Below are 121,896 nucleotides of genomic sequence, written 5' to 3'. Positions count from 1 at the left end.
AAAGTATTGGAGCTGTCAGATCTCAAGCTACCAAATGGGCAACTGTCTTTCTACTCAGTCACACCACATTGGAGAATTATCCATTGCACAGGTTTGGCCATATATTCATCCCCATCTTGGATTAAAGGATACCTTTCTTCCAAATTTCACTGGGAAAGGAACAAGAGGAACTTAAAAATAACTTCAAATGTATCAATGAAAAAAAAAACCCTCATTTTATTGACTATTATAGTATTTATAAATATTTAACATAAATGAACTAGAATGGTGACTGAAGAATTTAAATGATTAATGATATGTCCTTAACTTTTATAACTAAAGATCAACAGTTATTAAATATGATTTCACCACCTAATGAAGAATGTTTCAATTCAGAATAGCAACTTCATTAATCAATCCAGACCCTGAAAAGGAATATAAAGCACTGAGAACAAGATGATTTGAATTTATTGTGGCTTAAATTGCAAAAGAGAAAGAAAAGAGCCAACATCATCTTATTTTTGGCCACTAGTTGTTTTAAAAAAAAAATACAAAGGGAAGTGAGCTACTGAGAAAAGACAGAGCAAGGTGAAACATTACCACTCTGCCTTAAGAGTCTGGAAGGAACTTTCAGACTTTGCACTTCAATATATTTCTCTCTTCTTTTTTGAGCTATTCTCCAGGCTCAAGTTAACCCTTCTGTGCCAGCTTCTCCAGTAGCTGGTCAACAGTTCCAGCTACTTCTTCTCACCTCCCTCCCCCTTAATTGAGGTAAGAGACTTGAAAGTCCACTTGCTCTGAATAGTTCTTCTTGGGGGAGTTGTCTATCCATGAAAAGCCTTTGACTTTTTAAGAAAACCAAGACCATTACTATTTTTCACATATTATCCCTCACAGCATGAGGACTGTGCACTGAGAGCCACATTTCTAAAACACAAACACCCAGTCTTCTTTATGTATTCATGTGCAGAGTCCTTGCCATAGAGTTCTTTTATTCAAACAATCTTTCAGCTACAGAAGACACGAATGAGTAAATCTTGGAAAAGGGATAACATCTTTGATGTTGTCAACTCCTAGGATGCATTGTAAGTAGCGTTCAAATCCCATCCCAAAGCCTCCGTGTGGCACTGATCCAAACTGACGAAGGTCCAGGTACCTGTTTTAAAAAAGAGAATCACTACTTATAAACTCTGTAAGTATTTATAAACTCTTATAAACTCTGTATGAGGCCAAATATTATGATAGAAATTTTTGTATTTACAGTCATTTGTTGTTTATGTCACTGTGGTAGAGCACACCCAACTTTTCATTCCACAGAGACCATGAAAAGGGAGAAGTCAGAGAGACCCAGCTATCCAAGGATACCCAAACAAGCAGCAGTGGATTCTGTTGTGCAGTTGTGGGCTCTGATCACTTAACCTTTTTCCATTTCAAGTTATTTATGCAGCATTCATATACAGAAAACTTGTCTCATGACACTTTTTTTAATACTAGCTTTCTTTTTTCTTTTCACATCCCAACTTAATGATATGTTTTTACTATCTTATTTTATACTAGTCCCCTCCACCCCCAATTCTGAGACAGGGTTTCTCCGTGTATCCTTGGCTATCTTGGAACTTGTTCTGTAGACTGGGCTGGCCTAGAACTCACAGAGCTCTGCCTGTCTCTGCCTCCCAAGTACAGAAAACACACTTCCTATTTTTTTGTATACTAATGGAGGCATTTTCCTCCTTACTAGTCTATTTAATACACAGAGGAAAGTGAAGACTTTGTTGTTGTTGCTGTTTGTGTATCTATGTACATGTGCGTATGTGGGTATATATGGTGGCCACTTACCATGCTTGTTCTACTCCCACTTAAGACTATGACTGAAACTCTGGAACTCAGATTCCAACAAAATAGCATGGAATAAAGTTATTTTAGGAGGAAAGAGAGAGGACTGCTCTGCAAATATTCTTATTATACCATTTGACTGGGAATTTCTTTTAGCTTACATTTTTTATTGTGTGTGTGTGTGTGTGTGTGTGTGTGTGTGTGTGTGTGTGTGTGTGGCACTTGTGCAGAGGTCAGAGGACAACTTTTAAAAGTAATACCTCTCCTTCTATCATAGTGGCCTAGGGATCACACTAAAGTTGTCAGACTTGGTGGCAAGTACTTTTATCCCCTGAGACATCTCTTATTGCTCCTAACTTGAAAATTCTCAACTCATATATAAACTAAAACAAATTCATAATTCCTCAAACAGTTTGACTCTGAAGTCCCACAGCTGGAGCCATTTGGATCTTCAGGCTAGTGTTGACACACTGCCATTGTAGGGTAAAGATAATAAGAAGCAACTGGATGAGCTGCTGTATCTGAGTGAGATCAATATAATAGGGGTTTTATTAGAAAACCTTGGAGTAGTGAGAACTATAAGGAATAAATGGAGTAAACGTGTAGTTTTGAAGGCTGAATTTAGTTTACAAGGCATGGACACAAGTATACTCTGACTCATTGACAACCTGAGATGAAGGGATAGCAAACCAGTTGTTATGAATACCTGCAAGACCAAAGTTGGCTATAGAGGCTCAGTAATGGGCTTCATGCATACATATTTCTTTTGTGCATAAATGTTGTAAGCTGAATTAGCAGGATTTGGCTTATTTACTAGGTTTTGCCTGACTTAAAAAATAATTTATTTAACTTTATGTGTATTGGTGTGAAGGAATCAGATTCCCTGGAACTGGAGCTACAAACAGCTGTGAGATGCCATGTGGGTGCTGGGGATTGAACCTGGGTCCTCTTGAAAGAACAATCACTGCTCTCAACTGCTGAGCCAGCTCTCCAACCTGACTTTGTTTTGATATAGAAGACAAAAATCTACTTTTTTTTTTTTTTTTTTTTTTTTTTGGTAGCTTTGGAGCCTGTCCTGGAAGTCACTCTGTTCACTCACTCAGTGAGTTCAGGCTAGCCATGAACTCACTGAGATCTGCCTGTCTCTGTCTCACAAGTGCTGGGATTAAAGGTGAGTGCCACCACAGTCTGGCTGGAAAATCTACTTTTAACAAAAATAGAGGGTGTGTGTGTGTGTGTGTGTGTGTGTGTGTGTGTGTGTGTGACACAGGGTATCACTATGTAATCCCAGCTGGCCTGGAACTTACTCTGTAGACCAGACTGGCCTCAAACTCCTGCCTCCCAGGTTCTGGGATCACAGTTTACTATCAGGCTGTGTTTCAGATCTGTATTTTGATTCTAGCACAAGCCGGTAAAGAAAAGAGGCCAGAAAATATTTGGAGCTGGTTTTATTTGCATGTGACAGCAGAAATAGGAAGTGAATACACTCTCAGACACCTGGCTTCTCAAAGTTCAGAGGAACCTTGATAGAGATCATGGGTGTAAAACTTAAGTCTTAAGTTCTTTCTTCTTTAACATGCTATGCCTACCACATAAGAGGAAGGGGATTTAAGTCATTAATATTTATATCTAAAGATCCTACGTGTGTGAAACTTTTAGTTAGAAGAATAGTCTAGGAGCTGGAGAGATGACTTGGCTGGTATAGTAGCATGTAGATAAGCCTACTGTCCTGAGTTCTATCGTGACATCACAAGATAGAGAGAGAACTAATTCCCAAGGGCTGTCCTCTGACCTCCACATACTTGTGGTGGCATGTGAGTTCTCTTCTTCCTCCAAAAAAGCAATATTAAAAAAAGAAAAAATATAGACATGATTTAATAAATATCATACTTATTTAACCAATATATAAGGTTTGCTGTTATTTAAGCAAGTTTTAAACACTGTGAATATTAGCTGATAGAATCTGAGGGGAAAACAGCATAATTGGCCCAGCAGATTTACCTACTAAATAGCAAAACTTAGAAGAAAAGGAGAAAAAGGGTGTAGAAACTAATATTTACTGAACTGCTTCTACTCAATGTAAATACAATGTCTTTACTTTTTCATTTTATACCACAACTGTGAAACAGATATCATTTCATTTTATAATTATAAAAAACAAGAAACTAAGAGAGATCAAGATGCTTAAGGAAATTGCTGGTAACTATCAGGCAGTCAAAAGCCATTAGCTGAACTTCGAAACTCTAAAACCTATCTCCTTTGTTATCAAAAGGCAAGATTATGATTTGCCATGTCCTTCTAAGAACAACAAAAGGGTTAATGATATTGCTGATAGTATTATATTATCAAGATCCTAAAGCAGCACTATTGTAGGCATATAAATAATCTGTCTACATTTGCAAGTCCTAGACGAGTCTGCGGAAAGAAAACCAGAACAATTTTGTGAAAGTGAATGTGACTTTGGACAGGTGGTTGTTCTGAACCAGCAAAGGGCTCACAGCTCTTGGCTATCTGAGGCATCACTTATCAAAGCTCCCTATGTCAAACATAGGGGCAATGAAGTATAATGGGTTAAGAGCAAAGGCTTTTGCCTGGCCTATATAGCAAGACCTTACTTCAATAAATGAACAAAAGTACAAAGATAGATTTTGGTGTATGGAGGAGTTCTCAGCTTCATCCTAACTATGTCTTGGTTAAGTTAGTTCACATCTGGCCTCATGTTTAGAGGGGAAATAAAGCGATAACAACAATATCTGCCACTCCAAGTGTTGGGATGATTGCGGGAAATACAGATTTAAGAATGTGAACATTGTTTTCTGATATATATAAGAAGCAGTAACTAGGGGCTGGAGAGACGGCTGAGTGGTTAAGAGTACTGGCTGCTCTCCCAGTGGACCTGGGTTCAATTCCCAGCACCCACATGGCAGGTCACAACTGTCTGTAACTCCAGTCCTAGGGGATCTAACATGTTCACACCAATGCACATAAAATAAAGTAAAAAAAAAAAAAAAAAAAAAAAAAAAAAGAAGCAGTAACTAAATGGCAAACATTAGTTTTACTGTTTTCCACAGACTGAAAGGGAGTAAAGAGGTGTTAGCATCTGCTCACAGGGGCACCGGAAGAGAAACAACAGTCCTTTCCACATGATACACAGAATGCACCCAGAATAGGGGCCACTTTCTTACCATTGGTAGGCTTTCCCAAGTCCTGATCTGTAAAAAGAAAATAAGGGGAAAATAATAAGCAAAATACTTATTAATCAACCACCAAACATTTATTCTAGGTTGTTTGTGTACACAGGGACCTTTGTAAGGAAGCACACACAGAGAAGCTGGTGTCCTCCAATCATACACCATAAGCATAAGGAGGTGAAGTTTTCTATTAGAGAGCAGACTTTCTATTAATAATAAGGCAATCAATATTAACAGTAAACAATGAGGTATTATAAAATAAGAGGCATAGGCAATAATGCCATAGAATGAACACAGGACCTGAAGGGATTGGTCTGACAGGAGCTTACTATCTGTCAAAGAAAAGCAGAATCTCTGCTTAGTCAAAATGCCTGGGAACACACACACAGACAATGCACACTTGGATACAACTTTTATTTCACAGAATTTAAAATAACAGTGTAATTCTGTGGTTGCTTTCATAATATAACTGCAATTTAGTTCTTATGAGAAATGTAACATTTTAGTTACAATAACCCCAGCCCTTTAAAAGGTATTTGTAACTGTATCTGAAATGACAAGAACCATCAAAGTTCTACTTTTCCAAAGTGCAGAAAGCAGAGCTATGGCTACAGATGAATACAAGAGACAGAGGAACGCACATCTACTTCACAGGGAAAGAGAAATATGGATAGTGTCTGATATTAGGTAAGGTTTCCCAAAGGAAGCAGGGCCTGAAGGAAATGGACTGATTAATCAATCAACAGATGTGGTTTCTTGCCATGTGTGATTTTTATTGTGCTTTAAAAATCTGTAGAGAAACTTCAAATTCTTCCATCTAAAGATTCTGACTTTCATTTCAATTCGACAACTTTCCCAGGATTGTTTAACAGTGAGTGGCAGCAAGGAGGTGGCAGTCTAGTCAATAAAGGGAGTCTTCCATAGATTTTACTCCCCTTCTTTTGGAGTTTAATCTAATGGAGCAGTTAAGAAGAATGGAACTGTAACACCAGGTTACTCAGGAGATTTACAGACTGGGATCTTGGGAAAATATCGATTCTCAAGGCATGTCTCCGTCAGGAAAAGGCAGCCTTAAAAATGGTTAACAGGATGCTTTCAAAATGTTTTCTCCAAGTGTGACAAAACCCAGTACTATTGGAGAGAAGGATTAATATAGACAAGGAGAAAAAAATTAATGTTTGATACAGCAAAAATGGAAATCACAGAAAGCAAGGACTTATAACCATGGTCAGTTTAGGAAGTTTTGTAATTTTCTAGCATGTGGGAGTGACAGTTCAATTAGAAAAAGGGTCCCTTACTTTCTATCTCCAAAATATTTCTTTAAGTAACCCATGGATTCATTTTATAGATCTCAAAAGTATAGCTAAATGGGGACTCATGCATAATAGAGAATTCAAGGAAAAGGGAATCTACCTATAAATGCTAACTTAGCATTTTTCTGTCTTCTTTATAACCCAGTAAGATCATGACTTTCATAAACCACAGTACATACAAAGTACACAAGAAAGAGAAAATTGAAGGAGAAGTTTTGAAGAGCTTGGGAATTTCTCTTGCTTTTAAAAATTTTAAGACAGGGTCATAAATTTTATGTAATTGTGTCTGACCTGGAACATATTATGGAGGCCAGGTTGGCCTAGAAACTCAAGAATAATCCTTCTGCTTTTGCCCCTGAGTGCTGGCTCTCTAGGCATTTGCCAACATGGTTGCTTGTTTTGTCTTTTTTCCTCCCTCTTGCCTCGGCCTCTCCCTGAGATTATAAGCATGTACTCCTATGCCTGCCAACAGATCCAGTCTTCAAGAAAGAGATGCTTATAGATGTGAGGGAAACACTTCCCAGGATCACATGGAGTCTGAGCGCCAGGCCTGTCAGATATGAGGAGTTTTTGCTCACTGTGTTTTTGTTACTGCCTTTGAGGACCGCTCAAGTGTGTTTCTTTTAGGTCTGACCAATACCTGGCTAGTCGCTGTTCTAGGATGTGGTACCGTTCCTCTCTGAGGCTTCCTCCAAAGAGCTCCCCGACTCCAGGGACCAGAAGATCAACAGCAGCGACCTAAAGAAGGAACCAACCATGAACAGCAAGCACTATTCTGTCTTGTGACTCCAACCACATTTGGAATTTCAAGCAATTGGAACATTTTCTTGAAACAATTTTAAAATTGGCTGTTTGACTACCTATTAGAATCTTATTTTGGGGATATGTTTTAAACCAGCTAGAACGTAAGTTCTTAACCTGTATGTCGTAATCTCCACAGGGGTCATATATCATATCCTGCACATCACATATTTATATTATGACTCAGAAGCAAAATTACAGTTATAAAATAGCAACAAAATAATCTTATGATGGGGTCATTACGACATGAGGAACTGTATTAAAGGGTAGCAGCATTTAGGAAAGCTGAGAACCACTGAGCTAGAGCATATTGTCAGAAGCTACAAGTTTTGAAAATTCCCTTTGGAAAATATCTGTATCTTAATTATGTGGCTAAAAGCATATTTACTTATTCTTGTTTATAAGCTTCATTGTGACTACTCTGAACAACAAATGAATGGGACAGGAACCCTCAGTGCTTCTCTACATTAGTCCTTTTTCTTAGAAATTTATTAAATCACTGGCAAAATTCAGCCCATGACCTTGAGTTTTTGAACGTCCTCTGTATTAACAATCATTTCTACTTTAAAGGGAAAAAAGGTTCTAGAGAACAGAATACAGGACCAGAATATTCAGCGCTGTTGTAAATCTGGTGATTCCAGGGAGTAATAAGGTAACAGAAATTAGAACTAAACATCTTATTAAAGATTTGCCAGTTGCAGAGAAAAATGTCTTAAATCAAAGATGACCAAGTCTGAGCCTTTTTAGTATGAATCTCCTCTGTGCTTCTCTGCAGCCTTGACATTTGAATAGTGGAAGAGCTTCAGTTCTGCCCTTTCATGCTCCAGCTAAAGGGATACCAGAAGTCACAGCCAACACATTCTTTTACACATCTCCCTAACTCTCATAGCTTAAACAAAACCTGTTTGACTCTGTACATCTTCTAGGCCCAGAATGCTTCCTGGCCGTCTTCCTCCCCTGGGTATGTATGAGTTTTGATTCTGCTTGAGTTATACAGCTGCACCAGCAAGCTGTCTAGAAATAGTTGGTGTTGGTATTCAAGCTGAGCAAACCCTGGTTTCTATTTATGATGTTCCCTTCTGACTCTGACTCTGTGATTCCAATCAATGTAACCAAAATAAAACTCAGATTTTCAATTAAAAAAAATAGGCTAAATGGGAACAAACCTTTCTTCTGCTACCTGACCTTCTGCCCCTGGAAAGAAGGTAGAGTGAGGAAATATCCTCTGATGCCAGTCAGGGGATGCAGATGGCCAATGGATAGCAACACTGAAATTTACTTGTATTCTTATAAATACTGAGTCAATCTCATTACTTGTGTTGGCTAAACAGACAAAGTTTTATAGCTTACAAACATACTAATGGTTTCAAAGGAATGGAAGTCTCACCTTGTCTCAAAATATGTTTCCATTCCCTCAGGGTCAAGGTAATTAGTACACTTCTCTTTTCCTTAAGGAGTTCTAAATTCCAAGCTAGCCAGCAGAAATCAGCTGGGAGCCACATAAACATGCAAGTTATCTGAGTTCTTTCTTTTGGAGAAAGGAAAACATTTCTGTAAATACCACCTTTAGAATTAAAAGTCACACTTGTGGGAATCACCTGTGACTCATTCTTAGTCCTCTATCTTCCAGTTCAGTTCACAGACCACAGACCATCAATAGTTCTTTGGAACAGTGTATGTGTGTGCGTGCACGTGCGTGTATCCACGTGCATATGTGGAGATCAGAGAATAACTAGCAGGAGTTTGTTTTTCCTTTTACTCAGGCTGTCAGGCTTAGGGCAAGTACCTTTATCCATGGAGCCATCTTGGTGGTACCTCCAATATTTTTGCAGAGTTTAGTTTGCAGAGATAACTAAACAATTTTATAAATGTTAGTACCAACTTCCACAAACCATTTGCAGTGACAAAAGAACAGCATCCTTCAAGTGAGCTTATTCTTAAAATATAACATGTATAAAAGTATACAAATAGTGTATAGCTCTATTAATTTTCACAAAATGAGCACACTGTGTATCACTAAACCAGAACAAGAAAGAGAACAGGATTAACACCCCAAAAAGTCTTTCTTGTGCCCTCTTTTGGTTATCACCCCTATAAAGAATTGTTTTTCTTGACTATGGTCATAGAGGGTGAAACTGCTATTTTTGAACTCCTTATAATCAGCACCACACAGCACAGAGTTCTGGGGGTTGGCTCCTTTCACTGCTAGCTGTCTTTGTGGGACTTATCATGCTGACATTGCCTTCTTCACTGTATCTACTAGTCTGATGCTCAAGCTATCATGATGGAGTTCATCAGTCTCAGCCAAAAAAGATTCATCAACTACCTCTTGATTAATTTTATTCTCATTGTTATACCCCATTATATAATGTTCAGTAGAGCTATGAGAGTTGAGCATGACTTGTGTCTCCCAAGGGTCTGAATGAAAATCTGATCCACAGATGCTACTGTAAGGAGATGGATACCCAGTAGTGAGTCACTAGAAACATAAGGCACTTCTCTGGTGACTCCTGTGATAGTTCTGAGATTGCGGAGAGGAATGTGGAGGAACAGTAGTGGGCCAGGTCCTGAAGTTTCGAGGGAACAAGGACTCAATCAGGAACTGGGCTAGAGGGTATTTGTGCTATATTCTGGCAAAGAATATGACTACATTCTGCCCATGTCCTGTGAATCTGAGTAAAGCTGAATTTCAAAGTAACGGACTAGTTTCTTTGGTGGAAGACATTTCAAGACAGCACAGCTATCAGACTGTGGTATGACTACTGATCACTGGTCTTACTCAAATCTACAGTGAGAAAGAGCACAACAAGGAATATAAACATGAAAAATGTGAAGTTTGGAGAGGAAAGGTGAATGAGTAAGTTTAAAGGTGTGGGCAGAGGCAATAAGCCTCCAAAGCCTCTGCAACTGTTAAAGAGAAGACCCCACTAATGGGAGATGCCATTATGGATATATGTTTCTCATACTGGTTAATGAATAAAGCACTGTAGGTCAATAGGAAAGCAAGATAGGTGGGACTAGGAGACAAGGAGGATTGGTGGAAGTAGTAAGGAGAAGTCAAGATGGAGAGTCTGGAGAAAGCAGAACCTCCAGCCGCCTCTCCCTGGTAAGACCACGTGGAAATACATAGAAATGGGTTAATAACTAAGACAGAGCTAGCCGATAAGAAACTAATACCTGGCCAACAGCATTATATCTAATAGAGTCGTGGTGTGTTAATTGGGGCTGGCGCAGCGGCGGGACAAGACCAGGCTGCGGGCAGAAAAACCTAACTCCCTACACCCCACTCTGCTCCCTCCCCAGGGAAGCAACATGTCCAGCTGCCTCCCACTCTTGCTGCTACACCTTCCTCACCATGATGCAATGTGCTCTATCAAATTATAAGCCAAAATAAACCCTTTCTTCTTTAAGTTGCCTTTTGTCAAGCATTTTGTCACAGCAATGAGGAAAGTAACTAATATACCTTTTAGTCCTGCAAAATGGGTTTAGTTATTTAAATAATTTCTTTATTCTGAACTACTTCTCTTGTTTTTTTTTTTTTTTTTTGTTTGTTTTTTTGTTTTTTAGTAACAGGGCAGCTTCCTTTATGATCCTACTTCACCTCAAGTCTTAGAAGGCATCAGTATTCTCTTTTATATCTATTGCTTTAACTTAACTCATTATTTCTAAGGAAATGGAGAGAAATGGAACAGCAATAGAAATTTAGAAATCTATCACACACGTTAAAATAATCTCACTCTATATATATTCCTTGTCCCTACAATTCAAAAGACACATTTCATTATAAAGAACCTGACAGCAATCTGAGACAGGCTGCAGTGCATACTTTATTTGATACAAATTGCTAGAACAATCATTAGCCTCCACTAAATAAACTTAGCAATCACTTCACTATTTCTGCTGGTTCAAGGATCAAGTTATTTTGATATAGGCCAGTTCATTAGGCCAGGAAATTCACTAGATATCTTTTTGGTTGCCTGTCCAAGTGATTTCACAGTACATAGTTTACTGACGTTCACTGATGCTTAACTTTTTTTGATGTAAAATTTTGAGAATCCTCGTGGATTCTCAACTGCTGGGTAGTTACTTTTTCCTATCAAATTTGGAAGGTATAAATGAATATTCTCTAAGAAGCCACTCAAATAGCTGAGTATTTTCTACTTGCATTTAGGGTTTTTGATCAATAACCCAAACCCAAGAGCACATGATATTTTCCATGTTTCCTTAGATTCACTGTAACAGTCCTTCAAATGACAAAATTATGCTTTGTAAGTTATATGTTATTTTTCCATTTGCCAGTAAAGAAAAACAGGTGGCATGAAGTCAGAGACTCTTAAGAGATGCACATTGGAGGTATTCTACCCTGACTCTCTGGCCTGCAGAGCCTTGCATAAGGTCACAGAGATATGTTGTAAGAGTACTAGATTTCAAACCTACAGCTCTCAATCCAGTGTACTTTTCATTATGTCAGGCTGCATATCATCATTTTCTTGGAGTGGGTAGCAAAAAAAGAGAAAGAAAACCATTACCGTAGAAACGCTATTTTTAAATTTATTACTCTAGGCCCAAAGTTTTAAATATAGATTAAATATTTCTCTATTTTTATCTTTCACTTGCTTAGAGAAAATACCAATGAAGCACCTCTATTTTATTTTTTTTTTTGTGGGGGGTGGAGTAGGGTGGGGTGAGAATAGTGAGATAAAGTTTCATTTGTAGATTAGGATGGTTTGTAACTCACTATGTGGTCTAGGCTAACTTCCAACTCAGGGCAACCCTCCTACTACTGCCTTCCAACTGCATGAGCGGGCCACTGTGCCTGTCTTTACATTGCTTTACTTGTTAAGATTCACTGAATCTTGTTCTAGCTTGCTTTCTGTTGCTGTGATAAATACTATGATGAAAAAGAACTTGGAGAGGAAAGGGTTTATTTTATCTCATGTTTCCAGGTCATAGTACATAATTGAGGGGAAATCATGGTAAGAACTCAAGCAGGAACAATGGCAGGGACCATGAAGGAAACTGCTTACTGGCTTGCCCTCTAGCCTCTGTTCAGCTGGCTTTCTTCTTTTTCTTTTTTTCTTTTGTTTTTCCTCTTTGAGATACAGTTTCACTATGTAGCCTTGTTCAGCTTGGAATTTGCTATGTAGACCAGGCTGGCCTTGAACTCACAGAGATCTGCTTCCCTTTGCCTCCAATTTTAGCTTTCCTTTTAAATTTCTTATTTATTTTTATGTGTATGGGCATTTTGCCTGCATGTGTTTCTATGTAGTACCATGTGTGTGCCTGGTACCTGTGGAGAACAGAAAAGACCAACGGATTCCCTGGGACTGGAGTTACAGACAGTTGTGAGTTGCCATGTGGGTGCTGGGAATTGAACATGGGTCTTCTAAATGAGAAGCTAGTGCTCTTAACCACCAAGTCATCTCTCTAGCCCAGTGAGCTTTCTTAAACTGCCTAGGTTCTCTTACTTAGAGATGGTACTATACAGTGGACTGGGCTTGCCTCTATCAATTACCAGTCAAGACGTGCCCATGGACATGCCAAAAGGCCAATTTGATGGAAGCAATCCCCCGAGAAACTTACCCCAGTTAACTGTGGGCTGTCAAGTTGCAGCTAAACTCCTGCAAACCTAGCCTAAACCAGTAACTGGAGTCCCACTGAAAGAAATACAGTATTTATTCATGTAATTTATGCCCCAAGGTTTGTTCATTTACTGAAGGTTTTTTTTTTTTTTTTGAGTAGAAATAGGCACTTTTTATAGGCTTGGGGGGGGGGGAACCTAGGAACTATCTATGACTACTATAAATACCTTTCCTTTTTCCTTCCCCTGGTTTTTTGAGACAGGGTTTCGCTGTGTAGCTCTCTGGCTGTCCTGGAACTCACTATGTAGACCAGGCTGGCCGCAGACTCATAGAGATCTGCCTGCTTCTGCCTCTCAAGTACTGGGATTAAAGTTATGCACTACCACCACATGACTAATGTAAATACCTTTTATTTATTTTTTGTGAATTGGTGTTTTGCTATGGGTGTTGGGTCCCCTGGAATTGAGGTCACACACAACTATGAGCTGCCAAGTGGGTGCTAGGAATTGAACCCAGCTCCTCTGGAATAGCAGTCAATACTCTTAACCACTGAGCCATCTCTCCAGCCCCATAATGTAAATATCTTAATTACTGATGTTCAAAGAATATGGTAACAGGAAACTATATGCTATAGTACTTTAAAATATGAAAGTGCACTAAAGTTTCATTACAGAACATATATGGTCTGAAGCATCATCAAAGAGTCTGAAGGCCTCCTAAAATTTACAAAAGCAAGAAGGAAACACGAAGAACAGAACTGTCTTTTAAGGACTCAGATTACAGCATAACAACACATACACACACACACTGAACATTACAGAATCTTTTCACAATAAAGTTACCTCAAGTTAGAATGGATGAGAGGCAATGTCATATTTACTAACTTCCTACTACTCCAAAAGTGCTTCACACGCTTCATGCACTACAAATTTTTAGATCCACGGAGTGGCTCTCAGTCTCACTTAGAACCCTGTTGTGGAATATTACTTTAACTATGTAAAGGTGTGTTATATTTGTTTATGCTGCATTTGTTTAGTTATGTAAAGATGTGTTGCTAGAACACTTTGCCTGCCTACTTGATTATCAAATAAAAAGATGAACGGCCAATAGCTAGGCAGTAGAGTGATTAGCAGAGATGGCAGGCAAAGATAATAAATAGAAGGAGAGAAGAGAACAAAGGAGAAAGACAGGGAGATGTCTGGGGCCAGCCAACTAGACAGGGAGTACAACATACAGAATAAAAGAAAGGTAAAAAGCCCTGAGCAAAATGTAGGTGAAGAGAAACAGGTTAATTTAAGTTATAAGAGCTAGTGGGATAAGCATAAGCTAAGGCTGACATTCATAACTAATAAGTCTCCATGTCATGATTTGGGGGCTGGTAGTCTGAGAGAGACTGCTACAGAACCCTGACTGAAACTTTTGAAAAGACCTGAACTAGAACTGTGCTGAAGGGTCAGTTCCTAATTCCTAGGAAACAAGAGTAATCATAAACATGAATTGTTTTAATTACAACTCAAGGAGATTCAATGGCTTGCCTAAGATCACATAGTTTACTTTTCTTCCTGTGGTTTGTCTTGTTGAGACAGCATCTCACTATGTAGCTCTGACTGTTCTGGAACTCACTGTGTAGACAATGCTGAATTGAATTCATAGATACTACCTACCCATCTCCCTGGTGCTGGGATTAAAAGTATGTGCCACCACACTTGACTTGGCTCAATCAATGTATAACACACAGATCTGTAATGTGAACCCAAGAGTATATAACTCTGGGCTGTTATACTTTCCTTTATATCACTACCATCATTCAGGAAATTTATGGTAGAGGTTCTTATCCACCCCTGGCCCACTTTCCTTGACAAACCAAGTAACTATGTATTTGTGTTCACTCTGTGCCTAAAAACTTTGGTAGTTTCTCTTTATCCAATCACTTATCCCTACACAAAATAGGTATTAGATTCTTGCTATGTCCTTGGCATTAAGCTAGACACTGAGCTTGTACTGGTGTAAGAAAAAGGGGTCTGTAGGTGCTCTAGACAGTGGAAAGCCATCAATTAATTAAATAATTACTCAGGTGAGTAAGAAATTACAAGTGTGTTAAAAGTTAACATGGATTAAGAGTTAGTAGCTAGTAATGACCAGTCTGGCAACATATGCTCATTTGTAAAAACAGTGGTATGAATATTTTGGGGGTAACCAATCACCTTTTCACTGGATTTAAGGCCTGTTCCACAGGGAAGAACTCATGTCCGGATTATGAACCTGGCTACGAACCTGCAGCAGAGGAGATAGAGGAACTGCTACTACTATGTTGCTAAATGAATAAAATGAATAAAACTGTCTTCTAAATATTAAACTTTATAAGCATAGGTAAGTGCAGCATTCAGCCCTCATCAGAGAAGCCTCTTCTTGCAGTGGACAGTGGTTAATACAGGTACTCACGACTGGTCAAAGTACAGAAAACAAATATCTGTGGAATGCTCGGTCCCAAATGGAACACATAAAACATACTCAGGGACCATCACGAAGGGGAGGGGAGAAAACATGCATGAGAGGATAGGGGAGACTGCTGTGAAATGTGGTCTTCTAGGTATGATGGTCACTGAACTCATAAGCTCACTGTGCCTGTGGTTACCCGTACATGATCAAGACAGTCAGGGTTGCAATACACATGGAGGAGGGGCTCATGAGGCTCCACCAATACCTGATGCACAACTGGCAGCTGTTGGTTGTTGGGGGAAGTCAGATTTTTCCCTCTAGGGGTGTGACCTCTGGAAATATATATATATGTTGCATATATACATATGAAACTTTCAAATACTAGAAAGTTGCATTAAGGTTTAAAAAAAAAGTAACTCTAGGTCTGAAATTTAATAGCATCTAAAAGATGTCTCTGACTAATTGTATTGGGTCAACAAAGGTTCTTATGAGAAACATGTGATCTAGAGGATAAGTAAATTTTACTTAGCTGGGAGGACTGTTCAAGAATAAAGCACATGTAGGGGCCCAAGGTGGAAGGATGTCCAAACTGGCAGGAGGGCGATGGGTGTGGATGTAACAGAGAATAGGCAGAGTGCAGCATGGTCATACTTGGTCTAGTAGGAGTAACAAGAGACCACTGACTAGTTTTAAGAAAGCGCTAATGTGATCATATTTACATTTTAATTTTTTTGAGACTGGGTTTCATTTAGCCCAGGTTGGCCCCAAACTATGTAGATGAAGATGATCTTGAATTTCTGATCTTCCTAAGAGGTGGAATTACAGAATTGGGTTATGACACCCACTTCAGAGTGCCACTCTTTAAAATGAGAACAGAGACTGTGGAGGAAAGAGTAGACACAGAAAGAGCAGGTAGGAGGCCAAAGGAAAGACTCAGAAGACATCTTAATCTAAAAGGTGAATGCAGAAATGGAAATAAGGAAATAGATCTAAGATGCATTCAGCAGTGTAAAACGTCAGAATTTAATAATGGCTGTATGCCACAGTGAGAGAAAGATTTCAGAGATACTCAGTTGTGACCAGACATGGTGGCACACTCCTTTAACCCCAGCACTTTTCCACATGTGGTAAGATATCTGGTAGCAAAATTTAGGTTTTTGACCTATTTTGAGATAAACATGTCTCACAGACTTATAACTAATGATATTGCATATATAGTGAATCAGTAAGTATATAAATCAAAACTATATTCTTATATTGTAGCTCATCTTGTAAGGAGAAAGAGAATAAAGAGAAAGTAAATTAGAAGAGTAAAACCATTTGAAACAGAGTGAAAAAACATGGGAGGGTAAAAGTGGCTGAAGAGATCAGAGAACCGATCCAGGCAGAGAAGACAGATGAGGCCCGAGACAGGCAGGCAATGTGCTAAGACCTCCTCATCCCTCCACTGCCTCTCCTCACTGTTTCTAAATATAGCCCAGACAAAAGAACTCTAAGCTGACGGTTCTTCTGCCTTATCATGCCTGTGGCATCATCTGTGGTCCAGCAAGCTTTCTCTCCCAGGAGTCTTCTAATCAATACTGAATTTGAAATTGACCTGGTATTGTTATTCAGTGTTCTAGGACACTTCCTGAACTCAGTTATTCAAACAAAAGCAAAATAAACCCCACTTACATTTGGTTCTGCTGAACTAAGAACCCCCTGTGAGAAAAGTATGTTTATAGAACACAGCTCTGTGGGAAGACTGATGGACATAATTTCAGAAAATATTCTTAAAGTTAATGAAATGAAACAAGATGTGTGTGTGTTTGGGGGGGAGAGGCGAGGGGGGGGAGGGAAGGAGCAGGTTTAGATGGTGAGCCACGCTTATTTAATACTCTTCTTACTGTGTGTCGAGGAGCATCTTCATTATCCCTCATGTAGAAAGGCTTGAGTGCTAATGGGTAGTTAATGACAAAGACTGGGATGTTGCCACAGTGTTTCACCAGGTACTTCTCATGTTCAGTCTGTAGATCAACACCCCACTGTAATGAGAAACAAGAAGACAGGATAAAACACACATAAAAACAACCTGTACCAGTTTCAAGGGCTTTTCTCTCCTTGGGGCTCAATAATGATGTGTGCAGCTGTCTGCCAAAGTTACACAGCTGACTAAACTAAAGGGAAAGAGTTGCTAACAAGAATGGCCAAAGGCCTGGAAAGATGAAAGCTGAAACCAGTAGATAAACACTATTGTTTCCGTGCCCCATCTCAGAGAATAGCATTCAGCAAGTGCAGCACAGGCAGGAAAACAAAATACTTTCCAAAGGGATAAAGCAGATGCAGAATTATAGTTTTTATTAATATCACCTAGAGTTTCTCCCCTAGTCACTGTTCCTAAATCTCAGGAAATTAAATGATGGGTGATAGTACTTCTAATACTGAGCCTATCTTTAGTGAGATGAATTTCTCAGAGAATTTCTATTTTAATAAAAGAGTCAATTCATATGAGATGTTCTTTGATGAATACGTAATAATGCTACTCAGTCTATTTATTTAGTAAATACTATTGTGACTGTCAAATTCCAGGTGGCATATTAAGTGTTGGATGTGGTAGTAAAACAAAACAAAACAAAAGGATATTATTCCTGGTTTCATATATTTATGGTTGTGAGCCTAACCTTTAACGGCTGAGCTATCCTTCCAACCCTATTCCTGACTCCATAAAGCTTGGTAGAAAATATCAAAAAAGAAATTACACAAGTAATTATTATAAAGCCAACAAGTGCTGGCTGATGGTGCACACCCATAATGCCAGCATCTATAATCCCAGTAGTTGGGACAGAGGCAAGATCAGCAGTTCAAGGTCATCCTCACGACACAGGAAACTGGCTGCAAGCTAGACTGCATGAGATCCTTCCTCAAGGACTAAAACAACAACAACAAGCTACTGTTAAAATTTGTAAGCACATCTAACAACTGGGGATGGGTCTGGTGTGAAGGACTGTTGAAACACAAAGGTAGCATATCATTCTGCTTTACTATTGCCGTGTTTGGCAGTACCCTCCGGACCACAAACACTTTAAACAAGATGGTTAATTAGGAAAAACCATTTTAGATTTATTTCCTAAAGAGTAATTTCCCCTATTTAAATATAGATTGGCTTACATGTAACAGTTGTTACCAACTTGTCCTTGATTTTGTAATAAGTGAAACACATTACAATTTTCCAATCAAGGATATTTATTTGTATTATTGGGCTTTTAATATGATTTTATTCTCAGTCTTGACTTCTTAGATTTTTGTTTTGTTTTGTTTTTGTTTAGTTTTTCAAGGCAGGCTTTCTTTGTATTGCTTTGGAGCCTGTCCTGGAACTTGCTCTGTAGACCAGACTGGTCTCAAACTCACAGAGATTCACCAGCCTCTGCCTCCCAACCATTAAAGGCGTTTGCCACCACCACCTGGTGACTTCTTAGATGTTTGATTAGCCACAGAAAGCACAAGGGTCTCCTCAGCCACAGATTAACAAGAGGCACAGGTCTGCACCAAATGAGCAAATAAATGACTTAACTGGAAGATAACACTGAATGAACATATGGCTAATGGAGAAAGGAGATACAACCAGTATTTTTCCCTACCCTGTCTCCATTCATTGTCAATCAAAACATCTATTGTCAATTTAATTAAAAAAGCAACTTACATTATGTTTAATAAAAGAATATGGATGGAGAAAAAAAATCAAAGTATAAGAAAACATCACTCAGTTGGGGGTGCACACCTTTATTCCAACACTTGGGAGGCAAAGGAAGGCAAATCTTTTAAGTTCAAGGCCAGTCTAAGAGGTTAACCACACACCAGAAAACACACAGAAGAAATAATCCCAGGCCAGCAAATCAAAACAGTCTCTCTCTCTCTCTCTCTCTCTCTCTCTCTCTCTCTCTCTCTCTCTCTCCCCAAACAAACATACAAATAAATAAAACCACCCCAAACAAATAAAAACAAAACGGGAAACAACAAATACCACTCAACATAAATGGTCTCAATTTCCCAATAAAAAGACACAGATTAAGAGAATGGATGTAAAAACAGGATCCATCTTCTGCTGCATCCTAACATCAAGGATAGATATCACCTCATGGTAAAAGGATGTGAAAAGATATTCCAAGAAAATTGACCTAAAAGAGCAAACTGGTGTAACCATTTTAACATCTGACAAAATACACTTCAAACTGTAAGTAATCAGAAGAGAGAAGGAAGGACACTACAAAGTCATCAAAGGAAAAATTCACCAAGAGAACATTGCAATTCTTAACATCTATGCACCAAAGACAAGGGTACCCAAGTTTGTAAAAGAAACACGATTCCAGCTTAAAATACATATTGACCTTCACATACTGATACTGGGAAATTTCAGTACTCCACTCATGCCAAAAGACAAGTCATCTAGACAAAAACTAAACAGAGAAATGCCAGAGCCAACAGATATACAAATAGATTAAATAGATATCTATAGAACACTTCACCCAAACAGAAAAGAATATATCTTCTTTTCTGCACCTCATGGAATTTTGTTCAAAATTGACCACATACTCAAGATACAAAGCAAGTATCAACAGATCTAAGAAAATTGAAATAACACCCTGAATCTTATCTAATCACCATGGATTAAAGATGGATATCAACAACAACAGAAACAACAGAAAGCTTATAAACTCATGGAAACAGAACAAGAGAGAAATTAAAAACTTTCTAGCACTGAATGAAAATGAATACAAGAGACACAATGAAAGCTGCTCTAAGAGGCAAGTTCACAGCACTAATAGCCTACATAAAAAATTGAAGAGAGTAAAAGCACTGATCTATGAGTACAGCAGAATGTCATTAGAAGTCATTTTATTTTTTAAAGACCAGTAAGTAATATTTGGTTTTACCCTAGGTCTCTGGACTGTCTAGGCTCAGGGTTTTAGTAACTCAAGCAGTGTGGGGCATGGGTTCCATCTCATGGAGTCAAATCTCATAGTAGTAACTTAATCTCAGAGATCTCATAGTGGTAACTTATTGGCACATCTAAAAGTTCTAGAACAAAAAGAAAAATAAGACACAAAAAAATGTAGACATCAAAAAATAATCAACCAGACAGTGGCAGTGCACACCTTTAATCCCAGCACTTGGGAGGCAGAGGCAGGCAGATCTCTGAGAGTTCAAGGCCAGCTTGGTCTACAGAGTGAGTTCTAAGATGGCCATGGTTACACAGAGAAATCCTGTCTCAAAAAAAAAAAAAAAAAAAAAAAAAAAAAAAAAAAAAAGAAAGAAACAAACAAACAAATAAACCGCAGGGCTAAAAATCAATGAAATAGAAACAAATAAAAATAATAAATATAAAGAATTAATGAAATAGAGAGTTGGCTCTTTGAGAAAAATCAGTAAGACTGATATACCCTTATCCAAATTAACTAAAAGGTAGAGAGAAAATATCTAAACTAATAAAATTAGAAATGAAAAGGGGGACATAACAATAGACATAACAATTGAGAAAATTCAGAGCATCATAGGGATATACTTAAAAAAAAAAAACCTATATTTCACTAACTGGAAAATCTAAAAGAAACAGGCAATTTTCTTGATATATATCATTTACCAAAGTTAAATAAAGACCAGAAAAGCAATTTAAAAATACTTATAACCCCTAGCGAAATAGAATCAGTCATTAAAATTCTCCCAAACAAAAAAAGCCTACGGCCAGATGGTTTCAGTGTACAATCCTACCAGACTTTCAAAGAAGAGTTAATGCTAATAGTCCTCAAGTTATCCCCCCCCACAAAAAAAAAAAAAAAAAAAAAAAAAAAAAAAAAAAAAACAGAAACAGAATTTTGTGAGTTCTAGGCCAGCTTGGTCTACCAGGGCAACATAGTGAGAAATGACTCAAAATTATTTCAACCAAGTCTAACAAAAACTTAAAAAGCCTATGCATAGATCCACAAATACTTACATTACTAATAAAAGAAATAAAGTTATTTAATAAAGCTAAAGATCTCTCTCTCTCTCACACACACAAACACACACCCCACATACTACCTTGGGTGTAAAGGTGAAGTTCTGGGATGCTTGCTTTAAGATCTCAACTGCCTCTGTATAAGAAATGCTGGGAGGAAACAAAGCAAAAATGAAGAAAGGTTAATACAGTAGAACTACTGTACACCAGGCCATTTTAAACTACAAAAATAAATCCAATATAATCTGTGAGATCATAAATGAGTACTAAGTAATCAAGAATTCAGGCTGATCTAATCCTATGAAAATGTGGTCTGCACGAAGAGAAGTGGCTGTTCAACAACTCCACTCTTCCTGGGCACGCAATAGCACAAAAGTCATGCCAGAAAGCAGTTTCTCAGTATCCATGCTATGCCAACACTCTACTAATAGGTATGAAATATTGAGGCTCAAAGAACAAAAGACTTTTACACAAGTTGTCACTTACTCATTATTTATTCACTGAGCAAACATATATGTCACAGCTCCTAGTAGATAAGTACTCTTCTAGGTACTAGAGACAGTATAAAAATAAAATAAAATAAAATAAAGCCCCTGCCTTCTTGCAGCCAAGATGTGTGTGTGGGTGAGGGCACAATTAATCAAATAGTAACAGTGCCAGGTAGCCATTATGAAAAAAAAATACAATAGGGAGGTGTCTGGGGTAGTATTTTAGATAACATATTCAGGAAAGGCCCACTGAGTTGATGACGTCTGAGTATAAACCTGTATCAGAAAATGAAAAAAAATGAATCATAGAAATAACTGAGGAATATACTAGACAAAATGAATACTAAGTACAAGGCCTTCTGTGAGGAACAGTTTGTCCACTGAAGGGACAAAAAGGTCAGTGTGACTGGAGCAAACTGAACAAGGGGACAAATCCTAGGAAAGCAGTAGGAATGGCAGTAAGATCATGAGCATGCTTCAGACCTTGGCAGAAGTCTTGGTAATGTATTCTAAGCCTTCCTAGACTGTTGAGGAAAACTGCCTTTGGTTTTCTCAGTAAGGAACTCTCAGGCCTAGGAGAAAAACCACTGTGAGTGTGTACACAGCAGGAGGCTGAGATGGGAGGATTGCTGAGCTCAGGAGTTCAAGGCTAGTCTGAGCTACAAAGGGAGAGGAAGATGGTAAGAGAGGAGGAAGGGAAGGAAGGAAAGAAGGAAGAAAGGAAGAGAGGGAATGAGGGAAGGAAAAATAAAAAGCACATACATCTCCCACCTTGTTCCACAGTTACTGAGTTCCTTTCCTCTTACATTTTTAAAATTTTATTTTATGTATTACTTATGAGTATCTGTTTGTATGTATATCATTTGTGTGACTGGTACCCATTGAGGCTACAAGGTGTTGGATCCTCTGGAACTGGAGTTACAGAGGGTTGTGAGCCATCATGTGGGTGTTGAGAATTGAATGAGTCCTTTGCAAGAACAGCAACTGCTTTTAACTATTGAGAATATCTTCCCAGCACCTCCTTTCAAATATTATATTCATTGTTATCACTTTCTTGTGTACCCTTTTAGAAGATTATAAACATGTGAATATTTATAACATCTACTTTAGTAAATATCAGAGCATATATCACATACATTTTTATTTTACTTAACATTGTTTAGTTACTTAACATTATAGATCTTTGCATGGTGATGAAGAACTTGCTTCATTACTCAAGGTTTCCTGTGGCCCTGGCTAGCTTCAAATACACTATGTAGCTGAGGGTGACCCTGAATTCCTAATCTTCCTGCCTCTACTTCCTGAGCACTGGGATTATAAGCATGTGCTACCACATACAGTTGTATGTGCTGCTGAGGGCTGAACATGACAGACAATCTTCATGCAGAAGAGAGAAACTCTACTAACTGAGCTACAGCCACAGTCCAAGAACTTCACTTTTTGAATTAAAATGTAACATTCAAATTATATATGAATGTATATTTACTTTAGTTACCCTTTAATGGTTTCTAATCTTTTGCTACTGTAAGTCATGACTACACATACCTTTCTAATGCAACTGAAAATAATTCTTACACACTGATTTTGCACATAAGAAAATAGGATTATTGGATCAAAACTTGTGATTTTTTTGTGTATTCTGAAGTATACTGCCAAATTTACTGGCCTCCCTTTCAAAAGGTAATAAAAATGTACACATACCAGTAACATATGACTATACAAGTAGCATATGAACACACTAGTTACATATGAACACACCAATTTACCCAGTACAAATTCGTCCACTGCATTTTGTACCTACACTAACTAGAAAATAACTTTACAATGCAAATACAGGTAGACATGTTTTAAGTGACATTTTATTCAAACTCCTCTGTGTAATTTCTAAGGGAATAGTGGTAGGATTTGTCTGTAGGAGCACTAATTATGTGAAAGTTGAGGATTCTGCAGAAGGGAATCTGAATCAGCTCAGGGGAAACATGAGCAACTTGCCAGAGAGCTTTCCTATTATGCAAGAAGCTGATCTGCTGACCCAGCCATGCTTCCAATGGCTAAGACAATATTTAATACTTGCATTTTCAAGTATTCTATTAGAACAAAAGATAAGAGGTGCTGAGTTCTTCTGACACTACTCTTTAGTAATGCCAATTGCTCCAATTTAATGAGAACACATAGTTAATTTTTGAAATGCTATAAAAAATTAAAAAATTAAGTATTTGTATATAAAGTATTTTGTTTGAAGCTCTTTCCTTGGGTGTTCTATTGTTCTATTTCATCAATTCGAATGAGCTACCAGTTACACTGAGAAATATTAAGCAATGGTAGTTTTTATACAACTGTTATGTTACTGTTTCGTTATGAAGAAATGGTTGTAATATTTCTTCTGGGGATAACAATCTCCTCCATTCCTCCCTCCACCCCACTCCCTCTTAATTTAAAGCACTGCTTTCAAGTTCAGATTACAGTTCTGACACTGGATAACCTTAATGGGCTTTTCAAAGTCTCTCTACTAAGTATGTTTCTTGATACGCATAAAGAATATATCTTTGCCTTTCTAGAAACTGTTTCCCAAGTGCTTTGAGGGAAAAAAGGAAAGTCTTTGTAATTGACTTGAACTGCTGGGGATCTAATTATACTATTTGATATACTTACTATGGTACTGTGTATCAGATATTATAAGTACTCTATAAGGAAGGTGCTTCTGGGTTAAATGCAAATAGTTTTGGCATTTTATACAGGGCCTTAACCAAACAGATTTTAGTGTATTTGGAATTCTGGGAACCAATCTCCAGGGATACCAAGGCATTACTGTATAAGGTATAAATTTTAGTAATATAAGTCATAATTACTATACTCATTTATCTTGCTAAGAATCATTTATTACTAATGATACATAAGTTGTCAACTATGAATTAAGTATAAGAGCAATAAGAAATAATTAGAATATGAGCCTTTATTTAAATCTGGTTTGGTAAACACAGATACATAAACAAAAATTATAACTCAATATGATACAATGGTCAAGATGAGCAAAGTCCAGAAAAATTATAATTTCTACTTACATTAGGAAGTTGTTTTTTAGCATATGTTCTAGTCTGTCCTTGATAAGACAAAAGAGAACAAATTTAAATATAATTATACTCATTATTATATAATTAATACTTAAAGAGCCATGAATTTAGCCTTATCCACAAATGTATTACCTTCTGGCCAGGAGCTATGAATTTGTGACACAGTTCAACATCCTCAGGACAATTTGAGAGAACCATTTCAGTGGTAGCCTTGAAGAGTTCCTCCATAACCTAAGAGAAATAAGACATAATTGCCTGAGCAGCAGATTTACACAAAAGCCTTTGGGGCTTGAAAGACCATTCTCTAGCTTCCAGCAACTAAAAATCCATTAAGCTTGTTAATTCCTGAATGTACTATAGCAATTCAGATCAATACTGGTATTGAAATGAGTTGTCAAATGAACAGCTATAATTGACTGAAATCTCTTTACTCATTAATGAACTCACTTGTAGAATTCAGACAATCATAGCACCTCATTCACTGGATTGTTGTAAGAATTATATGAAATAATCTTGTTTATTAGCGTAGTTCCTACTTCAGAGACATATATATGTTTTTTTGACTTTGTAAGAGAGAACTCCCCCTCTTTTTAGACCCCTTTTTAGATTTAAATTAGAAACAAGCTTGTTTTACATGTCAATCCCAGTTTCCTTTCCAGCCCCTCCTCCCCTGTACTCCACCAACCCATACCCTTTTTGCTCTCCAGGGAGGGTGAGACCTTCCATGGGGGATTTTAAAGTCTGTCATACCATTTGGAGTAGGGCCTAGGCCCTCCCTCTGTGTGTCTAGGCTGAGAGTATCCCTTTATATGGAATGAGCTCCCAAAGACCATTCTTGCAATAGGGATAAATACTGATCCAATCAGAGGCCCCATAGACTGCCCAGTCCTCCTAACTGACACCCACATTCAGAGGGTCTGAGTTAGTCCTATGCTCGTTTCCCAGCTATCAGTCTGGGGTCCATGAGCTCCCCCTTGTTCTGGTCAGCTGTTTCTGTGGGTTTCTCCAGCCTGGTCTTGACCCTTTTGCTCATCACTCTTCTCAAGAGAGAACTTTCTGCATCATTGGGTCAATCAATAGTAAATGAAAGGAAACTTGAAAATTTGAGAAGCAACGACATGAATCTAAATGATAATAGTATGTACTTTTGTATGTTAAAATATAAAAATATAAATTAGTATGTAAGAATTAATTCTACCACGAATATCCCTGGAAGACTAATGGGAGACATGTTTTCCTTAGGAGGAAGAAGTTACTAGGATGAAAAATATTTCTGAAATTATTTTTTGTTTATTTACTAAATTTATTTCTTTTGATACTAGATCTCACTGTGTAGCCCTGGCTAGTCTGGAACTCACTATGTAGATCAGGTTGGCTTCAAACTCACAGAAAGTGCTGGGATTATTAGTATACCACCACATACAGGTAAGAGTTTGAGTTTCTAAGTCACCAATAGTGTAAACAGCAATGATGACTAATTTGGGGGGTAGAAAAGCAAGTCAGAATCCAAAAATGAAATAAGTGTAAAGAAAAAGTTGGAGGGACTAGATAAAACCAAGCCAAAACTTTGAGGGCTTTGCATTCTAAGGAGAGGAGAGAGAGAGATATTTAACTATTGTAAAGATGTACACTATAAATATAAATAGCTCTGGGTATAGGACTTAGTGTGTGTGGGGTGCTGCCAAGTTCCCAGCACTGCATCAACTAGGAGGTGTGGCAGTATGGTAGCAGCATACCTATAACCCTAGCATTTGGGAGGTGGAGACAGGATAAAGAGTTCAAAATCACTCTAGGATATATGAGATCCTGTTTCAAAAGCACCCAAAGTACCATATAAAGGATATTTAAATTCTAAAAGGAAAAGGTCAGAACCAATCTAATGGAGAGGTGAGTAAAGTTAGGGGCCTTGAAAAAGGAGGAACAATTAGTGGGTAAATGTCCTTCGCTTCAGCTGCTGTGTCCTTGCAACACAGCAGTGAGATAAAGACATAGCCAAGTAACAGAATGATTTACAAGGGCCAAAGCCCACACATAGCAGGAGGGCAAAGAGCAGCTGGACTGGGTGGTCCTTCTGCATTGTGAAGGAACACAAGACTGACCACCTGGGTTGTTCAATTGCTGTCTTTCGAGCAGTAAATTTAATTTGAAGATGGAAACCTCTGCTTCCTTCCTAAAGTCTGACTTTCAGACTAAGTTCTATAAATACATTGGATAAAAACAGAAACTGTGGTGAAGGGTGAGTATAAGATGTTTTAAAAATTTACTAAAGTAGTCTTTAGGAATTAGTTACTTATTAACTCATGAAGGAAAAATTCTTTTTTCTAACCTTCCAAGTTAAAACTTAAATGTACTGAATAGAACAGAAGAAATGGTGTATGCCACCATATCATGTGAACCATGGACACACACACACACACACATATATATATGTATATATGAATATGTATATGTATGTATATATATTGAGATTTTATTATTATAGTAATTCTTGTTTTGTCTTTTTGAAGAAGCCTCACTTTGCAGCTCAGGCTAGATATCTTACAGACATCTTTTCCTCTAAAGGAAGAAAATGAGGAGGAGGAGATTACTTTTTCTGTCTCAAGGAAAAGGATTTGTAGTCTAATTGGCTAAGTCATTCAACAATATATGTTGAATACCACTGTTAGAGTAACTCAAGTAGCAAATCTGTCACCAAAACCTTAATATTCTCTTTTAATATTTGAGCAGCCTCCTCCTCCTCCTCGTCCTCCTCCTCTTCTTCTTCTTAACTGTGTGGGTGTCAGTAGGTGTGCACTACAGCATAAGTACAGCTCAGGGGACATCTTCCAGAAATTGGTTCTCTCTTTCCATCATGGGTTCCCAGGACTGCACTCAGGTCATTAGGATTACATGGCCAAGTGCTTGTAACCACTCCAGGCCATCTTACTGGTTTTTAAACTTCATTCTCATCCAGTTTGTGTTCAGTTGTTGCTAGCTTCATGAGTCGGCACTGAGATTCACAATTAGTCAGAGGTCTTCTTGTGCAATTATGTAGCAAACTGCCCAACCCAGCTGTTCCTTCTTTTTAGAGATAGGATCTTTCTATGTAAGCCTGGCTGTCCCAGATCTTAGGATAACCTTGAACTCACCAAGCTCTTCTTGCCTCTGCCTCCCAAAAGCTGGGATTAAAGGTGCACACCACCATATCTCGTGAACCATGGATCCTTTTTTTTTTTTTTTTTTTTTTTTTTTTGAAATTTTTATGGTAATTCTTGTTTTGTCTTTCTGAACCTCACTTTGTAGTTCAGGCTAGCTTGGATCTTAAAATCTTCCTGCCTCTGCCTTCTAAGTCAAGGATTGGAGATGTGTGCCAGTTCTAAACTGGCAAATTAATGATCACCAAAGATAAAACCTTTTTCTCTGTGTATAAGAGAGAGAGAAAAGATAAGCCACCAAAATGGGAGAAATGTTTGCAAATTACGTATTTGAAAAGGAATTTACATTGAAAATGAAGAAATTTCAAAGCTCAACAACAAAGGGCCAGTGTGGTGGTGTATACTTTCCAGTACTCACCAGGTAGAAAGGGGCAGAGCTCCGAGCTCAAGGCCAATCAGGGCTACATAGTGATGCCCTGTCTCAAAAACAAAACAAAACAAAAAACAAAAAACCCAAATAATCAAACTCAACAACAAGAAAACAAACAACTTGACCAAAGACTAGAAATGGATGGCTAATAGGCAGATAAAATGATGCTTAACATAGAGAGCCTCAAGAGATATCAGGGAAATACAAAATAAAACTGTAAGATGCTGATGCATAGCTAAGAGATTCACACATTCATCCATTCTCTGTGTGAACACATGTACATTTATGTGTGTAGGTCTGTCTGACTGTCTGTCTCTTTCATAGGTGTATTCAAACACACCCCAGACTAAGGACTGGTGGTGAGCAGACAAACTGGCCTTTGCATATTCCTTGTAGGAATGCAAAACAGTCACTTTTAAACCAGACAGGTTCTTGGAAAAAAAGACTCTCTCCTAGAACCTCACCCAAGAGAGATGACAACTATGTTCACACAGAACCTGCACATGAGAGTTTATAGCAAGTTTTTTTCATTGCTTTCAAAGACTGAACTATATCAAATGTTCCCCAATGTGAATGGTAAACAAGTGAGGTACATCAGCCTCAGGGCACTACACAGAAAACAGGAGAATTTGAGACATACATAGTACATGAAGTGGCAGTAGACAGAGTCAGGAATATGCATACTTTGCTGAAGTTCACATGACATTCTGCAAAGGGCAAATTACTTAAGATAGGGCAGACTGGCAGTTGACAGTGGGAGGGGTTAGAATGGAAGGCAGCAGCAAGCTGGAGTCATTTTGTAATACCAAAATTGTTATGTATTTTGACTGTAGTCATAGTAACAGAGGTGAACACTTGCCTTAGAACTTAAATTTTAAATGAATGTGATGCTAATAAATCCAACTGTCATTGAAGTCACTTCGTGCTTCTCAGTGTAAGCAGGGTTGCCTCTGCTCCCAGACCCATTTTATCCAAAGCCATTGAACACATATCTGCTCACCTCTCTGATGTCATCTGACCTTCTTTATTGCTCTCAGACTTATTTTGAAATATATATGAAAAACATTACTACATTTTGTATTTTAGATGTATGGGTGTTTTGTTTATATGTATGACTATAGACCACATGCATGCCTGATGCTTATGGGCATCATATCCCTTGGAACTGGAGTTAAAGATGGTGTGAGCTGACATGTGGACACTAGGAATAAAACCCAGGTTCTTTGGAGGAGTAGTCATTGTTCTTAACCATAGAACAATCTCCAGCCCCATTATTACATTTTTCATTGATTTTGTGATGCTGTGGTACTTGAGTGAAAGTCAGTGGGAATCAGTTCTTGCCTTTCACCATGTGGGTCCCAGGGATCAAACAAGTTACTAGGCTTGGCAGCAAGTACCTTTATCTAATGTATGAAAATCTGGAACCCAATTCTGTTTACATTTCCTAAAGTGGTATTTAAATGTCCATTTCTCAATTTTCTTATGAAAAAATTTGAGGAAATAAAGGCATTTTGAAATCCAGTCATGTGTAAAGCACATTATCTTCATAACCTTTCCCTTTGGTATGTATGCTGAGGCAGTATAAATGTGGTGGAAACAGATATGGGGTGGGTCTGAGAATAGTTCCTTTCCTTACAATGCTTTCAGATCTAATGGAAGAAAAAACAATGGGTGGTGAGCTCAAATAAAGCTGCTTAAGGAACGCATACTATCTTTTAAGGCTCAGCCCTTAGCTCCGTACAATCAGCATCAGGGTTATTCCACAGGCACTATTAACATTTGAACTAGGTAATTCTTCTGGGGAAGAGAATTAATTCTATGAGTAATAGGATGTTGAAGAGCATCTTGGTCTTTAGCCATTACATACCAGCAGTAATTACTCTACCCATCATCACTTGTAGGAATAAGCAGAAATGTCCCATGGGTGGTACTGATCTAAAAAAGTCAGGGGAAGCCATTACAATGTATGGCCGAATATGCTACCCAGCAATGTTAATTGCTGATGGACTCTTCGGAACTGTCAGCCTAAAGACACTGTCTGACTCAAGGTTATGTTTCTTTGAGGCTAGCTAACCATGTCAAATAACTGGTTGATTGGAGAAAGCACAAAAGCCCATCCCCCTGTTCTCCTAAGGGAAAGTATTTCTAGCTCCTAACTTCCTCACAGAAAAGGTAAAGGTCTCTCTAAATGCAGCATAGATCAACTTTCCCCTCTACTCAACGCTTCTCCAATCCTTTCCTTACAGATATTGTTCCCAAAAGCTTCCCTTAAAACCTCTAACAGCAAGCAGGGCCTAGAGAGACATCAGTTGAGAGCATCTGCCATTCTTACCTGGGTTTGGTTCTTGGTATCCACATGGTAGGAGGCTCACAACTGTTTGCAACTCTAGGTTCAGGAGCTCTGATACCCTATTCTGGCTTCTGCAAGGCACCAGGCACATGTGTGGTGCATTCACATACATAGAGGTAAAACATTCATACATAGAAAATAAAACGAATCTTAAAAACAAAACAAAACCAGGGGTAGAGAAATGGCTCAGCTGTGATTAACTGAAGACCCAAGTTCAGTTTCAAGCACCCATATAGATAGTGTACAACTGCCTGTAACTTGAGCTCTGAGAATCCAACACAACTGACCTGTTTGAGTATTCATACTCATTCTCATCCTCTCTCTCTCTCTCTCTTTCTCTGTCTGTCTGTCTGTCTCTCTCAATCTCTCTCTCACACACACACATACCCCGCCCACCATCTGCATAATTCTCAACTATTCTGTGAAGTAGGAATTACGGTAAATTAATTAAACATCACTCTTTTCCCCACCCCATGAATCTCTATAATGCACTGTAATGTCAGAGATCCCTGAAAATGGCAACTATATACCTACCTGCATGAGATCCTGAAGGCTTTCCATAAAAGAAATCTCTGCTTCAACCATATAAAATTCTGCCAGGTGTCTCCGGCTCTGAGAATTCTCAGCTCGGAATGTTGGACCAAAGGTAAATACTTGGGTAAAAGCTCTGCAATTCAAGATTAAGAACATAAAAATAGAATACACATAATTAATTTTAAGTATTTAAAGTACCCTTAGCTCTTAAGAAAATATGTTTTGCATCTATGCTGTGCCCACAAACCCACATATATTAGCTGCTCTATTTCTCTAATGGAGGATAATAATAGTTTCATTAAAAATGTTACATTTATAGAAACCATTTTATCCCAAAGGAATCTGCAACTGCTTTATAAACTCTATGGTTTTCTAAATATAGAAATATAACCACTTCTGGGTACACTCTACTGCAGCTGCCTTAAACAGCAGGCAACTACATTTCACAGCAATCAAGAACAAAGTAAAGGAAAAATATCACAGCCCAATAAACAGAATTGTGTTAGTAACAATGAAAACTAGAATTTCATGTGGATAAGGTGTGCTCAACTTAATTTTTAAATACACAAAGGAAGGATGTTATAAACACGTTAACATCCTCTGGCAGACATAGGTTATTAAATGAAAATCTCAGTACCAGGCATGGAGTGCCTCTCTTTGAGATAGATGGTGATCTAGGAGGCCCCAGAGGCTCCCAAAACAACACAGGCTATTGCCTCTGCTCTTGGCTGTCCACCAAAATTAGTCTATAAGACCCTATTGTCAAAGACACAGAACACTTTAGTTGCAAGGACACAGAGAAATCAAGCTGGAACTGACTTGAAAACTTCCTCCTTGCTAACTAGTTTTCATTGTGCTAGATGGAGATATGCAAGCCACTGAGGGGAAGGACATCAATGGTCTTACCCAATACTGGACCCTGAATGTTACAATACTGATCTGCTAGGCAAGATCTGACCCACCACTGGTACAACAGTTGTATGAAGGTTATGGTGGTAACCAACTGCTTTCTGACTAGATCTCGGGCCTGCTCCACAGGATTGAATTTATGCCAAAAGTCCATGCTTTGGAAGGTCATTGGCCTAAAGGGGAACCAACTATTGTTTTGCTAAATGGACATGATGTTAAATTATCATAAGTATTTATGTTTATGCCCATTGATTAGTGTGCTATTTTCAACCTTTTCTGGAGAAGCCTTTTTCTGCTGTGGGCCGTAATACAGGTACCCATAACTAGTAAAAGTGTTCAGAATAAGTAATTGTTGAGTGCTCATTCCTAAATGGGACATCTTTATCAACCCCCTGCCACAAGGCTCAGGGAACATCAAAGAAAATGTGGCAGGAAGAATGTAAGAGCCAGGCGACAGAAAAGTGTGCTGTGAGATATTTTCTGGATATGATGTGATTACTACACTCATGAATTCGCTGGACTCACTGGGTTACAGACAGAAAGACAAGACACACAGACACATGAACACACACACACACACACACACACACACACACACTCACACACACACACACAGGGTGGGGGCAGAGACAGGAGAGAGATATGTTGGGAGGTGTTCCTCAGAAGGATGAGGCGAGAACTGGAGGTGGGTATAATCAAGATATACTGTATACACATATGAAAATGTAAGAGAATAAATAATCTAAAAATAATAACAATTCACCTATTTAGAGCCCGCTTAAATCCTTTACAACCACTTGTATCTTTTAATTGGCTTTTGAAGAACTTTTTACCCTCTCAATTTAAAAAAGAAACACAACTCAATTATTTAAATGGGGGCGTGCCCTGGTTTTTAAATTCCTCCTAGAGTAGATACTGTAGCTTCATTCTTTAATATGTATATATTCCCTCATATTCAACAAGACAACGATTGATACCCAATAAGTATATAAATTAAGACTATTTCTTAAGGATTTAATTTTAAATTTTGTTTTTTTAAGGATCCAGAACTTACTTTATTTGTCATGGTCAGTATACACACTATAGAAAATATATGAATTAAAAAAATATATGCCAGCTGGGCATTGGTGTTACATGACTTTAATCTCAGCACCCGGGAGGCAGAGGCAGGCCGATCTCTGTGAGTTTGAGGCCAGCCTGGTCTACAGAGCTACTTCTAGGACAGGCTCCAAAGCTACAGAGAAACCCTGTCTTGAAAAACCAAGAAAAAAACAATCTTCAATGACTGTCACCAAAAGAATAAAACTCAAACTTCTCTCTTCAGGCAGCTTTTATCAGATCTCTGAAGACATTTCCCTTACATCTCTGCATAGAATATCCTTTATTCCACCCTTGTTCTTCTCTCTCTAAACACAAATTCCCACCCAACCTTCAAAATATGTCATCTTTAAAATTTTATCACCCCTCCTCCAACTTATTATCCCTCCTGTATATTACTATAACATTTTATCCATATATGATTATGTAAAGTGGCTCATTTTGATATGTAATTAGGTTTTTAAATATCGCCCTCTCCCACAGAAAACTCAAAATTTCCAGAACAGGGATCATGTTTTATTCATGTTTGCATCTCTAGTGCCTAGTTAAAACAGGTGTTCACACTGAATGAGTGCTAATGATGATGACAGGCTTCCTCAGCATCAACTGGGAAGGCACAGCAACCTCATACAGCAACATGATAAAAAGCAAAACACTCAGATACTTTTTGTGGCTGCTACTTAGTACTTAAAATGGATGCTGAAATAGGTATTAAAATGGGTCAAAGATTCTGATCTACTCCAAGCATAAATCCAAATGGTACAAGCTGAGTTTCCAGTTTAGGGCTATATTCTTCAAGATGTGCTGCCAATAGTATCTACTTTGTAAAAATGGTAATTCTGGCCTATCTCACAAGGATACACTGTATAAACACAAATGTTTACATTCAAGTGCATCTTATTGCAATTTTCCAATAAACATGCAGGCAGCACAGCTAAAATTTACTTTAGAATTTCTGATATATAAAAAAGGTTTGTTACTCAAAAGATACATGCTATCTGTATTAGAGAATTAGGTACAAATAAGACTGGTTTTAACCAGAACTCCAAATTCAAATCACCAGGGCAACTGCCTCTTCCATGGCAAGTCCATATAAGGTGCAATGGGATAAATTGAGACAAGGACCTAATATATCCTAGGTTGGCCTCCAATTTCTTTTTTTCTTCCCTTTTATATTTAATTCCTTTTCATTTTACATACTAACCCCAGTTACCCTTCCTCCCTTTTTCCCTCCCCACATCTCACTCCATCCATTCCCCAGAGGGGATAGGGCCTCCCTTGGGGAGTCAACAAAGTTTGGTATACCGTACGTAGGGCCTCAAATTTCTTATGTAGTTGAAGATAATTTTTAATTTCTGATTTTCCTGCCTCTACCCTCTCTCTCAGTGCTGGAATAACAGTAACAGACATGCACCAGGTCCAGTTTATGCAGTGGTAATGAATCAAACTCAGAGTTTTGTGCAAGGTAGACACATTCTACCAACTGAACTGCATACCTGGCCTCAGAATTTTTAATTATACTAAAATTCATACTCTAACCGAGATGGTCAAGATTTTAAGTAACACCCTAAGCCAGAAATGGTGACAATAGTGCTTACTCTGGATTAATAGAAAGATAAAATAAGCTAGAAGGTATATGAAAACAACAACAACAAAAACTCCTAATCCAGCATCCAACTTTTAAGTAGTTTGAGCTAAGAAATAAAGGTCACCCTACATGGACACCCAGTGTTCTCCTATGAAATAGTGACATTAACAGCAGTAATGGTAGAGACCATCATTAGAGAGTGATCTTTGTGGGTTAGGAATTAAAAGTAAAGAACCTTATAGTTACCTCTTTGGAGTTGACTTACATGTATATGCACATATATATCTACATCTATATCTATATATATGCATTACTGCTTGTTTATATGTATATATGTACACGTATTACTGCTTCTTTTCCAGAACAAAGAACTTAAGTTCACAGAGGTTAAGAAGCTTTCCCATAAGTCTCAGAGTCATAATCGGATGAGTGGTGGAGACTAGACTCAAGTCCAGATACACTGTTATACCACCTTGACAATGATACCAGTACAGCCGTGCTACTAAATAAACATTTACAAGCTCAGAAATTTAGAAAGAAAAATTCATAGTACTTTCTCCCTTGTCAAAGATAACAAGGTTAAGTAGAGGTTGTACTGCCATTATGGATAGCTTGTATGTTAGAACCAGTTTGTTAACTGTTGTAAGTGATTCAGCCTTTCTGGTCTTCAAACTCTTATAGGCAGAGAGACTCGGTATGGATCTGTAGTGTACTTTGCAATAATTTTGTTTTCAGATCTACATGTAAGCATTAATTTTAATTTATTCCATCCCCCCCCTTTTTTTTTCTGCCTTCCACAATTGTGAAGCCTTTTGCAGCAAAGCTTGAAAACTTTTAGGTCTTTTGGTTAGATCGAGTGTAGCAAGGCTTAAACCAAGCAACATTTAAAATAAAACCAGAGAACAAGGCTATTTCTAAAATAAGACACAAAACCAGGTGAAAGGTCGGTACTGCTTCAAGAAGAGATCAGCAGAAAACACTTGGCCCTAAAAACCATTTTTGTGTCAAATTATGGAGGGATGAGAGCTATATAAGGAAAGTCATGAGTTTAGAGTAGATGTTTAAGATAACAAAAGTACATTCAATACACATCAATCAAGATAGCACAAAAATGGCTTTGGGAAAATAAGTGAAATTACAGAGACGGCTCTACAGAGGCCACTCTCTCTCATGAAGTTTTCTGAAGCCCTCAAGTTGCTAAGTAGATTAACACAGAATGTTCACTGAATGTGTGACTGAAGCTTATTCTTAAGCTTCACAGTTAAAGACTACAGATTTTCTGATCTTTAGCTGGAGAATTTAATCAGCATGACATCAGTCAGCATTCCTGCTAATCCCCCAGCCTCCACATCACCATCTACTGTACAGGCATTGCTAAGTGTTTCCTCTACCACTCAGACAGCACCTGTTCTCAGCCTGTCTGGTTAGTAGTTGGATGGGAGAAAGTGACTGTCAGCTTGCCTGTAAACCCCAACAACTATGAAGTTAAAGCAAGAAGAAAGTACAAAATCAAGGCCTGACTGAGCTACAGAGCAAGTTTAAGGGAGGCCAGGACAGCTTACTGAAACTAAAATAAAAAGTTAAAAAAAAAAAATACACGAGGACCTAAGTTCAATTTTCAGAAATGCAAAAAGATAGTCTATTTTACTATCTTGTGTACAATGCATTATTAATACCATAATATATTTGGCATTCATTACTGACCAAGAGTAGATTCCAGACACTTCTTTTTCAGCTTTCTCCCATTATTTTATTTAGTACTTGTGGAAGGTATAAAATGTGACCTCATCATTTCAATATGCTTGTTGCTTTAGGAAAAGGCTGCTTTCTGGAATCCAAAGTTCTTCTGTACACAACATCACTGTCACATTTTCAAAGTTTTACAGATAAGTGAGATGGTTTTGTGGGTGAAGGAACAAGCCTGAGTTTAATCCCCAGGACCCACATGGCAGAAGACAACCAACACTCGTAACCTGTTCTCTGACCTCCACATGTGCACGAGTGTTCGTGTGTATGTTCATGCACACACACGTGAACACATACAGACACAAGCACAATAAATAAATCTCATAAAAAGATTGATTTTCCTTAACTAGGCTTCAATATTTTACTCGGAACTGAATTTGAGACCCAAGCAAAATTTAATTTTAGTCATACAACAAACTGGCAACAACAGTTACAAGGGTTTCAGTGCTAGCTACTCTCTGACATGGGTTAAAAAGGCTACAGCAAGAGCCTGACATGCACTGAAAGCAAGAGCAGACCAGTGCAGGGTGTCTGGTAAGGGGTGAGGTCAAGGAGGTGGCAAGGAGCTAGAACATGAACAGCCTTCCCCGTACTTCATGATGAGGGATACATGGTCTTCATTTGTTATTCCAAACATCCCATTTGTTTGAAATACCAAACACTGTATTCAGGTTTTCCTCCTACATATCTGGCCTCTACCTTTTCTTTTACATGCTTATTTTGCCTGTTTATTACATACTAACATTCATGGTTATGCAGTCACTCATAAGTTGATATTAGCTGTAAAATAAAGGATAACCACACTATAATCCACAGATCCAAAGAGACTAGGTAACAAGGTTCACGGGTAGAAGAGTCTCCCTGAGAAGGGGAAATAGATGATGTTTTGAGTGAACTGAGGGTGGATGGGGATGGGAGCATGATTCATCAGGTTGAAGGGGGGTGGTGAAAGGGGAGAGTACTAAAAACTCAAAGAGACTAATGAAGTAGGGGCACATTTTGGGGTCAGACAAAAACTGGCAGAAGGGAATCTCCCAAAAACCTACAAGGAAGATTCCAGCTAAGACTCTCTGCAATAGCGGATACATACCCTGAACTATATTCATCTCCTGTGACCACACTGGTGCCTAGCCCAATTATTATCAGAGAGGCTTCATCCATCAACTGACGGATGCAGAGGCGGATATCCACAGCTAAACGTTAGGCAGAGTTCAGGGAATCCTGCAGAAGAGTGGGAGGAAGGATTGTAGGAGCCAGAGGGGTCAAGGACACCACAAGAAAACCCCACAGAATCAACTAACCTGGGATCACAGGGGCTCACAGAGACTGAACCATGAACCAGGAAGCCTGCATGAGACTGTCCTAGGTTGCATATATGTGACAGTTATGTAGCTTGGTCCTCTTGTGGGACTCCTAATAGTGGGTACAGGGCCTGTCTTTGACTCTTTTACTGGCTTTTGGGAACCTATTCCTTATATTGGGTCACCTTGCCCAGCCTTAATACATAGAAAAGTACTTATTGAAACTTAATATGCCATGTTTTGTTGATATCTGGTTCTTTCCTAAACAGAAGTGGATTGAGGAGTGGGAACAGAGGAGTTGGGAGGGACTGGGAGAAGAGGGGGGGGGGAAACTGTGGCCAGGATTAAAATAAATGAATAGAAAAAATTAAATATTAACATTCACCAACGCTTGTCCCTGAACCTTCTCCTTTGCCGTATTGACATTCAAACTTAGGGCTCCAGGCATGTTAGACTTACCTGCTGAGCTTTATATCCAGCACTAGACATTCCTCTTTTCTCACCCTGTCCCTATATGGTCTTCCTCAGTCAACAATTCCAATTAACTATCTACAATTTACAATCCTACATTCTCTGTCTGGGTTTTTTCTCTAAGGTCCAGATGCAGATATCCATCATTTAACCAACTGTTTCCTTGTCACAACTTGAACTCATTCTTCTCCTGAGTTTGTAGTTTGTCTTCAGTGTTCTTCAAACAACCCAGGTCAATCCTAATATGAGCTTTAATAACAACATGAACTGCTGCTCACAGTGGCCTTTTAAAATATAATTTTTATATACAGTACAGTGGCCACTTGATACTCATTTTGTAATGAGTTTTCAAATTTTGTGACAAGATTCTACGTTATTTTAATTTTAAAAAATGTTATCTTATGTGTATGGGTGTTTGGCCTGCAAGTATATGTCTGTGTGCCATGGATATGCCCCTGGTACTGAGGAAGTCAGAATAGGGCACTGGATTCCCTGAGACTGCCACTGTGTAGGTGCAGGTGCTGGGAATTAAATGTGGGTCCTCTGGAAGACCAGCAAATGTTCTTAACTGCTAAGCTATCTTTCCAGCCACCCCTCCCAATCTTTTGTTTTGTTTTCATACTTAATAGATTTTACTCTTAATTGTTCATTATGGTATTCCTCAGTCTGTGGTTATTTGTCAAATGAACAAGATAACTTTCTATGAAATATGCTAATCTCTCCCAAGAGAATTTTGAAACAGTATTGAAATGGGATGATGGCAGGAGAGTAAGCTAATTGCTCAAACCTATTCCTTTCTGAAATAGTTGTTCTCAGAAGCATTACAGGATAACAGTTAATGTTAAGTCACCATCCACAGCTGTTTTCCCACTAGCACTTACCTGTCATCTCCAGGACTGCCATTCCCTGATCCGCATATTTGCTCTTTTTCTTTACCCCAAATCCTTTCTTGTGGTCCTGACAGTTAATCAGGACATCTTTGCCTTCTATTTCAGGACACAAGATAATGTAAGATAAGGCTGGGGAGAAGGCTTAAAGTTGTGCAAGCATGAGGACCTGAGTTCTGATCTCCAGCACTCATATAAAAGCTGGGTTAATCTCTGTGAGTTCAAGGATAGCCTGGTCTACAGAGTGAGTTTGAGGATAGCCAGGACTATACAGAGAAACCCTGTCTCTGATGGGAGATGTCATTCTATAAATATGTTTCTCTTATGGGTTAATGAATAAAGCACTGATGGCAAATAGGAAGGCAATATAGGCGGGACTAGAAGACAAGGAGGATTCTGGGAGATATAGTAGAGGATAGTCAAGATTTAGGGACTTCAGAGAAGTCCGGGCCCTCTCTACGTGGAAACACTTAGATTAATAGAAATGGGTTAATAGTTGAGACAGAGCTAGCCAATAAAAAACGCTAGTAACAGGCCAACAGCTTTATATCTAATATAGCATCTCTGTCTCTGCATGTAATTTTGGAGCCTACGAGGCTGTGGGACCAGGCTGGTGGGAAAACTGCTTGTAACAAAATGGCGCCTGCAATGTGGGTACTAAGAACTTTCACTTAAAACTTAACAAAAGCTTAAGAAAGGATTTTAAAAGCAAAAACAAATAAACACAAACAAACAAAAAACAGAGATAAACAAGTCTTCTTGGTAGCAGCATTTTTCTCGGTTGGGCTCTGTTTTGCTAGAGACAAGCAGAGATTTGTGTGGCTCCTTTAAGGGAAATTTCCTGACTTGGCATAAGCAAAAAAAACCTCACAGTTTTTAAGAAGTCCTGCTAACAATTGAATGGTGTGTAGGACAGCTGGCAGTGGCAGTGACCACATCTCCAAGCTGGCAGGCAGCATGCTGCTTGATGGCAGCATAGACCAAGGCAGTGAGCACAGCTTTCAGTGCTGGTTGTAAACATACTCCAGCCATCTTGGATGGCGGCTAATACAGCTGTGGCTTTCATTTTAGCAATGTTGTTTAGTAGATAAAAGAGGGAGATAAAGATTTACAGTAAAGACAGATTCAGATAAAGAAAAACCTCTAAAGGTTTACAGTGTGTTTAAAAATATACATAGGCTTGGGAGAGAAAAAGAAACAGGATAAAGTGTTTAAAAAAAATAGAAAGAGAGTAGCTAGGTATGGTGGCACACACCTTTAATTCTAGCACTTAGGAGGCAGAGGCAAGCAGATCTCTGTAATTTCAAAGAGAACCTTGTGAACAGAATAAATTCCAGGGCAGCCAAAGTTACACAGAGAAACCCTGTCTCAATAAATGAAAATAATAGGAGTAAAAGAAATAAAGTAATAAAAAAGCCACATAAAACTGGAAAATATGCAGAGTCTGGATACTGTATGCTATTTTGTTGTCTTTGAATTGCTCAATTGCTAAGGAAGGAACAACAATACACTTGATTATCAATGCTACTGAATTAATCCAATTTATATATTTTAAAAATGCTTTGACTTCAAAATTTAAGTCTAAGAAGAGGTTACTGGGGGAAAGAATTTCTATTTTTATTTTCACAGAAAATGAAAAACTGTGGATTCCTTCCAGACTAACATGGTTTGATCAAGCAAGACCCCCTGAAGCAGTATCCCAGGTGATCCATCATTCAAAACAGCTGGAACAAGGCATCCTTGCAGACCACTACAGCCAGGATTTCTGCTTCTTAGGATCCCCAAGACAGTACCTCCTACCAGCAGGAAGCAGTTTGGAAAGAACAACACCCAAATTCCCAAATATTGTTTATAAATGTTTGTTTTCATTTAAATGGTGTTGGTTATAAATGGTTAATGATCATAACCAATCTATTTTTAAAGGTAAAAATGGGATTATGGTAAAGAAATGAATACTTTGTTTTGGAATGGATTTTCATTTATTGATACAACTTAAGGTCAAATTTGTGATATGTATATTTCTCTTCTTGTTTAGGTATTGTGTTTATATAGCTTATTTAAAAATGTAATGGTAATTTAGTACAGATTATAGATAGTTACCTATAATGGTCAAAACTTACAGTTAGGTGAGTTAGGTTTTCTAGATATACAGAGATGTATTTGAGATAGATAGGCATTTTTCAAACCTTTCAAAGACATACAGAATATGGCATTTAAAATGGTTTAGGGTTTTTCTTGACAGTGAGGCACAACTGGTCCTAGAAACACAAACTACATCAGAAAGGAAGATGGACATCAAAGAAACTTGTTATGGAGTTTACTTCCAGTATGGCAAGACTAGCCATTTGGGCAGGAAACTGCTCTTGTCTGGACTATTTGACTTTATGCTGTATAAACTGGACATGCAGGACCCACAGGAAAGTGACTGGTAATATAAGATAGACATTGCTACAGAGTTCCTGCTTCATGAGCCCACCAGACATTCTGCAGGACACAGAGAAAAATGAATGACAAACTGCCAATACAGGTGGACAGTTTAAAGTTTTCTGCTTTGCTGAGAAGTCTGCCAGACACACTATGGCCTACAGGCTGAAGATAGAATTTTACAGAAGAACTTCTGGTGACTGACCAGGCAGTGAGTTGTCTCTGTTATTTCTAGACTTTATATATTATCCTTCTGTGGTCTTTGAGGGAGTTGAAGACAAATAGTTATGGTTATAGTTTTCCTTAGTTAGGATTAAAGATAAGTTACTTATAAGACTTTAGAATCACAAAGAAAGGATAGATGATAGAGTATTTTCTTTAATTCTTGATAATGTTAATGGACTATTGTTAACTATAGTTCTTGCTTAATAACTGTTTTTGTTAATGTAATTTTACTATGTTAAAGTTAAAACCCTTTTTATTTTAGAGAGAAAAGAGGGGATGATGGGAGATGCCATTCTGTAAATATGTTTCTCTTATTGGTTAATGAATAAAGCACTGTTGGCAAATAGGAAAGAAAGATAGGCGGGACTAGGAGACAAGGAGGATTCTGGGAGACGAGGAGAGTCAAGATGTAGGGACTTGAGAGAAGAAGTCTGGACCCTCTCTCTAGTAAGATAAGACAAATGGAAACACTTAGATTAATAGAGATGGGTCAATATTTAAGACAGAGCTAGCCAATAAGAAATGCTATTAACAGGCCAACAGCTTTATATCTAATACAGAGTTTCTGTGTGTTATTTGGGGGCTGAAGAGGCAGTGGGATCAGGCTGATTGGAAAACTGCTTGAAACATGTCTCAAAATCAAACAATACAAAACAAACAAACAAACACCTGACCAAACAAATAACAAACAAAAACAAGCAGACAAACAAAATGTTCCAGAAGTAAAAACTAGTCTCAATAAAGGAATTCTCAAAAACAACAAAAGCATTTCTATCATAACTCATGTGCTAAACCTGCCATATAAATGTGAAATAAGGTTTGCTGGGGTTTTGCATATACTCCAAATTATAGACATTTATATAACTCCACATCTGCTTATCTACTCTATTCACCTGTTTCAAAAGGCAAAATTTGTGTTTTCTTTCTTTCTTTTGTTTTTTTCAGGATACAATCTATCATGGGAGATATAGTAGGTGGCAATGTCAAGAGAAATGAAAATAAAACTAACCAATATCTGTGCAATCTTATTTGTTATTAGCTTTTATTCATGAGATAGAAAGAAATAAAAAACAAGTTTTTTTCACTATCATTTTTTTTTTTTTTAAAGGAGCAAAGATCAAGCCCCTCACAAAGATTTCTTATATTTGTATGTATGTGTACCACACTGAGTTTGGTGCTCAGAGGTCAGACGGCATTGGGATCCTCTGGAACTGGGACTGGGAACTCTATTCTGTTGTAAAAACAACTTGAAAATTATCTGTCAGCTGTTTCTTCCTGGCCACACTACTTTCACTAGTTCTTTGTGTCACCCAGTCCTCCAGAGAGGTCCCAACTGCCAATATTGCCATCAGCAGAGCACCTAACAAGTCAGTGCCCACACTGTGATAAGTGCTTGGCTTTGTATGTTATCGAACTACATTTCACAACAGCTCTAAAAGGTAGTTGTTACACTTTGTTTTTATAGTGACCAAGTGGAGGCCAGATATTAGGCTTATGACATAAGTATGTAAAGATGACGGAATTCCAGTTTAACTCTCTCTGACTGCATTTACTTCAGCTAATAGGAGCATTTATTTGATTGAGAGGACCGGATAACATTATCGTAGGATGTCCTCTCCATATCCTCCTTCATGTCCATCAGTTACCTACAATTTAGGTGAATATAAAATCACTGTTGAATAAATGGATTTATTTTCAGAGAAAAACTAGTGAGGATAAAAATTTCCAAAAGGCAAAAATTCTGTTCATCAAACACACAACACACACAGATTTTCATTCTCTTAAAAAAAAAAAAAAAGTAATTAAAGGTACCTGAGCACTTTAAACAAGATTGAAAGAAGTAACAATATTTGCTTTCCTTTTTTTATAGATCTAATCACTGTCCAATACTGGCCTAATTACTAAGGATTAATTTGATATCTCCCTAGTTAACTGATCAGTAGCTGCTTCTTGACAGCACCAATGGGCATTGCATTTCACAAACAGTAACTTTTGTCTACTGTCCCTCAAAGGATGGACTTGAGGTAGGTAGGTAGGGGTGTGTGTGTGTGTGTGTGTGTGTGTGTGTGTGTGTGTAAATACAGAGGCCAGAAATCAACCACAGGTGTCATTCCTTCCTTAAGTGTTAACCATCCTGTTTTCTTGAGATGATCTCTCCCTAACCCGAGGAGGTAGCTAATGCGCCCCAAGGATCTACTTGTCTTTGCCAGGCTAGTGCTAGAACTGCAATCATGCACCACTACACACACACACACACACACACACACACACACACACACACACACACAGAGAGAGAGAGAGAGAGAGAGAGAGAGAGAGAGAGAGAGAGAGAGAGAGAATTGAACTCGTGACTTTATGCTTGCATGGCAAATACTTTCAGTGTTTTTTTTTTTTTTTTCTTTTGAGACAGGGTTTCTCTGTAGCTTTGGAGACTGTCCAGGAACCCACTCAGTAGACCAGACTGGCCTTGAATTCACAGAGATCCACCTGTCTCTGCCTCCTGAGTGCTGGGACTAAAGGCGTGCATCACCACTACCAGGCACAAATACTTTATTGACTGTGCCATTCCCCTAGCATAAAGGGATGAATTTTATATGTTGAATTATGACAATAAAGAATATATATATATATATATATATTTATCTGAACACAGTGCTCTTTTAGAAGTCCATGAAGGGGATTTTTAACACCTATAAAATCACCTTTCCTATCTTCCCTATGTTAAATATATTCAGAATCTTCAACTACTTGTTTAGCCTACCCTAGCCTTCATTATCCTGGCAATTCTCCTAGAAACGGACAGGACACAAAGTCATAAAAACTTTATATGTGTAGCAAAAATAATAAAACCCAGCGACAGATATTGGGGTTCAAGCTGAAGATCAGAGAAGCAAAAGAGACCAAAGAGCTCTTACCTCTACCAGGGCTGGAGCAATCCTGATCTCAATGTGGCTGGAGACTAACTGCCCAAGACTGAATACTGAATGCTCTGCTCCTATCTTTTTTTTTTTTTTTTTTAAACACAATTCTTTATTGATTTTTTGGGAATTTCATATCATGTACACCCAATCCCACTCACCTCTCAGTCCCTCTATATCCACCCCTCATCCCTGTAGCATGTCCCCCAAGAGAACTGCCTCCAAAAAATTAATTCAAAACAAACAAACAAACAAACCAGGAAGGCTGAGAGAAGCCAGCATAATAGAAACAAGGTACCATATAAAGCCATGAAAGTCTTAAATACAGAATATACATATCCTGATGTCTTGCTCCTATCTTACATACATCTCTAGTGCTGAGATTAAAGGTGTGAGCTCTGTTTCTCTTTTTAGACTAATTCACTCTCATGTAGCCCTGGGTGAATCTCAAAGAGATTCAATCTGCCCCTGTCTCCATAGTCCTGGGATTAAAGGTGGGTGCCACCACAGCCCAGCTTCTATGGCTATGGGTAGCTTTGCATTCTGATCTTCAGTGGCTTTATTAGATCCCAAACAATATATCACCACACATATGAAGTTTAATAATACATTCAAAGTATCTGGAAGTTGATAAAGGAATAGAACAGAGAAACTATACAGTTTTCTAGCTTTCAATGATTTAGCCAAACATAATTCATTCAATAACACATTCATCACAACAATAGAGCCAAATGGATAAAACATGTACAGCAACCTAAATATTATATACTATAAATGTTCTATAATAATGGGGAGAAAACTAATTGGACTTCTATAGTTTTAAAAATACAAAAGCAAAGCATTATATCAAATATAAAAGTCATAACCATTAAATATGGATGCCATTTTAAGGTATATTTTTATGAAAACACTGAGATAACATTACTTCAAAATTAAATTCAACCCAGGCAAGGTGAACCCACAACAAGTTAGGTGGAGAGAAATGACTGCACAGAGTGGGACTCTGACCTTTACTCCTCTATCATGCACACACACATGCAATAATAAAAATGTAAAAACTAACGCTCAAAACATGCATTTTAAGGACGTGAGTGAGGGAAGTAAGCCTGGGAAAAGTGCCAAGTCCTGGAAACAATAAAAAGATGTCCTTCAGTGGGTGAACAGATAAACTATTACATATGAACAAGAGAATATGGTTCAACATTAAAAAGTAGTGAGATATCAAGTAGTGAAAAGACACAGAGGAACTCAATGCATATTATTAAGTAAAAGAAGCCACTCTGAAAAGGCTCCATATTTTATGACTCCAAGTACATGCATTATAGAAAACGGAAAACTATGGAGACACAAAGCAGACTAATAGCAGAAATTTCACAGCAGGGCAGCTATTCTGTACATTATAATGGTGCAAAAGGCACAAAATGTACAATACTAAGAATGAACTCTCTTGTGAACAATGGACTTCAGGTGATAATGACATGTCAGTGTAGGTTTATCAAAGGGAAGGGTAATAGTAAAAATGATAAACCTAAAAACAAAAGGAAAAAAATCTGACACATCCTGTAGTATCAGATGATATGAAAGTACTTACAGGACAGGAGAAACGTAAAAGGCACAGAACACTCAATCTGTACTGAGTTTTCCAAAATTAAAGTAGTTTAAGTAATTAAATAGATAAAACAATATGGAGTAACTGTAAGATGTACCAGAGTCCATTCTGATATAAATGACAGACTAAATGAAAGTGAACAAACCTTCCATACAGAAGAATTTCAGATATCCTCTCCACAAAGGAGCTTTGGTTAATTCCATTTCCTACAACCCAAGTCCCCATCCAAGTGAGGGACCTTAGTGATTCCCTTATAAAGAACAGAGCAGAGCAAAGGGGATGCAGCCCATCTTCAGTGGGGAGATCTGACAACCACTACTCTATCTAACAGTGCAGTCAACACCACCACACAGACATGTACGCCTTAGGATGATGTAATGATAAGGAGAATAGCACTTTGCCTCTGTGCTAGTCTTTCCAAAAACAAACAAACAAACAAACAAACAAACAAACAAAAAACCCCTGTAAGAATCAGGTCTAATCTGGAGAAAAACACTGGACAACTGAGATTAGTTTATATTCTACAGGTCACATGAACAAAGACTGGGAAACAGCTGAGAAGAGACTTGGGAACAAGACAACTACATTTCAGATATCTTGAACTGAATCATGGAAAAAGAAGATATTAATAGAGAAACTAGTAAAATCCAAATAAAGACTGGACTCTGCTTGACAGTTATTCAAAAACACTGTGTTTTTCATTTTGACAAATGTATGATAGGAAGATTTGGGGGAATGGCAAAGGGGTAGGTGGAAATGGTAGCACATTTGTAACTTGTCTATACCTCCAGAAAATAAAATGAAAAACCTTGAAAACAGAGTTGTAAACCCATTAGACTCACAGGGGTTCTTTGGAAAAAACTAGCCTTCTAAATTTAACTAATTTATGCCTTTTATAGTCAGCCTTTTAAATAAAATTAAGCAAAATACAAAGCTAAGAGGAAGAATACTAAAAATGTCTTATTAGAGTAAATCACGAAACATGATGTACTATGTATTAATAGTTCAAGAACTATGCATATTTAACTAGGAACATTTGCATGACATTATTAGGCACACATAAATTTAAGACCTAATATTCCTTCATCAAGTTTCATCGTACACTGTATTTTATGGATCACTGTTCTGAGGCATGTTTATTACATTAGTAGTCTTATAATACAGAAACAAATGTTTGGTAAACACATCCCATACATGATTCTTGAGGAGGAGATAGTTTGTCTCTACCAGTACAGGTTAAAGAAATTAGTGTTGCTTGATTTGTTTTGGGGCCTCAAACTTGCTCTTGTCCTTTCTCCACATTCTAAATAGTGGGGTTACAGGCATGTGCCTAGCCTGGAAGGTTATTTATAATGCTTATCTATACCTTGGATATAGGGCAAAGGTGTAAACACCTTTTAAAAATTAATGTCTTTTCAATACAATATGGGAATAAAGGCCAGTGCAAAGATTATCACTGAAGAGACTGCCATTGTTCTATTATTTCTTTGTTGGGAAAGAAGTACCCTACATTATGTGGAGTTACACACCAATTTGTACATTTTGTTCTCTACAGTAGCAAATAGCTTCTTTCGGTTCTAAGAAATAATACCAGAAGTTAGGGTTTATTGGTCTGTAGGAAATCAAGCAGTTTATAATTAATATAGAATTCTTAACTGGCCAATTGTTAAAATTATCTGTGGCTGTGTGGTGGTGGTGCATGCCTTTAATACCAGTACTTGGGAGGCATTGGCAGGTGGCTCTCTAAATTCAAGGCCAGACTGATCTACACAGTCAGTTCCAGGACCCTCACAGATAAAAAAGAAATTCAATTTTGAAAAACCAAAGAAATTAGTTGTAGAATCATAAAACAGGAGACAAAGGAAGAACTCTAAGGAGTCTGTTGTCTGATCTTTTCTTTAATAAAAGGAAGTAGGAAGTTGGGTCCATAGGAATACACAGACTTTCCAAAGGTCTGACAGTAGTAGAAAAATACTCAATTTAACTTAGTGCCATGTGTTAATTTTCTTTTCTTTTTTTTCTTGCTTTTTTAATTTAAATTTGAAATTCATGTCAATCCCAGTTTCCTCACCCTCCTATCCTCTCCTATCACCCCCACTAATCCCCAGCCCATCTCCTTTCTGCTCCCCAGGGAGGATGAGGTCTTCCTAGGGGAGTCTTCAAAGTCTATCATATCATTTGGGACAGGATCTAGGCCATCCTCCCATGAGTCTAGGCTGAGAAAATATCCTCTATGTGAAATGGGCTCCCACAGTCCATTTGTATTCTAGGGATAAATACTGATCCATTGCTAGAGGCCCCATAGACTGCCCAGTCCTCCTAACTAACACCCACATTCAGGGGGTCTGGGTGGGTCCTATGCTGGTTTCCCAGCTATCAGACTGGGGCACATGAGCTCCCCCTTGTTCAGGTCAGCTGATTCAACTGCTGGTGGTTTGGAGGGCTTGCTGCTCTTACAGAGCACCTAAGTTCACTTCCTAGCTGGCAGCTCACAAGTGCCTACAACTCCAGTTCTATGGGATTCAATGTCCTCTTCTGGACACAGACACACAGGATTGCATGCACACACGCACACATGCACAGACTAATTACTGAGCAAAAATGTTTCCTAAATTTTTGTTTTGATTTTTGAGAAAGGGTTCCTCTATGTAGCTTTGGAACCTGTCCTGGAACTTGCTCTGTAGACCAGGCTGGCCTCAAACTCATGGAGATCCTGAGTGCTAGGACTAAAGGTGTGTGCCACCACTGCCCCACCTACTTTTTTTTCCCCAAGTGAAATGAGCTATTATGTGGCTTAGGTATAAAGTGTGAGCAGCCGGTACTTCCATGCATATGGTCAATTTGGAATTTTGATTACATGGTTAGGATTTAAACAAGAATAATTAGGAATAAAAAAAATTACAACTTCACTTTTTACTGTTACACTTTTTTACTAAAAAAAAAGTCTAGATGCATGTGGTTTACTTGGAAAACATTTGGACATTTCTTTTTTCTTTTCTTCTTAAATTATTTTATGAGTGTTTTGCCTGTATGTGTGAATATGTACTATGTGCATGCTTGGTACCATGAGGTTACAAGAGGATGCTGATCCCTCTAGAACTTGACTTACACATAGTTGTGAGCCACCATGTGGGTGCTGAAAACCAAACCCAGGTCCTCATCAAGAGTAACAAATACTCTTAACCACTGAGCCATCTCTCTAGCCTCTCACTTGGTCATTTTTCCAATTGTCCATTAAATCTACTTTTGGTACACTAAAGATAGAGTAACTTCAGCTTTTAAGTTTGAGCACACTGTTTCCCTTGGTCCCAAATCACAGTCATCATAAACAAGAAAAAAATAAAATCTGTACCCTGACATTACTTCTAGGTGAAGTTGTCCTGAGACAGTTAAGAAAGCAGGAACATTGAAGAAATTCTCCTCGGGTAACTTTATTTTGCTTGAAGGCTGTAAATAAACACAAACCATGAAAAGATATTATGCATTTTGCTTGTTTTTTACAACTACACATAATCCGTAGCTAAAAACAATATTGCAGTTGAGCATATGTAAGGACCATTCCTTCTCACTAAAATAAAAGGACTGCATATACCTAAAACAGAACATACCTCTGTAGGCATTCTAACAGCAAAGGAACATACCATGTAATCTCAAAACACAGTAACCACAGAACATAGCATTTTCTTTCTTTTGTTATTTTTCAAGACAAAAATCTGTGTAATAGTTCTAGTTGTCCTGGAACTCACTCTGTAGACCAGGCTGGCCTCGAACTCACAGAGATCTGCCTGCCTCCTGAGTGCTGGGATTAAAGGCATGTGCCAACATTGCCTGGCAGGACAGCACTTTTTCATGAATTTTTCCCCTAAAAATTAATTCTGATTAAGGGTAAACAAAGGCAAGAGATGGTTTATGAGTTAAAACATTAAATAATGCAATTTACATGACCTCTTTCACTTTGACCTACAATTAAGACCTCATTTTCTCCTGGGAGTAGCCTATAGAACAGTGTTTCTCAACCTGTGGGTTGTGGCCCCGTAGAGGGGTTGTTGGGTGACCCTTTCACAGGGGTTGCCTAAACCATATGAAAACACAGAACAGATATTTATGTTATGATTCATAACAATGGTGAAATTATAGTTATGAAGTAGCAACAAAAATAATTTTGTGGTTGAGGGTTACCACAACATAGGAACTGTATTTTTTTTGGGTCAATTACATTAGCATATATGGAAAATGAACTCATGTAATTATTTACAGGGTGAAGTAGCACACATCTGTTTTCAGATACCCAAGGCTGTGACAATATATTATTTATGATTTATTAAAAGCTTGCCTGAGGATTCAGAAAGCAAAGCCAGTCATAGCTATAGAAGTTATACAGTGATGATACATACCTTTAATCCCAGTAACCATACTAGTTAGCCAGGCAGTGGTGGTGGTACACACCTGTAATCCCAGGACTCAGGATTAAGAGGTGGATGGATCTGTTAGTTCAAGGCCACACTGATGACACAAAAATTGATCCAGTCTTAAAAGAAACAGCTCACACAAAGGTGATCTCAGCACTTGGGATCACATGCCTTTAATCCCATCACTAGGTGTAAGGATTCAGGCATTATGCTTGCCTGTTCCTGTCACCTGGCAGAATGCACTCAGGCAATAAATACCAGGAAGGTACAGACAGGAGTTATATGGCTGGGAGGCAGGAGGAGACAGGAACTGACACCTTTTTGCCTCTGAGGATTTGTGGAGACAGAACTGCCATTTTAGCTTGGTAGAGGTAAGATCCACGGGCTTGGCTGCTTTGCTTATTTGACCCTCAGCTTAAAGCCCAATATCTATCTCTGGGTTTTTTATTTTTCGTGTTACATAAGGCTGAGGCAAGAGGGTGGCTTGTACCCATGAGTTTATGAGACCTAGCTAATAAAGCAAAGCCTGGGGAAAAAAAAGTAATTCTGAACCTCACAAGTTCAAAAACCACTGCTCCAGGGTTATGAATTTACAACTCTAATACTATTAACTGACATGATAGATGAATCTGAGAACATAAAAGTTAGGGAATTTTATTCAATAAAGCAAAGACAGACAAATCTAACAGGAATGTTGGATTAAGAACAAAAATATTTGCAGCACATAAAATCAGTAAGTGGAGAAATGGCTTAGAGTGGTTAAGACAGAAAGGGCCTGCATTTGGCTCCCAGAACTGACATCAGACAGCTCAAAACCATCTGTAACTTCAGCTTCCAGAGACCCATTGCCCTCTTCTGGCCTCTGTGGGCACCAGGGACACACATGACATATCTACAGATCTACACACATACACATTAGTGAAAAATAAAAACAAATCTTTAAAATTAGCAAGTGATTAATGGGCAGAATATATAAAGTATCTCCTGCCTAGAAAACAAGAAAGAAAATAATCTCCCTAACAGGAAAGTAAATTTACAGAAAAGTATGATTAAATGGTTAAGATATAATATGAAGAAGTTCTCAAACTGATCAAGAAATCTAAAAAATCAAATACAAGAAGGCATGGTAAGAACACTTGACAAATGCCAGATTGCTAAAAATAAGAAAGTTGTATTTTAAAAAAAGTTAATATTGCCAGGCAGGGTGGCATACACCTTTAATCCCAGCACTCAGAAGGCAGGGCAGGTGGATCTCTGGGAGTTCAAGGCCAGTCTGGTCTACCGAGAGTTTTAGGACAGGCTCCAAAGCTATAGAGAAACCCTGTCACCCTGTCTTGAAAAACCAAAAGTTGTATCACGTACAGGTGAAAATACAGACTAAGAAGTCCCCATGACTCCCAGATCCTGGCTATTTTTAAATACCTATCCAGTTACTAATGTACATTGATTTTATAAATTCAATTGAAGTTCTGTATCAGGCAGCTTAAAGATCCAGAGTTTATCTGGGTATATCAAACCTAGTCACATGAGCACTTTAAAAAGCCTGATGAAGCTTTTTCCCTGCTGGCTTCAGGGGTCAGATTTGTAAGACAAGAATGTGACATGCTGCTGCTGCTTGAAGACAGAGACACAGGAAAAGGCCTCAGATCAGTCTTTAGAAACTTAGGGCATCCTGGGCAAGCATTGCAAGGAAACAGAGGCTGGGCATTACAAATGCAAGGAACTGATTCTATGTGCAAAAGGAGCATCCACAAGACAGGGTCCAGATGAAAGCCAGTCTGCTGAGACCTTGATTTCAGTCTTGTCACATTCCAGCCATGCCATTTGGGACTTCTGACCTATAGAACTTTAAGATAAATACTATAGGTTGTTTTAAGCCACTAATCTTATAATTTCTTATAAAGCACCAGAAACCTATTTCATGAGAAACAGAAAACAAAGCTGGGCATTGGTGGCGCACACCTTTAAACCCAGCACTCGGGAGGCAGATGCAGGTGGATCTCTCTGAGTTTGAGGCCAGCCTGGTCTACAGAGGGAGTTCCAGGACAGCCAAGGCTATACAGAGAAAAGCCTGTCTTGCAAAACCAAAAAATAAAGGAGGCACAGTATAAACAGTTACTGCTAATTCTATAGGAGGTGCAAAAATTAAGAATGTACATAGGACCAGGCAGATGGCTTGCTGGGTAAATGTGCTTGCCATCAAGCCTGATGAGCTGAATTCTATCCTTGGGATGCTTGTAGTGAAAGGAAAGCATGAACTCATGCAAGTTATCTGATGACCTCCACACATACAACATGACACACACTCCCTTGCCCATACCCATGTTAAAAAAAGACTTACATACATATATACATACATATTCAAAGTCCAAAGAGCTGGGTTTGATCATTAGCACTTAAACAAACAAACAAACAAACAAAAAACAAATACAAACGACAAACCTTAGAATATGCATTGTGGGGAAATTTTCACACAGATCCATTTGGGGCTATGTATATGTATCCTCACCACACCCCCAGATATGTTAGAACTGGAAACAATCTAATACTTTCTGATTGGATGACTGTTCCAAAGGGGGAATTAATGCCTTGTATTGTAAACCTAGTCAAAGCCCATGGCTGCAGAGGTCACTGACCCAAGCAAGGAACCCAGTCCTGTTGTTTTACTAAATGCACATATTATCAAACTACCTTCTAAATATTTATTTTTCCCTTTTATTAAAACTAGATTTTTTTTCTCATGTGATATATTCTGATTCCAGTTTCCCTGCCCTCTAATCTTCCCAGTTCCTCCTCACCTCCTCACCCACCTGGATCCATTCCCTTTCTGTCTCTCATTAGGAAATAGATTTCTAAGGAATAATAGTAATACAAAATAGAACGAGAGAAAACAAAAACTAACACATCAGAATTGGACAAAACAAATAAACAGAAGGAAAAGAGCCCAAGAGAAAGTAAAAGAAACAGAGACTCACTCATTTGCAAACTCAGGAATCCCATAAAAAGACTAAATTAGAAGTCATAATATAGTGGTTCTCGACCTCCAACCTCCCTAGTGCTGTGACCTTTTAATATTGATCCTCATATTGTGGTGACCCCACAACCATAAAATTATTTTTCATTGCTACTGCATAACTGTAATTTTGCTACCTTTAGGGGCTGTAATGTAAATATATGATATATAACTGCTGTGAGAAAGCCATTTGACACCAATAGGGGTTGAGAACCAAGGCAATAATATGATGCAGAAACTTGTGCAGACCTATGGAGGTCTAATGCATGCTACCTCAGTCTCTTTGAGTTCCTATGAGCTTTGGTCCTTGTTTTCTTGGTGTCCTCCATCCCCTCTGGCTATTACATAGTTTTTCCGCCTCTTCTTCAGGGCTCCCTGAGCTGAGGAGAGGAATTTGATGAAGAGAACCCATTTAGGGCTGATTGATCCAAGGTCACACACTCTCTGTGTGTACTTTCTGGCTGAGGGTCTCTGTATTTGTTCCCATAGGAGGAACCTTCTCTCATACTGATGGCTGAACAAAAAGCACTGACTGATCTATGAGTATAGCAAAATGTCATCAGGAGTCATTTTATTGCTACCTTGCTTTTTTTTTTTAAAGACCAGTAGTTTTTGGTTTTACCCTAGGTCTATCTAGTTTGCCTGCATATATATGTGTGTGTACTGTATGTGTTCCTGATGCCCCTAGAGGCCAGATCAGAGACTGAGCTTCCTGGAACTGGAGTTAAGGATGATGGCAAGCTGTTATATAGTGCTGGGAACTGCATCTGGGTCCTCTTCAGGAGCTTAAAGTGCTCTCAATGCCTGAGTTATCTCCTAACCCCCTTGATACTATTTTTATTTAGGAATTTTATACTTTGTTAAGCATCTTTAATCACTGTATTCCTCGGGAAGATTTTCTTTCATGTTCTTCCCATTGAAAACCAAACTTGTGTATCTGCTCAATTATAGGTACTTAGGCTTAGTATCAGGTCCCACTTCAATTCATGTTTTTACTAAACTAACATTAATTTCACAGTGTGCTAGGTACTAGGGTAAATGCTGGATACAGTGGTGAAAGAGAGACAAGGTCCCCGAAGAACCCAATTTTTAAAAATTTTATGGGTTAACTCAACCAAGCAAAATGTACTTAATACAAAAAGTGGGTGGGGTGTAGTGAGATGGCCCAGTATGTAAAACCACTTGCTGCCAAGTGTGATAAGCTCAATACCTGGAATCCACATGGTGAAAGGAGAGGACTAACTCCTACAAGCACACACACACACACACACACACACACACACACACACACACACACACACACACACAAATAAATGAATGTTAAAACAAGAACCTTAGGTAGAACTTTTAGGAAGTGAGCATGTCTAGATATTAGTGAATACTTTAATGAGTCACCCCATGGTATGTTATCTCAAAGGAACTTAAACCTCTCCCCAGGCTCTTGCTTCTTTAGGTATACTAAGGAATTCTAGACCACAGTCTGATGAAAATACCAGCTACTGTTCATTTTAATAGCCCAGGGTGGGAGTAGATGAGCCATGTGATCCATAGATAATGACTCTGAGGATGCTGGTCAAGCACCCTGAAAAGCCCATCAAGATCATCACATACCTAGTACAACGGTCAAAATCCAGAACACTGACAACACAGAATGTTGGAGAAGATGGGAAACAGCAGGCTCTCATTCACTAATGGGAAGGCAAAATGGCACAGCCACTTTATAACACATTCAGCTTCTTACAAAACAAATACATTCTCACCACGAATCAGTGATTGTGTCCCTTTGTATTTATCCAAAAGAGCTGAAAACTTCCATCCATATTAAAAGGAAAATTGTATAGGGATGTTTACAGAAGCATTATGCATAGTTGCCAAAACTGAGAAGCAACTATGACATCTCCCAGAAGATGAATAAACTGCAGTACACTCAGAGGATAGAATACTACTTAGTACTCAAAAGAGATGAACTATCAACCTAGGCCAGATTGAGACAAACTTCAACCCACCTCTACAAGTAAAAGATGAAATCTGAAAAGGTTTCATATTAGCTGTTTCAACTAAGCCAGGTACCTCACAATTATGTTTTAGTTAACAAAGGACTTTGAATACAATGGTAGTCCCCCAAGACTGTAACAGGCTGGGCATGGTAGTTCATATCTACACTGCTAGCTAAGGAAGCTAAGAAATAAGAGTGCAAGGCCAATCTTGGCTACAGAGTGAGTGTTACCATAGCCAGAACTACAAGAGACTTGTCGTATTGCTGGGTTAAGTTATCATGATCAAGGTAACTTACAAAGGAAGGCATTTAACTTGGGGCTCACTGTTTCAGTGGGTTAGAGCCCATGATCATCATGTAGGGGTGCATGGCAGAAGGAATAGATAGCACTGGAACAGTAGCTGAGCACTTACATCTGATCCACAGCAAGTGGGGGAGAGGAGATACATGCAAACATGTCAATGAACAAGCTACTTAGGAATACTCAAAGCCCATCCCCAGTCACTCACTCTCTCTCTCTCTCTCTCTCTCTCTCTCTCTCTCTCTCTCTCTCTCTCTCTCTCTCTCACACACACCTGAAAACATGGATCCTAACAATGAAAAAACTTCATTAGGGGAGGAATATTCATGATACATTTCCTTATATGGAAGTCTCTGATAAAAACAAAAGCCTGAAGAACAAGAAACCAAAAATACCAGGTAAGCTACAGTGTATTTCAGGAAAGACCAGCTCAGAAGAGCCTCAGGCAGGTCTTTCAGGAGGGATCTAGAAGTGGGCACTGTCATAGGAAATGCCTCAAGACCTTCCTACTGGACTATAATAACATTTCCAAAAAAATATACACACATACATACATATATCAATCTGTTAGATAGAGGAACAGTTATTCCTCTATCAAGTTCAAAGTATTTTATAAGGGAGACTTTCTCCACAATTTTCCAGGTTCCTAATGTTATCTACTTATATGAATGATTAACCATGTGATCCAGACATAAGTCACTTAATTAATACCAACTACTTTTTAATCTAGTTTATAGATTCAGTCTTTGTGTAAGATTTTATTTGGACAAGACCTCTGGGCAAAAATACACGAAACTAACACAACAAATGATTTTTTAAGAAGTCCTTCCCATGCTACTCAGTGACTCAACCGACCTATCCTGGTCATATAAAAGTTATTAGATCAATACTGTTTAACTTAGCCTTTATCACATACAACAGGAAAAAAAAAACTTTTTAAGGTTATTCTGCCACTAGAAGCTAAAAAATAGTGTACACAGAGATAGGAAACCAAGAATCACCAAACATTTAAAAATGCGTAGAACCAGTATATGGTTTTGGTTTTTGTTTGTTTGTTTGTTTGTTTGTTACACCTTAAAGCAGAGGGTGTAAACCCTTCTGCTTTAAGGATTTCCAAGAAAATATTAAACAAATATTTTGAATTGCCTGCCAGTTCTCTGTTCTCACAGCATGAGAGAAAAACCCACACGAGTAAGCTGTCTCCATGTAAACTGCAGCAAGGAGCGTGCAAGCATCGGTGAGCTAGCACTGGGAAGGAGAGTTTACTTAACCTCCACAGCCACCAGAGTACTCACAGGCCATTCCACTTCCTTTGCTCTCTTCCCGTCCTCTAATTTGTTGCCTCACCTCACTTCTGTTTACTTGTAATCCCAGAGTGGAAAAGTTGAGAATAAAATGGGTAAATCAGAAACCTGAATGGCCTAAAGTCACAACTGCATCCCCTTGTCATGCCTATTCCAATCTGTAATTTCAGGATGATGAAGGAAATGGAAAAATACTACCCATCTGTATGCTGCACATCTGTGTGTGTGTGTGTGTGTGTGTGTGTGTGTGTGTGTGTGTGTGTGTGTTTTAATTACAACTGAGGGCTTCCGAAGTGGCTAAATTTTCATGATACAGATAAAATAAGGAATCAAAAGACCTGAGCTAGATATGACTTAGCCACCAATGCTTAAAAATGGGAACAATAAGTGTTCAGGCCAAATGCCTGCCACACACATCAAGTTTTGGGTAAGATCAGTACTAGAATCCAGGTTCTCAGGCTCCAGGACAATTATTAGCCCTGATTTTCCAGATCATTCCTATATGGTTTGTTTTTCTGCAGAGCTGAGATGAAGGTTTGATATGGTATTAAAAAGCATTCCAAAGTATAGGGTTCTCCCCCACCTCCACTGTGTAGTGTATTTATGGGTCTGTGTGTGCATGTGTCTATGCATGCGTCTTCCTCAGTCACTTGAGTCAGGGTGTCTCACCTTTCCAGAACTCACTGTCTGGCTAGCTGGATGTCCAGGAGGCCCTCAGGATCTTCCCCCCTCCAGTACCTCTAACATGTAGGTTATAGGTAGGTACATTGGCACACTCAGTTCTTTACTCTGGTGCTGAGGATCTGAACTCAGGCTCTTAGGCTTGTGCAGCAGGCCATCTCTGCAGCTATAGAATTCTGATTACATAAAACAAAAGGACAAACTTTGCTATATAGTCTCCAAGGATTTGCAGTTTGGTAATGGAGAACAGAAAAGTTTCTTATCAGGCTTTGTCTCAAATAGGCTGCTAGAATTGCTAAAGAAGATGTTCTGATAAGTCCTTAGAGTACTCTGTAGAAATAAAAATGAAACCCAAGGGAAGCAGGAGCAGCAATAAACTGCATTTCACTTTGTTAGGCATGTCAGACCTTTTACTACCTAACCATTCCCAGGATGTCCAGTTTTTTTTCCCATGTTTTTCAATTGCTACAAATGAGTATCTTGGTACACGCTGAACATCTAAAGTAAAAATAATTTTCCTTAAAACGAGGGTTTATTTACATTATAGAACACCCATGCTCAGCCCTGAGAAAGGTTTCCTCCTGGAAACTCTCTGTTGTATAGGAAAGGGTGTTGTGAATTCCCACTGTTTGTAAACTGTCTGCTTTCCTGCTGAGCATCTGAGAAAGAACAAGAAAAATAAAACGAAGGGCCTGTTACCCTGAAGATCAGATGCTGAGGTTGGGGGGAAAAAAGCAAATTAAGACAGAAGGGTTGTCCACCCCCCCTTTTTTTTTTTAAAAGGGGGAAACAATGTGAATGAAAAAAAATACAATAAAAGGCAAGGACCTAACTGCTCCTAGGTATGGTGGAGGAGAAGTTTATTACATTGCAGACATGTGAGAGTGCATAGGTGGAGTCAGGGACATTTGGGAGAGTACAGAGTGGATGTGACCCTGAGCCCTGTGGGGGTGGGGGAGCCAGAGGCAGGAGTGCCAGACCAACAGGCAACAAGGATAAAGGGTCAGTGAAAAACACCAGGCAAGCAAGACGGTTGGATTACATAGGGAAGGGCAGCCCAGCCGAAGGCTGGAGAACAAAACTAAAGGGCTGAATGCTAAAGCAAGCCAAAACAATTGAACACGTGTGAGTCAGGGAAGGGAAATCTAATGTTAGGTTTTTCTTTCAGAAGACGGCTAAGCTGGGTTAGCTCACTTGCCATCTGTAAATTTAAAAGAAAATAGGTAAGAGTAATTAAAAAGTAAGAACATCAAACAGGGGTAGAGAGATGGCTCGGAGGCCACAGGTTCTATTCTCAGAACCTACATGGAACCTTACAACCATCTGTAACTCTATTTCAGATAAGATGTCCTCTTCTGACCTCCTTGGGCACTAGGCATGAAAGTGCTGCATAGACATACATACAGGCAAAATATCCATATGTATAAATTAAAAATCAAGCAGAACCCAAATGAAATGGAGTATAAAAATGTAATCATGACATTTTATAACCACCAAAATTCCCAATGAGTAATACGTCTTTTTATTCTAGAAAGCTCAGCAGTTGGGGAAGAAGAAAGCTGCTGTCATCCTGCTTTTTCCTGTGTGCCATTCAGTTAGTTCTTAGCCTCTAAGTATGACATTATTCACATTCTATAATCAAGAGAACCGAGGATCAATGTGTGTGGGGGTAACTTTTTCTCTCCCTTACTTTTTGATTGACTGTGGGAAGCTCCTTTAACCCATTCATCAGTGGAACTAGTAAAAATTATTTTTTTAAAAGGGAAGAAAACAACCATTAAGGTGACTCTAGAAACAGTTCCAAGAATGTATAGCAAACAAAGAGAGACCTATTTAAAACAATCTACCCAAAATTAATATGAATGGAGGAGCCTGTAGTGTTTGCATTAGAGATCACTCCTGTTCACCCCTTCTCACAGCTTAGAATGGCAGAAATTCTACCTAGATCAGAGGCTCTCAACCTCCCTAATGCTGAGACCCTTTAATACAGTTCATGTTGTGGTGACTCCCAACCATATAATTCTTTTATTGCTACTATATAATTGTACTTTTGCTACTATTATAAATCATAATGTAAATATCTGATATGCGACCCCGCAATCCACAGGTTGAGAACCACTGACCTAGACTGACACAGCCAAAACCACATGCCTGTTTGCCCTGTAGGTCCCACCTGGGTGGAATGTAGACTCCAGGCCAGGTGAAGCAAATCCAGGACACCTGGAGCTGCTGTTCCCTCAGTACTCAGTGTCTAAATGAGGAAGTTATTCGGTCATCTTTTTCTCTGCCTCTAGCACCCCGGCTCCAAGATCTTGTCTCTGTAGAGAAGCAGGCCATAACCCACCAGTCCAGATCTGTCCCCAAAGGCAGTGATGTGCAATAGAGTATGGGAAAGTTCAGGCAGAAGAGTGCTCTCCAGAAGGGTAGTGATTGCAGTGATAGGGAACAGGAGACCGGCAGATTCACTGAGGATAAGGCTAGACTGCAGATCTGTTAGTGTGCTGGAAAGACACAGGGGGAGCTGTTTGGAACTGTCCTACTGAGGTTAGAAAAAACTTACATGCTGACTGTGAGCATGATCCCCTTATAGGAGCCTGAATTTGGTTGAATTATTTTGTGATGCAATTTATGGCCCATGACTTGGTTGAAAATCATAAAGCAATGAGCCTGTGGTCAGGGGAAAAGGCAACGGAAGAAAACCCTGCCCGAGTTAGTAAGTGGCAAGTCTGTAATGTGGGCATATTCAAGGCTGTGCCCCTGAAACAGCACATGTAGGTAAGGATGCAGCGAAGCTGGAGCCCCCTTAACAGTGCTGGTGGCAATATAACTAACTGTACAGCCACCTTGGAAAATACTGTGACAGGGTTTGAAATGTTGAACAGAAAGTTACCAAATCTGAAAGATACGAAATGTTCATCCACATAGAAAATTTGCACTAATCTTCTCTTTAGTATTACTCATACTACCCACAAAGTAGAAAATAACAGAGATGTTCATCAAATGATAGACGGATAAACACACCCACACACGAGAACATGTACTGGGAGTAAAAACAGAAGTACTGATACATGCTATAACATGGATGAACTTCAAATACTACATTTTATGAGTCCATGGGTATGAAATATTATGGGAGAAGCAAATCCATACAAAGTAGATTGGTGGGAGACACAAAAAGGAATTGGCAAAGGCTGTTAATGAGTTCTGGGTTTGTTCTTGAGGTGATAAAAATGCCCTCATACTAAAACACGGTAATTGACTGGAAAACTCGGCAAAGACACTAAAAACAAGGAAACTATTTTTAAGTGAGTAAACTTAGTGGTATGTGAAAGTGCTCTTTCTCTGTTTTTGAGACCCTGTCTCATGTACCTCAGTCTGTCCTCAAACATGCTATATAGTGGGAATGACTTTAAACTCTGACCCTTCTGCCTCCATCCAGACTGAGGCCAGAACTTTTTGTTTGCGGAATAAGAATTCTCCAACTGAGTGACCTTGCAGCCACAATAAAACATTTTTAAAACACGTGTGTGCGTGTGTGTTCGCGTACACACACATACACGCACACACACCAGCTCTTTCTCGTCATTCCTAAAGCTACCCATCCTTACCCTCTGTAATTCATCAACCTGCACCTTCTCACATGTTCACATGGAGTCTAGTAAAAGCCCCCGCTCAATTCAATCTCTAAGTCGTCTCCCATTGTTCGTCCTGAGGCACAGTCAAGTCATACTAATTTAAGAACTACCTTTAAGATTTAGTTTTCATTATGTTTGTGTGAAGTGTATGTATAGCTCCTGAATGCAAAAAACCATGAAGGCCAGAAAAGGGAGCTATGAGCTACCATGTCAGTACTGGAACTGAACCTGGGTCTTCTGCAAGATGACTAAGAACTCTTTTAACTACTGGGCCATCTCTTGGATCCTGAAGCTTTTTCTATCTTCTCAATCATTAATGGCCTAATTTTGCCAGAGATTCCCTATCACCTCTAATCAGTGACCTCAACTGTATATATGAAACTGTGTTACCTCATTCTCTGGTCAACTTTGAGTATGCCACAGCCTCTAATTCATGACTTGATCTCTTTCATCTGTTCAGGGACAAATCACAGACACTTCTGGACTTACAGCAGGATTGCATCCTGAGAAGTCCCTCATCAACTGAAAATAGTGATTATTGAAAAATATATTTAATATATATGTAACCCATTGAACATTGGCTTAGCAACATGCCACACTGAAGTGTTGGTATACCAAGGAGTATGGGGCTAACTGGTAGTTGTGGGTTGTTTGCTACTGCCCAGCAGCATGAGAAAATATTCCTACCACATATTATTAGCTCAGAGAAAGATTTACTTTCAGAATATGGTTTCTGGGTTGAGGGTTCAGTGGTAGAGTACTTCCATTTGGCATGTTCAGGGCTTTAGGTTTAATTCCTAGTAAGGCAAAATCCAAGTTATGTTTCTGTTGAATGCTTATCACTTTTGGCAGCTGAAAATAATCCCAAATTGATCCATCCTAAACTGGGGACCACAGAACTATGAAGGTCAAACATAATTTTGAATTCAGCTGGGACACTGTGACCAAACAGGAAAAAGATACAAACGAATAGTGTAAAATAAATATCAAGGATGAATAAAAAGCATGTTCCTTCCTTCATCACTTCCTGCCAACTATCAGTTTATAGGTTTATAGGCTAGAACCTCAACTACATCATCACATCCTTTGCAAATGTGTGCTGAATCACAAATGAATGCCTTGAATACAACTTATTACATATATATGTAATAATCCCTAAATCTTAACAAATATCCAAAGTCTTAAAATTTTCATATAGAAAAATAGAGATGACAGAAAGAAAACTAAACTAAACTATACTCTATACTTCTTACTCTTGAATTTTTTACAAGGTGATGCAATGCTTCCCTCATACATAATACATAATACTATGTATTATAATCTTTGAATGCTTAGAGATATTTCAATACCATCAAGGGTGGTGGGGAGGGGCTCATTAAAGAAAAAGCAGGAAGTTAAACACCAAAGTCCATGCCCTTTTAAAAGAAGATGCCAACACTTCCACCATAAACTTGAACAAGCAGCTAGGAGATTAATAATGAATCCTGGAAGGACAGGGTGATGAAATGTGAGTCTGGGGAGTTCTTCCACACAATAGAGGGTTTGCAGGTCATGTCTTAGTAGCTGAACTTCTACAAGTAATGGAGACAGCAAGCCATACATAGCATATGCACTACAGAGTGCTGGCCTAGTGGACTGTGGGTATATAAAGTCGGTGAACTGGAGAGCATGTCTTTAGGGTACTCTATAGTCAAATCTAATTCTGTTATGTTCCTGTGTCTGGTCCTGAAATAATATACATGAGCACAAAACACTTCCCAGTGTATTTAGCTTCAGAAATATATTTTCCTCTTCTTAGTGATACTCATCTGGTAACTTGCCTTCTGGAGTTATTTACAGGTCAGAAGACACATGACGTAATCTACCAGATCTGCTCAAGAGATTTCCCTGGTAGCAAGTCAGTTATCTCCAAATATATGACTAAAGTTCACAAAAGGCAGTTTTTAACTTGTCTGAATTCCTTTAAAAATTCCCTTTTTAACTTGACCCCAACTGGATGGCATTCCCCTACATATGGAATTGGGGTGGGGGGATGGGAGGGGAGGGTGTTTAGAGTGCATGTGAGAGGGCAGAGAGGGTAAAAGGGAGGGAAGGAGGGAGGGAGGGATAGGGGGAGGGAGAGGGAACTGGGATCGACATGTAAAATAATAAATTAAATTTAAAAAAAATGCTTTGACTCCAAAATTTAAGTTGAAGGACAAGTTACTGGGGAAAAGGATTTCTATTTTTGTTTCCACAGAAAATGAAAAGATGTGGATTCCTTCCAGACTAATGTGGTTTGATCACGCCAGACCGCCTGAAACAGAGTACAAGGTGATCCTACATTCAAAACAGCTGGACAAAACAGCCCTTCAGACTACAGCCAGGATATCTGAATCTTCTTCGAATCCCCTATGACAGCGCCCCTTACCAGCAGGAAGTAGTTTGGAAAGAATGACGCCCAAATTCCCAAATATTGTGTATAAATGTTTGTTTTCATTTAATTGGACTTTGTTATATAAAATTAAATAAAATAATAATAAAAAAATTCCCTTTTTATTTGTATCAATTCTTTTAATCTTCACCCTTTTAAACTATTACGTGGTTTAGATTAAGGGATTATGATGCATATTTACAGTGGATAATTTTTATTCAGTTCACATTCAGAATACTAAGAAGAAAAGGAAAAGAACAACTAGAAGACTACTTTTAGGATTTTTTTTTTTAATTTGCTGCTGTCTTTGAATTCACACATTTAGATGCTAACACTTCCACTTCAAATATTCAACAAGTCATTTTTTTTTTAAAGCATTGGCATTACAGTAATGCTATACCTCTCTTGGCTCTCAAGTCTTTTTTATTTTGCTTTTTCTAAAAAGCAAATTACAGTCAGGTGTTGGTGGCACATGCCTTTAATCCCAACACTTGGGAGGCAGAGCAGGTGGTGAATTCGATGCCAGCCTGGTCTACAGAGGGAGTTCCAGGACAGCCAGAGCCACAAAGAGAAACTCTGTCTTGAAAAACAAACAACAACAAAAGACAAAAACAAAAGGCCAATTATCATCAACATTTCTTCAACTTTTGTATGAAGGACACATTTAATTCCTATTCTCAATAACGACTTCAATAGGTCAAGATAACTTCTTACAGTGACTTTTTTTTTTTTTTTTGCTAGTATTAAGAGAAAGCTAGCAGGAGTCAGGATGTAGGGAAAGTAAATCTTGTCAGTTGATAGATTCAAGCAAATGTGTAAAACAGCATCTTTTAGGAGTAAAAAAGTCAGTAAGTAAACAAGAGAGACACAAATATATGATTAAAAAACATAGTTCTCTGTGTCCATTAATCTACTACTAAAAAAATGTTTTGGAACAGCTAAGTTGGTAAATGAATGGCTTTCAACTGCCTGAAAGTAAGAAAAGTTGGTTGAGTACTTTTTCATTTTTCTTTGTGACAGGGTCTTGCCATGCCCTGAAATGCACAATGTTCCTGCTTAGTCATCCGAGTTCTAGAATTACATGAATTAATTACAAGCATGGCCTGTTCTAATAATGTATTATTATTTTTACCTGCAATATGGGTAGGCTTACAGTGTCTGGCACATACAAGGACTCAGAAGATAACTGCTAAGGAGATAATTAAACTTGGGGCTGGAGAGAAAGCTCAGTGGTTAAGGGTGCTCACTGCGCTTGCAGAGAAGGCAAGTTTAGTTAACAGCACCTACATAAAAGCTCACTTGGATCTGTAAGTCTAGTTCTGGTATCTGGAGCTCTTGTTTGGCTTCCACGGGTATCAGGCATGCACACAACACTCATACACACAAGATAAAAATAAACTCATACACATAAGAAAAGAATAAATTCAAAAACAAATAAACTAAAGGTCTTCACATCTTAAATAGAACAATAAGAGAGAAAAAGCAAAAGTGAATATAAATAACAAGAGCTCAAAGTATCCTTGTTTGCAGATGATAAATTCTATACCTCAGAACTGTATTAGTAACTTTCTGGGTTATTGTGATAAAACACTGTGACACACATTCCAAAAAAAAATTAAGGGGAAAAGAGTTTATTTTGGCTTATGATTCCAGAGGGCTGAGAGTCCATTATGACAGCACACAGCAGGAGCAGGAAGGTGAGAGATTACATCTTTTACCACAAGCACAGAGAAACAGCTAGTCAAAGCCTGCCCCCAGTGACACTCTTCCTCCAGCCAAGGCTACACCTCCCATACTTCTCCAGATAGTGCCACCAACTAGGGAACAAGTGTTCAAATGCCTGAGCTTATTATGGGGAACATTCTCATTTTAATCACCACAAAGATCCTAATGACTAAGAAGACTTTTAGATACAATAAACACTTTCAGCAGAGTGGCAGGCTACAAAACTAACATACAAAAATCAGAAGCCTTCCTATATGTCAATGACAAATACTGAAAACTAAATCAGGGAAACAATCCTATTCACAACTGCCTTAAAAACTAAAAACAAAGACCCTTGGAATAAACCTAAGGGAACAAAAGACTACACTGAAAACTAACACACTGAAGAAAAAAAAATTAGAGGCACCAGAAGGTAGAAAGACTTCCCACAGTCACTGATTGGAAGAAGTACTACTGTGAAAATGGCTATTCTACCTAAACCAACTTACAGATTCAATGAAATGCTCATAAAAATCCCAATGCCATTCCTACTGAAACAGATAAAACACCCTTGAGATTCACATGGAAGCACAAAAGATGCCAGACAGCCAAGCATCCCTAAAGATGCTCAGTTACTAATGTGTCTGATGTGCAACTTTGAGGACCTGACTTTGGATATCTAGAACTGACATAAAAGTTAGAGACAGTGTACATATCCGTAATCTCAGCTCTGGATGACAGGTAGATTCCTGGAACTCACTGGCCAGCCGGAATCCTAGTCAAATTGATGAGCTCCTGGCTTATTCTGAAAAATTAGATGGAAAAGATGGAGGAAGACAACACTGACCTCTGGCCTCCACATGTGTAAACACGAACCTGAACACTCATGTGAATACATCCACACAAGTATGTACACACAATATTCCTGTACACACACATGAATGGTATTAAACACATAACTCACTTGATTTCAAATTATACTTTAAAGTTATATAATATTAACTAATAAAATCAGCATAAAACTGGCAAAAAAAACCCCACCCCAGATATACAGATCAATGGAATAAAATAGAGTATCAGATATAAACCTGTACAACTACCACCATTTGCTTTTTAACATAAATGGCAAGCAAAATGCAGCCTCTTTAACTTATGGTACTAGGAACACTGGATATCCACATACAGAAGAATGAACCTAAATCCCCATCAAACACCCTGTATAAAAATCTACTCCAAATGGGAGACCTTAATGTAAGACTGAAAGTCTAGAACTATTAAGAGAACAAAGTAGGGAAAACTTCAAGATACAGGCATAGGTAAGGACTTTTTAGTAGCTCAGGAAATAATGCCAAAAACTGACAAGTGAGAGCTTATGAAATGTGAAAACTTCTGTATGGCAAAAGAAACAATTGTGTGAAGATACTGCCTTGGAATGGGAAAAAGACCTTGTTATCTATGCATCCAACAGATGATTAACACCTAGAACACACAAAGAAAACAAAAAGTAAAAAGAAAAAAAAAGTAACAAGAATCAACCTCATTGTCTTAGTGTTTCATTGCTGTGAAGAGACACTATGACCATGGCAACTCTTATAAAAGAAAGCATTTGAGGGGCATCTAGGTTGCTTCCAGGTTCTGGCTATTAAAAATAATGCTGCTATGGACATAGTTGAACAGATGTACTTGTTGTATGAATGTGTGTCTTTTGGATATAGGCCCAAGAGTGGAATTGCTGGATTTTGAGCCATACTGATTTCCAAAGTGGCTGTATGAGTTTGCACTCCTGCCAGTAATGGAGGAGTGTGCCCCTTTCTCCACATCCTCTGCAGCATAAACTGTCTTTGATGTTTTTGATCTTGTGTTAGTTGGGAGGACTGGGCAGTCTATGGGGCCTCTAAGTAATGGATCACTATTTATCCTTAGTATATAAATGGACATTGGGAGCCCATTCCACATAGAGGGTTACTTTCTCAGCCTAGACACATGGGGGAGGATCTAGGCCCTGACAGACTTTGAAGACTCCCCTGGGAAGGCCTCACCCTCCCTGGGGAGCAGAAAGGGGATGTGCTGGGGTTAGGTGGGGGGGTGATAAGGAGGATGGGAGAGTGAGGGAACTAGGATTGACACGTGAAACAACCTTGTTTCAAACTTAAATAAAAAAGGAAAAAACAAAAAAGAAAACATTTAATTGGGGTTTGCTTATGTTTTCAGAGGTTTAGTCCATTATCTTCATGGTGGTGAGCATGGTGGCATGCAGGCAGACATGGTGTTGGAGAAGTAACTGAGAGTCTGCGGTAGCAGATGGGAGAGACGTTGGGTCTGGCTTGGATCCTAGAAACCTCAAAGGCTACCCCCAGTGACATACACTTCTTCTAACAAGGTCATACCTCCTAACCCTTCAAAAATAGTGCCATTCCCTCTTAACCAGTATTCAAATCCATGAGCCTTGTGTGGGGACCATTCTCATTTGAACCACTACACCAACAGATGAGTCATCTAATGAGATGAACAGACACTTCTGAAAAGGTGAAGCAAAAATGACCAATAAGCATATGAAAAAAAAAAAAAAAGTTCATGCTCAGTAGCCTAGGAATACCAATTAAAACTACACTGAGATTCTATCTCCCCCTAGTCAGAATGGCAGTCACTAAGAAAAGGAGCAACCACAAATGCTGTCAAGAAAGAGAACCTTCACACACTGCTGTTGACAATGTGAACTAGTCTGGCCACGATGGAAATCCCTACAAGGGTTCCTCAAAAACACTAAAACCCAATCTACCACATGACCTAAATACATCTTTCCTAAGTTACCTGAAAGACTGACTTCAAGTCAACATCAGAGAACTATCTACACACAGTGTTTATTGTAACTAGTTATTGTAACTAGTTATGTGATAATACCACCTAAGTGTTCATCATCACACATACAGTATATATGCACAATGGAAGGATTTTTTTTTTCAGACAAATTTTAAGTAACCCAGGCTAGTTTTAAATTTGCTACATAGCTGAAGATCACCTAGAACTTCTAATCTTACTACTTTCATCTCCTGAGTGCTGGAATTTCGAACTTTCACCACCACACCCTGTTTATGAGATGATGGGAACTGAACCTAAGGCTTTGGCAAACATTCTACCAAATGAGCTAATTTCCCAGCCTACACAATGGAATTTTTTTTAAGCCATAAAGAATAAAGATGCCATTTACTGGAAAATGGATGCAAAGAGAGCTATTATGTCATATCTACCTTAAAAAGACAAATATCACATTTTCTCTCATTATAGGCTTCTAGATTTTATTCAAATGCATACAATCATGTATGTCTATATGACATGAAAGCAGAAGCAAAACTGTGTAGGGGAACAAAGGGGACAATTCAGGGAGCAGAGAAAGGAAAGGATAGGGGAATATGTTGGGGAAATGCACTCAAAACTAAAATAAAGATCAATAGAGACAAAAAAGCATTTCAGGAAGTATATCATTTCTTATGAAAAAATAATCTACTCTTTTACAAATTTGGAAATTTTGTTTTTTATATGCATACTTTCCTATTTTGTTTAACTCTTTGTTTTTTTTTATTAGCACACAACAAAATGAATGGATTTGACTGTGACATTCTATAAATATATATTATTATACTTTGTTCTTATTTACAACCCTTCTCTTCACTCCCCAAGCCCTGCTGGTCCCCTCCCTGGCTCCAAATATTCTTCCTTCTGATTTCATTGACATATATACTCCACAAAAAGCAAATAGAATGCTAAATTAAAAATTCATTCCTTCTAGTTATAGTAGAATAATATAGTGGGGGCTGGAAATGTAAGAGATCAGAGCAATGTGAATGTTTTTCAAGGATTACTACTGACAACTTCAGGTGCTAGCCATGGTCTTCAGTCCACAAAACCATTATTACAGTTAAAGTAAATCCTTAAAGAAAAATATCAAGCAGCAGTAGTAGGGGGAATACAGCTTACCTCCACTTGGAAAAGCTCTCCAGCCCCCTCACAGTCATTGGATGTGATTACTGGGGTATGAATGTGCACAAAGCCATTGTCCTAGAAGAAAAAGGAAAACTCTTAACTACATTTGTATGTGAAGCAATTCCAAGATATGCTATGTTTCACTATTTAAATGACATCAAAATAATGTCATTATGTGTCTCTTGACTACTCTCCAAATATAAGACTGTTCAAAGATCAGTTAAGTGGCTTTTTGTTTGTGGATATTTGGGAGGGGTTTGCTGTGTACTATAGGCTGGCTCTGAATTCTTTATCCTCTTGTGTCAGCCTCTTGAGCTGAAATTACAGGCATATATTATTACCTCTGGTCAGCTGAATGTTTTTATTATGCATAGAAGTATACAAAAATGTTAAATATGGAACAGACTCAGATATATCTTGTCTAACTACTTCATTTCAAAAATAAGCAAATCCTATCCCAGAGAGATTTCACTAGTGTCCAAGTTAGACAACTGGTCGGTAGCTAAGCCAGGGATGGAACACAAGTCCCTCCTCTATCTCTCTTATGCTATTTCTTCTGCCCACATTCCTAATATGCTGATGATGGTCTAAGGAACACACAGTAACACACTTTCATGATGTAGCCCACGCTGCTAATGGAATGCAAAGTGAACAATAGGAAGTTCAGTTATCTTGAAATGAAACCTCAGCATTAACGAACCATCAAAAACTAGAGAATAATGGCTAATAAATAGGGACTACAGAAGTAACTAGGATGAGGGAAAAGTCTCTGTCATTCAATCGACCGCATGATGCACTGCACATGACACAGGCAGTGAGTGTACTCCCTTTGCCGGACGAACACTCTGAGCAGCAGCAAGCCCATCCATCACTGAGGCATCCAACTGCACTCCTTCCGATCAAGAGTCTGAGACTGTTTCCATTAGTGAACCACAAAAGCTGTTGCTAGCAGGATTGAAATAACCCATCAACTTCAAGGTTATGCTGCTTTCATTCTGACTATACATGTAGGCAAAGGTTACATTCAGAATACATGTGGCAGGATGGGAGCGCAGGTAGTGAAAAGTGAATTTACAGCACACAGCCAGAATGCTATACACTTAATGCAGAATTTCAGCCTTGAAATCAATACAATAAATTCATACATTTGCATCCCTGCCAGGTCTGCCTACCACGAGTAGCATATAAAAACATCTTCAGGCATAATCAGAGGGAGACCTTCCAAGTATGACCCTCTCTGAATTAAAGAGTTCTGACCACAAAAGAAATTATTTAATCAACAACCTTCCTAGGTACAGACTGGTTAAACATTCAAGCTGTAAATTAAGACTCCCAGAAATTATTCAAATATTCACTTAACCTGAAAGCAGCGTGCTTAGAGGTGCTGCACACAGCACATTATAAAGAGCCAATGAAATTCAATCAGTAAGATTACTGCATAAAACTTTTATTTCTTATGAGCCAAGAATTATGGGCATGAATCATTTATTCCACGTGAATGTAGGCAACTAAGCCTGAGCACAGTAAACAAAGAAAGGAAGTGAAAAAATCCAAAGGAAATGAGGGTGGAGAGAAGAAATGTAACGGCTAACTATCATTGCCAACATTAGAGCAGTTGACATGCCGTGTGAAACAGTGCTGCAGATGTGAGGTAAATAACAGGAGACTTAACAAACAAAATCAAATGAAACATAGGGATTATCTTTAATGACTAATATGCAACTCTTCCAAGACACCATCAGCTTCTTAAGTTTTAACGATGCTAGCAGAGCTTCTCAAAGCCTGCATTACCAAAAGCCATAAAGGAGAACACTCAAAGGAGAACGAATGGTAAAGGCAGCATAGAAAAATCTGGAAAAAAAACATGATGGGAGAAGACGATGAAGATCAGTTGGAGAGTGAAAGCCAAGGAGAGGTGGGTTACGCCAGTGTCTGCCTCACAGAGCTACGGCTGAAGCTAACCCATGACAAAAGGAACCCTAATAAGAGACGTGACAACCAGAGATGGGCCTGAAACAGAAGCAAACATTCCACTCATTTTAAAACTCTTACCTACCACCTGCAAATATTGACACACATTTCACAACTAGGTATTTTACAAGGTTCTTAGTATCCAAAACTTAACATTCACATGCTAAGCCCTGGGTTAGAAGACTAACAGGACTATACTCTTATCATACAAAGATAAAGCAGTTATCATTATTTAATCATTATCAACCAAGACAGAAATGAGAGAGGAATTCTAATCACCAACACAGCACTGGCAACTAAACAGTGACCTGAAGAGGAAACAAGAAAGCCTGTAACACTGCATTTTACATGGCTAAAATGCTGCAGACAGGGGCCAAAGATCACCATGCTCCAAGGCAGGCTTCGGAGGCACCATCAGCAGAGGATACCCCTGAGATTCACAGGAAGAACCTTCATTCACAAGGACAGCCTTTTCTACTGCCATACTCAAGGAAGACAAGGAAACACACATTCCATTTTAGATAAACCCAGAGAAAAATACTCAGTTATGTGAGGAACTTCGCTCTTTTAGAAGATTTATCCTTTAGGATTCTAGTAGCCGAGTTTTAGAATACAGCAAGAGTAATTAATCTATGAGTCAATCAAGTTACAAGTTTATGCGACTATGTGTTTTTAATTTTCATTTTTAGAGTCTCATACAGCTCAGGCTTGTCTCAAACTTACCAGTGTAGTCAAAGATGACTTGAACTCTTGATTTTCCTGCCTCTAGCTCATGAGTGCTGGGATTACAGGCGTACAGCCCACCACACCCTGTGTTATGTGGCACTGGGAACCAAGGCCAGATCTTTGTGAAAACTAGGTGAGTCCTCTACCAATAGAACTATAGCTCCATCTCCTACATAAGATAATTTCTGATACTCAACTCCCAAAATAGCTCTGTACTGTTATAATATGCCATCTTAAAATACTGCTCAAATCCCCAGTCTTTACTACATTAATAAATGTTTGTTTGATAGGTCTGGAATTTATGAAAAATTTAACATCTTTTAAGGAACCAAAGAAACAATGTCAAATGCTAGGTAATACATAATCATTATTTATAAGTACAACAATAGACTTTTTGTTGATTCTTGAAATACAGTCTTACTATGTAGCCCTGACTGAGGTAGTGATTACTGACTATATCTCTGGCAGTCCTCTTGCCTCTGTATCCTGAGTACTAGATATATAGCTACGAACCACCACACTCATGTTCTAGTAACTTCTTGAAAAATACATTCCTAATTGTCATGTACCAGACACCACAGAATAAAACACCAGCATTATATTTTAAAAATATGATTAAAAATTTACAAGTGGGGGGTGCAGAGATGGCCTAGAGTAAAGAGCACATTTGCTCTTTCAGAGGACCCAGGTTCAAGTCATAGCATTCCCATGGTGGCTCACAATCATCTATTAACTCTAGTTCCCAGGGACCTGGAGCTCTCTCTTGCATAACACAGGCCCCAGAATGCATGTGTGGCACAGACATACCTCCATGAAAAACACCCATACACACAAAACATTTTTTTCTAAACCACTAAAAAGTAGTTTACACTAAAAAGTGTCTTGACTTTACAACCACTATATTAACACTAAAATTATTTAACTACATAAATGTTTATACTTTTTATTTCATTTTAATTATCTTCTTATTTCAGATTTTATACTTTGCTCTGTATTTTAAATTGTTTTCATATTTGTAAAAGCTCTCAATAAAAAAATATATAAAAGGAGGAAAAATTTACTTGTCAATGGATTGCCAATACCACCATCTAGTGGCCAAAAAAAAATGTATAAAATGTATAAAACTGCATCAGAAGTAAAGCAGGTCCACTTTCTCAGTTGTTGAGTCATGAGGAGAATAAAGCAAAGCAAAGCAACTCAAAACAAAACAAAATCCTTTATTTTTAGCCCCAAAGAGATTCTGTTATTTGTGTGGGTCAAGCACTACTAAAAATTCATATGGAAGGTATATAAAAAAATTGTGAGATCATGTATAAATAGACCCTTTCAAACTACAATGGGATACAATTGGATACTATAATTTATTTTCTTTAGTTTAATCAAAACTATGTACCTTAAAGCTATGATTATCATTGTTAATCTTTCAGAAATGGCCTCTAGAAGATAAAGCTCTCCAAAAAGCAAAGTCTCCTGGTGAAGAACAGACTGAACCTGCATGCATTCAGATGCCCCCCAGGGAAAGATGACAGTGTCGCACTGCCTCTGTAAACTAGCAGAGTCTGAAGAAGTGACAGGAAAGTAGCATGGGCTTTATCTGCCAGATCACCATTGACCTTTGGTGACCTCCCACTGATATGACCAAAATAAGGAACAGAGATTGGATTTACCTTCTTATCTGAACAAGCACAAAACAAACACGTTAAAAACAGGAAGCAAACGACATGAAGCAATGATTTTCAAGATACTAGACATCAAACAACAAAGGTATTGAGTGATCTGTGGGTTACGAGAAACACACATGGTGACCAGTAAAGGCTCCCCTCTTACTACAGTGAGATCCTTCTGGACACAGCACAGGAAGGAGGAGGTAGAGTTGAGGAGAAACTGTCAAAGTCTGAAGAAACCAAAGTGGCTACAGTCATAGGCTAGAATCAGACAAGTGAAAACAGGTGGCTAGGGTGTAATAGGTCAGGAACTGATAAGTACATGAATGGAAGAAACTATCCAGGGTTGAGAAAAGAATAACCCAAATAGCTGAGAAAGGGTCTGGTATTTGCATGTTGGCTGGATGTCCCACAGACAGACTGAGAAATCTTATAATTCACAAGGCACTAAGAATATTCAAGAAGGCTTTGCTTAGACCATTAGGAAAAACCAGTACTATACTGAGAACTGTTCTAGACATTATATACAAAAACTGTTTTGGAATAATCTTTGTGTATGATGTGAAGATTTGTCAGTCTGGTTGGTTTAATAAAAAGCTGGTTGGCCAATAAATAGCTAGGCAGGATTTTCAGGGCAGAGAGAATGCTGGGAAGGAGGTAGAGTCACCAGCCAGGTGCAGAGGAAGCAAGAGACTCAGGATGAGAGGTAAAAGCATGGGCTATGTGGCACCACAAAGATGAATAGAAATGGGTCAATTTACATTATAAGAGCTAGTTAGAAACAAAGCCTAAGCTATCAGCCACGCTTTCATAATTAAAAATAAGTCTTTGTGTTGTGATTTGGGAGCTGGCTGGAGGGAAAGGCAAAGTAGGAGACCACAAGTACCGAACAGTTTTCAAGTAACTTAATGGTATACCAGAACAGAGCTTGAGAATCTTTAGAAATACACTGCACTTACAAGGTAAAATTCACATCTAGCATGATCTGAAAATCGGGAGGTATACAAAGAGGCAGGGAAACATAACCTAAAACATAACAAATTAACTAAAACTAACCCATTAAGTGACACACATAGTAGGCATTAGACATACATAAAGTACATAGTTTTAAAACGAGGCCTGTATTCCATATTTGAAAAGTAGACACAAAAGACAAAAAGAAAAACAAACAAATACGTCCCAAGGGGGTGAAGTGGTACAAGCCTGTAATTTCAGCTATTTAGGAGGCTGAGAGAGGAGTATCACAAGTTCAAGGCCAACCTGGGTAACTTAGTGAGACTCTGTTTCAAAACAAACAAGGGTTAAAAATGGATCTTTTGACTATGAGTGCACTTTCCAAGCATACTCGTGACTCTGGGTTCAATGAGATATGTGTTATCTAACATGGTCATAATCTGAGAGACAACAAAAAAAAATATTTAAGAAACAGTGGCTAAAAAAAACCTTCAAGAAAAAAAAAAAAAACCTTCAGGAGCTCGGTAAAGTGACACATGACTATTTAGTAAGGCAACTAAAATCAGGAAGGTCTCAGCAGCACAGCAAACAAAATCAAAAAGGCCCAAGTTGATAAAAATGTCAAACTCATGTATCTAAGAAACTTAACCAACCCTAAAAGAGAAATGAAGAGAACTAAGCCAAAACACATCAGAACTGAACTTATAAAAACCAGAGATAAAGAGAAGCCAAAGGAAAAATGATATTACTCAGAGGAACCAAGAAAAAGACATCAGTTCTCACTGGAAACAATGAGAAGACATGGTGGCAACTTTAAAGAATCTGGACTCACATCTATAACCCATGTACTTGGGAAGCTGGGGCAAGAAGAGCTTGAGTTTGAGGCTATCTGGGCTACATGTGACTTCAAAGAAGCCTTGCCTATTTAACAAGACCTCTCAGCTCGGTGGTCAAGAGCACTGCCTGCCTTTCCAGAGGACTAGGGTTAGATTCCCAGCACCCACATGTGGCTGATAGCTGTCTGTAACTCCAGTTCCAGGGTAACCTGACACCTTCTTCTGGCTTTCACAGATACCAAGCATGCAATAGTACACTTACATACATGCATGCAAAACACCCACACACAAAGAAAAATAAAAGTCTATCAACTTGTAATTCTATATCCATAGAAAGTATCTTCAACAACGAAGGTGAAATACGAGCTATTACAGACATACAAACCTTCAGGATCACAGATGCATTTACCACCTTCGTTATGGTGATGCCTTCAGGGGTACAGTCATGTCAGAACTCATCAGACCATACACTTTCAATATGCACAGTAGTTTATGCAAGCTACTCCTCAATGCTATTAAGACATATACAAGAAAAAGAGAAAAGGGAGAAAAGACAGATATGTGTGCCTGTGACATCTAATTTTTTATAAAATAAAGGGTGTTCAGAACAAATAAAAGCTTTTGGGAAAATGTTCCAGGCTCACAATGATTCAAACTCTGCATTAAAAGGAGCACATGGAAGCAGAGCATCTTACCTTAAAGTAGGAATGAATAGCAGCCGTGGCTTCACTGCGAACCCGCAATATTGAACCCAGAGTATTTGTCCTACACCTCAGGTGAGGGTACTGTCTCAGGTACTCCAGAGGATGCCTCTCCTTATATTTTATAGGGAATGCCTGCCAAAAATATGGGAAAATTTATTAGAAAAACAAAATGAGCTACCAAACAAACAAAAAAACATTTTACAACTGGTTTTCAGAGTATTTCTTAAAACAGTAGTGCTTTGGGACAAAATTAAGATGCCTTCTTTATTATTTTTTAAAAAAATTAATGACATATATTTTTGTGTGCATGCATGTACACATTAGCACACACAGGTTCACAGATCAGAGAACAACTTGGAGTTGGTTCTCTCATTCCACCATGCAGGTCCCAAGAATCAAACTTCAGGTAGTCAAGCTTGGAGATTAGCACCTTTATCCACTAAGGCATCTCCCCAGCTCTTCTTTATTTCTTAGTAGACTGGATTGTAACTCAATTACTTCTACCCAGTACAGAGAATGGTTAGGAGTTAGGAAAATACTTGGTTAAAGCCAGCTTCACTACTTCGTAGCTGACTTGATATCACTGAGGCTCATCTGTTATTTACCAAGTTTCTATCCATTAGCAGTCAGTTTCTTACAACAAGAAGCCAAATACCTAGAAGGTAAACTTCAGATGTGACAGGTACCACAGAGATGCACAGACTAATTAATTCTTGGCTCTCAGAAGATGAAGCAGTCTTTATAATGCTACATCACACCAGGCTCAGTGGTCTGTTTCAGTGATCAGGTAAGTCATAAATGAAACTGCTCTAAGTGCCATTCTCTCAACAGACTTAAATAGACCACTAATGTTTTAGATTGACCTTAAAATTATCAGTAAACATACCTTGGCGTCACAGTTTCCAATAACCTCAATTTTTTCTGCCTTCAGTTCCACATTTTGCCTTTTGGACAGACTTTTGACCAGCTGCCCTTGAACTTGCACAGAGCTCCCAAAAGCCAGTTCGCTATAGTAACAAAAGACCAGGATCAGAAAGATACTATATATATAGCCTTCATTTCAATTAATGTCTTGCTGAAGTATAAAATGTCAAAAGTATTCATCCTTATATAAGTTAAATAATCTGCAGATGCTCTTTTGTACCAGGACTCTAAAAGTAAATTCTGTGAGTGTTAAAATGGGAACAAGGGGAGTTAACAATTTGCTCAAGTATTTAGAACTAAGAAATTATATAACTATTACCACTGTTTATATCTTCTTCTTTTCTTTTGTTTTTGTTTGTTTGTTTGTTCATTTGTTTTTGTTGTTGTTGTTTTTGTTTTTCAAGACAGGGTTTCTTGGAACCTATCCAGGAACCTGCTCTGTAGCTCAGGCTGGCCTCGAACTCACAGAGATTCACCTGCTTCTGCCTCCTGAGTGCTAGGATTAAAGGCATGTGCAACCACCACCTGGCTTATATAACTATTATTATTTTTGGAGGGTGTGGGGAGAGGTAGACCTAGAACTCACTACATAGACTAGCCTGGCATGGAACTCACAGAGATCCACCTGCCTCTGCTTCCAAAGTGCTGGAATTAAAGGCATGTGCCATTAGACCTATCATTTCTTCTTACCAAATATACTGGCCCAGTTACTTTAAGATGGCAGGCCTTAGCTTACGGGGAGCCTGTCCCAGCAGAATAGCCCATCCAGAGTCTGCTAGCAACCTGGTCCCACCTCCAAACATGGTAGGAGATAAGCTTGGTCCTGTTTCCAGCCTGCCTTCCGGGGGCCCTGCTCAGAGCCTCCCAAGATACACACAGGGAAGCCCATCCCCGCAAATCAGCCTATCCAGAGTCTGCCAGTGTCCTGGTCCCACCTACACCTATGGGAGGAGTCCTGCCACAGCCCACTGGAAGAGAACAGCCATTGGAGTATTGGACCTGCTTGCACCCACAGGAAGAGAAACTTGGTCTTGTACCCACCAGGAGAGGGGCAGACCCTACCGATATGCACTGGAATAAGGGATAGGTAGACGATAGTGTAAGAACAGAGTCAACAACAGAAAGATCAATATGACACCACCAGAGTCTAGGGACTCCACACCAGCAAGACCAGCAACATCCAAACACAGGTGAAACAGAAGAGAACGACACTAGAAACAACTTTATGATGATGATAGAGACCCTCAAAGAGGTAGTGAGAAAATCCCTTAAGGAAATGGAAGAGAAAACAAACAAAAAAATTCAAGAAATGGAGGAAAAGACAAGCCAAAACTTGCAAGAAACAATTCAAACAGTGCAAGGCTTGAAAACTGAAATACAGGCAAAAAATGAAACAAAAACCAAAAACAAACAAACAAACAAACAAAAAAAACCAAAAAAAAAACACAGTCTGAGGGAATGCTGGAAATAGAAAAGCTAAGCAAATGATCAGGAACTACAGCTGCAAGCATAACTAACAGAATACAAGAGAAGGAAGAGAGAATCTCAGGCGTTGAAGATACACTAAGAGAAATAAGATTCATCGACCAAAGAAAAGATTCTTAAGTCCAACAGATCCCTGATACAAAATATCCAGGAAATATGGGACACCGTAAAAAAGGCCAAACCTAAGAAAAACAGGTATAGAAGAAGGTGAGGAAACCCAACCCAAAGGTGCATAAAATATATTCAACAAAATCATAGAAGAAAACTTTCTCAACCTAAAGAAAGACATGTCAATGAAGTACAAGAAGCTTACAGAACACCAAGTAAAGTGGTCCACAAAAAAGTCCCCTTGTCATATAATAATCAAAACATCAGACATGCAGAATAAAGAAAGAATATTAAGAGCAGCAAAGGAAAAAGGCCAAGTAGCATATAAAAACAAACCTAACAGAATTACACCTGACTTCTCCATGGAAAACTCTGAAGGTTAGAAGGTCCTGGATAGATATTCTACCAACACTATGAGATCATGGATGCTAGCCCAGACTACTATACCCAGCAAAACCCTCAGTCACTACAGAGAAAACAAGATATTCTCTGACAAAACCAGATTTATACAATATATATCTGTAAATCCAGCTCTACAGAAAGTTCTGGAAGTTATATACTCTCTCAGCCTAGACACATGGGGGAGGACCCAGGCCCTGGTCCACATGATATGACAGACTTTGAAGACTCCCCATGGAAGGGCGTATTCTCCCTGGGGAGCAAAAAGGGAATGGGATGGGGTTGGGGGGGGGTAGGGGGGAGTGGGAGGGTGCAGGAACTGGGATTGACATGTAAAACAAGCTTGTTTCAAATTTACATTAAAAAAAAAAAAAAAAAAAAAAAAGAGGCAGGCCATGTGTAAAGCCTAGGGCTAGGGCCTGTAGCCTGCCTGATGGCACTGCACCAATGCCATTGCCATCCTGCTTTGACAATACCCAGTAGTATCACAAGATGCTAACACTGGGAAATGGAGAGATGTAAGAATTCTTGGTACTACATTTCATATGTATGCTTTTTGTTTGTATGTTTGTTTTTGTGGTTGGTTGTTTCTTTTTAAGAGGAGGTCCCATACCCAGCCTAAGCTGGAACTCACTCTGTAGCCCAGGCTGGCCTCAAACTCAAAACTTTCCTCCTCAGCTACCCAAGGACTTGGGATCACACATATGTGCCAATACACCTGGCTTGAATTGTACTTATTTTTTTTAATTAGTTGGCTGATCAATTAAATGTTAAGTTGGCTGAAGGTCTGAGTATATAGACAGTACCTTCTGGTTAATGAATTTATGTTCTAGTTCAAGTTTATCCATAAATTAATTGTATGACTGCCACAGAAATGCATCCATTTGTTTTAAGAATCACTTATTAAGAAGGAAGCAAGGCTAAATGATTGCATATCCTTGCTAATTCTAATATTTTATAACCATGATATATAGAAAGAGAGAGAAACTGAGCTGGACAGTGGTGGTGCACATCTTTAATTCCAGCACTCAGGAGGCAGAGGCAGGTGGCTCTCTTGAGTTTGAGGCTAGCCTGGTCTACAGAGTGAGTTCCGAGCCACCAGGGCTACACAGAGAAACCCTGTCTCAAAAAAGGGGGGAGGGACTGGAGATATGACCGAGTGGGTAAAATCACACAAGGCTGATAACCTGAGTTATCATGTGACCCAGAACCCCATAAAAGCCACACACAATATCAAAAGTGCCAACAATCTCAGCATACCCCTAAGGGGAGATGGGATGTTGAGAAGAACCCAGAAGCTCTTGAACCAGCCTTCCTGGAGCAGGAGCAAAAACACGGTCTCCAACAAGGCAGAAAGACACACAAGGACTGACAGCTGAAGGCCGTCTCTCACCTCAGCGTGCATATCTGTGTTCATGAGCAGAAACACTTTAAAAATTCCTTTAAAATCCATTAGCAAACATCTTCCTTAAAAATGTATATTTAAAAGTTTTATTATAATAGGGTAATATATTAAATAAATGTGTCAGGAGATTTCCCCACCCAGTTTTATTTGCTTGCTACATTTAATACATGGTATTTCCTTTGAAAATTTTAGTCATATGTAAATGTATATGCATAAAATTGTTCACTACCATATCCAGTGGGGAAAAAAGAATACTTTGACTGGTGACTACAGTACATTTGACATGGTCTTGAATTTTCCTCCAAGGGCCCTTGCAAATATTTCAAAGAGGTAGGTAGTTGTCTCCAGAACTCAGGTGAAACAAACCAATACAACTGCTATCCTCTCAGATATCAACAGAGGAACACAGACTGTCTTAAAAGGCTTTTCACGTAGAACAGTGTGCTTGTTTAAGAGTGGCCTCTGCAGGCTCATATATCTGAATGCTTAGTCCTCAGTTGGTGGAACTGTTTGAGGACTTGGAGGTATAGCACTGTTGGAAGGGCTGGGTCACTGGGATGGGTTTTGCTCTCCCCGCCCGCCCCCTCTTCATGCTCTCAGTTTCTGCTCTAGCACCTGCCTGCTACTATGCTTCCCGCCATGATGGTCATGGACTCAAACACGAAACTGTCAGCCTGCAGTAAACTTTTTCTTCATAACTTGCTTTGGTCAAGGTGATTTAACACAGCAAAAGAAATGTAAATAAGACAAACAGATTTTGTTGTTCTGCCCAGTTGAGACCCATCAGTCCTTGTAATATATAGACAGTATTATTCTTAACAGTCCTTAGGATAGCAAAAAGCTTTTAGTCTGCTCCAGAGAGGTTATACTTAAACACAAAATGGTATCTGATGAATGAGACTATAAAAATCCCTCCCATTTATTCAATAATAACTGGTTATTTTCCAGCACTGTGACAGAAGCTAGGGGCAGAAAATTGAATACATCATTCCTAACCTCAAAGAACTAAGAGTCAAAGGAATCTAATAAGAATACAATTAATTTCCAAACAATGGTATCCACTCTATGACAGATGCTGCACAGGGTACTATGGGCGCAGAGAAGCACCTTCCATAGTTGCGGGACACAGACCTCAGATGATGTTTAAACTGGAACTACAAATAAGACAGTATCTCATCAGGCTGAGGAACCAACATGTGGAAGGTCTAGAAGACAACAGGTTAGGGAGGTGCAAGTATTTTAAAATGACTAGAGCAAAACATGGGCAGAAGACTTGGGCATGTGAAGGCGCTAGAGCTTGAAGGTTCTTGATTCCAAGTTTATTTGGATTTTTCTCCAAAGCTACTTTTCACAGATTTGCTTAGAAAGATCATTTAGGTGGCAAAGAAAACAATCAATTAGGAAAGTGAAAAACACTAGAAAAGGAAAAAAGAAAAATGAAGAACTCTTTAAAGAAAAAAACCCCAAACCTCACCTATTGTCAAAGCTTGAATCAGCAACAATCTGAAGGTTTTCCAAAGAGGAGCCGTCATTTACATGCAGGAACAGAACTTCCTTCTGGGATCTGACTGAACGGATCCATCCCTGAAAAGGAGCATTTTTAAATGTGAGCTTAAAAACCAAACACTGTTACATTTTCATTACACATTCAAAAAAGCTCAGCTGAAAGAAAAAATGCTCACAATCTTGCCTCAACATGTCAAATGTATAAAATGAACTGCTTTGGGCTTACCTGGATGTGTACACAGTTTAACGTGACTTTTATCACGTGAGATGTATATTTAGTGGTCCACCTTGGCTAATAAAGCTCATCATTTTAAATAGGTGCCAAACATTTCATTAAGTTGATGAGCATAATTAGCACAAACAATGTCCTTAATATTGGCTTGTCAGAGGTATTCCACTCTACTCAATTTTTTTAAAAAAAGTTTTCAAGTTGGTGCCTTTCTTCTTATGTCCAATTCTCAGAGAAGGTATTGGATCTCCTAGAACTGGAGTTACACAGGTATGAGCCTGCTGTAGATACTTGAAGAGCAATAAGTACTCTTAAACACTGAGCCATCTCTCAGCCCCAGAAACCCATTCCTTTGTATGTTAGCCAATAAATTAAAATTTTGGAAAAATTATTATTAAAAACAGCCTCTTGAGCATTTTCCAAATGTGATATTTTGATATAGCAAAGACTGGATATTATTTGCTCTGCAGCAGAAACAAAAAGTAACATCTAACAAGTAAAAACACATCATAAAAAGAAAGGCGTCATTGTGAACACAAAGCAACACATAAATTTCAAAGACAATCTTAACTTAAATGACAGGTACATGCAAGTACAAGTGAGAAGTCTTTAAGTAGACTACTAATGCTAGTAACAGCTACACACCCAACCTGAATACAACCAGCATAGGAGTTAACAAAGAACATTTGCAAAGACAAAGATACATTTGACCTATGATCCACATTCCCTGAAGCTGGACTCAGAAGAGGTTGTAAGCCTCTGGATTTAGGTTCTGCCAATGAACTCAGCTGCTCTGGAAAAAAACCTCTAGTTCTCTACAAGTGTGGCAGGTGCGCATAACTGCTGAGACATCTCTCCAACATGCATAAAACAATGAAGATGTATTATGTTAAAAAAAGTTTTCTCTCATACACTGTCTCATTTCCTTCTGTTAAAAGTCTTAATGATTATCATAACTCTTACAAACAAGTAAATGGTGGTTCCAGGATGTTAAACAACTTATGAAAAGTCACATGCTGATGAACTAGTATCCAAATCTGAACCCAAGTCTATGTTCCTAGAAAGTGCTTGCTTGATCTGTGGCCTAAGCCATACAGCATGAAGTGTAAGCCACTGTAGCTTCATGTACAAGGCAATTCATTTTACCACATCTTCCAAAGACATTCTCAACAGTAATTTCCAAAGTGCCACTCTCTTATTTTTACTTACTGGGAAGGTAATAGCAAGCACTTTTAGTGTGTTTCTGTCCTAAACTCTTTGTAAGTATTATGCTATTTAATCTTTACAAGGGCTAAATAAAGTGATGATTATCACTTGTGAAATGAACAGACACTTAGGGAAAAAAATTTAAAAGATGATCCAGGTCATAATTACCAGGTAGTATACTTGGAATTCAAATAGTTATTATTCTGAAGTTCACATTATCAGTAAGCTTTCCTGGAATGCTATTTCTCCACATCTTCTGCCTGGGAACTCATCCTGCTGCTATTTCCACTCCATCAGTTACTGTACCTAGAGATACCATCCTCCAGGACAGTTGATATGCTGGTGCCATCTTCTTGACCTCCACACAGTTCAAGAACTCCCTTTCTGTCTTCTTACAGCTCTTTATTTACAACATTAATAATCATGGCATTGCTGTAAACTAGGGCTAACAAAAATATAATGTGAGTTACACAATTAAAAAAAAATAATTAGAGTCAGAAAGATGGCTCCAAGATAAGAACACTTCCTGCTCTTGCTGAAGACCCAAGTTAGGTTCCTAGTACCATCTGAAGAAACTCACAGCTGTGTCTAGCTCCAGGGGATTCTGACACTTCTGTGTACTTCTATGTACATGGCATAAACTCATGTAGACACATACACATAAATACAAAATAAGTCTTTAAAAAGATTTGTTCCTATTTTAAAAGGAAAATAGGTAATTAATAACATGTTATTCAACCAATTATGCTCCAAATATCACTCACATGTAATCATAAAAGTATATTCAGGTTATTTTCTAAAATCTTCAAAGTTATTATGCGTTTTATAGTTACAACACATCTCCATGCATGAGAAGCCTATCAGGTGCTCAGAGCCACAAGTGCCTGGCAGTTGCCATATTACACTGCTAAGCACTGAAGTGAAAGAAAAGCCTGCTGGGCAGCAGGTTCAGCTCATCTCTGAATCTTCTTTTGACCATCACACAAAAGGCATCATTAATGCATGTCAAATTAATCGATGAATACAGTAAATGATTTTTGATAACTCTGATTTGGATCATGGAACAAGTATGAAACAGAAATAAATGCAAGGAGAGATGCCTGGTCATACTGCTAAACATCAAGAATATAGGGAACCAATCGGTGTGTTTCAGCAATTCAAGAAGAAACAGCCAACCATCAGTCTCACTCTTTGTCCTTTAAGGACCTATTCGAAGCCGCTGCAAATGCTATTAGGAGAAATAATAGTGGCTAATAATGGCCAAGAGGCCTCTGTTCTAAATAGCTTGTGCCTACTATCACGTTTAATTTTCAGAACTCTCCGAAATAGAGACTACTATTACCTCCATGTTCGTAAGAGGAAACCAAGGCCTGGGACACTGTAGTGGCAGGTCCATAATTAACAAGACACTTAGGGCAAGCGAATTAAGCCAAAGCAACTGCAGCCCTAAGTTTGCCAAACTACAATATTCCACTCTTTCTCCTGGTTTATTAATTACATGGAAGCCTCAAGATTAAGAGTCAAGATAGCTAAAAGCTGAAAAGGCATGGGTTCCCATGTGTCCAACTTGTGTCTGTGGACTGTATGAAGCTGTGACTCAGGATAGCTGTGAGTGTAGTCCAAGACAAAACAGTAAACTTTGAGACCTTTTTAATTGGGGGTGGAGTGGGGTGGTTTTTTGGTTTGCTTTTGTAATTCGGTGGCTCGGGTATAAACTTGGTAGGTGACAATATCCTGTTGACACACTTGGAACTAGTATTTCCTGTTAGCCAGGTGAACAGGAAAATGGGAAGATCGGATTTCTGCTCTCAAAGAACTAGGGCAAGACATCCCACGCTATTAAGAGATAAAGGTGGAAAAGGGGGGCGTGTTCGCTTAAACTTTTCTGCATGATTGACACGTTTACAGGTAACACCTCGGTGTCACGAAAAACTGCTGCCGCACTCCTAATCGACAGAACGATTTGCAAAAAGTATCATTACGGTCCCAGAGAAGCATGGACACTCGCGATGTCTTCATTTCCAACTTTGCTCTGCCCACCCTTGGTCGACAGGACCGCTCAGAGTAAAGCTAGTCGTGGCCGGCCCAAGCAAGCTCCAGCAGCCTTCCCACACACCCACCTGCACCGTTACACACTCCCCATTCGCGTCCTGGACCCCGAGGGCGTCCCGCACGCGCAATTTGGCAGAAGCGCGGGGCCTGGGGCAGGAAACGGAGGAGCAGAGGCGCAGAGCGCCTAGCAGGCGCCGGGCACCGAGCATAGCGTGCCCGGCCGGGGCTCCGCAGGGGTGCCGGGGTCCTGACTCGCAGTCCGCCGGGGCAGCCTCTTCACCCGTGCAGTCCTTCCGTCGGGCGCTTGCGTCGCTCTTTCTTCCGAGCTCCGGGCCGTTCCTTCAGGACCTCTCCTCAGCGACCTGCTCCGGAAAGCCGGGGGGTCCACCGCTCAAAGTCACAGGATAGATGTCTGCATGCAATTCAGGTACTACCTGAGAGCACACCCAGAGCCACTGGCCTACGTCACCCCGTGCGCACTCTTGCGTCATCACGCTAGGTGGGGTCTGAGGATGAGCATGCGTGATTGTGTTCCGGAGTTTGCACTCCCGTCAAGGGGCAGGGTGGGGGTGGTGCCAGGAGCCGAGATGGGCGGGGCTAAGGCACAAGGCTTTTAGAGTGTCTCAGAAATAGGAAGCTCCCTTAAAGTCATCTAATCATTCCGTTATAAAATGCCAGGGAGACTGAGGAACACTGAGGGATGGGATTGACGGCTGCAGTAGGCAAGTGTCTGTCCAGATTCTTAGGTGTGAAGAGAAGTTCTGAGCAGTGGGAAGTCAGACTCAAGATCTAGTACCTGCTGAAGTCAAGGTTGTGTGGTATCATACCAAAACACACCATTGCTTAAAAAGAAGAGATTGAAGCATTGCTTACCGACGCTCTTCAAGTTTTTCTTTTTTTTTTACTTGCATTTATTTGACCTGAAAACGGTGACCTTTTCAAATATTCAGCTTCATTTTAAGTTTACACAAAACATTTTTTATATTTCAGCAAAATGCATGATAATGCTTTTATCTAGTTAAACAATAAGAGGTCAAGGTAAGGATGAATTAAAGTTGCCACTGCTTTTGTGCCCACTTTACAGATTACAGGAACAGGGTGACCAGCTGGATACAAGTGTCAGATTTAAACCCAGAAGCTCTGGCTTTATGCACTAAGCTATCAGGCTGTGTGATGTCTCACTGTGGAAAGGGAACCATAGCCCTGTCAATCAAGGAGCATGATACAGAGGCTGATGACTGGGGTGGGGGAGAAGAGAGAGAAAGACAGAGACAGCGAGAGACAGAGACACAAAGACAGACAGAGAGATCATTACAGTATAAACCAGCAAGCACACACATAGATATGTATGTGACAAGTGGAGTGGCAGCCTGGAAAAAGAGATAATTGGGCTGAGTTTTGAGGAAAGTTAGAATTTTGCCAGATGAGAGTATCAGAAACTGCTGGGAGGGCAAATGGCCTGAAAGAACTGTAAAATTCTTCTCTAGATAGACTTGAAAATGTTTCCAGTAAAATACTTTTGGGCACTCCTAGAACCTTGAGAAATGAAAACAAACAAACTTGTAGTCTTCCAAATTATGTGGATATAACTTTTATCTTAAAGTACAAATGTATATTAGATACCCCCCCTTCAAAATAAAAAAGCAAAACCAGCAACCAGCTGTTGTGGGATATTTGTACACTCTGTGAAGATATATTTCTGTGATTGGTGTAATAAAAAGCTAAACAACCAATACTTAGGTAGGAGGTACAGGCAGGACTTCCAGGAAGAAAGAGGAGATAATCAAGGTGCAGAGGAAAAGCCTGTGAGACATGTAGAGAGTCAGACATGCAGAATGAAAAAAAGCTAAAAAGACACATGGAAAAGCATAGATTAATAAAAGCCAGTTGACTTAAGTTCTAAGACCCATGGAACAAGCCTAAGCTAAGGCTGAGCTTTCATAATTAATAAGAAGTCTCTGCTGTGTCATTATTTGGGAGTTGGCTGGCAGGATAGAGAAAGACTCATCACAACCAACAAGTTCATTTTCTCATCAGGTCAGTTTCTGCCTCACTCTTCTTTACTATGCTGGATTTTGAGAACTGTAGTCCGAGTCTCGGGGAGACTGTCTTCTTCTATTTAGACCAGAGCAATTAGAAATGTACGTAATTAGAAAAGTCTAAGCAGAGGACCATTGTTCAGTATCCCAATGAAAAAGAAACCCAGAGGGTGAAATGGAAAATTAGTAACGGTTAATCAACTATACAGGGAAGGTTGATCCTCACCCGCATGCCTCCTACTGAGATCCAATCACTCCCTGTATCTTTTACTGTATCAAATCATATCATTTTAAAACCTGATTTGTCTTCAATGTTTGAATTCACACTTCTGTCTATAGATTCATCACTTTCCAGATAGTAGCAAGAATGACATCTCTAATGTGAATATTGTACCATGTCAGCCATAACTATTGGTAGTGTGTGATAGAATGACTATTATATGCCAAGAACACTTTTTGTATTAGCTCCATCATCACAATAGTCCTTGCCCTCCCCAAGGTTAGAAGGAACTAAAGCTTAGAGAGCTTTTGTAATACACACCATGTTACTTAACAGTCTTGTTCCAGTCCATGCTCTTACTCATTTTGTTACTCTAGTGATTAAACACCCATGAATTGTCCCCCCTACAACATATGAACACTTGTCGTCTATAGGATGTCTAATAGACCTTCTCTGATCCACAAGGTTCACTGAAGTGAGAGACAGAAATGAAACGAAGGTGTTGTTAACCTCTGATAATTTGAATCTGCGCAGTGAATGGTGTCAGCATTATTCCTGAGCTCTGGGAACTTATTTTCTTTTAAGTAAAAACATATTTTATGCATATGGGTGCATGCATGTTTGTGTACCACATGTGTGCCTAGTGTCCACAGAGGCCAGAATAGGGTATTGTATCTCCTCAAACTGGAGTTACAGACAGTTGTAAGCTGCCATGTGGTTACTTGGAATCAAACCTCTTCCTCTGGAAGAGGACCACCGAGCCAACTCTCCAGCCCCTCTGGGAAGGTTTTAATACAGTTCTACATTAACACATTTTAGCTAACTTGAGCCAGAAACATCTTACAATCCTTTCTTTTACTCTAAGCTGGCATTCACTTGTGTTTGCAACATATTCTTTTTCTTAAGGAGAATACTCTAAATTCAGAAGGCTCTGGTCGCATGAAACTAGATATGACTTCGACTTAAAAAATACTTCAGTAAATATACTGGACACATTTAAATGATTGTCTATGTATTATAGCCTAAAACACATTCATGTTGAACTTCACAAGGTCCTTGCAAATTGTTTTCTGAGTTTACATGCTCTCTAGCATGCTATGGAAGTTCCCAGAGTTACCTTCAGTGACAATTGCTATAAATAGACTTCCTAATTTTTACCATAAGGGGAAGGAATGTGTTAGTGTTTCAGAAGTTTATGCTTTGGTTGACTTCTTTCTGTTCATCAGAATTCTATTTTATTGTAACTCCATTTTCTTTTTTCAGTGCGTGAACAAAACCATGAGCCTGGCAATCAGAAGTCCTTGCTTAAGTCTTACCTATATGACCTATGATGGAACATTCAAGAAGTCACTTGTACTCTCAAGTTGAAGGGTTGGAGATGAAAGAGGGAGGGTATTAGTGTGTGTGTGGGGGGGGTAGTCTCACTGATTCACTAAGCTAGATTTGGGTGGACTCTGCTTTGTTCATGGCACCCTATCTGGCATTACTATCACCACAGGAAACATAAGATACTTATGGCCAGTTTGAATTCATTATTATAACCTCAGAGTCACCAATAATGTGTCACTGCTGATTAAGGGAAGGACATTATTGAGGGACTGCTCGTAGTGTAATATAACTGACATTTGAATTCCCCGCTTCCTCTCACTGTGTCTTCTGTTGTTCCTGTCTATCTGTTGTATGGGTCAGAATCCAGGCTTGCTTGAAGACTGTCAAATGACTTTAATTGTGTGTGCCCATAACAAAGGGCTTTGCTCTGTATTTACTGACAAGCACAGGAAGTATCACATGGAGAAGGAATGAGGGAAGATTTACAAAATGTTTCAATTCAGTTTTATAAGGGATTAAATCACTGACCCTAACTGACCCCACTGACCCAGACAAGACAACAAACAATATTACAAACATCATTGTTTATCCAGCGATATGTTTATGCTGTGTTTAGTGTTTACAGTGGTTGCTCATTTTATAATTTCATCCTATTTGCTGTTTTCAGAAAATGGTTATTATGACATTACTCATGGGTCAGGGCCATGGAAGAGCACATAACTGAAAAATTACAGATCTGCATTAACTTGGGTTGTAAAGCTGATCTCATGGGACAGGTAGGGCAAGTAAGGTTGGTTGTTACATTGTTCTTTTATAGGCATGTTAAATAAACAGGCTGAGTACTCAGTAGAGTAGCAGTTTTAAGTGACCTCAAGGTTTATTATTAGCTATGACTGTGAGGTTCAGCAAAAGCTTAGAATGTAAGTGATATATTTATCTTTTTGTCTGAGTAGCTCTGTCCTGGAACTCACTCTATCGAATAGGCTGGCCTCAAACTCAAAGATCTTCCTTCCTCTGCTTCCCAAGTGCTGAGAGTGAAGGCATATACCACCATACCTGGTGGGATACATTTGTCTTAATGCATTGTCACACATAATATTGCAGATAAGGAAACCCTGAATGCTCAAGATTTTTTTTAAAGCACTCTTTAAATTTAGGAGTGGTTGGGCATAACTGGAATAGACAGATTGCTGCTAATTCTGATTTTGTTCAGTTAATTCTAGATAATTATTAATTAGCTGACCCATTGGCAGACACTTGTATTTCCTGAAATGGAGTTAAAAGTGAATCATAATGTCTACTGCAAATAGGTCAGTGTGTGAGGCATACCATTTTTATGTCTTATTATTTGGGGGTAAATTGTAAAATAATTGTCTGGGTTTTCACTGTTGAGGTTGAAAGGAGGTTAAAATGCTTTTGTTATTCCATGAATAAGAGAAAAAATGCATAAAACATAAATTTATAGTTAAGGAATATTTATAGAAATGAAACTTGTGTCAACATTATATGGGTCAAGGTAAAGAGCATTGCTAAGCAGCATTCCAGCCACTTTACCTTTCCAGTCACAGCTTTCTACCCACAGGGGCTGCTAACTATGTAACCTTTTTTGGTAGTGATTTTCTTTAGAGTTTAACAATCTAAGTAGGTAGCATAAACATTATAATTTTATTTTCTTTATATTTGAACTCATGCAAATATAATCTTGCAGAATGTATTACTTTGTGTGTGACTTGTTTGCTTAACATTATTTTCATGAGGCCCAGCTATACCATTGCCTCTAGCCACACATTAGTTTTCTCCACTCATCTTCAGTTTCATTCTCTATAATTTTAGGTTGACCTGTGGTCAGCCACGGTCCAAAAATGTTAAACAGAAAATTGCAGAAACAATTCAAAGGTTTTAAATAGGGTATCATTCTGAGGAACATCATGAATCTGACACAGAGTGCTCCCTCTCACATGGGGCATCTCTTTGTTCTGTATATCCACCCTGCTATATACACCTTCTGTCTGTTAGTCACTTGGTAGCCATTTCATTTACCAAGTTAAAAAACACATATGGTTGGCAAGATGACTTAGCAGGAATAATGCTTGCCATACAAGTATGAGGGCCAAAGTTTGGACCCAGAACCCATATAAAAGGTGTGTAGGTATGGCAGCCAGCCTGCAATCCCAATGCACCCAGAGGCAGAAATGAGGAATCCACAGAGCAAGCTGGTTAACCAGACTAGCTAAAACAGGAAGCTCTTGGTTCAAGTGAGATACCCAGCCTCAAGATGTAATATTGAGAGTGACTGAGGAAGACACTCTGTCAATCTTGAACCTCCATATGTTCATGTATACATGTGAACATACATGCACACATGCATGCACATACCATACACAGATGCAAAATGAATCCGTGGTATAGATGAGGTGTGGGATGCTATTTGGCTTCAGGCATTCACTGGGGTATTAGAAGATACCCCAAGGAAAGGGAGCAATACTAAAACTTGTTCATTTTTTCATGATGTGTATTATCTCATTTAGTCAATGTAACTGCATTAGTTCATTTTTGGTTATTTGAACAAACAAATAAACAAAGGACTCATGACCCTGAGTAATGTCTATTGAAAAGAGGTTTATTTATCTCACAGTTGTGGAGGCTGTAACTCCAATGTTGAGCAGCTCCATCTGTTCCAGCTCTGTTGAGATCCTCTTTGATTGTGTCATAACATGGTGGGTGGCATCACTATGGGAATGTGTGAGGATGAGAGATTGAATGATGTGTTAGGAATTCAGAGAGGGGTTCGGGGCCCACTGTTGTTTATTGCTGTTGGTGTCACATAGTCTATGCCAGATTACATGGCGAGCTTCAGGGAAGAAAATTAAAGCTTGAAATTTCTCTGTTCACTGTTCAAGGCTGATTCTGGCTACTCGCAAGTATTTTTGTGCACGATTAACCTCAAGCTTCAAATCAGAAAAGAACATGATGCTTTAAAGAATGAACTCACTTCATTAAACCAGAGTTAACCCCTTCTCAAAGTAGTGCCCTTACCCACTTAACCATCTCCCACTAGGACCCATTTATTTTATGCTTCACGATCCTGTAATGCTGATTCATACTGACAATCAAAGCCTCCAGCACATGAACCCTTGAAGGGCAACCCACCCCTAGGCCATAGCAATAACTACATTTTTTAAAAATTCATTTTCCTTAATGGACATTTTGTTTGTTTCTACATCAGAGCTCTTAAGAGTAACGTTGTGCATATAGTTCATTATAAATGTGAATCAGTTAACTTGAGAGTAATATCTAAGAGTTAAATTACTATATTATAGGATTTGAAACCTTTGCCTGTGCTGAAAACAACTTTTCCAAAGTGTCACCTTCCAGACTTTGTGTTACTTGACAGCCTCTTAACTCACCAGTGTGTGTGTGTGTGTGTGTGTGTGTGTGTGTGTGTGTGTGAGAGAGAGAGAGAGAGAGAGAGAGAGAGAGAGAGAGAGAGAGAGAGCGCTTGGGGTAAAACTTAGGGCTTTGCACATGTTAGGTAAATGATCCACCACTTCCCAACTCCCTTCTCAGACTTAAAAATAAATCATATGTATGTGTGTGTGCCTGCCTGTTTATACCCACACATTGTTTGTGCAGTGTCTATCCATAGATGCCTAATGTCAATGTCAGTTCCCCTGGAACTGGAGTTATAGGTTGTGAGCCAGCCATATGATATGTGTCAGGGTGTTAAGAACCAAACCCTGGGTCTCTGAAAGAGCAGCAAGTGCTTTTAACTCCTGAACCACCTCTCTAGCCTCTGTCAAACTTTTTGATGTATCTGTATCAGTAAAGGTGGAGGTCCATCTCATACTTATTTCTTCCTTGTCATTTAAATTTGCATTTCCATGATTTTAATTCTTGCTGAGTACTCCTCTCAGTGTTTGTTTATTTATTTATTTATTTATTTTTGACCACTCTTGGATGAATTGACTGAGTATTTTGCCCATTTTCTATTGAGTGAGCTTATTTAGATTTCCTGGTTTTCTTATTAAATCTATACAAAGTTTAAGGTGTATCTCTGGATATATGAGCTCTCTTCAGTTAAATGCATGGCAAGTATCTTCAACAATGCTGTGGACTGTCTTTACAATGGCATGCTGTGCAAAAAGGGCTGAGGGATAGTGAGCCTTGATAAACATCTTATCCCTTGCTTTAAAAACAACATTCAGCTCTTAAGGAATATTAAGATACCTTATACTTTTTCTGATAATGTAGGCCCAACATCTTTTGTTTCACCTGCTATTTTTTGAAAATGGATTTTTTTTATTGAAATGCCTATTTCCTTATGTTCCTGCATTCCTTATTGTACAACTAATGTTTGTCTATATGATGATCTTCCTGGAACAATCTGTAAAGCTTGGGATGTTGCTGTGCATCTTTCAAAGCTGCTTCTGGCTGTTTGCAAATATTCTCATGCATGACTAACTTCTAAAACTTCAAACCAGAAAGTAATATAATTCAGAAAAGTAAAATTGTATATAGGAGATAACAAAATCTGAGTCTATCCTTTTGTGTCCATATTTTCTTTTGAATTGTGCAGAACTTCAAAGGTTGTGAATAGCTTTTGAAACTGTGTCTTACTGAATACACAGCTTTATAATGAGCACCCCATCATGTCTTGGATGTCTTTTTTATTATTTTACCTGCATTTTTTTTTTTAGCTTTTTCCGTTGATAGGGTGGAATTGAAAAGTAAGGACAATTTTTCCCTAAAGTTGCCCAAAATATGAACAAAAAAAGGATATGCTTCAGAAAGAGTACATTCTATAAATGTTCAGGTTATTGTAGGGATTGACGCTTTATTAGTGAACGAGTTTTAGTTCATAACTGTAAATACTGACATTTGGTTAGTTTTTTTTTTTTGGTCTTTAAATTTTCTCAAATCATATGCCCAGTTATTTTCTACAGCTTTGGAAGACCAATCCCAGTTCTCCACTCTTGGAATGACTTTGCCATTGGCTGTAGGGTCTGTGAACTTTTAGTGAATGCCTCATCCTATAGGGGAGTTCCCTAATTATCCTGAGAATTGCAGCTCCCATGGTATATGCTCAACTTTAGCTACATAATGTGAATGATAAAGTATTTTCTGGCTCTGCCCCCCCCAAAAAAAGTGCACAAATTCTAAATATAGGAAAGTGTCGTGCTTGTGATGGGGAATTTGGAAGTATGTTTTTCCTAGAATCCATGCTATCAGCACTCACCATTGGTAAACATTGAGCAGATAATTGTTTGAGTGTTTAAAACACCAAAGGAGACAATGTTAGTCCTTATTTTTATAAGAAGTAAAAACCCATTGACTATTTTGTATAACTGGTTGAGTGCAGAGGAGGCTTGTGAAAAAGTACATTGGGACAGAATAGCAAGCTGATTATATAACTAGTCACACTCAGGAATTCAGAGAACAGAATGCTGCCATGTAGATTTATTCCTTCAGCAGAATTCCCTTGAGTTCTACTAACTCATACAAACAGTAACGGGGAAGACTGAAGGGCAGTGTGGCTTCCTCTGAATAGAACTTTATCCTTTTCTCCAGATTTGTGCTTTCAGAATCATGTATCCTGATAGATCTGGGAATGTAAACTTTCATTTCCCAGGCATAAAATTAAGCAGTTTTAACTTCATTTAAGCATGCATGCCACAAGAATATGGTTTATGTGGGTGTTTTTTTTTTTGTAAATTACACCAAGAAGCACTGATATGATGTGCATTTTGGTAATATTTTTACCATTTATTAATTTGGAGTTCTGGTGAGGCTGAGGCAGGAAGATCACAAGTTCAAGGCTGGCCTGAGCTACATAATGGGTTTGAAATTAATCTGGGCTATATATTGAGTTCAAAGCCAACATGGACTATCTAGTGAGAAGCTATTAACACATACGTAGTCTCTCTCCCTTTCTATTTCTCTCTCTCTCTGTCTTTATATAAGTTTAACTTTTCCTAGTGACTTATCATGGTAATGATGATATTTGCTTTCTGGTATTCATATTCTTGTGTATTAATCACACTGGATTAGTTCATGTAACCAAAAGAATACAAATATAAATGTGTTTTATATTTACGTGTGCGAGATGTCTAAGGACATGTATATATGTGATGTGTGTGTGTATTTTCATGTCTATGGGCACATGTGTGTGTGCAGACATTCATGCACAAATATGCATGTATGTGTGTTCGTGTGTGTGTGTGTGTGTGTGTAGGCCAGAGGTTAGTGTCTCCTTTTTCCCACCTTTCCAACACACCTCTTCATTTGTCCTGGTAGCATTGGGAACAGTGTGTCACACAGTATACCCTTTTGTCCAATCAGCTTTACTAGCAAATGCTCATTGCAGTAAGTCATTGGTTTGGTTCAAGACCTCTGGTTTCTGGTACCCTCATCCCTGGATCTTCACTGAAACTCTTCTGGGATATTTTATGGTCACCCTGAGTCATGGAGGTCCTGTGGGTATTGTTCCCCAGGACCAGTTCCTTCTTGCGCTCCAGCAGATCTGAGACAGGGCAGATGTTTGAGTGGGCTAACCCAAGGTTTGGCTGTGGGCCTGGGTGGTAGCTGAGCTGGTTGGTCCAGGCTATAGATGCTGCCCACCTCAGGTGAGGGAACAGAGCCATCAGGGTTAATTCTCCCTAGCCTGTGATGAGGGGTGGAGCCATTTCCCCTGAGTGCAGGGGCCAGCTCTCCTGTAATGGTTGAGGTCCAGGTTTCTTGCTGCAATGTCCAGCTGAAGGCAGAGCCAGCTTTCCCAGGGCCAGCAAAGGAAGGGGCTGGCTCAGTATGGCCCTCTGATTTCATCACTTATGGTTTCTATGGCCCCCTGAGGTGACACAGGCCACAGACATCAACACAGACCCCAGCTGCAGATGGACCACAGAGCCAGACACGGCCCTTGGCAGCAGCACTGGCATGGATGACACTCGGGATCTTGGTGGAAGCCCGGGCAACTCAGATCTGAATGGCTCCCACAGCGGCATGGACCTCACACACCAAAAAGGTCATAGGTTGCAGCCCCAACCCAGGGCTTCAGTGTGACCTTTGGGCCTCAGACTTTAACACAGACCCCAGCTTCCATAGGACTGAGGACCCAGACATGATCCTCAGTAGCAGCTGGGTCTGAATGCTACCATGTCCCCGGGTGGCAGTGCAGGTCACTCAGATTGGCAAGGCTTCAGCAGCAGCATGGCCCTTGGACACCAACATAGCCCAGGACCTTGGGCATCTGCATGGCTTTCAATGGTAACACAAGCCTCAGGTGTCAACACAGGCTCTGGCTGCAATAGGGCCACAGATCCAGACAGGGCCCTCAGTAGTAGCTCTGGCCTAGACACCATGGCATTGGGTAGCAGTGCAGGCCACTCAGATCTGTTTGGCCCCAGCTGCAGCATGGCCCCAGGACAACAACATAGCTCCAGGTGACAGCCTAGACCCTAGGAATCAACATGGTCCTTGATAGCAACAGGAGCAGTAGAGCTGTAGACATGGCCCTCAGCTGCAGCTGTGGCCTGGATGGCATCACGACACCAGCAAGTATGTACCACTCAGATCTGTGTGGCCCCAGCTGCATCATGGTAACATGGGCCACGGACATTAACATAGACCCTGGCTGCTATAGGGCCACAGACCCAGACATAGACCTTGGCAGCAGTCCAGGCTGGACATCACCATGGGCACTGGTGGCAAGCAGGCCACCCACATCAGTCTAATCTTCACTGCCTTTATTTCTTCCATTCTGCCTCTTTCCACAGCACATAAACCATTGTGCTTTTCTTTCTCTCCTGTTTCTCTACCACATATTTGCTCATCATAATTGGACCAATCTGCCTGGTGTTACAAGGTACTGGGTGGAACGATGGGTATCTTCACACCAGCTTGGGCCTTGAGGGGTCCTGGCTGGCCTGTGGGTGGCTAGCAACTGCCTGAGCAGAAAGAGGACAAATTTCTTCCTTGAACTCAAAGCTCATTGATTTGACTAGTGTAGCTAGTCAGCTGGCTGGGGAGATTTTGACTCTGCCTCCTGCATACTAAGATTACAGGGCAGCACCACACCCATCCACATAGGTCCTGGGGCTCCAAACTCTGGTCCTCAAGCTTACACAGCAAGTGCTTTACCCACCGAGCTGTCTCCTCAGCCTTGTTGGAGTGATTTCTTACACAATAATTGGTAACCTGTATCCTGGTAAATATATCTCTTCCTAGCTTTATGAAAAATATTGGTTGTCACAGTTTCCCACCTCCTTTGAGCAAAAGAATAAAATACATTCATAATACTGACTCGTGGTAGTAAGAGAATGGGGGAGAGAAATCTGAAGTCTTTCAGATTCTTCCTAGAAAAGCAAACCCAAATTCCTCCAGATTCAGACATAATTCCTTGGGGGGTGGGTGGGTAATAGCTGTTCTCCTCCTCATCCTCTTAGAACCAGTGATGTGGAACACAATCCATTATCATATAGTGATGGGAGATGTCATTCTGTATATGTTTCTCATACTGGTTAATGAATAAAGCACTGTTGGCCAATAAGAAAGGAAGATAGGAGGGACTAGGAGACAAGGAGGAAAGAGGAAGTAGGGAGGAGGAGTCAAGATGGAGAGACTGGGGAGACAAGACACCAGCGGGCTCTCTGGTAAGAGCATGTGGAAATACATAGATTAACAGCAATGGGTTATATTTAAGACAGAGCTAGCCGATAAGAAACAAGTAACTAGCCAACAACATTATATCAAATACAGAGTATCTGTGTGTTAATTGGGGCAGGTGTGGCAGCGAGACAAGACCAGGGGCAGGAGGAAAAAATTCTATTCCTTACATATCTAAAGCCATATCTAAAGGTCTGAGAAGACATCAAGATAACAGAGGTCTTAACTATGGTGACATAGAAGCTTGGGTAGGAGAAGCCATCTCCAAAGGTTTGAATAGATATCAACATGTCAGATGTTATAACTGTGGTAAGATAGGACATCTAAGAAGAAATTTTAGGCAAAGCTTCCCTAGAAATAACACTCCCAGGAATGTATCAAACAGAAGGCCTCAGCCTCCTGGGTTATGTAGAAGGTGTGGCAAAGGCAGACACTGGACAAATGAGTGTAGATCGACCAGAGACAAGCAAGGAAACCCTTTACCATTGGGAAACTCCTTGGGGGGCCTCTCAAAGGCCCCATATCACAGGTGGTCCCAGTCACAGTGGAAGACAATCTCCCACAGTCAATTAGAAAATTCTGTGCCTATTATAAAAACTTATACCGCTCTGGATGACAAACTAGTGATGGAAGTTGAATCAAACACGACAGAAGGAAATAAAATACATATATTTTGGCAAACCTCTATAAATAGTCAAAGGCCTAGGATGATAGTTAAGATGAATAACAGACTGATGGAATACTTGACACTATCATAACTAATAAATCTTGGCCTCGAAGATGGCCCCTGCATGAGGTAAATGTTCAATTCTTAGGGAATAGAACCCTGTAAAACAGAGCACAAGATGGATTTAATGTATAGGACAGAGGACAGAGAGGAAGGTTGAGACCATATGTGGCTGATGTAGTGATAAATTTATGGGATCATGATCTATTACAGCAATGGAATACACAGATTAACATTCCTCCAGTATTACATAGGAACCATAAACAACGTCATGATTGTGGAAAAAATATTATAAAGTACTATACAAGACAGATACCAAATATCATCGGTTCCCACTGATATGCAATGATACCTTTTGGGTGTTTTTTTGTTGCTGCTTTTTCATTAATAGATACAGGGAAAGCTCCCCTGACCTTAAATGGTGTGGAAAATTTTAAGTCTTTTTCATGCCCTGTTACCTGTAGTTCTTCTGATGTATCAGACTGAAGGTCTGTAAAGCCTGAAACCTATTCACCATTTTCTTTGAGTGTTTGAACTTCTTGAATCAAATAACTTTCTAGAGACTTCATTGCATCAGTCAGTTTCTTACTTTTTCCAACTACAAATGATTCCATGTTTTTAATATTCTCATCCTTAGATATTATCTGAATGGCATGTAAACTGCTTTCCAGAAACAATGTTCTATCTGCTAGCTTGCCATTATCCTTAGACATGGAAGAGATTCTATCATCTAGTCTTTCTATCTGATGTTCCAGTTTTTTAAACTTATTAGTAGCTGTTTTCTGCTAGTGTGTAAATGCATTGCATTGTTTCTGTTCTGATTATTGAGGCATCGGACATGGAACAAATTCTGTTTTCTACTTGGTCATTTTTATGTTCCATGTTTTGTATTCTACCTCTCAGCTCTCTATTGCCATCTTCAATATTTTGAATCTTTGTTACTAAGTCTCCTATGGCTTGTACAAGTTCCTTATTGTTTGCTGTAATCTCAAACCATTTCTTTAAGAATATCATGTTAATGATAAAACCCATTACTATTACAAAATAAATGTACATATTGTCCATTCATAATTTTCTTCTGCTAAAATTCCTTCTATATATGAAGTAAAAGAATTCCTAAAGTCCTGCATTGTAAAATTATCTGCCATAGGTATGGAATAATTGGTCTCAGATATTATATCAGCTTAAATTGCAAAGGATGTTACAATTACCTTAGGTGTAATTCTGCTGTCCTGGAACTTTGATGCTTTTAGTTGTAGATCTCAGCTTGTGGTAGTTAAGCCTGGAGGTGTACCACCAAATAGTGTCCGGAAGTGTACCACCAAATAGCGTCTGGCAGCAGATGATCCTTCTGATCCTGGTCCCTGTAGAATAGCTCTTAACAAACTATGGCAAGCTAAATTTTGTTAGACAAATGAGTAAAAGGAGCCTTGTGGAATTGCTGGGACCACAGGGCTAACCACGGGAATCTACATTCGCTTTAGAGCTCTTCTAACAACTGGGGACATCCAATGCTGGCAGTATGCAGTTGTCCTTAAAACTGAACTTATTTGGGGATGGAGAGGTGGCTTAGTGGTTAAGAGCATTTGCTGTTCTTGAGGAGGACATGGGTTCAATTCCCAGCACCCATATTGATCCTTACAAGCATAGTTACTCCAACACCCTCTTCTGACCTTTGCAGGCACCACATGCAAAGTGGAACATGAGAGAATTCAGGCAAATACTCATACACTAAATTTAAAAGCTCTTTTAATCTCAAAAATTGAACTTATTTGTTAGACTGGAGAAATGACTTGGTTAAAAGCAGTTACTGCTCTTGCAGAGGACCTGGGTTCAGTTACCAGCATCTGTAGCAGGCAGCTTAAAAAGGCTTTTTAACTCTGGTTCCAGAGGATCTGATGCCTCCTGGCCTCCACAGGCACCTACATGCAGGTGGTCACAGGTACTCATGCAGGTATTCATAATACACATAAAAGGAAAGGTTCACAAATCTTTGGGAAATGAAGTTATCTGAGAAAAATACCTTTATGCCCTTTAAAAGAAGAAAAGAGAAGGAGGAGGAGAAAGAGAAGGAGAAAGAAGAAGAAGAAGAAGAAGAAGAAGAAGAAGAAGAAGAAGAAACATGTTACATGTTACCAAGAAAGCCTCAAGAAACTATTGAACACCATGCTGCTACCTGCTCGTTGCTTCTTCCTGCTCACTGGTTTAAGCTTTCCATTTTATGAAATACATAGAATGCTTTATTTTTTTGTAAGGACTCTGAGTATCTTAATTACTATGCTCTGAAGATGATCATCCATATTTTATTAACACTTGTTAAATTGTCAGTACATTGCCATGTATAGCTAGGAACTGGGCTTCTCAGCATCTTCTTTCTGTATGGAGCTCCAGATTAGAGTTTTCCAACTTGGGGATCTCATGATATCTAAAGGCAGTTGTATTCTCAGAGGGTGCTCCTAGTTGGCTATGGATACTTTATCATTTTGGTAACTGTGCAGGTTTGTCTGCCTTGTTGGTCCACTTAGCAAACATATGGGTGAAGCATACAAGGTGAAAAAAACTTGATATTCTTGAAAATATGAAGGAAACAGGCACACTCAGTGATATTTGACAAGATCATAGCTAAGAGTTTTCTAAAACCAATGGAAAACATTGAACTACGTATTCAAGAATTGTCACGAATCTCGGGGAGGATGAAATGAAAGGGTAGCACATCTAGCAGACAGCAAAGCTACAGCCAACCAAGTAAAATGAGAAAATATTTACAATTATTCATTATTTCAAAGAAACCAAAAGTAAGACTGACTGACAAGTGACTGAATTTTCAATAAAAATATCAGAATCAAATGACAATCCTCCTGTCTTAAAAATTCTGAAAGGCACCGTATGCCTACCTAAGCTTGTATATCTTAGCAATAGCCTTTAATAGCAAGAATAAATAAGAGATTTCAGACAAGACAGATGGAGCAAATCCATTGCTATCAGACCCACATTAGTGTGGTTCCCAAGGCATAAGAAGATATTCCCTAAGCAGAAGTGTGAAAGTCATGAAGGAATAAAGAACATCAGAAAGGGTAAAGTGGAAGAAACATTGGCTACATATATTAAACTTCAATGGAAAGTTTACTTAAAATGTTGATTATCTAGTCAGCAGAGCGATCAAGTGGTGACCTATATAGTCAGTATCGTTCTTTCAACAGCACAAAAAGTTAACAGCTGAAATACATGATTAAAATCATGGCTTGTATGATGGCTCAGTGGGTAAAGTGCTTGCTGCACAAGTGTGAGGATTTGAATTCAAAGTCCTAGAGCCCATGTGAAAACTGGTTCAGAAGTTCTTGTTTGTAACCCTAGAGTTCCTCTGGAGAGATGGGAGGCAGAGACAGGAGAATCTTCAAAAGCTCATGAGGCAGCTAGCCTGATGTGTACAACAGCAAACAGCAGGAGACTTTGTCTCAAACAGGGTGGAAGGCAAGAGCTGACACATGAGGCTGTCCTGTGACCCACACACTTAAAACCTTGTATTTATTGGCCTTTTCTGGAGATTTTCAGGGTAGTTCATTAATGCAAAAAATCAGTAAATTAAAAAGAAGAACCAAAAATCAAAAAACAGGGCAGCAGAGAAGTCTCAGCAGTTAAGAGCGCCTGCTGCTCTTATAGAAGATCCTGGATTAGTTTCCAGTACCTTCACTGGGTGTTTCACAAGTGCCTACAACTCCAGCTCTAAGGGATCCAATGCCCTCTCTGGCCTCCGTTGATAACTGCACACACACACACACACACACACACACACACACACACACACACACAATAAATATGTTCTTAAAAATAAAGGAACAAAGGGTGTTTCAGAGAAGTCAAATGGTCAACAAGGAAGATAAGTGTTTTTCTTTATTGAAAAATTCTAGTTAATGAAGGCAAAGGGAAATTTGCAATTGTTAGTGAAATTTTGAGGCAACAGTCATCAGTGAACACTAAAACCATTAGAAGAATCGTTGATAGTGAAATCTGTAAGGAGTGGGTCAGGCTGATGCCTCTGAAACATGGGTTAAGCTTCACACCGTTGAAGGTGGGACAAGGAGACATTGTCTCCTAATGTAGCATGGCAAGAAATAATTAGTATACTGTGTGAAGTATTCTTGAAAAATAAACACAAACAAAGAAAACTTAAAGGGGGTTGAGGTTTAAGATCAGAATGGACAGAATAGTTCTGTAAAGGGAGAGAGTAAAACACTTGAGACTTCACAGGCAGGTGTGTTCTTTTTTGCTTTTCTTTTATTTTAAATTGGTTTCTATGCCTCTTCAAAACTGTAAGTGCCCAAACACAGAAAAAGCTCAGAAACATATTACAGGTGTGATATATATATTCAGAAGTATATCACAGCTGATCTCCAGTGACTGTGTTACAAACAGACAAGGGTTGGAAAGAGTCTCTACGATGGTGCTGGGAAAACTGGGTAGATGAATACATAAAAATGAAAGTGTACTCATATACAAAGCAAACTCAAAGTGGAGTAATATTTAAATGTAAGATTGAAGCTATCAATTCAAAGTATTATTTAGCTGGACAGTGGTGGTGCACACCTTTAATCCCAGTGATTGGAAGGTGGAGGCAGGTGGAACTCTGTGAGTTCGAGGCCAGTCTGGCCTACAAAACAAGTTCCAGGACAGACAAGGCTACACAGAGAAACCCTGTCTCAAAACAAACAAAACAAAACAAACAAACAAACAAGTTATTTATTGTCTGTGTTGTGTATATGAGCATTGTGTGCCAGTGCCCCACGGAGGTCAGAAGCAGACATTGAATGCTCTGGAGCTGGAGTGACCTGATACGGGTATTGGGAACACCTGATGTGGGTATGGGGAACTGAATTCCAGCCCTCTGCCAGAGCAACAGCACTGTTAATCATGGAGCCGTATCACCATTTCCTGAAACTGTAAACATTTTCTACTAAAGTCTAGAGAATTGCTTCATTGAAGCATCCTGGCAGTGGTTTGGTTTCAACATTAAGATAGAAGACTCAGGCAGCAAAGGCGAATACAGACAAGCCGAGTTCTCTCAAGTTAAAAGTTTCTGCACAGCAAATGATCAAACCAGGCATGGACTATTTGAAACCCTTATATTTAGTAAGCTGAAATATGTGAGTTACTCAATTCAATATTCAGAAAACAACCTGATTTTGTATGTGTGAAAAACTGTAACAGATATTTTCCTGAAGAATACATGGCAATGGTTGAGTACATTAAGATAGATAAATAAATAAATAAAGGAAAGCTCAACATCACCAAACATCAGGGACATAAATATGAATAAAAGCCTTAATGAGCTGACACTTTATATCTTCTAAGATGGCTCTCATTAGAGAGACAAATAATACCAAGGTTGTTAAGGTTATAGAAAAAAGGACACTCTGGTACTCTGATGATAAGATTATAAATTATTATACCTGCTCTGGGAAGCAGTCCCTACCAAAAGATTAAAAAAATAGAATTACCAGATGTTTCAAAAAAGTTGCTTTTGATATATATCCAAAAGAGCACTGGCTGCTTTTCCATGGGTCCTGGGTTGGAGTCTCAGCATCCCCCTGGTGGCTCACAGCCATCTGTAACTCTAGTTCTAGAAGATCTAACACCCTCTTTTGATTTCTATAAGACCTGACACACACTTGGTACACAGACATACATTCTGGCAAAATGCCCACATACCTAAGGTAAATAATTTTAAAAAGTAATAATGTATTATATTCCTAGAAATTGCTGAGACATTTTCATCTCCAAAGACAAATATACAAGGTGATATGGTTGTTAATTGTCTTGACTTCATCATTTTACAACGTATTCATAAATGATTATGTTATTAACATATGCGGTTGCTAATTTAAAATATAATTAAAATTAATTCAAAGAGAAAAATTGAATATATAATGAGTATTCTTAACTTTCAAGAGCCACAGATACAGTTTATGGGCTAAGGTTTTCCTACTGGCCCAGGGAAGGGAAAAAAGATTCCTTGCATGGGTTTCTTGTGTAGCTATTGTGTCCATGAGTGTAAGCATGCATTCAAATTTGTTGTAAGTATATACTATGTGCTCATACAGGCATTGCTTTAGGCATTGCTCTAGGCTTTGAGAGAGACAATAATGAGATATTCTGGAAATTCCCATTATATTCTATCTGTTGCCCCAGTGAATAGGTGTTTTTCTCAGGCTTGGGAGTCATTCGGAAACAGTGAAAATAAGGGGAGTCATTTTGTATTCCAGTCATGGAGTGATCCTTGTCCTAGTATTTATCTGGTTTCCGAGTCTGTTCATTTTGAGAGTTGATGACTCTTCTTATAAATTACCCCTTTTTTCTTTTTAAATGTTTTGAAAATTTACATTGTTTAAATGTACAGTTATAAGAAAGTTGAAAGAGTTCCCATACCCTTTACTTAATTTTGTATTTTATAGATTTCTGTCTTCATATGTGTATAAATGCCTACTAGAATATTTATTGGAACATCTGTATAGAATATATTCCTGTAGATGGATAGTTTTTTCTTGATCTATTTGAGAGTTTCAGACATTATGCTCCTTTATTTCAAAATTTAATACTGTTTATTGTTTTCAGAGTTGGGACTTTCTCTTGAGTGCTTTTTTTGGACGTCCTGGCAGGAGAGAACAATTTGTGTACTGTGGTGATTTGAATGAGAATGTCCCCATAGGCTCAGATGTTTAAATACTTGGTCTTGAATTGGTGGTACTGTTTGGGTTGGTTTAGGCAGTGTGGCCTTGCTTGGGTAAGTATGTCCCTGGGGGTAAGCTTTGAGGTTTCAAAGCCTCAAGACATTCTCAGTCACACTCTCAGTTTCCTGCTTATGGTTTTAAGATGTGAGCTCTCAGTTTTCAGGTCCAGCCACTATGCCTCCACTCCCTGTTATGGACTTATTCATATCCCTGGGGAACCGCAAGCCCAAGTAAACCCTATCTTCTGTAAGTTGCCTTGACCATCATGTTTTATCCCAGCAGTAGAAAAGTAACTATTGCATATACACTTGATTTTTGTCTTCCTCTACTGGGGAAAGTCTAAGGGACAAGCATGAGGTGGCGAGAGAGAATAAGAATGACTACCCAGTTCAGCCGAATCAACTCTGGCGATGAAAGGTTGATAAATGTCTGCCCTTATATCCTTGAGACTTCCTTTCCTATAACCCCAATTCAAAGATAGGGTTTAGAAAATTTAAGATTGATGTTATTTTATAATACACATTCTAATTTTCAATTGTACCAATTATTCCAATGATACCCTTTGTATAAGATTTCTTCTTGACCTAGGATCTAAACCCACATTATCCATTTAACTTGTCTGTTTTTCCTCATTAGATAGAGCTTACTTCTGTTGCTTAGAACAGAAGAATTTTACTGCTATATAGTCTGTTGTTTATGACCAAAGATCCAACACAATTCATTATCCTATCTTAACTAACACTTCCATGTAGGCACAAAACTCTCTGCTTTAGAAATAAGTACTGTAAGGCTCATTTTCATATTTACTTTATTTCTATTTTTTACATATAGATAGATGTGTATTATATACACATATATGTAACAGATATCTGAATATATATTAAGAAATTTATTCAGGATGACACTGAACATTCTCAGTCTGTGATTTAAATCCAAACCTATTTTATTCCAAACCCCTGGCTTATTTTATTGGAGGCCTAGAGATATTAGCAAACTGTAATCCCTCAGGAATCTTCATGCTGGTTCAGAAAAAAGAGAAAGATGAGTAATTAGAATAGATGGCAGTGAATTTTAAACAGAGAAGTGTGTACAAGGTGGAGATGAAACTTGATCAATAAATTTATATCAAGAAATATGGTCAGGACTTCAATAGCAATGGAAGAAGATAAAATCAGTTTTCTTCCCTGGTGAAACCGAGTGTTTATAGATTGCCTGTCTACTGTCCAAAGTATGATTAATATCAATGCTGACCAGCTAACCTCCACCATCTGCACTGACAGTTACATGTTTAGTTAGCTCACATTGTTAACTTTGACATCTGCTAATGTGACATTACCTCAGGAATGTTCCGGACTCGAGCAGTTCCTACATGATTACAATTCTTAGCTGGCTATTCTGATTAATGTTGACATTATCCAGTTCTGACATTTAGCTGTAACATATTGCAAAGATCCTAATCTGTAAGTGTGCATAAAAATCTGCCCTGTTTAGTTTGATGGTTTAAAATATTGGCATTATAGAAGGAGCTCTGAAGGCAAAGTGGTCTGATCCCTTCAAGAATTCTAGAGTTTTTTCCTTTCTCTCTCTGTTTTGAAAAGTCTAATGAAAAGTAAGCATTAGGCAGGAGGAAAACCAGAGCTTCAAAACCAGAGCAAATAGCATCTGCTGTTTTGTGGTTTTAGTTCTGAATGTGGTGACAAAGAGAAAATATGTAAAGGTGAGGAGCTTAGTTGACTGGGCATCTAGGGAGTTGGTGGAAATAGTATGAATAGTCTAGGGGGAGCAAGAAGATAAGACAAAACAATGGGCCTCCTGCTCAGCCAGAAGCCTGAGAATTTTCTGAGGATCTCTGGATGGATGTGGGCCATCAGCGAAGGACAGGAAGCACTGAGTAAATGTATATTGGTATCTTATTGGTCCAAATAAGGTACATTTAGAAGATAGGTTATCTTTTAATGCTTAACTCTATATCATTTATAAGTAACTTGCCTTGCAATATTATATATTAAACTGAAAGATTGATTTTGGCTTGGCTGGGGCTAAGTGGTCATGCTTAAACAGCAAAGAGAATGTAGGAGTGGTTACCATGGAATTTATCAGACAGCCATCAGAGTAGCCTGGCTCATGTAGATTGCATCAGCTGGAGGATTGTGCGATTTCTACTAAATTACTACTTGATTTTTCATAAACCAGAAGATTCTAGGTCAAGGAAATGAAAGTTTAATCTCAATCATAAAATGAGGCTCATGATCCCCAATCAGTTCTCAGACTTGAGACTCTTATTGATCTCCCTTTGGATGAAAGGGAGACTGGGTACTCTTAAGAAAAGACTAAAAATTTATATGATTAGTATTTCCTCAGGCTTTTCCCCAAAGGACACATAGCCTTTTATCCAAGTGGCTAGACTGAGGAGAGAAAAGAATCAGAACCTTTGGATACTACAGCACAAAGCCTCTGAATTGACCCTAATTCTTAGGGACCCAAATCATCACTGTAGTCCACAGAGGACAGGCAATTATGGAGTTTTATCCCATGTTTGTCTGAAAATGGATCTAATGAGTCCTTGGATATACCCTGTGGTTATTTCCCTAGTTACTGAAGTATAACTCTAGTGGATCACTGAGTAACTGACAAAATCTCCACATTGGTTTTTTAACCTATAGAGGGCTGACCACTGCCTTGGTAAAAAGTAGTATTCATTGGCCAGTTGAACTGCCCCTTTCTAGGAAAATGACAAGACCCCTCACTCCCTGCAAACAGTGCTTTATCCTAGGAAGGATGGCAGAGTTCAATGTCAACATCAAGGGTCTGAAAGATTCAGGAGTGGTGTTCCACTCTCTTCCCACTTTCTCATTCCAATTATTTAATCCAATTGTTCAGGACACAGAACCTAGAGAACAAGAGGGAATTGTCACAAGTTCAAACAGGTGATGTTTCTAACTGCAGGTGCTAAACCAGGTGTGGTTTCATCAAATAAATTAGCACAGCAATTGATTTCAGCAAACCCAATTTCCTCTTATTTGCCTGCTAATAAAGACTTCAAGAAGCAGTTTTCTTTCAGCTGGTACAGCTAGCAATACACTTTCACAGTTCTTCCATTAAGCATGTTCAACTTTCTAGTCCTATCTCATAATGTACCACACAGGGATCTCCACCACTCTCTCCTTCTTCAAAATGCCGCAATAATCTTTTCTGTTCCTGACATGCTATCTGCTTATAAGTGGGCAGAAGTAGAAAGCATCTGGCTTATTGGTAAAGATATGTGTCAGAATACAGGAAACGTTTTGACAAAAATTCAGGGGATTGGGGCCAGAGACGTGGCTTGGCAGTTAAGAACATTTACTGCTCTTGCAGAGGACCTGGGTTTGGTTCCCAGAGCCCACATAGTGGCTCAAAACCATCTGTAATTCCAGTTCCAGGGGGATTTGATATGCTCTTCTGATCGCTTTGAGCACTGTTCACATGCACACATATATGTATACACATTTGTATGCAGGCAAAACACCTATGTACATAAAGTGAAAGGAAATTAAAAAACCAAAAAAACCAGGAACCTTAGCGAAATTTCTAATGTTTCTTTGATGTGGGGACGATATTCTTCCTGGGGTACAGAATAAGGTGATGAATATGGCTTCTCTTGCAATTAAAAAAAAGATACACTACAACACTACATAGGCTCCTTTGGATTTTGGAAGTGACATTCCTTAGTTTTCATGCTTGTTCCTTAAGTCATGTGAACAGAAAATATGCTGCTAGTTTTGAATGGAGGCTACATTAAGAACTTTTTTTTTTCCAAGTCCAGGCTACTCTACTATCTGGACCACATGCCACAATATATTAATGGTGCCTGAAATTCCAGTGGCAAAAGAGCTGCTGTTTGGAGCTTTTGGTAAACTCCTATGATGAACCTCAGAAGAGTCCTTTACCACTAATGCCTTCGGTGAACACTGATTTTCATTTTTATAACAGCTGTGGCTAGCTACTAGGCCACAGAAATTAAAGGCCTAGCCATGAAGCACCAACATACCAGCCAACCTAAGTTGCTCTTCATGCATCAGATGTATCAGTTGAACCATCAAGCCACAAAGCTGGGTGTGCCCAGCTGTATCCAATGGAAGTGATAAGCATATGACTAGGTTTGCACTGGCTCTGAAGGCTAAAAATGTATACGAAGAAGTCACCCAAATGTTCACAATTCCTATTACTGCTATAATACCATACTACTCCCAGCCTGTTCCTATGGTCTCAGGGATTGCTCCCTACAATTCTTTGACAGAGAAAGAGAAAATTCAGGCCTTGTTTCCTTGTTTACCCAAGACATGCAAGTATCTCCTGAAGGTGCATGGTGATTGCTCTCTTTCTCGATAATCAGGACAGATGTCCATGAAAGAAAGCCCTTTTACTGACTATAATTTCACAGCACACCTGGCTGTTTACTTTTTGCATGAAATGATCAGACATGCATTCTATAGAGAGCTGCAGGTTGTGGGGGATGTTTGGTTGCATGGCTAGAGACTTGGGAGGAGCATAATTGGAAATTTGGTGACAAGTGAGTTAAGGACAAGGCATGCATATAGTCCTTTCTTTCATTTTTTTTAAAAAAAGTCTTATTTTAAAAATCAATCCCAGTTCCTCCCCCCCATCTTTCTACTAATCCCTTCCATCCACTCCTCAGAGAGGGTGAGGTCTCCCATGAGGAATCATCAAAGTGTGTCACATCATTTGGAGAAGAACCAAGGCCCTGTCCCCCTGTATCTAGGTATCCCTCCATAGAGAATTGGCTCCAAAACCCCAATTCATGCACTAGGGATAGATACAGGTTCCACTGCTGGGGGGTCCCATAAACTCCCCAATCCCCCTCTCTCAACTATTACCTACATTCAGGGGGCCTAGTTTTGTCTTATGTAGATTACCCAGTTGTCAATCTGGAGTCAGTGAGCTCCCACTTGCTCTGGTCAGCTGTTTCTGTGGGTTTCCCCAACATGGTCCAGACCCCTTTGCTCAATTTTCACTCCTCCCTCTCTACAACTGGACTCCAGGAGTTCAGCCCAGTGCTTGGCTGTGGATCTTTGCATCTGCTTCCATCAGTTACTGGATGAACATTCCGTGATGGCAATTAAGGTAATCATCAATCTGATTATAGAGGAAGGGCAGTTAAGGTACCCTCTCCACTACTGCTTAGATTCTTCCTTGGGGTCATCCTTGTGAATTCCTGGAAGTTTTCCTAGTGCTAGGATTCTCTTTAACCCTATAATGGCTTCCTCTATCAAGGTATCTCTCTCTTGCAGTCCCTCTCTAGCCTTCCCCCAACTGGATTTTCCCAATCCCTCATATTTTCCTCCCCTTTCCCCTTTCTCCCCTCCCTACCCTCCTATTATCCTTCCCTTCCCCCACACTCACAGTTTACTCAGGAGATCTTGTCTATTTTCCCTTCTGGGATGGTCTATGTCTGTCTCTCTTAGGGTCCTCCTTATTTCCTGGCTTCTCTGGGGTTGTGGACTGTAGGTTGGTGATCCTTTGTTTTGTACCTAATATTCACTTATGAGTGAGTCCATACCATGTTTGTCTTTTTGTATCTGGGTTACCTCATTCAGGCTGGTTTCTTCTAGTTCCATCCATTTGCCTGTGAATTTCAAGATTCCATTTTTTTTTAACCACTGAGAAATACTCCATTGTGTAAATATACCACGTTATCTTTATTTATTTTTCTGTTGAGGGGTATCTAGGGTGCTTCCAGGTTCTGGCTATTACAAATAATGCTGCTATGAACATAGTTGAACAAATGTCTTTGTTGTATCAATGTGCACCCTTCAGGTATATGCCCAAAAGTGGTATTGCTGGGTCTTGAGTTAGGTTGATTTCCAATGATCTGAGAAATTGCCATACTGATTTCCAAAGTGACTGAACAAGTTTGTCCTCCCACCAGCAATGGAGGAGTGTTCTTATTCCACATTCTTTCTAGCATAAGCTTTCATTAGTGTTTTTTATTTTAACCTTTCTGACAGTGTGAGATGGTATCTCAGAGTTATTTTGATATGCATTTTCCTGATGGTAAAGGATGTTGAGCATTTCCTTAAGTGCCTTTTGGCCATTTGAGATTCCTCTGTTGAGAATTCTCTATTTAGAACTGTACCCCATTTTAAAATTTGATTATTTGGTATTTTAATGTCTAGTTTCATGAGTGCTTTATATATTTTAGAGATTAGCCCTCTTTCAGATGTGGGGTTGGTGAAGATCTTTTCCCATTCTGTGGGCTGATGTCTGGTATCCACTTATGAGTGAGTACATACTATAATTCTCTTTCTGATTCTGTGTTACCTCATTCAGGATTTTTTTTCTAGATTTTTCCATTTGTCTGAATATTTTACATTGTTTCTTGCTGTTGAGTAGTACTCCATTGCATAAATGTACTACATATTCTTTATCCATTCTTCAGTTGATCTAGGTTGTTTTCAAGATCTGGCTATTACAAATAATGTTGCTATTAACATAGATGAGCAAATGTCCTTGTGGTGTGAATGTGGCTCCTTTGGGTAGATGCTCAAAAGTGGTATTGCAGGTAGGCTGATCACTAATTTTCTGAGAAATCATCATACTTATTTCCACAGCAGCTGTACAAGTTTGCACTCCCACCAGAAATGGAGTGTTATTGGGGGGGGTTCTATGTAGGTAATCATGTTATCTGCATGCATCACATTTTTTTTTTCTTTTTGAGCCATTTGCTATGTAGCTCAGGCTGGGCTCAAACTCATGTTCCTCCTGTCTTGAGCTTATGATATTCTTGGCTATTTCCCCAGTGCTACAACTTCCTTTTATGTATTTCATTTTTCTTTTTGCTTTATTGCACAGGCTGTGGCATGGAATATATGTTCATTAGAATGGTGAGTTTTATTTCTGATCAAAGAGATGGGAATCTAGTCTTTCATCATTAACTGTAACATTGTGGGCCTTTTTAAACTATCTTTTGTTAACTTGAGGTAATCTTCTATTCCTGTTAGATGAGAGGTTTTTTTTAATCACAAATATTGAACATGGTTAAAAGCTTTTTATATGAGTTGATATAAATTATGTTATTTTGTCTTTCGATTATTAAGGAACTGGATAATGTTTATCCATTTGTGAATATTGACCCAGCCTTGAATTGCTGGAATAAAATTTACTTGGTTGTAGTATATTATTTTTTCTATATTATTACACTGGCTAATATTCTGCTGAGGATTTTTATATGTATATTTATGAGGGATATTGGCTTATTTTGTGTTATTTCTGTGTTTTATTTTGCTGTAAAAGTAATCTTGGTTTAGAAAGTGAGCTAGGAAGTAGTCCATCATCTTTTGCCATCTGGGAGAGATGAGATTTTTAATCTCTCTCTCTCTCTCCCAATAGAACAGATACTTAGTAGCTCAGACTGGCTTCAAACTTGTCTGGCATTATATATGTCCTTCCATGTGTTGGCATTATATATGTCCCACTATTTCTCTTTTTGTGAGACAGTCTTGCTATATAGCCTAAATTGGTTTCAAACTGGTGATTTCCCTGCCTCAGCTTCCCAAGTGCATGGATTACAGGCATGTGCCACGACAATCAGAAACTCATTTCTTCTATTAATGTATAAATGTTCTAAAGAATATGTTAGTGACAACATCTAAACCTGAACATTTCTTCTTTTCAAACTTCATTAAAACTGTGGATTCACGCTGGGCATTGGTGGTCAATGCCTTTAATCCCAGCACTTGGGAGGCAGAGGCAGGTGGAGCTTTCTGAGTTCAAGGCCAGTCTGGTCTACAGAGCTAGTTCCAGGACAGGCTCCAAGGCAATACAGAGAAGCTCTGCCTTGAAAAACCAACACCAAAACCAAAACAAAAAATCCTGTACTTTCAATTAAGATATTATAATACTGATGTCTTCTCTCTCCCTCCCTTGATTTACTACATTTTATTCATATTTTTAAAATATGGTTTAGTTGATTTTCAGGGCCTTGTTGTCTGTTTAATTGATTTCTCCATCATCTCCTTTCTGCTTGTCTTAGGTTTCTTCTGCCCTTACTCACCAGTCCCTTAGGGTGGAAGGCTTGTTGATTTGAGAGCATACTCTGTTTCCATTACTTTAAGTTTGTGGGATTTTATTCATAGAATAAAATCATGTGGTGACCATCCCACATGAATTGGGAAAGGACACGCATTGTGCACTGATGGGCAGAGCACCAAGTTGATCAGATCTAGCGTGTTGATGGTTGGCAGAGCATTGGGTCTGCCAGATGTAGCTGGTTGGTGATAGTTGGTAAGCATCGAATCGATCAGTTTGAGCAGGTTAATGATTGGCAGAGTGCTGAGTCGATCAGCTCTAGTTGGTTGATGATTGGCAAGCACCGGGTTGATCAGATGTGGCTGGTTGATGGTTGGCACAGTTGTTTTACAACCTCGCTGATTTTCTGTCCACTAATTTTACTGATGACTAACAAAGACACACATGGTGATATCTCCAATTATGACCGTGGCTCTGTCTCTGCCTTCTTTTATTTCTGTCAGCTTTTTCCTCATGCATTTTGAACCTGCTTTCAATGCATGCACAATTAAGTACATTATGTCTTCTTGGTGGATTGAGTCTTTTATCATGGTAATTTGTCCCTGTCTTTGAAGTCTGCTTTGTTTGATGTCCATGTAGTCAGTCACTCTGGCTTGCTTTTGATTAATGTTTTCATGGTATATCTTCTCCCATCATTTCACTTTTAACCTATGCATATCATTAGGTTTGAAGTGACTATTTCACAAAGCGTATAGTTGGATCATTTTTTTTCCTGCTTTCTAACATCTTTATTTTGATGTGCTTATACCAGTTTATGTTTGAAGTCATCACTGACATATTTACAGTTAGGCTTTTTACTGTATTGTTTTTCTCTTAGTTTTCTTGATTTCTTTTGGATTTTTTGAACTTTTAAAAGTTTGTCATATTTTCACCATGTCTTTGCTTTTTAGTAGTTACTTCAGGACTTAAAACAGATGTCCTTCTTGCTTTGTCCAGAAACAATATCTTTTTGAGTGCAATGTACAAATATGCTACACAGGCCCCTTCTATCCTTTTATTGAAAGTCCATCCCAGAGGGCTGACCCTTCTACTTTCAACAGTGAAACGTATTTTAAAGAACTTAAAAAATAATTTATGTTTACTGAAACAGTTACCACTTCTGCTGCTCTTCCTTGACTCCTGAGGTCGCAAGTTTCTTTCTAGCCTTGTTTCCATTGTCTGAAAAGCATCCCCAAGCAGCTCTGTGAGCACAGGTATTCAGGAGAAACTCCTTAGCTCACTTCATCTAAGAATTTTAATTTTATCCACTTTCTCGAAGGTTCTTTTCACTACACTCAGAATATGAGCTGACATTTCTTTTCTTTCAGCACTTTAGAAATGTTAGGTGTCCTGACATAGTTATTCGAGTCATTGTTTCCCTGTAAGCCATGCATTATGTTTCCTTCGGAATACTTTCAACTAAAAAAAAAAATCTTTAATGTACATATTCAGGTGTGCACATGTGTGAGTGCACACTCATATGTGTTCATGTGCATGTGAAGGTCAGAGGTCAATGTTGAGCATCTTCCTTGGTCACTCTCCACTTTCTCTTTTGGGTCAGGGTCTCATTGAATCTGAGCTAATCAATTTGGTTAGACTGGCTAGTCAGTGACTTTTAGGGACTACTCTGCCTCTGCTTCCCCAGTTGTAAGATTTTGGGGTTATACCTTTGCAGATGGTCCCGGTGACTCCCGAGGCTCTAACTCACCTTTTCAATAATTCTCCCTCTGGCTGACCACACTAGATCCTTTAATCACTTTACTTAAGGCTCACTGATTCTTTTCATTTTCTTTCCTTTCTTCTATTCCTGGCCTGGCCAGGAGCTTCGAGGCTACTGGTTATGCTCACTTCAGTTGTTATGTTTTCACTTACATCTGTTTTATATGTATTTCTTTTTCAGATGTACTATCTTATCATCTTCTTGGAGAGTTTTCATCCTTACTTTTGGAGCACTTTTGTAATATCTGCTTTAAAAATCTCTATTAGACAATTCTCATATCTATGTCATCTCAGAACTGCCTAAATTGAGATTTCTGGTTTTTCATGTGCCACCTAGCCTAGATATTTTAAATATAAGGTTATGAGGTTGATTATTATTTAAATTCCAGGGAGTATCTAAAGACTGGCTTTACTTCCATTGTTTGGTCCTAACTGGTTTTTCCCCTTTGAGACAGGGTTTTCACTATGTAGCCCCTCACTAGCCTGGAACTCTCTGTGTAGACCAGGCTGACATAGAGCTCTTGTCTGACTCTGTGTCTGGTATGCCACCACACCTGGCCCATCTATTTATTCTTTTGTGTGGTGCTGAGGATTGAACATAGGGCTTTGCTAACCTTATGAGAGGGCACTATCATGGAGGTGTATACTCACACCAAGTTGGGTATAGACAACAAGTTATGAACAACCATTTGTAGACTGTAATCCCTATGCTGATTTTCAAGGCCTTTGCAAAGCTGTTTGGATGTGTTCTGCATGTGTGTCACTGGATGAATCTAGGACCAGGCCAAGGTCAAAGCGTAGGGTCCAACCTGAGCATGCAGTGCCAGGGAATATCTAGGCATCACATGTTCACCAACAGTTTCATGGGTTCCCTGTCATGAGTTCCTTCCTCCCTTGCCACTGTATTGTAACTCATGTTTTCTATTTCCCTAAGAACCCTTTTCGGTTTTACAGTTAAAAAGCTTAAGCATTGTGTTCCAGAGGCAACTAAGGTTGTACCTGATGCAGGCAGCTGGACTTGGTGATCCAGGTGATACTGGTTTTGAAGAAATGAAGGGGTCATGGAGAGCAGCTGAGGCTTGGCACTGTGAGAGGCTAGGAGAGGACATGGATGAATGTACAGCCTCAGTGGCAGTTGAAGACCTAGGGTTGAAGAAGTTGAGGCTTGGCATTGTGAAGAGAGCCTATGAGAGGCTACTGGTGAAAGTATAGCCCAGTTGCAGTGGAAAATCCCAGCAGTTTGGAGATGCCAGTACCATGGGATGACCACCAAGAACAGTAGCAACAGTGGAATGGAGCCAGCTGGAGCCTACAAGATGACCTGTGTGTGCAGCAGAGGGCAGAGCTGGAGAAGTGGCTCAAGCCCTTTAGAGGAGCCCGAAAGATTGTGAGTAAATCCTAGATATTGGGTGTTGAGTTATTTGCACTGTTGGAGTTTGGTTTTACTGATTGTGACTATACCCTGGTTCTTCTCTCTTAAAGTAAGAACATATTTAACTTGTTTTTATTTTATAGTTGAAAGACTTTGGATTTTAATATGTTTGAATTTGTCAAGACGGTGGGGTTTTTAAAGTTATTAATATTTTAATGTGAGATCTCAGGTATGAATGAGGAAGGAAAGGTTGTGGTTTAATGGTGATGTGTTTGTGTGTCAAGTTGACAAGTGTGTCAGCTGTGTGGAATAGTTTTAAGTCAACTTGATACAAGCTAAAGTCATCTGAGAGAAGGGAGCCTCAATTAAGAAAATGCCTCCGTCATGTAATCATGTAAAGCATTTTCTTAATTAGTGATTGACATGAGAGGTCTCAGGCCATTGTGGGTGGTGTCATCCATGGACTAGTGATCCTGGGTTCTATAAGAAAGCAGGCTGAGAAAGCCATGAAAAGCAAGTAAGCAAGTCAGTAAGCTGCACCCTCCAGGGCCTCTGTATCAGCTCCTGCCTCCAAGTCCCTGTCTTGTTTGAATTCTTTTCCTAACTTCTTTGATGAACAGTGATGTGTAAGTGAAAGTGTTAAGTCCCCAACTTTCCTCCCCAATTTGCTTTTTGAACATGGTGGTTAGTATAGGATGTTCTCAATTGAAGGCTTGCCAACATTTGTGATGTTTTCTCTTTAAAATTCAAAACTTCAACCCTGTATATATGTTTGAAGAGACATGGGGTTTGGAATGATTAAAACTAACTACCTTATTGTTTAACCACTAACAAAAAGAAGATGCTTCTAACATGTGGTGGTCAAGATGGGCCTGGCCAAGGAGCTGCACATCCTAGTCTCCATGACCTGTGAATACATTTTGTGGCAAAGGGTACCAAGACTGATGAGAATGAAGGTCAGTATTCTCTTAACCAACACAGAGGTTGTTTACCCTGAACTATTCAGGGAGACCTAAAGCAATCGCTGGGACCTGAAAGAGGGAAGCGTGGAGGAAATGATGTAACATTGCTGGTATGTTGTTATTTTGGTTTGGAGTTTTGTTCTGTTTGGAGACAGAGTTTCTCTGTGTAGCCCTGGCTATCCTGGAACTCACTCTATAGACCAGGCTGGCCTCAAACTCAGACCCACCTGCCTTTGCCTCCTAAAGCTGCAATAAAGACCTGTGCCAGCACTGCCTGGCTACACTGCTAAAAACAAAACAAAACAAAAACCAACCAAATAAACAACCCACCTTAAGCATTGTTTAGTGCTCTTTGACAGAATCTTCTGCAACTACACAAACTGCTTCTGAGGACAAAGGATGGGAAGCTGGAGAGAGTTGCGATGGGGCTCCTACATTCTTGAGACCACTCTGCAGTCAGAGGAGAAGTCCTTATATGTCCTAGGTAAGGGTTAATATTGTGAAGAAATACCATGACCAAAGCAAGTGAGGGGGAAGTGTTTATTTGGCTTATACTTCTATATCATTGTACGAAGTCAGGACAGGAACTCAGCAGGAACCTGGAGGCAGGAGCTGATGCAGAAGCTATGTAGGGATGCTGCATGCTGGCTTGCTCCTCATGGCTTGCTCAGCCTGCTCTCTTGTAGAACCCAGAACCACCAACCTAGGGATGGCACCACCTGCAACGGGCTGGGCCCTCCCCCATCAACCACAACCACTAATTAAGAAAATGTGCTACAGGCCTGCCTGCAGCCCAATCTTGTGGAGGTGTGTTCCTGATCAAGTCTTCCTCCTCTCAGATGACTCTAGCTTGTGTTGACACTAAACTAGCCAGCATACTCTATCTGAGACAGTGTATCTCTGGGCCTCTGAAGTCAAGTTTGACCATTCTAGAAGGTCTCTTTCCCATTCCTATCACAAGAAATAGTTGATTCTCCTGCACAGTCACTTCTAAATACCCAGGTTCCCTGGGGCAGAGGCTGTGGAAACTCCAGTACAGAGAAAGATATCTGCTCGGTTTCAACTCGGTGTGACTCTGGGTTTGCATCTGTATCTGCAATCTTCCTGCTTAGATTTGCTTTAAGAGTGTGCACCACTCTGCTCTATACATCCTATTAAGTTCTATAGCTGCTCATTTCTTGGTATCAGAACCTGAAAGTTCTTCTAAGAGCAATTGCATTGTACCATGTTTGGTGGTTATCCCTGGGAGCCTTTTTCTGAAGGAAATAGATGAGTGGATCTAGGGGAGATGTGGGGACAGGGACTGGCAGGAGAGGAGGGAGGGGAAACTGCAGTTGGGCTGTAATAGATGAAAGAATAAATTAAAAAGGAAAAAAGAACAAATGCAAGCAATAAAGAGAAAACAAACTTAAGAAGTCAGTGTTTCTACGTTGCACCAATACCTGCAGATCTTACCATTCCTAGGAGAAGGACCAACAAACACTATGCCCATCCTATTCAGATATGGTAGTGTACACATGGACTAGTCTTGCTTCGAACAATCAAACCTGGTGGTTGGAATTATTCCTACAAGCCTGAGGAGCTTGTAGGAAACCTGGGGCACAAGAACAGAGGAAGTGGCCCTCTGAAGAAATATCAGATTCTGGCCAAATGGCATTTTGCTGTGTCACTTCAAGGTATCTTTAACAAATAAATGGCACCCAAAGTAGGGAAATTACAAAAAAGGCTTCATAACTGGAACAGATGTGAGGGAAGTTAACTGTTTTTATGGTATGCAAGAGATGACTCAATGAAGTTAATGTAAATTGCTTAGTGCTGCCTGGAAAATTGTGAATGTCTCAGAGTGTATCTCAAACTCTTCGTTTGTAAAGCACTGGACTCCATCTTACATGTGCATAAAGGCAAGATGCCACCGAAGTCTAGTGTAATGCTATTATCAACCACTAGATGGCAGATCAGGCCAGTCTATGTGGAGCCTAGGACCCAAGAGCTGTTGGACCTGTTTTTGTATTAAGAAACCACCTGATTATGCTTCCCTCTTCCTAGGTAGGCAGCATGAAGCTAAGTGTTAGACTTGGCGGGGTCATTAGGTTTAGCAAGTTTGTTTAGAATTCATCTGCAGGGCAGAGAGGCAGTCCTCAGATTCAGTTGGACCAGTGTTTAAGCATTTCCTGACTTAGCTGTGTCTGGATCTTGCATCTTGTCACCTGAGTCCCACTGCATTCTATCCCATCACACATCACTTGTGTACAAGTTCAGTCTGGCTCAGCTCTCTTCCTCCCTAGACTAGAGGCAAACTGTACTTCTGTACCTACCCATACCTGACATCAGGTGCCTACCGACGGAAGTTTACTAAGTGACTACATAAATGTACCGTGGCTATTCAGCTGGATTCTCTAATAGACTCTCTGACAGTGTTTATACATTTCCTTTTTGTTTCTGAGCCCAAGAGGTAGCCTGTCTAACAATAGCAAGTTAATCCCTGAAACTGGATTGCTTAGGCTCAAATCTTAGTAGTTTCATTTGCTAGCTGTATATCTTTCCCACTATGGCTCAGTTTCCCCACTTGAAGACTGGGGATACCAATGGCACCTCTTTGAGTACTCTATGGCCAGGATCAAATGAACAGATGTACTTAGAATGCTTAGAGAATGTCTGGCACGCCCATAGGTTCCCAAACTTGGTCACTGCCTTCTGAAACATGCTTTGCCCCGAGGAAGACTTAATGCAATTGAAAATTCAAACAAAGAAGATTTGCCAAGGGCCTGGCATGCCTCCCTGATACTGACAGCAGCATCTAAGAAAAGGAGGTTCCTCCTCCTCCTCATTATCACTGTCATTGATGGCTTGAAGGTGACCAGGGTAAGCTACATGAGTCAGGGACACTGCATTGTCCACCTCCTTCCAGCCCTATGCTCACCAGTGACTTCTGAAGGTGACTAATTGAGAGCACTGGGGATGGCACATTTACCATAGAGGGATTATCTTCACAGTGCTGTAAGGATCAGAAGGCATTGAGGCAGAGGAGGAACCCAAGGCTTGTTCTCCTTACTAGAGCCTATTGTGCTTTTGAGGTGGCTTCTGAGAGTCATTATCCAGACATGAGTGGAGCTAGGACCATGAGGAGCTCATCTTATTTGTTTTTTAAAACTCTCTCTCTCTCTCTCTTTCTGTGAAATTCAAGGGACAACATTCAGTAGTGAGTTCTCTCTTCCCACCTGAGGATGGAACTTATGTCATCAGGCTTTTCTACAAGTACCTTTACCTGCTGGGGCATCTTGGAGTCGCTAATCCTATATTTTGTTATGGGAAGCCATGATCACACATTAGTAAGGATTTCTCTTCCTAGGTCAGAGGCATACAGAAAGCTAAGGTAGAGAATAAAAGAAGCCATTTAGATATATAGTACATAGCTGGCTGTAGGTCACCAGGGATGTTGTATGAAGGTCACCTGAACCCTGTGAAGTGACGGAAATGAGCAGGAGACTGGTGTTAGCCAGCTTTTCTCCAAGTCAGGCTGAAGAGATGGCAAGGTGTGGCAGGTGACCACTAGGTGGTGCTGTCAGCTTGAAGAAATCATGAGTGTAACTATCAGCAGAGCGGGCAAACATCTCCAAGAGAGAATCAGTCCTTGTCTAAATACATTCCAGCCATCTAGTGAGACTTGAGGTGGGAATGCAGATTGGCTTCGGGAACACACAGGAGTGTGCAAGGAGAGGCACTAGGAGGAAAGGAGGGGAAGTCAAGACTCTATGGCTGTCTGCCTTCTATTCACATCTTCTATTCAACTCTTGGGCCCCTTTGCTGCCTCATTCATGAGATGCTGTCTCTCTCCCAGCATGCCTTGGTACCTTTGCTCCACCACACATCTTCTACCTGAAATACCCCTTTTCATTCCTTTCTCTTTTGCCTCAGTCCAGCTGCCGCCTTCTCCTGGAAGCCTCCCATGACCCCCACCAAAAGAAGAACTGACTTATAGCTTCTTTCTAACCCACTTTTCTTACACCTCCTCCTGTCACCTTGGTAGACTCAGATGCTTATCATCAAGTGACAGTTTTCTGGGTTTGCTTGGTGCAAAGATCTTGGCTGATTTTAGTCAGTGCCAACCCAACACATGCGAGGACTTTTTCACCCACAGTATAGTCACTCCTTTGGAAATCCAGCGCCCACTTTGTCTCAG

The 121,896-nt window shown here is 39.2% G+C and overlaps 1 protein-coding gene across 1 annotated transcript; it reads right to left on the bottom strand.

Moving 5' to 3' along the window:
• Positions 1 to 429: 429 nt before the first annotated feature.
• Positions 430 to 86,147, bottom strand: Nars2 (asparaginyl-tRNA synthetase 2, mitochondrial). The gene is made up of 14 exons (XM_051192263.1): positions 85,967 to 86,147; positions 82,380 to 82,489; positions 77,471 to 77,591; positions 76,576 to 76,716; positions 69,724 to 69,804; positions 49,645 to 49,739; positions 31,117 to 31,249; positions 24,801 to 24,899; positions 24,660 to 24,697; positions 21,193 to 21,259; positions 17,025 to 17,162; positions 6,957 to 7,054; positions 4,998 to 5,024; positions 430 to 1,135 (listed from the first exon to the last, which is right to left on the bottom strand). Exons 1-14 carry the CDS (start codon positions 86,105 to 86,107, stop codon positions 991 to 993), a joined length of 1,434 nt encoding a protein of 477 aa, XP_051048220.1. The 5' UTR covers positions 86,108 to 86,147; the 3' UTR covers positions 430 to 990.
• Positions 86,148 to 121,896: the final 35,749 nt, after the last annotated feature.

The sequence above is a fragment of the Phodopus roborovskii genome, unplaced genomic scaffold (genome assembly GCF_943737965.1).
Source record: "Phodopus roborovskii unplaced genomic scaffold, PHOROB, whole genome shotgun sequence".
Classification (NCBI taxonomy): domain Eukaryota; kingdom Metazoa; phylum Chordata; class Mammalia; order Rodentia; family Cricetidae; genus Phodopus; species Phodopus roborovskii.
The sequence above is the reverse complement of the archived record's forward strand: the minus strand, read 5'-3'. Positions and strand labels throughout refer to the sequence as shown.

Coding starts and splice junctions, on each gene's coding strand:
- Nars2 (XM_051192263.1), bottom strand. CDS start 86,107: ATGCTCGGTGCCCGGCGCCTGCTAGGCGCTCTGCGCCTCTGCTCCTCC. Junction 69,805..76,575: donor CTATTCATTCCTACTTTAAG/GTAAGATGCTCT, acceptor TTTTTCTTCTAG/GACAATGGCTTTGTGCACAT. Junction 5,025..6,956: donor CTAGAACAGCGACTAGCCAG/GTATTGGTCAGA, acceptor TTCTTTTTACAG/ATCAGGACTTGGGAAAGCCT.